The sequence below is a fragment of the Pristiophorus japonicus genome, chromosome 3 (assembly GCF_044704955.1).
Source record: "Pristiophorus japonicus isolate sPriJap1 chromosome 3, sPriJap1.hap1, whole genome shotgun sequence".
Classification (NCBI taxonomy): domain Eukaryota; kingdom Metazoa; phylum Chordata; class Chondrichthyes; family Pristiophoridae; genus Pristiophorus; species Pristiophorus japonicus.
Window position 1 is genome coordinate 254,829,302 of NC_091979.1, and position 144,179 is coordinate 254,973,480.

Sequence of the window (144,179 nt, forward strand, 5' to 3'; positions counted from 1 at the left end):
CTGCAAGCAGGCAAATTAAACAGAAATCTTCACCTCTCGCTTTTTCCATCAAAGTTCCAAGTGGCTAAAAATTTCCAAAGATACTCCAAAAGTGCAGGGAAGCCTTCTTATTGTAAACGGCAGCCAAAATCAACACATCAACAGGAGGGATCCTTCAAAAAACACCTTGGGCAGCCTTTTCCAATTCTTCTACGCAGCCGACTCGACCCACTGCTATCCATGGCCGAAGCGTTTTCTTCTATTTATGCGAAGTGCATTTTAAGTGCACACTGTTAGCACCGGCCCCCGAGATGGACTCAGTTAGCAGTGGCGCGACAGTCAGATTTCCTTTGCCAGAAACGAGCGATTTTTTTCCCCCAGCACTGACAGTGCTCAAAGAAACGTGCGTAGAGGTGAGGGGAAAATTGGGGCCTTAATACCCTCAAGGCAACTAGGGATGGGTGATAAATCGTGTCACTCCCACAACCCAAGAAAAAATTTAAAAATCCAGGATGACTGTGCAATATTCTTGTGTAACTTATTACCCTAATAATGGGCTCAATTTTTCAGTGCACTTACTGGAGTTGTGTACTTTATGTATGTTCAGAGATGCGCCGGAAAAAAATGTTGCAACTTTGGCAGCTGTCTGGCCTCTTCACTGCACGTGGCCAGTCGACTCGGGGGGGTGGAGCCTAGTTCTGCGCTGGAAAATGTGCTGGGACGTCTGCACATGCGCAGCGGAGAATGGTGATGCCCGCACATGCGCAGTAGTGTTGCGAGTTGGCAATCGGTCATTAAAGAGCTGCTTGTGTCTTCGCGACCGAATTTCTGAGGTAGAATATCTTACCTTCTTGTTAATCATCAATTCATTCAGGGGTTACTTCTTACAAGTAATTCATCCAACAGAAGACACTAGACTTTCTGTTTTCACTCATTTCTCAAAGCATGAATAATTCAGAATTCTGGTCAATATGCACTTTTCATAAACTACACCTTGCAAAACAAGAAGTGTCTGAAATACAGTGATTGTGAGATAAAGGCCCCGATATTTCCGGACTGGCGGGGAGGGAACTCATATGTTCGCTTTCGGATATAGCTCTGTAACGGAAATAAAAAGCCACTTCTACTTTTACTGAATCAAAGTTCTCTGTTGATTTATTCAACTGTGTTTACTCAAAATTGCAGCCTCTCCCTCTCTGTGACCTCCGATGCTTGCCAGCTCCCTCCCTCTGCCCCCTCCACCCCCCCCCCCCCCCCCCAGCCTCTCTGTTGATTTTCTTGCAGGCTCGCCGTTGAATCCCGATGCCGGCCAGTTCAATTGCTCCCACCCCTAGCCCAGGCCGAGTGGCGCCCCCCCCCCACCCACCCCGGTGCTTTGTCCCACCCCTAGCCCAGGCCGAGAGGCCTCCCGCACTGGCCCACTGCCTTCCTGGGCCAAGTGCAGAAAGGTGAATTGCAGTTTGAAGATGAAGGTAGGACTTTAATTTTTTATTTCTTATAGCATTTTTGTTTGCAAACATTGCTAAGGGTAAGGGTTGGTTGGTTCAGGTCTAGGTCCTCTCCGCTTCCCGTCCCTATCCCAGGCCGAATAGCCTCCGATGTACCTACCTGCGCCGATTTCTTTATCTCTCCGCAAGGGTTTTCTGAAGTGGCCACATACGCTGGCCTAAGAATAAATGGAGTAACTATTAGCTGGCCAAAGTTGCCTAAATGGGCAGAACTGGCTTAGGTGGCTGGTAACGCATAACTAAGTGAGTTACGCTGGTGCAAATTGATTGGGGAAACTGGGGATTTTTAAGTTATGCCCGAAAAAGCAGTCGACTCCAAAAAAAACAGAGCAACTCCTGGCCAAAATTGAGCCCTATAATGTGGCATTAATTACATAACCCAAGTACAGCTGATACTCAATTATTTTATACAAGTTTTCATAAAATGTTGGCGGACTTGTCAAATCAGATATGCAGAGAACTGCCAACTCTGCAGGATTGCCATGGGGACTCCAGGAGTTAAAGGGGGTTATTTTGGCCAAAGGGTGAAAACAGGCTCTAAATAGGTGCTGTGCTAATAAGTCACACCTGTTTGAAAGTCTGGATGTAGCACACAATTTTGGTCCTAATTGCTGATTACCATAATTTGAACTTGGCTGGAGGTGCAACCCAGATATCTGAAGGTTGAGCACTCAAGTGCTGATTGCGCACAATTTTCTTGGAATAGTATATGTGGGCTCTCTGCACCCACTTGCATTGAAGGTGTGGAGAGCTCTGGCTGGCACACAGGGTGGCTCAGGGACCAAGGGAGAGGGCACGCAGCTTCTCGGACGTGGCACTCGAGGTCCTGTGGAGGAGGTCCAGAGGAAGAGGGAGGCCCTGTACCCACAGGGTGGGGGGGAGGATGCCACCTTGCCCCCCCCACGCCCTTATGTCCCTCTCTCCAGCAGCTAGTGCTGCTCTGCCTGGCCTCATGTTCCCCTCCCATTCCTTGTCCAGACCAAGGGGGTTGCCCCTAGCAAGATGCCCGTGACCAAGCACCCCCTTCCTCCTGGTGACTCCTATAAGGTCTGAAAGAAGGTAGAGCAGCACAGCACTCACTCTTTTTAGGTGAAGTCCTCAGAGAATTTCCAGAATAAATGTTGCTCGAAGGTTGGTTAAATCTGGACAAAATGTAACAGAAAGTCTCCTGATGTGTTTCCAAAGTGCTCCGCACAGTCCCATCAGCAAGTAAACATGAAACACTGAGCCTCCCTTTAAGTAGCAGTTGAAATCGACATGACTGCCGTGGTTGTGCGCAAACAGTTAGTCGCTGCTAGGACAGGGTGTTAGGATAACTGCTAGCCACCAACATGCCATGTAGCCTCTTTAATGAGCACTAGCAGACATTTTACATAGGATTACATAAGTAGCAATCTGTCCCTTAATAAGCCTCTGGGTGGCCGCTTCCAGCGCAAGCTTCAACTCCTTTACCAAGATGGCGTGGTGTGCTAAACACAGGCTAAACTGTTGTTTCAGCTCCAGCCCCCATCATGGCCACCCTGGAGGGTCGTTAGTGCCTGAAAATCACTCCCGAGTTCCCAGGAACAGCCCCAGGAGAAAAATCATAGGGGCAGTACAAAATTGTTTTTTTTTTTAATTTTCTGGGAACACTTTTGTTTACGAGTTATAAAAATACTGAACATCGGGAAAATGGCAGTTTGATTGACAGTCAAGTATCATCCAATTGGGTAATAAAGATTCAATTTGCTTTCTAATTGACGTGGGAAGGGGTTGCTCCGTGAGTATGGACACGTTGGGTGACCAATGGCAGGAGTGTGGGGTGGTTGGAGGCAGGAGGTCATGTGATGACACCTCCAGGAATATATCCAACCTGGAATATGCAGCAAGTTTTGATTTTAACCAAAATAAAAGAAACACTCTAACCTGGCCTGGGGTTAGCACATTGCCCTTTTGCCGGCTTCAAATGATTCTTTCTGCCATCTACACGGTCCCTCAGTGACACGAGAGGGGAGCTTTTGCCTGTGTCAACCTTCTTAGTGGTTGTTAGTTCACAACTCAAAACTCAAGACCACAATATTTAAGTGGAAAACAAGAAATGGTTTGATGGTAGAAGTGATATAAACATAATACAAGAGAACATCTGACTGGCTGAGACTGAGGCGGGTAAAGCAGTTGGAAATGGAAGCATGAAAAAATGGCAAAGCAGAGAAGGCTTCCGTTGCCTGTGTGAAGCATTTTACAGGCCATTCTATTTAATTTCATGTGTTGTACATGTGTTGGTGTGTGTGTGTGTGTGTTGGTATGTGTCTGCGTTGGTGTGTGTGTTGGTATGTGTGTGCGTTGGTGTGTGTGTGTGTGTGTTGATATGTGTGTGTTGGTGTGTGTGTGCGTTGGTGTGTGTGTGTGTGTGTGTTGATATGTGTGCGTTGGTGTGTGTGTGTGTGTGTGTGTTGATATGTGTGTGTTGGTGTGTGTGTGCGTTGGTGTGTGTGTGCGTTGGTGTGGTGACTGACTTTTCCTGCTGTCTGTGTTGGGCTTCTACAGCTGCATTACATTCATAGCAGCCCCAAGCACTCGAAGAGAGCGCAGGGCTGAGCAAATACGGTGTCCAAAAAAAGCAAAATACATCACACTGGGGACATAATTAAATTCTGCCCAACCTTGATCACCACTGCCTTGAATTAACGCTCCCTAAGCGGCCGGTGGAGGTCACAACACTTCCTGCAGCTGCCGTTGTTGACACCCGGCGATGCTGCAGGGGGCGGAAGCGAATTTTGCATCCGGGGCAGTAACGGGGCGCTGCACACCGGATGATGTCACGATCAAGGCGGTACATCTTAATGCCAGCGCAAAACTGGCAGAAAAGTTCGCGGGCATCAGTGATGTCGCCGCTACCGGTCGGTAAGTCCATAGCGCCCCATTACCGCCCCCTGGAGGCGCTAACAGGAAGCGCAAACCAGGTCACATTTCCCCCCCCTAATCTCTCATGCTTTATTTCTACTTCCAGAAAAGATGGTTTGATAATGAGCGTGCTTTGGCTATCAGAGGAAACCATTCTGCTATATTGGCAGCAGTCCTTTTCTAACACAATCAGCTGATCTATGTAAAGTTAGACAGGGAGCTACTTGCAAACCAAGATCAGAGTACAATTACTTAAACTTCCGCTCGAACACCTTGTGCCTGTGGCTGTTTCACTATCACTGTAAACATAGGGCATGTTATGGCTGTAGCAAGAGTTTTGAAAGAAAGCCTCTCGCCTCTGAGTCAGAAGGTCGAGAGTTCAAGTCTCACTCTAGAAACCTGAGCCCATATTCCAGGCCGACACTCCCAGTGCAGAACTCGGGGAGTGCTGCGCTGTGGGAGGGGCCATCTTTCGAATGAGACGTTAAACCGAGGCCCTGTCTGCCCCTCTCAGGTGGACATAAAAGATCCCGCAGCCACTATTCGAAGAAGAGCAGGGGGGAGTTCTTCCCGGTGTCCTGGGCCAATATGTACCCTTCAATCAACATCACTAAAGAACAAATTGTCATGTCATTATTGTAATGTATGCATCTGTGAGTATGCTCAAAGTTTGTAGAGCTGCTGACTGTATGGGCTGCTCTTGCACACTCTCTACTTTGCCATCCTCGTCTGCCGTCCGGACACGCCATGGCGTACCATCTTGCCATCCGGAGGAAGCGGGGGTCCCCAATGGTTCTCTACGTGGGAGTCCTCCCTTTATTTATTGGGGACTTGGCCTGGAGGGTGTTGCACGGAGCAGTCCTGTGCAATAGGTTTTTAAGTCGGTTCACAGACTCCCAGGCCGCTTGCAATTTCTGCTGTCTGGGGGAGTCCGTGTTCCATATCTATGTTGAATGTGTGCGGTTGCAGCCCCTGTTCCAATATTTAAAGGGGCTCCTCAAATTCTAGTTGCACTTCAGTCCCACACGCCTGATCTTTGGGATCCGGTGCTGAGGGGAGCGGGCAGGTTGGAATGCCTCCTCGTAGGACTGCTCCTGAGCATGGCCAAGGGGCCATTAACCGGTCCAGGCAGCGGGCGGTCAAGGGGGTCATTCAGCCCGACTGCCTGCCTCTCTTCCGCAGTTACATTCGAGCCAGGGTGTCCCTGGAGATGGAGCACGCGGTGTCCACCGGTACGCTCACGGTCTTCCGCGAGAAGTGGGCACTGGAGGGACTGGATCATCAGCCCTGGCAACCAAATTTTAATTTGATCTAAGTTCCCTGTAAAGTTTTATTTGTAAATTTGCGGGTTCTAGTGCCATTACCAAAAGGGGGCACTTGGCTTTAAGTTTGATTAAAATAGTTGTAGAGCTGTTGAGTTGGGAGTGGCTTAGCCAGTCATGTGATGTTTACAAGACTCAATAAAACCCCTGCCAGTTGGGTTCAGGGATCCACGATGTAGCCGGTGGTTGTGAGCCTGGTGGATGAACTGGTAATGTGTAGTGTGATTGTTAAACCTGTGGCTAATAAACCAACTTGTTCTTAATAATAACATGTTGCTATGAATTTTTAAAGCAAAGAACCCATAAAGCAAATACATTACAATGATCACATTGTTGTTTGTGGGATCTTGCCCACCGCCTTTCCTACATTACAACACGAACAATTTCCAGCAGCTGGGTGGAAGAACGGGGGGAGTTTATTAAGGTCGAGCACTGTCGAGTTCGAAATCATGTTTTATCCTTCCTTTCAATTATCATAGCAATATGGTAGATGGTAATCAGATTGAAGCTGCCTTTCTCAATTCATGTTTCATGTCCAAGGCCAAGCAACAGGAAATTGAAATGTTACCTCTACCATATCACTCGAAGATTGTTGAATTATGAAAATATCACGTTGAGAAAAGTTTCGATTTGCATTTAACAGTTTATATTCTGACTGGAAAATACTCCTGATGCCTCTGTAAAGCACTTTAGGACATTTTTACATTAACACTGCTTTATAAATGCAAATTGTTCTTAAGAACATAAGAAATAGGAGCAGGAGTAGACTATTTGGCCCCTCGAGCCTGCTCCATCATGGCTGATCTTCTACCTCAACTCCACTTTTCTGCACTATCCTCATATCCCTCGATTCCCTTAATATCCAAAAATCTATCGATCTCTGTCTTGAATATACTCAAAGATTGAGCCTCCACAGCCCTCCGGGGTAGAGAATTCCAAAGATTCACCACCCTCTGAGTGAAGAAATGTTTCCTCCTCTCAGACCTAAATGGCCAACCCCTTATTCTGAGACTGTAACCCCTGTAACCCCTGGTTCTAGACTCCCCAGCCAGAGGAAACATCCTCCCTGCATCTACCCCGTAAGAATTTTGTATGTTTCAATGAAATCATCTCTCATTCTCCTAAACTCTAGAAAATATAGGCCTTGTCTACTCAATCTCTCCTCAGGACAATTCCCCCATCCCAGGAATCAGTCTGGTGAACCTTTGTTGCACTCCCTCAATGGTAAGTATATCCTTCCTTAGGTAAGGAGACTAAAACTGTGCACAATACTCCAGGTGTGGTCTCACCAGGGACCTATATAATTGCAGTACGATGTCTTTACTCTTATACTCAAATGCACTTGTCATAAAGGACAAGTTGGAAGATATTTTATGTTAGCCGCTATCCATCTTTTTGCAGAGCTCCGGAACACTTTCTTACATAAGGTGCTTATTCCTCAAACTCTGGAAAATGTGTCAACCAGCGCACCTGCTGGGTGCTAATGTTGTCAACCTCAATGGAAGCGAATATCGGCCAATTAACCCAAGTGGCTAATCAGTCATGTGCAAGGATTAATCAGGACATAAACAAAAATACTTCGACACAGTAAAAGAAAATAACACCCAGGAGAACAAGAATAGATATCGGGCTCAGCTAAGGCAGCAATTAGAGTAGCAAGAGGTTAGTCGAAGATTGCGCATAACTGTGATAGCAATAGTTTTCTTTAGTTATGTTAGGACTCCGAAGGCAATGAAAGATTTTGTAGGGCCATTAAGGGATACTAAAGGGTAAACTATAATGAAGTCCCAGAACATGGTGGATGCTTTCAAAGCTATCTGTCACTCCAATAGCTGATAAGAACATAAGAATTGGAACAGGAGTAGGCCATCTAGCCCCTTGAGCCTGCTCCGCCATTGAATGGCGGAGCAGACTCGAGGGGCTAGATGGCCTATTCCTGCTCCTAATTCTTATGTTCTGGCTGTGGACTCAGCTCCACTTATCTATCTGTGATTTGAATACATTCAATGAGCCAGCCTCAACTGCTTCCTTGGGCAGAGAATTCCACAGATTCACAACCCTCTGGGAGAAGAAATTCCTTCTCAACTCGGTTTTAAATTGGCTCCCCCGTATTTTGAGGCTGTGGCCCCTAGTTCTAGTCTCCCCGACCAGTGGAAAAAACCTCTCTGCCTCTATCTTGTCAATCCCTTTCATTATTTTAAATGTTTCTATAAGATCACCCCTCTTCCTTCTGAACTCCAACGAGTATAGACCCAGTCTACACAATATATCATCATAAGGTAACTCCCTCATTTCCGGAATCAGCATAGTGAATCGTCTCTGTACCCCCTCCAAGACTAGTATATCCTTCCTTAAGTAAGGTGACCAAAACTGCACGCAGTACTCCAGGTGCGGCCTCACCAATACCCTGTACAGTTGCAGCAGGACCTCCCTGCTTTTGTACTCCATCCCTCTCGCAATGAAGGCCAACATTCCATTTGCCTTCCTGATTACCTGCTGCACCTGCAAACTAACCTTTTGGGATTCATGTACCTGGCACAACAACAGGGCCCGTGAATATTATGGGGCTCTGTTCTCTCCAGATCCGTCCAGCGAGGAAGCGCGTAGAGTTTTGTGGGAGGACCTGCCGAAGGTCAGCCCGGAGGGCGCCGAAAATCTGGGAGCTCCGCTAAGCCTGGCGGAGCTGACCGGTGCCCTTGACCGGCTCTCGAGGGGAAAATCCCCGGGGCTGGACGGGCTGACCGTGGAGTTCCACAGGGCGTTCTGGGACGTCCTGGGGGGCGACTACGCGCGGGTCCTGGGGGAAAGTCTGGCGACCGGGGAGATGCCCCTCTCTTGGCGCAGGGCAGTCATCGTCCTGCTGCCTAAGAAGGGCGATCTCCGCCTCCTTAAGAACTGGCGCCCGGTCTCCCTCCTCAGCACGGACTACAAAATCTTCGCCAGGGCGATGTCTGCTCGCCTTGGTGCCGTGCTGGACCACATGATCCACCCCGACCAGTCCTACACGGTCCCGGGCCGGACAATCCACGATAACATCCATCTGGTCCGGGACCTCATCCATTGTTCCCAGGAGGCTGGTCTGTCGGTCACCTTCCTATCCCTCGACCAAGAGAAGGCGTTCGACAGGGTGGATCACGACTATCTGCTCGGAACTCTGCGCGCTTTCGGGTTCGGGACGCATTTCGTCGCCCGGATCCGACTTTTGTACGCCGCCGCGGAGTGTCTGATTAAGGTTAACGGGTCCTTGACGGCGCCCCTTCGCTTTAGGAGAGGGGTGCGCCAGGGATGCCCCATGTCCGGCCAGTTATACGCCGTTTGCGTGGAGCCTTTCCTGCGCCTCTTGCGGACGACGTTGACGGGACTGGCTCTGCAAGGGCCGGGCGTGGAGGTCGTCCTCTCGGCTTACGCCGATGACGTGCTCCTCGCGGTAGAGGATCCCGCTGACCTGCGGAGGATGCGTGAGTGCCAGGACATTTACTCGGCCGCGTCCTCCGCCAGGATCAACTGGGAGAAATGTTCCGGACTCCTGGTGGGTCAGTGGCGGGTGGACTCCCTGCCGGAGGAGCTCAGGCCTTTTGCCTGGAGCACGACCCATCTCCTCTATCTGGGAGTCTACCTTAGCCCCGACGAGGGAGCCTGGCCGGCGAACTGGCAGGAGCTGGAGGCCAAGGTCGCCGCTCGCCTAGGGCGCTGGACAGGACTGCTCCGAGTGCTGTCCTACAGGGGTCGAGCGCTAGTCATAAACCAGCTGGTGGCCGCAATGCTGTAGTACCGGCTGGTCACTTTGACCCCTACCCCTGCGTTTGTCGCCAAGATACAGAAGAAGCTGGTAGACTTCTTCTGGAACAACAGGAAGCACTGGGTCTCTGCCGCGGTCTTGAGTCTCCCGCTTGAGGAGGGCGGTCAGTCGTTGGTGTGCGTCAGCGCCCAGCTCGCAACTTTCCGTCTTCAGACCCTGCAGAGATACCTTTACGTCGAGCCCCCTCCTAGGTGGTGTGCTCTGGCGAGGTATTTCTTCCGCCAGCAGCGCGACCTCAATTATGACACGCAGCTCCTGTTTGTGAACTTGGGGGGTGCCAGGACCGCCCTCCGGGAGCTGCCTGTCTTTTACAGGGAACTCATCAGGGTCTGGAACAAAGTCTCCACCAAGCGCAGCTCTCCGCCGGCTGGAGTGGCGGCCGTCCTGCAGGAACCGCTGCTCGGGAATCCGTACCTCCACGGCCGAGGTTTTATGTGGCGGTCGGAAGAGAGGGCTGTGGCTGGTGAGGTGACCAGGGTCAGGGACCTGCTCGATGGCGGAGGAGCGGGCTGGATGGCGCCAGACAAGCTGGCGCGGCGCCTAAATTCTGCCAACGTCCGCCACGTGACCGATGCCATCGAGTCGCTAAAAACAGCTCTGGGCCCTGACTCCGTTAGGTGCATCGAGGAGGCTCAAGCACGTGGGGAGATCCCGTCCGAACTGATCCCCGTCCGGACGGAATTCCTTATCGGCGCCAAACCCCGGAACCTCCCTCGGGGGCCGGCGCCTCACAACTTGAGCCGCCTCGGGGAAATCCCCTCCGTGCCTTTCAGTTCCGCGCGGAGGGGTTTCCTGTACGGGCTGCTCCTGCACACCCTCAACTTTGCCATCCGCGCCGGCCGTCCGGACACGCCATGGCGTACCATCTTGCCGTCCGGAGGAGGCGGGGGTCCCCGATGGAGGGCACTCTACACAGGGGTCCTCCCACTATTCATCGGGGACTTGGCCTGGAGGGTGGTGCACGGAGCAGTGCCGTGCAATAAATTTTTAAGCCGGTTCACGGACTCCCAGGCCGCCTGCAATTTCTGCGGTCTGGAAGAGTCCGTGTTCCATGTTTTTATTGAGTGCACGAGGTTGCAGCCCCTGTTCCATTATTTGAAGGGGCTGCTCCTGAAATTCTGGCTGCACTTCAGTCCCACTCTCCTGATCTTTGGGCACCGGAGGGACTGGAGTGCATCATCACGCCCGGCAACCAAATTTTAATTTGATTTTACGTTTTTAAGTTTAATTTGTTTTAATTGCCGGTGCTTTTAGTGTCCCCCTTCCCTTTTATAGGGGGCACTGGGGAAAATTGTGATTTTAGTGCCCAAAAAAAAAACCAAAAAAAGAAAAACACAAAAAAAAAACCAAAAAAAAAAAGCGGGAAAAAAAAAGGGCCTTGTAAATGTCTGGAGTGTCACCCAGGTCGGGTGGCAACGTTTAATGTTTTTTTGTTTTGCAGATGAACTACAAAAAGAGTTTCATGTACCTGGCAGGGGAGTAACAATGATCAAGAATGTGGTTCTCCTAGGACAAGGCTAGCCCATTGCACTTTGGGTGTGCTGATGCCTGCGATGTCCCCAAATGTGGTATACTTGACTGCAAAATTTGTGGTAGTGGGGGACTGCGTTTGCGCTCTCTAAAAGAGTTTCATGTACAAGGACCCCCAGGTCCCTCTGCACCACAGCATGTTGTAGTTTCTCCCCATTCAAATAATATTCCTTTTTACTGTGTTTTTTTCCAAGGTGGATGACCTCACGTTTTCCGACATTGCATTCTATCTGCCAAACCTTAGCCCATTCGCTTAACCTATCTAAATCTCTTTGCAGCCTCTCTGTGTCCTCGACACAACCCGCTTTCCCACTAATCTTTGTGTCATCTGCAAATTTTGTTACACTACACTCTGTCCCCTCTTCCAGGTCATCTATGTTTATTGTAAATAGTTGTGGTCCCAGCACCGATCCCTGTGGCACACCACTAACCACTGATTGCCAACCTGAAAAGGACCCATTTATCCCGACTCTCTGCTTTCTGTTAGTTAGCCAATTCTCGATCCATGCTAATACATTTCCTCTGACTCCGCATACCTTTATCTTCTGCAGTAACCTTTTGTGTGGCACCTTATCGAATGCCTTTTGGAAATCCAAATACACCACATCCATCGGTACACCTCTATCCACCATGCTCGTTATAGCCTCAAAGAATTCCAGTAAATTAGTTAAGCTGATGCTCAGTTGCCATTAATATAATGTACAGTTGTGTATGTCAAAGTGGATGTGGATAAAAATCCAGGAAAGATTCAGGGCCTCAAATCTGATAGGGTAGCTGGACCTGATGGCATTCACCTCAGGGTGCTCCAAGAAATGAGAGATGTGTTGAGTGGTTATATATTTAATAGCTGCTATATTTAATAGCAATGAGTGCCTCCCTGGATTGGAAGGAAGCTAATGGAGTAAGAAAGAAAGACTTGCATTTATATAGTGCCTTTCACGACCACTGGATGTGTCAAAGCGCTTTACAGCCAATGAAGTACTTTTTGGCGTGTATTCCCAGTTGTAATGTGGGAAGCGTGGCAGCCAACTTGCGCACAGCAAGCTCCCACAAACAGTAATCTGATAATGACCAAATAATCTGGTTTTGTTATGTTGGTTGAGGGATAAATATTGGCCAGGACATTGGAGATAACTCCCCTTCGAAATAGTGCCATGGGATCGTTTATATCCACCTGACAGGGCAGACGGGGTCTCGGTTTGACGTCTCATTCAAAAGATGGCACCTCCGACAGTGCAGCACTCCCTCAGCTCTGCACTGGAGTGTGAGCCTAGATTTAGGAGTGGAACTTGAACCCACAATCTTCTGACTTAGAGACGAGTGTGCATCGTACTGAGCCAGGGCTGAGTACCAATATTTAAGTTGGAACTGGTTAATTATAGGCTTATTAGCTGACCTGAAATTTTTGAGGAGGTAACTCAGTATGTGGATGAAGCAGGTCCTATCGACATTGTATATTTGGAACCCTGACTGATTTCTCCCTCCGTAGGTTAGAGCACTGCGGTGTGGTTTTTCAGATGCTACCTCCTCAGCAAGGAGACCTGTGTGACATCTTTTAGAAACATAGACATAGAAAAATAGGTGCAAGAGTAGGCCATTCGGCCCATCGAGCCTGCACCACCATTCAATAAGATCATGGCTGATCATTCCCTCAGTACCCCTTTCCTGCTTTCTCTCCATACCCCTTGATCCCCTTAACCGCAAGAGCCATATCTAACTCCCTCTTGAATATATCCAGTGAACTAACATCAGCAACTCTCTGCGGCAGGGAATTCCACAGGTTAACAACTCTCTGAGTGAAGAAGTTTCTCCTCATCTCAGTCCTAAATGGCCCACCCCTTATCCTTCGACTATGTCCCCTGGTTCTGGACTTCCCCAACATCGGGAACATTCTTCCCGCATCTAACCTGTCCAGTCCCGTCAGAATCTTATATGTTTCTATGAGATCCCCTCTCATCCTTCTAAACTCCAGTGTATAAAGGCCCAGTTGATCCAGTCTCTCCTCATATGACAGCCCAGCTATCCCTGGAATCAGTCTGGTGAACCTTCGTTGCACTCCCTCAACAGCAAGAACGTCCTTCCTCAGACTCGGAGACCAAAACTAAACACAATATTCCAGGTGAGACCTCACTAAGGCCCTGAACAACTGCAGTAAGACCTCCCTGCTTCTATATTCAAATCCCTTAGCTATGGCCAACATACCATTCGCCTTCTTTACCGCCTGCTGTACCTGAGTGCCCACTTTCAGTGACTGATGAACCATGACACCCAGGTCTCGTTGCACCTCCCCTTTTCCTAGTCTGCCACCATTCAGATAATATTCTGCCTTTGTGTTTTTGCCCCCAAAGTGGATAACCTCACATTTATCCACATTATACTGCATCTGCCATGCATTTGCCCACTCACCTAACCTGTCCAAGTCACCCTGCAGCCTCTTAGCGTCTTCCTCACAGCTCACTCCGCCACCCATTTTAGTGTTATCTGCAAACTTGGAGATATTACACTCTATTCCTTCATTCAAATCATTAATATATACTGTAAAGAGCTGGGGTCCCAGCACTGAGCCCTGCGGCACTCCCTAGTCACTGCCTGCCATTCTGAAAAGGACCCGTTTATCCCGACTCTTTGCTTCCTGTCTGCCAACCAGTTCTCTATCCACATCAGTATATTATCCCCAATACCATGTGCTTTGATTTTGCACAACAACCTCTTGTGCGGGACCTTGTCAATAGCCTTCTGAAAGTCCAAATACACCACATTCACTGGTTCTCCCTTGTCCACTCTGCTAGTTACATCCTCAAAAAATTCCAGAAGATTCGTCAAGCATGATTTCCCTTTCATAAATCCATGCTGACTTGATCCGATCCTGTCACCGCTTTCCAAATGCGCTGCTATTTCGTCCTTCATGATCGATTCCAACATTTTCCCCACTATGGATGTCAGGCTAACCGGTCTATAATTGCCCGTTTTCTCTCTCCCTCCTTTTTAAAAAAGTGGTGTTACATTAGCTACCCTCCAGTCCATGGGAACTGATCCAGAGTCGATCGAAAAACGATTGGAAAATGATCACCAATGCATCCATTATTTCTAGGGCCACTTCCTTGAGCATTCTGGGATGCAGGCTATCAGGCCCTGGGGATTTATCGGCCTTCAATCCCATCAATTTCCCTAAAACAATTTCCCGCCTAATAAGGATATCCTTCAGTTCCTCCTTCTCACTAGACCCATTGTCCTCTAGTACCTTCGGAAGGTTATTTGTATCTTCCTTCCTGAAGACAGAACCGAAGTATTGGTTCAATTGGTCTGCCCTTTCTTTGTTCCTCTTTATAATTTCACCTGAATCCAACTGCAAGGAACCTACGTTTGTCTTTACTAATCTTTTTCTCTTCACATATTTATAGAAGCTTTTGCAGTCAGTTTTTATATTCCCTGCAAGCTTCCTCTCGTACTCTATTTTCCCCCTGTTAATTAAACCCTTAGTCCTCCTCTGTTGAATTCTAAATTTCTCCCAGTCCTCAGGTTTGTTGCTTTTTCTAGCCAATTTATATGCCTCTTCCTTAGCTTTAACACTATCCTTAATTTCATTTGTTAGCCATGGTTGAGCCACCTTCCCAGTTTTATTTTTATTCCAGACAGGGATGTACAATTGCTGAAGTTCATCCAGGTGATCTTTAAATGTTTGCCATTGCTTATCCACCGTCAACCCTTTTAGTATCGTTTGCCAGTCTATTCTAGCCAATTCACGCCTCATAACATCGAAGTTACCTTTCCTTAAATTCAGGACCCTAGTTTCCGAATTAACTTTGTCACTTTCCATCTTAATAAGGAATTCTACCATGTTATGGTCACTTTTCCCCAAGGGGCCTCGCACAACAAGATTGCTAATTAATACTTTCTCATTACACATCACCCAGTCTAGGATGGCAGGCTCCCTGGTTGGTTCCTCAACATATTGGTCTCGAAAACCATCCCTAATACACTCCAGGAAATCCTCCTCCACCGCATTGCTACCAGTTAGGTTAGCCCAATCAATGAGTAGATTAAAGTCGCCCATGATTATTGCTGTACTTTTATTGCACACATCCCTTATTTCTTGTTTGATGCTGACCCCAACCTCACTACTACTATTTGGTGGTCTACACACAACTCCCACTAGCGTTTTCTGCCCTTTAGAATTCCGCAGCTCCACCCATAACGATTCCACATTATCCAGGCTAATGTCCATCCTTACAATTGCATTGATTTCATCTTTAACCAGCAACGCCACCCCGCCTCATTTTGCTTTCTGTCTATCTTTCCTAAATGCAGAATACCCTTGGATGTTGAGTTCCCAGCCTTGGTCACCCTGGAGCCATGTCTCTGTGATGCCAATCACATCATATTCGTTAACTGCTATCTGCGCAGTTAATTCATCCACCTTATTCCGAATACTCCTCGCATTGAGGCACAGAGCCTTCAGGCTTGTTTTTTTTTAACACACTTTGCCCCTTTAGAATTTTGCTGTAATGTGGCCCTTTTTGTTTTTTGCCTTGGGTTTCTCTGCCCTCCACTTTTACCTTTCTCCTTTCTATATTTTGCTTCTGCCTCCTTTTTATTTCCCTCTGTCTCCCTGAATAGGTTCCCATCCCCCTGCCATATTAGTTGAACTCCTCCCCAACAGCACTAGCAAACACTCTCCCGAGGATATTGGTTCCGGTCCTGCCCAGGTGCAGACCATCCAGTTTGTACTGGTCCCACCTCCCCCAGAACCGGTTGCAATGTCCCAGGAATTTGAATCCCTCCCTTCTGCACCACTGCTCAAGCCACGTATTCATCTGAGCTATCCTGCGATTCCTACTCTGACTAGCACGTGGCACTGGTAGCAATCCTGAGATTACTACTTTTGAGGTCCTACTTTTTAATTTAACTCCTAGCTCCTTAAATTCGCCTCATAGGACCTCATCCCGTTTTTTACCTATGTCATTGGTACCTATATGCACCACGACAACTGGCTGTTCACCCTAACCTTTTCAGAATGTCCTGCACCCACTCTGAGACATCCTTGACCCTTGCACCAGGGAGGCAACATACCATCCTGGAGTCTCGGTTGCGGCCGCAGAAATGCATATCTATTCCCCTTACAATTGAATCCCCTATCACTATATCTCTCCCGCTCTTTTTCCTGCTCTCCTGTGCAGCAGAGCCACCCACGGTGCCATGAACTTGGCTGCTGCTGCTCCCCCCTGATGAGTCATCCCCCTCAACAGTACTCAAAGCGGTGTATCTGTTTTGCAGGGGTATGACCACAGGGGATCCCTGCACTACCTTCCTGGCACTGCTCTTCCTGTTGGCCTTCCATTCCCTATCTGGCTGTGTACCCTTTACCTGCGGTAAGACCAACTCACTAAACGTGCTGTTCACATCATTCTCAGCATCGTGTATGCTCCAGAGTGAATCCACCCGCAGCTCCAGTTCCGCAACGCGGTCTGTCAGGAGCTGCAGCCGGATACACTTAAATTGGCAGCAACAATGCTAAATGTTACTCACTGATAAAGAAAAGAAAAAGAAAATCTACTCACCAATCACCGGCCAATCACTTACCCCCTTGGCTGTGACATCACCTTTCTATTTCTTTCTACTTCTTTTTTGCCTTCTCCCTGTAGTTGTACAAGCTGGGCCTTTATAGGCCTCTGCCGATCCCCGGACTCACGCCTCAGCAACCACGAACTCCCGCTGCCTCTCGCGGCCTTTATGGGCCTCTGCCGATACCCGGACTCACGCCTCAGCGACCACGAACTCCCTCTGCCTCTCGCGGCCTTTATAGGTCTCTGCCGATCCCCGGATTCACGCCTCAGCGACCACGTGAACTCCCGCTGCCTCTCATGGCCTTTATAGGCCTCTGCCGATCCCCGGACTCACGCCTCAGCGACCAAGTGAACTCCCGCTGCCTCTCACGGCCTTTATAGGCCTCTGCCGATCCCCGGACTCACGCCTCAGCGACCACGGGAACTCCCGCTGCCTCTCGCGACCTTTATAGGCCTCTGCCGATCCCTGGACTCATGCCTCCTCGACCACGAACTCCCGCTGCCTCTCACGGCCTTTATGGGCCTCTGCCGATCCCCGGATTCACACCTCAGCGACCACGAACTCCCACTGCCTCTCACGGCCTTTATAGGCCTCTGCTGATCCCCAGACTCACGCCTCAGCAACCACTGGATAGTTATGTACAGCACTGAGCAACGCCTTTAACCTCCAAAGCACCAAGGGATCACAGAAATTTTAATTAACAGTTAATTATCGCTCGATCTTCATTTTATAATGATATGTTACAGAGGCCCCTGTCGAGAAATAATGAATTAAGTGGCATGCACTGCTGAAAACTAAGCGACTGCTATCAGTGTGTAAACAATCATTTTTCCTTGATTGAATTGGACGCTGCAGGTTTATACAAGAAAATGCCACGGTCATCGGAAATCAGTGTACGTCAGCAGATGATGTAATAAATGTCACTAAGGTGTTGATTTACTGAGAAAAAATAAATACAGGAACAAAGGTAGAAGAGAGCTTGCCCATTCGCTCTACCCTGTGTTAGAAAGATATGGGATAAATGTCAATGGAACATTAATGTTAATGACTTCACAATAAAAGTGCGTTCTTGCAAGAGGTCATGAGCAACAGAATTATTTTCGTGCTCCGTGTATTTTGCTTTGCTTCAATAAATCAGAAAAATAAAAACAAAACGACTGAAGTGCTTTTGGCCATTTGTTTATTAACCATGTGCTTCATCACCATTGCCTTTAAGTCAGGATATATAATTATATTTTGCCTGATATCTTTTTTTCAAATGAAACGAGGAGCTGTGGAGCAGTAAAGGGAATTGGGTGTTCATGTGCACAAGTCATTAAACACCGAATGCACAGGTACAAAAAGCAATCAAAAAAGGCTAATGGAAGGTTGGCCTTTATCTCAAAGGGGTTGGAAAACAAAAGTGAGGGTGTCATGTATCTCACACTACTGTATATAACTGTATCTTACCATGCTATACATGACTGTAACTAGATATGACCTGCAACCACACAGGTATTTAAAGGAGGTCTCAGGCAAATGTGGCATTCGAGAGCTGTGAAATAAAGGTGCAGGTCCAGAGTGACCTTGACTTCAGCATGTGCCTCGTGTAAGTCTGTACTGCAGGGTCAGGACTTTACAGTGGCAACGAGTTACAGGATTACAGAATCCACAGAATGGCTACCAATGGCTCAGATGAGAAATACAATGCTGGAGACAATTGGGAGGACTTCATAGAAAGGCTCCAGCAAAGCTTTGTAACCAAAGACTGGTTGAGCGATGATAAGGCAGACAGGAGAAGAGCCCATCTCTTGATCAGCTGTGGCTCGAAAACATACGCCTTAATGAAGGACCTGCTGGCACCCGAGAAACCAGCAAGCAAGTCTCTTGAGGAGTTGAGCACACTGGTGAGAGAGCACCTGAAGCCAGCGAGCAGCCTACACATGGCCAGACACAGGTTCTACAACTACAGACGCTGTGTGGGCCAGAGCATACCCGACTTTGTGGCGGAACTTCGGAGGCTGGCTAGTTTATGTGAGTTCTCTGATGAACTAAGGAGAGAAGTACTGAGAGACTTTTTTATTGAAGGAATAGGCCACGCAGGCATATTCCGAAAGCTTATAGAGACCAAGAACTTGACCCTAGAGGCAGTAGCATTGGTTGCACAGACATTCTTGGCAGGAGAAGAAGAAACGAGGTTGATCTATACTGCGGGTACGACAACTAACGAAACATCGGAACAAGGGGTTCACAAGGTGTGAAACAAGCCGCTACCCCCACACACGGACAAAGGCAGGAGAGCAGGCCTTCAACAGCAGGCAGTGGCGCCAGAAGCCATCAAGGGCCACATGAACGGTCGTTCACACCTCATCAACCAACAATGCAAGCAATCAACTACAGACTGAGAGAAACTCAAGAGAGATCAGCCAGACGCAGCTCATCCTTCGGAAACAATGGAAGCAGTCTGTGCTGGAGATGTGGGGGAAGGCATTCAACAAGGGGGTGTCAATTTCAGCATGCTATTTGCAGAAACTGCAACTATACAGGGCATCTGGCCCGCATGTGCAGAAAAACAGCAGCTCGGCTGGTATATGAATCGGAAAGGTCGGAAAGCGGACCAGAAGACGATGGGGACAGTGCCCGGGATGCCGAGGTACAGCGGGTCAACACGATCAATGTCCACTATTCTTACAACAAGACGCCTCCAATAATGATGAGGGTCCTACTCAACGGTTACCCGTCAACATGGAACTGGACATGGGAGCTAGTCAATCTCTCATGAGCGTCCAACAATTTGAACAGCTGTGGCCGCACAAAAGCAACAGACCAAAACTCACAAGGATCGACACCAAACTAAGGACCTATACCAAATAAATCGTCCCAGTCCTTGGCAGCGCCATGCTCTCAGTCACACACAAAGGGACGGTGAACCGACTTCCCCTGTGGATTGTCCCCGGAGATCTTCCAGCACTGTTGGGGAGAAGCTGGCTGGCAAAACTAAATTGGAAATGGGATGATGTTCATGCCATGTCGTCAGAGAAACGGACTTCCTGCTCAACAGTTCTAAGTCATTTTGAACATCTCTTTCAGCCAGGTGTGGGCACCTTCAAAGGGGCTAAAGTTAAAATCTACATCACACAGGATGCCAGACCGGTCCATCACAAGGCTAGAGCTGTGCCTTATGTGATGAGGGAAAAGATTGAACATGAACTGGACCGGCTTCTACGGGAAGGCATTATCTCACCCATGGAATTTAGCGACTGGGCAAGTTCCATCATCCCCATCATGAAGCCTGATGGATCCGTACGAATCTGTGGGAATTACAAGTCTACCATAAACAGAGTTTCCCGACAGGACCAATACCCACTTCCCAGAGCAGAGGACCTATTTGCCACATTGGCTGGAGGAAAACATTTCTCAAAACTAGATCTCACATCTGCGTATATGACGCAAGAACTGACCGAAGAGTCCAGACTACTTACCATTATCAACACACATCGAGGCCTTTTTATGTACAATCGATGCCCATTCGGCATCAGGTCAGCAGCTGCTATATTCCAGCGCAACATAGAGAGTCTGCTCAAGTCCATCTCGGGGACGGTTGTGTTTCAAGACGACATACTCATCACAGGCAGGGACACCGACTCCCATCTCTGCAATTTGGAGGAAGTACTAAGTCGATTGGGTCGGGTAGGCCTAAGAGTTAAGAAATCCAAGTGTCTGTTTCTCGCGCCAGAGGTTGAATTTTTGGGCAGAAGGATTGTCGCTGATGGAATCCGCCCAACAGAATCCAAAACTGAAGCAATTCGTCTGGCACTCAGACCCCGGAATGTCTCGGAACTGCACGCCTTTCTCGGGCTACTCAATTACTTTGGGAACTTTATGCAGAACTTGAGCACGCTGCTGGAGCCTCTCCACGTGCTGCTCAGAAAGGGGTGCGATTGGTTTTGCGGGGACACCCAACAACGTGCCTTCAAATAAGGCACGCAACCTTCTATGTTCCAAGAGTGTTTTAGCTTTTTTTTGACCCAGGTAAAAAGCTAGTTCTTACATGTGATTACAGTGTACGGGGTCGGGTGCGTTTTACAGCATGTCAATGATGCGGGTAAATTACAACCCATTGCTTATGCCTCCAGGTCACTTTCGCGGGCGGAGCGCGGGTACGGCATGGTTGAGAAGGAGGCGCTCGCGTGCATGTATGGTGTCAAAAAGATGCACCAATACCTTTTCAGGGCCAAGTTCGAATTAGAAACCGACCACAAACCCCTCACGTCCCTGCTATCCGAGTGCAAGGCAATAAACGCCAACGCCTCGGCGCACATTCAACGGCGGGCATTCATGCTGCCGTCTTACGACTACACCATAAGGCACAGACCAGGCACAGACAACTGTGCTGACGCACTTAGCAGGCTACCCCTGGCGACTACAGAAGGGTCAGACGAACAGGACTGTGAGATGGTCATGGCAATCAATGCCTTTGAATCCACAGGTTCGCCCATGACGGCTCGCCAAATCAGGGCCTGGACGACCAGTGTCCACACGTTATCCACCAGTGCCCACACGTTATCCTTAGTCAAAAGATATGTTTTAACTGGTGACTGGGCAGAGGCTCGTGGTGCCTGCCCCGAGGAGATCAAACCTTTCCATAGGCGCATGCATGAACTATCACTACAGGCAGACTGCCTGATGTGGGGCAGCCGAGTAGTTATGCCCTTGCGAGGCAGAGAGGCGTTTGTCTGGGAGCTCCACCGCGAGCACCCAGGGATCTTCCTTATGAAGGCCATAGCCAGATCCCACGCCTGGTGGCCTGGCATTTACGCGGACTTGGAGCTCTGCGTCTGGCGGTGCACCATTTGTGCCCAACTCAGTAATGCCCCCAGGGAGGCCCCCCTAAGCCCCTAGCCCTGGCCCACCAAACCGTGGTCATGGGTGCATGTAGACTATGCGGGCCCATTCATAGGCAAAATGTTCCTCGTAGTCGTCGATGCATTTTCAAAGTGGATCGAGTGCACCATTTTAAACTCGAGCACCACCTCCACCACTGAGGAGAGCCTTAGAACCATGTTTGCAATGCACGGAATTCCTGACATATTGGTCAGTGATAATGGTCCGTGCTTCACCAGCTAAGAATTTCAAGATTTTATAGTTGACCACGGCATAAATCACGTTAAGACAGCACTGTTCAAGCCGGCCTCCAATGGCCAGGCGGAGCGAGCAGTGCAAATCATTAAACAAGGCATGCTAAAAATCCAAGGTCCCATGCTGCAGAGCTGCCTGTCGCGACTGCTGCTGGCATACAGATCTCGTCTGCATTCGTTGACTGGGGTTCCCCCCGCGCAACTATTGATGAAACGGACCTTAAAGACTAGGCTTAATTAATTCTCCCAGACGTGCATGAAATTGTTGAGGCAAAGCGCTGGAAGCTAACTGAGTACCATGACCGAAATTCGAGGGTGAGGTGGAATGAGATAGGGGACAAAGTGTTTGTGCTAAACTATGGCAGGGGTCCCAAATGGCTTGCAGGGACAGTGACAGGCAAGGAATGAAACAGGCTACTGGTTGTACAAATGGACAATGGCCAAACCTGCCAGAGGCATGTAGACCAAGTAAAAAGTAGATTCACCAGCAACACTGCAGAACCAGAGGCAGACTACAATGTGGAACTCACACCACACCTGGTGGACAAACAGAGGGAACAACCTAAGGAAAGGGCAGTCTCAACAGACAGCCCAGGCGAGATACCAGAAATTATACTGAATGAAACAGACAGCCCAGGCGAGATACCAGCAATCACACCGAAAGAAAAACAGGCACCAAGGCAAACAACTGACCCACAACTAAGATGCTCCACGCGAGAGCGTAGACCATCTGAGAGACTGAATCTATAAAGACAATAAGACCTTGGGGGAGGGTGATGTCATGTATCTCACACTACTGTATATAACTGTATCTTACCATGCTGTACATGACTGTAACCAGATATGACCTGTAACCTCAAGCATACTTTACCACCAGGGGTGCACTTGCATACCTGTTCCACACAGGTATATAAAGGAGGTCTCAGGAAAGTGGGGCACTTGAGAGCTGTGAAATAAAGAGGCAAGTCCAGAGTGACCTTGACTTCAGCATGTGCCTCGTGTAAGTATATACTGCAGGGTCAGGATTTTATAGAGGGAGCTTTGCTTCAGTTGTACAGAGCCTTGGTCAGACCCTATCTGGAGTACTGCGTTCAGTGTTGGACTCCGCGCCTCAGGAAAGATATTTTAGCCTTGGAGGGGGTACAGTGCAGATTCACAACAATGAAACCTGGGCCTAGAGGGTTAAATTATGAGGGCAGATTACATCATCATCACCATCATAGGCAGTCCCTTGGAGTCAAGGATGACTTGCTTCCACACTAGAAATGAGTTCTCAGGTGACTGAAGAGTCCAATGCGGGACCTACAGTCTTTGTCACAGGTGGGGCAGATGGTGGTTGAAGGAACGGGTGGGTGGGGTACTTGAGTTGTCGGGCGCTCCTTCCGCTGTCGACACTTGGCTTCAGCTTGCTCTCGGCTAAGAGACTCGAGGTATTCAGCACCTTCCCAGATGTTTTTCCTCCACTTTGGGCAGTCTTGGGCCAGGGATTCCCAGGTGCTGGTGGGGATGTTACATTTTTTCAAGGAGGCTTTGAGGGTGTCCTTGAAGCGTTTCATCTGCCCACCTGGAGCTCGCTTGCCGTGTCGGAGCTCCGAGTAGAGCACTTGTTTTGGGAGACTCGTGTCAGGCATGCGGACGATGTGGCCTGTCCAGCAGATTGCATAAGTTTGTTTCGACGTTTGAGGGGTGGAAAGGGTAGGCCCAAGGTAACCTGATATTGGACCTCATTTAAATTAGACTGTCGAGTTGCATCCCTAAAGAGGGAGGGAGTAAGATGACTGAGAGAGAGGGGGACAAGTGGAGGGGGGGCAATAATATACAACACTGCACTGGACCAGGGAGGAGCACTCCTGCTCCACGTTCAAGTAAATATTTATTTTAAACTCACCTTTTTGGTGGCGGCCTTCAGTGTGGCCACTTGTTAACATGGGTATCTTGAATGTAGCAGCCTCACTGCCGGCAGCGTTCAGGTCACCTCAGTTTCAATAAGGGGTCCTGAAATGGGCATTAGGCCCCGTATTTGCCTATGCTATGAGTCTAATGCCTGGAAGCCTACACTTCAGACTTTACCAATATGGTGGACGGTGCACTTCTGGCGGGGAATGTGGGCATGCACACCGCCCGCCATATGGAATGCTTAAGTGCCCATTTTACACCTGTAAAACGGTTTGTAATGTCACTGAATTTGTAAGCCCTTGGGCTTGCAAACTTAAGTTTGAGGAGACAATGTTGTCATGGGTAAGTAAGACAATTTACCCTGTGCAAAGGCTCCAATAATGTAACCAGGAATGCAATGATAGAAAATTGTCAACTGTACCTGGTGAGTTGGCCAAACACATACACAGGCAGAACTCTGGCCCTCTGTTCTAGGCCTGGCTGTGAGTTTAAAATAGGGAGTGACTATTTGTTCTAACTCTCGCTTCTGAGCAGCCCCCACCTGCCCCACCCCCAGCGCAATTTCCACTAACCCTTTTCTGCACATGCGTCCTCCTCTTTCCCTCCTCGACCCTCCATGGCCCCCCCCACCCCTGCCGCCCGATCTGAAACCGCAACCGGCTCCGAGCCTCCGATCAGGCAGCGTGTGGCAAGGACTGTAAAGCCCTTACTCTATGAAACCACACGAGGCACATTCTGGGGACAAGGTCACTCTGTGACCTTAGCTCTTTATTTACAGGACTCCAAAAAACAATGACCTTGCATGGGTCCTCCCTTTTTATATCTGTGTGATCAGGTAAGGAGTATCTCCCACAAGATCACCACTTGTGGCCAAGATGTGCATCTAGGTTGAGTGTATGCAGTAATACAGCGGTATTACATTGTGGGTACATACATGACATCACCTCCCCCCACCCCTCTCCAAGGTCTTATTGGGTCCACAGGTTTAGTCTTTCAGGTGGTCTACGTTCCCTCGTGGAGCGCCGCAGTTGGGGCTCTGGTTGTTGGACACTGACGTGAGTGTCTGTCACCTGTGGTGATTCCAGCCTATCCGGGCTGACCGCAGGGACTGTGCATTCTTCTGATTGCTCTTGTTGCTCATTCACTGGCGGTATTGTGAGCTCCATCTCATGGTCTTCTTCAGGTTCCTCTGTGTCGATGCTGAACTTTTTTTTTACTTGGTCCAGATGCTTACGGCATATCTGACCATTGTTGAGTTTTACCACGATGACCCTATTCCCTCTTTGCGTGATTGAGGACGAATACAGGATCATTTATTTCTATACACCTCCCCCTCGAATTACGGTCATGGTACTCATTTTGTGACTTGCGCTTGCCCTCAACTATGTTCGTCAGGACTGGGTGAATGATGGACAACCGAGTTTTGAGTGTTCGTTTCATTAGTAGCTCTGCAGGCGGGACCCCCGTGAGTGAGTACGGTCGGGATCTATAGGCCAGCAGGAGACACGCTAGGCAGCATTGTAGGGAGGGTCCTTGAATCCTGAGCATACCTTGCTTAATGATTTGGACCGCACGTTCCGCCTGGCCATTGGAGGTCGGCTTGAACGGCGCAGTCCTGACGTGGTTGTTGCCATTGCCCGACATAAACTCTTGGAATTCGTAGCTTGTAATACATGGGCCATTATCACTAACCAGGATGTCCGGCAAGCCGTGGGTTGCAAAAATCACACGTAGACTTTCCACGGTGGTGGATGATGTGCATGAATTCAGAATGACGCACTCGATCCATTTCGAGTACGCATCTACCACAATAAGGAACATCTTACCCGTGAACTGGCCCGCGTAGTCAATATGAATGTGTGACCATGGCCTGGTGGGCCAGGGCCACGGGCTGAGTGGGGCCTCCCTGGGGGCATTACCCAGCTGGCCACATGTCATGCACCTGCGAACACAGTGTTCCAGGTCTGAATCAATTCCAGGCCACCAAACGTGTGACCGGGCAAAGGCCTTCATCAGCACAATGCCTGGGTGCTCGCTGTGGAGTTTCCTGATGAATGCCTCCCTGTCCTTCTGGGGCATAACTACCCGGCTGCCCCATAGTAGGCAGTCGGCTTGGATGGAGAGCTCATCCAGCCGTCTGTGGAACGGGTCTGACCTCCTCAGGGCATGCTCTGTGTGCGGGCGCCCAATCCCCAGTCAGGACACATTTCTTAATCAGGGATAGGAGGGGATCTCTGTTTGTCCAGATTTTGATCTGGCAGGCTGTGATGGGGGAGCCTGTGCTGTCGGAGCCTGTGCTGTCAAAGACATCGACAGCCATGACCACCTCGGCGCTTTGCTCCGCTGCCCCCTTGGTGGTGGCCAGTGGAAGCCCGCTGAACGGATCAATGCAATTTTCAGTGCCGGGCCGGTGCCGGATGGAGTAGTCATAAGCAGCCAGTGTGAGAGCCCATCGCTGTATGCGAGCAGATGCGTTGGCATTGATAGCCTTGCTGTCTGACAACAAGGATGTTAATGGCTTGTGGTCCGTCTCTAATTCAAACTTCCTACCAAAGAGGTACTGATGCATTTTTTTTTACACCATAGACACATGCAAGCGCTTCCTTCTCGACCATCCCATATCCCCGTTCTGCTTGAGAGCGTGACCTGGGGGTATAAGCCACAGGTTGTAGTTGACCCTCAGCATTGCCCTGCTGCAACACGCACCCAACCCCATAGGACGATGCATCACATGTCAACCAATTTTTTACAGGGGTCGTACAGGGTCAACAACTTGTTTGAACAAAGTAGGTTTCGTGCCCGATCAAAAGCCCATTTCTGACAATCCCCCCGAAACCAATCGCAACCCTTACGCAGGAACACGTGTAGCGGCTCCAACAACGTGCTCAAGTTCGGCAGAAAGTTCCCGAAATAGTTCAACAGTCCCAGGAATGAATGCAACTCCGATGTGTTGCAGGGCCTGGGTGCTTGTTGAATCGCCTCTGTTTTGGATTCGGTGGGCCGAATCCCATCTGCAGCAACCCTCCTGCCCAGAAACTCAACCTCAGGAGCTAAAAACACACATTTAGACTTCTTGAGTCGCAGGCCTACCCGGTCCAGTCGGCGTAGCACCTCCTCCAGGTTGTGGAGGTGTTCCTCGGTGTCTCGACCCATGATGAGGATGTCGTCCTGGAATACGATCGTTCCAGGAATGGATTTAAGCAGGCTTTCCATGTTTCGTTGAAAAATTGCGATTGCTGATCGAAAGCCAAACGGCACCTGTTATAAACGAACAGTCCCTTGTGCGTGGTGATGGTGGTCAGTATTTTGGATTCGTCGGCCAGTTCCTGGGTCATATAGGCTGAAGTGAGATCCAATTTGGTGAACAGCTTGCCGCCTGCCAGCGTGGCGAAGAGGTCCTCCGCTCTCGGGAGCGGGTATTGACCTTGTAGAGACACCCGATTGATGGTGGCCTTGTAGTCGCCACAGATCCTGACAGAGCCATCCGCTTTTAGGACAGGAACGATGGGGCTCGCCCAGTCACTTAATTCAACAGGCGAGATGATGCCCTCTCTCAACAGTCGGTCCAATTCACTCTCGATCGTTTCTCGCAACACATACGGCACCGCTCTGCCTTTGCGGTGCACTGGCCTGACGTCCGGGGTGATGTATATTACTACTTTGGTGCCTTTGAAAGTCCCGATGCCAGGTTGGAATAGTGAATAGAATTGTAGGAGGACTTGTGAGCATGAACTTCGCTCCACGGATGACATTGCATGAACATCCCCCCATTTCCAGTTATCTCGGCTAGCCAGCTCCTCCCCAACAGTGCGGGACCATTGCCCGGGACAATCCAGAGTGGCAGCCGATTCACTATCCCATTGTGTGTGACAGCCAACATTGCACTGCCGAGCACCAGAATTGAGAAAGCAGGAATGGGGTACTGAAGTTGCATGTTCAGCCATGAACTCATTGAATGGCGGTGCAGGCTAGAAGGGCCGAATGGCCTACTCCTGCACCTATTTTCTATGTTTCTATGTTTCTATATTTCTTTAGTGTAAGTCCGTAATTGTGTCTCAATACTTGCTAATTTGGGTCTACTGCCTTTAAGTGGCCATAGCTTCTCAAATTGCTGAACGCCCATGAGTGACTGGCTGGCCCCAGTGTCCAACTCCATGCATACTGGGATACTGTTTAGTAAAACCCTCATCATCATTGGTGGCGTTTTGGTGTATGAGCCACATGGACCCGCTGAATCTCGGCGTCCATCGATTTGCCCCAAAAGTCATTCTGCCTCAAAGAACCCTCTTCTGGTCCATCCGCCTCATATATTAGTCTGGTTGCAGGCTTCCTGCACATTCGAGCTAAGTGGCCACTGAGATTGCAGCTCCTGCAGACAAACTGTTGAAATCTGCAAGATCTAGCTGAGTGTTTTCCCCCACACCTCCAGCATGAGTTAAAGTTTCCATTGTTGGGAACAAAGAGACTATGGCCAGGCATTCCACGCTGATTGTCCCTTTGACTGCTCTTAAGTACCTATTAGTAGGTGTCAATGGCCCCATCCCGGGCTGCATTGTCCACTGTGATGGTGTGAATGTCCGTTCAGCCTGCCATTGTCTCTGTTGTAGTCCTACTCTGGAGTCTATTGCTGCCTGGGGGGTGTCGGACTGCCCCTGCCTGCCTGCGGGGCTCTGAGTCGCATTGATGATGTTGACTCCCTGATCCATCGCCACGTTAGAGGCAGAATTGCGCGCGTATATTATTTTCGTCTCTTCCTCCCCCGCCATGAAAGTTTGAGCTATCAACGCCGCCGCTTCCAAGGTCAAATCCTTGGTCTCAATTAATTTGTGGAACATTCCCGCATGACTGATGCTCTCGATAAAGAAGTCCCTAAGCATCTCCCCCCTGCAGGCGTCTGTGAACTTAGAGGCTGGCGAAACGCTGGAGGTCCGCTACGAAGTCCGGTATGCTCTGTCCTTCACGACATCGGTGGGTGTAGAATCTGTGTCGGGCCATATGTATGCTACTCGCCAGTTTGAAGTGCTCCCCGATCAATTTGCTAAGTTCTTCAAAGGTTTTGTCTGCTGGCTTTTCGGGTGCTAGTAAGTCCTTCATGAGCGCGTATGTCTTTGGTCCGCAGCTGGTCAAAAGATGAGCCCTTCGCTTGTCGGCCGCTGCATCCCCCAGCCATTCTTTTGTAACGAAGCTTTGCTGAAGCCTCTCGACAAAATCATCCCAGTCTTCCCCAACACAGTACCGTTCCTCTGTGCTCCCGGTGGCCATTCTCATGGGTCGTGAATTCCTGTTTCTCATCGCCAATGTAAAGCCCTTACTCTACAATATGAAATCACACGAGGCACATTCTGGGGACAAGGTCACTCTGTGGCCTTAACTTTTTATTTACAGGACTCCAAAAAATGATGACCCTGCGTGGGACCTCCCTTTTTATTCCTGTGTGATCAGGTAAGGAGTGTCTCCCACAAGTTCACCCCTTGTGGTCAAGATGTGCATCTAGGTTGAGTGTATACAGTAATACAGTGGTGTTACATTATGGTTAAATACATGAGAAGGACCAGTTCCTTTCTTAGCGGCAGTTTGAGTGAAGAGTGCTGATGGTGGAGAGAGAGGGAAGCGGGCGGTGGGGGGAGAGAGAAGTGGGGTGTTGGGGAGAGAGAGAAGCAGGGCGGTGGGGAGACAGAGAAGTGGGGTGTTGGGGAGAGGGAGAAGTGGGGCATTGGGGAGAGAGAGAAGTGGAGTGTTGGGGAGAGAGAGAAGTGGGGTGTTGGGGAGAGAGAGAAGCAGGGCGGTGGGGAGACAGAGAAGTGGGGTGTTGGGGAGAGGGAGAAGTGGGGCATTGGGGAGAGAGAGAAGGTGGGGCGCTGGGGAGTCAGAGAAGCAGGACGTTGGGGAGAGAGAGAAGTGGGGTGTTGGGGAGAGAGAGAAGGTGGGGCGCTGGGGAGTCAGAGAAGCGGGACGTTGGGGAGAGAGAGAAGTGGGGTGTTGGGGAGAGAGAGAAGTGGGGTGTTGGGGAGAGAGAGAAGGTGGGGCGCTGGGGAGTCAGAGAAGCGGGACGTTGGGGAGAGAGAAAAGTGGGGTGTTGGGGAGAGAGAGAAGTGGGGTGTTGGGGAGAGAGAGAAGTGGGGTGTTGGGGGGAGAGAGAACGTGGGGTGTTGGGGTGAGAGAGAAGCGGGGAGTTGGGGAGAGAGAGAAGTGGGACATTGGGGAGAGAGAGAAGTGGGGCAGTGGGGAGAGGGAGAAGTGGGGAGTTGGGTAGAGAGAGAAGTGGGGAGTTGGGTAGAGAGAGAAGTGGGGAGTTGGGAAGAGAGAGAAGTGGGGAGTTGGGGAGAGAGAGAAGTGGGGAGTTGGGGAGAGAGAGAAGTGGGGAGTTGGGGAGAGAGAGAAGTGGGGAGTTGGGGAGAGAGAGAAGTGGGGAGTTGGGGAGAGAGAGAAGTGGGGAGTTGGGGAGAGAGAGAAGTGGGGAGTTGGGAAGAGAGAGAAGTGGGGAGTTGGGGAGAGAGAGAAGTGGGGAGTTGGGGAGAGAGAGAAGTGGGGAGTTGGGGAGAGAGAGAAGTGGGGAGTTGGGGAGAGAGAGAAGTGGGGAGTTGGGGAGAGGGAGAAGTGGGGAGTTGGGGAGAGGGAGAAGTGGGGAGTTGGGGAGAGAGAGAAGTGGGGTGTTGGGGAGAGAGAGAACGTGGGGCGCTGGGGAGTCAGAGAAGCGGGACGTTGGGGAGAGAGAGAACGTGGGGCGGTGGGAAGAGAGAAAAGTGGGATGTTGGGGAGAGAGAGAAGTGGGGTGTTGGGGAGAGAGAGAAGTGGGACATTGGGGAGAGAGAGAAGTGGGGCAGTGGGGAGAGGGAGAAGTGGGGAGTTGGGTAGAGAGAGAAGTGGGGAGTTGGGTAGAGAGAGAAGTGGGGAGTTGGGAAGAGAGAGAAGTGGGGAGTTGGGGAGAGAGAGAAGTGGGGAGTTGGGGAGAGAGAGAAGTGGGGAGTTGGGGAGAGAGAGAAGTGGGGAGTTGGGGAGAGAGAGAAGTGGGGAGTTGGGAAGAGAGAGAAGTGGGGTGTTGGGGAGAGAGAGAAGTGGGGTGTTGGGGAGAGAGAGAAGCGGGGAGTTGGGGAGAGAGAGAAGTGGGACATTGGGGAGAGAGAGAAGTGGGGAGTTGGGGAGAGAGAGAAGTGGGGAGTTGGGGAGAGAGAGAAGTGGGGAGTTGGGGAGAGAGAGAAGTGGGGAGTTGGGGAGAGGGAGAAGTGGGGAGTTGGGGAGAGGGAGAAGTGGGGAGTTGGGGAGAGAGAGAAGTGGGGTGTTGGGGAGAGAGAGAACGTGGGGCGCTGGGGAGTCAGAGAAGCGGGACGTTGGGGAGAGAGAGAACGTGGGGCGGTGGGAAGAGAGAAAAGTGGGATGTTGGGGAGAGAGAGAAGTGGGGTGTTGGGGAGAGAGAGAACGTGGGGCGCTGGGGAGAATGAAAAGTGGGGTGTTGGGGAGAGAGAGAAGTGGGCAGTTGGGGAGAGAGAGAAGTGGGGAGTTGGGGAGAGAGAGAAGTGGGGAGTTGGGGAGAGAGAGAAGTGGGGTGTTGGGGAATGGGAGAAGTGGGGAGTTGGGGAGAGAGAGAAGTGCGGTGTTGGGGAATGGGAGAAGTGGGGAGTTGGGGAGAGAGAGAAGTGGGGAGTTGGGGAGAGAGAGAAGTGGGGAGTTGGGGAGAGAGAGAAGTGGGGAGTTGGGGAGAGAGAGAAGTGGCGTGTTGGGGAGAGAGAGAACGTGGGGCGCTGGGGAGTCATAGAAGCGGGACGTTGGGGAGAGAGAGAACGTGGGGCGGTGGGGAGAGAGAAAAGTGGGATGTTGGGGAGAGAGAGAAGTGGGGTGTTGGGGAGAGAGAGAACGTGGGGCGCTGGGGAGAGAGAAAAGTGGGGTGTTGGGGAGAGAGAGAAGTGGGGAGTTGGGGAATGGGAGAAGTGGGGAGTTGGGGAGAGAGAGAAGTGCGGTGTTGGGGAATGGGAGAAGTGGGGAGTTGGGGAGAGAGAGAAGTGCGGTGTTGGGGAATGGGAGAAGTGGGGAGTTGGGGAGAGAGAGAAGTGGGGAGTTGGGGAGAGAGAGAAGTGGGGAGTTGGGGAGAGAGAGAAGTGCGGTGTTGGGGAATGGGAGAAGTGGGGAGTTGGGGAGAGAGAGAAGTGGGGAGTTGGGGAGAGAGAGAAGTGGGGTGTTGGGGAATGGGAGAAGTGGGGAGTTGGGGAGAGAGAGAAGTGCGGTGTTGGGGAATGGGAGAAGTGGGGAGTTGGGGAGAGAGAGAAGTGGGGAGTTGGGGAATGGGAGAAGTGGGGAGTTGGGGAGAGAGAGAAGTGGGGTGTTGGGGAATGGGAGAAGTGGGGCATTGGGGAGAGAGATAAGTGGGGAGTTGGGGAGAGAGAGAAGTGGGGCATTGGGGAGAGAGAGAAGTGGGGTGTTGGGGAATGGGAGAAGTGGGGAGTTGGGAGAGAGAGAAGTGGGGAGTTGGGGAGAGGGAGAAGTGGGGAGTTGGGGAGAGGGAGAAGTGGGGAGTTGGGAGAGAGAGAAGTGGGGAGTTGGGGAGAGGGAGAAGTGGGGAGTTGGGGAGAGAGAGAAGTGGGGTGTTGGGGAATGGGAGAAGTGGGGATTTGGGGAGAGAGAGAAGTGGGGAGTTGGGGAGAGGGAGAAGTGGGGTGTTGGGGAATGGGAGACGTGGGGAGTTGGGGAGAGAGAGAAGTGGGGAGTTGGGGAGAGGGAGAAGTGGGGAGTTGGGGAGAGAGAGAAGTGGGGTGTTGGGGAATGGGAGAAGTGGGGCATTGGGGAGAGAGAGAAGTGGGGTGTTGGGGAGAGAGAGAACGTGGGGCGCTGGGGAGTCAGAGAAGCGGGACGTTGGGGAGAGAGAGAACGTGGAGCGGTGGGGAGAGAGAAAAGTGGGGTGTTGGGGAGTCAGAGAAGCGGGACGTTGGGGAGAGAGAGAAGTGGGGAGTTGGGGAGAGAGAGAAGTGGGGAGTTGGGGAGAGGGAGAAGTGGGGCATTGGGGAGAGGGAGAAGTGGGGAGTTGGGGAGAGAGAGAAGTGGGGAGTTGGGGAGAGGGAGAAGTGCGGAGTTGGGGAGAGGGAGAAGTGAGGAGTTGGGGAGAGGGAGAAGTGGGGAGTTGGGGAGAGAGAGAAGTGGGGAGTTGGGGAGAGAGAGAAGTGGGGTGTTGGGGAGAGAGAGAAGTGGGGAGTTGGGGAGAGAGAGAAGTGGGGTGTTGGGGAGAGAGAGAAGTGGGGAGTTGGGGAGAGGGAGAAGTGCGGAGTTGGGGAGAGGGAGAAGTGAGGAGTTGGGGAGAGGGAGAAGTGGGGAGTTGGGGAGAGAGAGAAGTGGGGAGTTGGGGAGAGCGAGGAGTGGGGAGTTGGGGAGAGAGAGAAGTGGGGAGTTGGGGAGAGGGAGAAGTGGGGAGTTGGGGAGAGAGAGAAGTGGGGAGTTGGGAAGAGAGAGAAGTGGGGCATTGGGGAGAGGGAGAAGTGTGGAGTTGGGGAGAGAGAGAAGTGGGGAGTTGGGGAGAGAGAGAAGTGGGGAGTTGGGGAGAGAGAGAAGTGGGGCATTGGGGAGAGTAAGAAGTGTGGAGTTGGGGAGAGAGAGAAGTGGGGAGTTGGGGAGAGGAAGAACGGGTTGGCGGGGAGCAGTTCATTTCTAATTAAGTGCCAGTTTGAGTGAAGAGTCAAGCGGCACCGTAAAGTGCTCCATGAGGAGAGAGACACGGGGTGAAGAGAGAGAGTGAGAGCGCGCCTGGGAGGGGGGCGGAGAGAGAGAGCCGGGGGGGGGCAGGGGGTGGGGTTGGGGGAGAGGGAGACATGGGGGGAAGAGAGAAAGCCTGGGGGGCGGAGGAAGAGAGCCTTGGCAGTGGGGGGTGTGGAGGGGGGATGGAAGGGGAGAGAGGGAACGCAGGGAAGATGGATCATATTCTTCCTACCCCCTGGTGCGTGCAAGCTCGTTGCATGTGTTACAAGGGATATCGTTGGGGTGGATGAAATCTAGAAATAAAGACACTGTCGCCAATCACTTCATACCCAATAAACCTGTTAACAATCCACACACAATGCCCCATATATGCTGGTGGGGGTGAGGCGAGGGGGGCGGGGAGTAAAGTCATGCACTTGCGCTTATGTAAGGGACTTCGGCTGGGGAGGGGTGCACTTGCGCTGGGGTAAGGGACTTCGGCTGGAACTTGGTGGCTTTTGTGGAGATCTATCCTCTGTGGCTACTGAAGTCAAAATGTATCGAATTATAAATTAGAAAGTCACTCAGAACTTGGGCTGAGCAGTATCATTTACACATTCCAGAGGAACTTCAAGGTGTGGCTTATCCTCCAAGGGGACCAATCAGCAATAGGTCATGTGATAATGGAGAGCCAATCAGAGAAACGGCAGCCTTTCAGTTAGTACAAATAAGCGCATCTTAAAATAAAGGCTGACTGAAACAAAATGGCTGTCACTGTGTTTTGCAGTTTACTGGCAAAGATTTACGTTTTCACGTGTGTGCCTGTCATAGGTGAAATGGGAAATTACAAATACACGCAGCACATCAACTATTACCAGCTTCCTAGAGTAAAGGCCAGGCCATTGCATTTGTTGCAAAGCAAGCCTCTTGGTCAGTCAAAATGGCAGCGTTGCCATGGAATTTTTGGAGTGATCCACTGCCAACTGTTCCAGAAATTCACTATACCTGACTCCTCCAGCATGCAGTGAAAAACAAAATATATTTCTGGGCAATAATTAGCTCATATTTATAACAAATTAGTAATAAAATAGATTGCTAAATTGAAAGGTACTGATTAATTTTCACGACTGATGATTCATATTCGAAACACTTAAAGCAACACTTCAGTTAAAATGCAGTTACTAAAACCGTCACACAGCACTGCCTCCTAGTCATCAAGATCCACGGCGGGGCCCTGGACAAAGTGGACCACTTTCCATACTTCAGGAATCTATTATCAGCAAGGGCAGACATTGACAACGAGATTCAACACCGCCTCCAGTGCGTCAGCGCAGCCTTCGGCCGCCTGAGGAAAAGAGTGTTCGAAGATCAGCCCATCAAATCTGCCACCAGGCTCATGGTCTACAGGGCTGTAGTGATGCCCGTCCTCCTATATGGGTCAAAGTAGACACCACAAATCGCTGGAGAAATACCACCAGCGATGTCTCCGCAAGATCCTGCAAATCCCCTGGGAGGACGGACGCGCAACATTAGTGTCCTCAATCAGGCCAACATCCCCAGCATCGAAGCATTGATCACACTTGACCAGCTCCGTTGGGCAGGCCACATTGTTCGCATGCCTGATGCAAGACTCCTAAAGCAAGTGCTCTACTCGGAACTCCTTCACGGCAAGAGAGCCCCAGGTGGGCAGAGGAAACGTTGCCTCCCTGATAAAGTGTGACATCACCACTGACAGCTGGGAGTCCCTGGCCCAAGACTGCCCTAAGTGGACGAAGTGCATCCAGGAGGGCTGAGCACCTTGAGTGTCGTTGCCGAGAGCATGCAGAAATCAAGCGCAGGCAGAGGAAGGAGCGTGCGGCAAACCAGACTCCCCACCCACCCTTTCCCTCAACGACTGCCTGTCCCAACTGTGACAGAGACTGTAATTCCCGCATTGGACTGTACAGCCACCTGAGAACTCACTTTTAGAGTGGAAGCAAGTCTTCCTCAATTTAAAGGAACTGCCTATGATGGTTGTAAATCAATGGCACATTAAGTAGGAGCAAACAGCATAGTGAATTGGTCTATTTTTCATAATGTAGTGAATACCTCTCATTGCTCGAAAAGCTGCATATCAAAGAGCTTTGATATCCACTCGATCTTTTTGATTATAATTGTCATGTATCTTACATTATTATATATAACTGTATCCTAACATGCTATACATGACTGTAATAAGATATGACCTGTAACCACCAGCATACCTTACCACCAGGGGTGCACTTGCAAGATACAGGTATATAAGGACAGGTCTCAGGCAAGTGCAGCATTCCAGAGCTGTGAAATAAAGGTGCAGGTCCAGAGTGACCTTGACTTCACTTCATGCCTCGTGTGAATCTGTACTGAGGGGACAGGACTTTACAATAATAAAAATTGTTATTCAAGAGCTGGGAAGTTGACAATTACAGAGAACAATTTTCCACAGATTCTGGTTATTTTCTGTCACATTCAATTTCCTTTAAAACATGATAAGTAAAAAGTTGATGGATTGAGGTGCTTGAATCTTTGCTCAAAGACATTTCCATTCCCTCTGCATTGGCCACCTGAATTAATCTCTCGTTGGAGATTTTCCTGGACCTGCAGTTAAGCACCCTGGATTATCCGGGCTGGAGTGGCACCCCACTTCAACCTCCAGCGCGAGCTACTCCAAGTGTGCGACGTTTTTGAGATGGGCGACTGGGTGATGTCATCAAAATCCTGGTCGCCATTTTGGAGCATGGGCAGGAACATCGGCAGGACCCAGGTACAGAGGAGTGGGAAGGTCGGGGTGGATGAGCGGCGAGTGCTTGTGGCGAGATGCGGTGAATGTGGCGGAGGAGCGGCGAGAGATCATGGTGGAGGTGCGACAGATGAGGGTACGGGGCCCAGAAGAGCCCAGGGCTCAGGGGCAGCACGGGCCAGCCCACAATGTGCGCGCAGAGCAGGTCCCCAGTCGTCCTGGTTAATCCTTGCCACTGGACCAAGACCTAGCTCTGCCAAGCCCGTATGGTGGCTGGTGTGCAACGGTCACCACACGTTAAAAAAAATTCAAGCACAGGCATCTTCCAACCCCCTCAATTGGAGTCCAGGACTGGAACATCGGGTCCTTCATCGAAATACCTGTGAACTCGTGGAAGCAAGTCATCCTCATTCGAGGGACCACCTATGATGATTATCCGGGCACAGTGAAATTCGGAAAATCAGGCAGATTCCTTTACAGCATGCACTGTGACTTATTCCGATATTCCCAGTGCCCAGTGCACCATAGAAAACCTCCCCTACAACACAGAAGGAGGTTTCTCAGCCCACCACGCCTGTGATGTTTATATCATTTTAGTCACAACTTAAAATAAGAAGTAAAAACAGAAAATGCTGGAAATCTCAGCGGGTCAGGCAGCATCTGTGGAAGGAAAAGTAGAGTTAACGTTTTGGGTCAATGACCCTTCATCAGAACTGGCTAGTGCTTGAAAAGAACACATTATAAAGAAACACTGAAAGGGGGAGGGGAAGAAAGAACAAAAGGGAAGGTCTGTGATAGGGTGGAAGGCATGAGAGATTAGAAACACAAAAGGGATGATGGGCCGACTTGAAATGGTAAAGAGTTAAAAAAGGATTAGGGTATGAATGGCGGAATAATGACCAGCTGCTGTTAGAGGCAAGGAGGAAAAACAGAGGCTTGGGGGAGGGGGAGGGCGGGGGGGGGGTGGGGGGGAAAGGGAGCCAAAGATGGGCAGCGGTGGCGCATTGGTTAGTTGTAATTTTCAATATTGTTCTAATTTCCTCAATCATGGGACACTGCACACAAAGCGCGACAGGTACAACGTCTCAAATCCGCCAACCTCGGGACCAAGACTGTGCCTGGTTTTCGGATTTTTCTGGATTTCAGACAAGACAAAGTACTAATGGTGGCATGGGTCAGATTGGGTCAGGCCGGGTCGAGGGTCATTGGCAAGGCTCGGACCGATCGCACGCCATTTAAAACATAGCAGCGAAGCCAATAACTAGTCCGATTTTTGGAATATCAAATAGTATTTTCTCAAAAATGTCCAATTTTCGGACAATTCCGATTTCAGGATGGCCGGGTTTGAGACGTTGTACCTGTACTTTCTATTCAGTGGAGCAATGTAAATGTTTTTGAACCAGCGGCTTTGCTTACTTTCTGCCGCCTTGACAAAACGGCTGGCTTGTTTCAGTGCAAGTGGTGATAGAATGTTTGCTTCGACATTAGCTCCAGTACAAGCATGGCCAGGCGAGAGGGGGGAGATGGAAAACAGAAGTATACCTGCCCAGGGTTGTGATTTTGCTACACCTGGTAGGCATGAATGTTTTTGTACACCCATCTTACATTTTTATAACTATATTTCAGTGAGCTCAAATTCAGTTCATCTCACGGACCGCAATTGAAGAATGGTTATGACACTGGACCAGCAAGCCTGAAGTTGCAGGGCTATGGGGAAAGGGCAGGGGGAGTGCGACTAGCTGTGGTGCTCTTGCAGAGAGCTGGCACGGGCTCGACGGGCCGAATGACCTCCTTCTGTGCTGTAACCATTCCATGATTCTTAGTTGTGCTCTGGAAAGTTGTGGAATTGATTTCAATAAATCTGGTCATTTGTTTGCTGGTACTAGAATTTCTCCATAAAAGCTATCGGTTTGTCATAAAAACCCAACTAGTTCAATTACGTCCTTCAGAGAAGGGGACCTGACACCACTCCCAGGTTCAGGCCGACATGTGACTCCAACTCCACACTATGTACTTGACTCTTTGGGGTTGAAGTTGGCATGCGTTACCAAAGCATACCAATTTAGCAGCTTGCACCCAATGTGCACAGGCATTGGCCCCACTGCCAAACCCGCGGTGCCCATTCTTTGAGTATTCCAGACAGGCTGTTGTTATTTCAGCAGCTTTAATAAGGTGTGGTTGTATAGTTAGAAATGGGCTAGACCTTCCAGAGCCTTTCAACACCCGATTGCCGCCCAGAAAAACTGTTAACGTTTAGCAACTAACGCTGGTGAAAATTTCCATAATTAAGTTAAAAATAATCGCCCGGTGAGAAAATGGATCTTGCACCAGTATTCTCGACGGTTTTCTTGGCGGTTAAGGATGAAGTAAGTGAAACGTGCGGTTCTTAAAATTAAAAAAAAATTGGACCGAGGCTGCAGTTGGGCCTAGGGAGGGGGGAAAACATTAAAAAAAAATTTCACTAAAAAAGAAGTTAAAAAACATTCCCAAGACAATTTTACAGCTAATCGCCATTTTACAATTTAAAAAAATTAAATAAAGAACCTTTAACTTACCTTTCTTTGCAGAGTATTTCCCTACCGCCCTATTTAAGCAGCTTCCACAGGGCAGTTCCCTCGGCGATCTGGACGGGCTTCCGTTGAGGCCAAACTTACGCCCTGGCGATTCTCTCGGCGGTGCATGTCAGTGGTTTGCTCCCAGCGGGCGTTTTGAGATTTGGGGGGTACCATTCAAAAACTAAGGGGGAAACTTTCGCCGGGCGGTTTCTCTCCCAACAACAGCTGTAACGCCGAGAAAACCTCCGAAAATGAAGGTGAAAGATTAGCCCTTTGAACCTTGTGTACAAAATTATTCACAGCTCAGGGTTAGCATGTTGATGGCATTGAATCTAATCTTCAAGCTCCTAAGTACGAATCTTCAGCTCCACCTTCTCAAGTTCAGATATGCTATTCCACAGAAACCTAACTGATGGCCTTGACATCAATGTTAACACATGCCATGTTACCCACACAAGGGACTCTGATTCCCACTCTCTCTGACCAGTGGGAACAGGCTAGTAGGCCCCGAAAATCAGAGTCATGCAACCACAACTCTGCTCCCACCCAGCCTCCATTGCATTGGGGTCTCTGCATGGATGTCCCAGGCACTTGCCTGCTTTAGGTTGGAACAGCGCTCACAGCCCACTGGCATTCGTAAAATGAGGACCGCCTCTCAAAATGGCTCAGGCCTCTCAGCAGGGAGCGCTTTTGGAAGAAACCTTTCAATTCCTCCTTAATAAATATGGAGTCAGCGTATTAATGCGTGCCAGACCTGTTTGTTTCCAGCAGTACAAAAGACCACACTCCTAAATGGTTCGCATTATTTGCTGGTCCATTAATGCTAACACAACAATATTCAAGTTTAGCACGTATCTTAGTTACCATGAACAAAGTAACTTCCCCAAAGCATCAGTATTTTTTCATAAAAAATACTTCCAAACTACAATTGCAACTCATCAGCCGATCCTCACCCAATAAAATCATAGTTTATTTGCATCAATAAATAACTTCCTCCAGCCCTTCGACCCTCCGAGATCTCTGCGCCTCTCCAATTCTGGCCTCTTGCACATCCTCAATTTTCAGTGCTCCACCACTGACAGAAGTGCCTTCAACTGCCTGGGCCCTAAGCTCTGGAATTCCCTCTCTAAACCTCTCCCCCTTCCCTACCTCTCTCTCCTCCTTTAAGACGCTCCAAGATATCAAAGGAAAAGCGTAAGTGCCAACTTGTGTGAAATCCTGGAGCGCAGTCAGATCTGATTCTACCAATGGGCAGCCAGGTCATTTTTATCTGGAGAGTTTAGCAATGTTGGGGCAACGCAAAGCAAAGGCTGATCATCAAAACATGAAGCACCATTATTGAGTAGTTAGAATAATATTTAAAAATAATAATAAAAAAGCATTGCTGCAACTACAAGGATTTTATCTTCGTGGAAAAGAGAATTTGCATTGTAATGCGCGACAAGGTTATTTCACAAATGCCACGTTTCTAAAAAGGAAAAAAAAATTACATGTATGATGGAAGTAAAATGTATTGACAAAAACAAAAATAAAAAAGAAGAATGAACATACAGCGTGGTAATGAATATAGGGATATGGTAGCATAGTGGTTATGTTACAGGACTAGTAATCCAGAGATCTGGACTAATGATTGCAGAGGCATGAGTTCAAATCCCACCAGGGCAGCTGGGGAATTTAAATACAATTAATTAAATAAATCTGGAATATAAAGCTAGTATCAGTAATGGAAACTACTGGATTGTTATAAAAACCCAACTGTTTCACTAATGTCCTTTAGGGAAGAAAGTTGGCTGTCCTTACCTGGTCTGGCCTATATGTGACACATAAGAAATAGGAGTAGGCCATACAGCCCCTTGAGCCTCATTTAATCTGATCATGGCTGATCTGATCATGGACTCAGGTCCACTTCTCTGCCTGCTCTCCATAACCCCTTATACTCCAGACCTACAACAATGTGGTTGACTCTTAACTGCCTGCTGAAATGGCCTAGTAAGCCACTCAGTTGTATCAAACCGCTAACAACAAAGTCAGCACTGTGGGAGTACCTTCACCACATGCACTGCAGCGGTTGAAGAAAGTGGCTCACCACAACCTTCTCAAGGACAATTCTGGATGGGCATTGAATGTTGGCCTTGTCAGTGATACCCACATCCCGTGAACGAATAAATAAAAAAAATATCAATTCTAAGCATTTCAGCAGCTACGTTATTGTGCTTTGTTCATTCTGTTGTGACTCACTCTTTTCACAGCAGGACCATCTAATCCCTCTACAAGCTCATCCTGCTTTTGCTTGTACATGGGAGGCTGCAAGGCCTTAATGATCCTTTTGCAGTACACTGCAATGCTTCACATTTGATTTGATTTTAAATGTGAGGAACATTTCCTCTGATCGGTCGGATGCAAATCCATTTAAAGGTCTCTTTTTTTTAGTTCTTAGCTGCCTCCTCTGAATCTATAGTTCCCCTAAGCTTGGTACCATCCTTAAATGTAATTAACTTTCATCGAGGATTCAGTGAACACAGGCCTCTTGACACCTTCCTTTATTTCAAGCTTCCTTTATCGTACCATCTGCTTTATTCCTTTTATCTCAATATAAACCCAGGTCTGATTCTTGATACCCACTGACCTCAGCCTGTAACGGTCCAGGCATGTGGTTACCACTCACTCATTTGGGATGCCACCTCTTCAAATAAGTCTGACTGTGATCAGACAAGATCTAGCACTTCTGAAGCCATGTTGCCTATCATTCTTCAGGTTACTTTCATGCAGGGACCCTTCCATTTTGATTCTGATTATTGATTCAAATAGTTTCATGAAGATTGAGGTCAGGCTAACTGGTCTGTCATTGCCACTTAATGAACTCATTCTTTCCCAAATACAAAGACAACAACTAAAATTAGAGATGTGAAAATAGGCTGAGAAATTGGGCTACTTATCGCCACCCATTTGCGCCGCTATGGTGGCCGAAAAATGGTGGCGCCACTCTAGCGACCTCTGGCGTGGGACTTGGTGGCCGCCATTTTGGTGAGGGCCTTAGCGCTGCTGATAACAATATATTTATTAATCATTTTCAAACAGTAGTGCAGCTCACTCCTACACATTTCAACAGTTTTTATTTTGGATAACTCGATGTTACAAATATGTCTGCATGGCCTCTTTTTGTAACCCTATTTTCAATTCCTTTTTCCGGAATTCTTTTCATCAGTAACCCACTCTTGAATTGAATGATAAAGTGTATGTGTACTCCTTGTTTGTTTGTGAGTTATGAACATAAGAACGTAAGAATTAGGAGAAGGAGTAGGCCATACGGCCCCTTGAGCCTGCTCCTCCATTCAGTAAGATCACGGCTGATCTTTTATCTCAACTCCACCTTCCTGCCCTATCCCCATATCTCCTGATTCCTCTAGAGTCCAAAAATCTATCTCTCTTAGCCTTGAATATACTCAACGACTGCGCATCCACAGTCCTTTGGGGCAGAGATTTCCAAAGATTCACAACCCTCTGAGTGAAGAAATTCCTCCTCATCTCAGTCTTAAAAGGCCGATCCCTTAACCTGAGACTCTCCAACCAGGGGAAACAATCTCTCACCATCTACCCTGTTCCAACATTGGGGTTTGTATTTGTAGGGGGATCAGTCCTATTGCCCAATCATAGCTGGAGATGTTACTTTAGGTTGATTAACGATCTGTGCGCGCCCAAAGCTGATCAGTTCAACATGTATGGTTAGAGCTTTAAATAAGACTAATTCCTATTAAAAGTGCATTTGAATTCTGACTAGCACGTTGGTCAATACATTTTATACCAACATTCCTCTTGAACGACCTTCTATTCACCAGAACTACCTGCCTATCCTCCCACCCGTTGTACATTTGATGATTAACCATTGGTTATTATTGGTTCTTACAGTAAATTATATCACAAACTGGAGATGAATCCCAACTTATCTACCACTATATGCTTCAATCTTAACACACAGTGACAAGAAGTTTAATGAATTCTTAGAATTTTCTGCAGGGGATTTTGATCCAGTAATCCATTGATTTTTTTCAATCAAAGCTCCGTGTAACTTGAAATTATTGTTGCTTTCAAAGAAGTCACGTAGGGAAATTATAATTGGATCCAGCTATTGACTGACTTAGGCAAGGAGTGTCTTCTTGTATTCCAGTCCAAAAGTAAAAGTGTAATTTTCTTCCAATGTTTTGACGAATAAGTGTACATCTACAAGGCACAAGTCAGGAATGTGATGGAATACTCTCCACTTACCTGACAAGTGCAGCTCCAACAACTCTCAAGAAGTTTGACACCATCCAGGACAAAGCAGCCCACTTGATTGGCTCCCCATCCACCACCTTCAACATTCACTCCCTCCACCACCGGCACACCGCAGCTGCAGTGTGTACCATCTACAAGATGCACTCCAGGCTTCTTCGACAGCACCTCCCAAACCTGCGACCTCTACCATCTAAAAGGACCTGGGAACACCATCACCTGCACGTTACCCTCCAAGTCACACACCATCCTGACTGGGAAATATATCGTCATTCCTTCATCGTCGCTGGGTCAAAATCATGGAACTCCCTTCCTAACAGTACCACATGGACTGCAGCGGTTGAAGAGGGCGGATCACCAGCACCTTGTCAAGGGCAAATAGGGATGGGCAATAAATGCTGGCCTTACCAGCAATGTCCACATCCCAGAATGAATAAATACTTTAAATATATTGCTGTTAACATTTATCTTCTGCTAGGTAGCCTTTCTAAATCTCCATTATAGACTGATGAAAACAGAATGAAAGAACCAGTGAGGTGCTGTTTAACGGCAGAAGCTTATCATGAAATGGTTAGACTGTGTATAACATAAATCATTACACTCTTGGCCAATCAGTGCTGGAGTGAGAAAGTATTGCTGGTGGTCGCAAAACATGCCAACATTGTAAAGTGTATGTGGGGAATTTCTCTGGCTGTTATATTGAGTGAAATTTTAAACAGGTTCTTTCAGAAAATCTTTACAATTTTCACGAGTCGACTGACCGGAAGAAATCTTTGTGAACACATTTCCAAAACCACCGCACATAATGAACAGAGGAATTCCTGCCCGCCTTCACTTGAATTTAGAACTGAAACATGAACACTTTAAAAAGAAAAGAAAGACTTGCATCTATATAGTGCCTTTCACGACCACCGGACGTCGCAAAGTGCTTCACAGCCAATGAAGTACTTTTGGAGTGTAGTCACTGTTGTAATGTGGGAAACGTGCAGCCAATTTGCACACAAGCAAGCTCCCACAAATATGATAATGATCAGATAATCTGGGTTTGTTATGTTGATTGAAGGATAAATATTGGCCAGCGCACCAGGGATAACTCCCCTGCTCTTTCTTCAGAATAGTGTCATGGGATCTTTTACATTCACCTGAGAGAGCAGACAGGGCCTCGGTTTAACATCCCAATATGTGTTCAAGTTCCTGGAGTGGGACCTGAACCCACAATCTTCTGACTCAGAGGTGAGAGTGCTACCCACTGAGCCACAGCTGACACTGCCCCACTGACTTTACCCCACTGAAAGATGTTTTTAAACTATCTCCCAACAAAAGGCAAGGATAACCTCAAAATTATTGAATGGACATTCTGTTGCGAAGCAGCCCGCCAGACACTCACTGGTTGTGGGTTTAGATGGATGGTGGGGCGGGGGAGAATGCAAGGGAACAAATCTTATGGGCGACTGAGGGAAATATCCTCCCTGTGAGAAAGAGTCATAAGAACATAAGAACATAAGAATTAGGAACAGGAGTAGGCCATCTAGCCCCTCGAGCCTGCTCTGCCATTCAACAAGATCATGGCTGATCTGGCCGTGGACTCAGCTCCACTTACCCACCCGCTCCCCATAACCCTTAATTCCCTTATTGGTTAAAAATCTATCTATCTGTGATTTGAATACATTCAATGAGCTAGCCTCAACTGCTTCCTTGGGCAGAGAATTCCACAGATTCATAACCCTCTGGGAGAAGAAATTCCTTCTCAACTCGGTTTTAAATTGGCTCCCCCGTATTTTGAGGCTGTGCCCCCTAGTTCTAGTCTCCCCGACCAGTGGAAACAACCTCTCTGCCTCTATCTTGTCTATCCCTTTCATTATTTTAAATGTTTCTATAAGATCACCCCTCTTCCTTCTGAACTCCAACGAGTAAAGACCCAGCCTACTCAATCTATCATCAAAAGGTAACCCCCTCATCTCCAGAATCAGCCTAGTGAATCGTCTCTGTACCTCCTCCAAAGCTAGTATATCTTTCCTTAAGTAAGGTGACCAAAACTGCACGCAATACTCCAGGTGCAGCCTCACCAATACCCTGTTGCAGAAGGACCTCCCTGCTTTTGTACTCCATCCCTCTCGCAATGAAGGCCAACATTCCATTCACCTTCCTGATTACCTGCTGCACCTGCAAACTATCTTTTTGGGATTCATGCACAAGGACCCCCAGGTCCTTCTGCATCGCCAGCATGTTGTAATTTCTCCCCATTCAAAGAATATTCCCTTTTACTGTTTTTTTTTCCAAGGTGGATGACCTCACATTTTCCGACATTGTAATCCATCTGCCAAGCCTTAGCCCATTTGCTTAACCTATCTAAATCTCTTTGCAGATTCTCTGTGTCCTCGACACAACCCGCTTTCCCACTAATCTTTGTGTCATCTGCAAATTTTGTTAAACTACACTCTGTCCCCTCTTCCAGGTCATCTATGTATATTGTAAACAGTTGTGGTCCCAGCACCGATCCCTGTGGCACACCACTAACCACCGATTTCCAACCTGAAAAGGACCCATTTATCCTGACTCTCTGCTTTCTGTTAGTTAGCCAATTTTCTATCCATGCTAATACATTTCCTCTGACTCCGCGTACCTTTATCTTCTGCAGTAACCTTTTGTGTGGCACCTTATCGAATGCCTTTTGGAAATCCAAATACACCACATCCATCGGTACACCTATATCCACCATACTCGTTATATCCTCAAAGAATTCCAGTAAATTAGTTAAACATTAGTTAAACTATAACAGTGACTAGACTCCAAAAGCTATTAAATGGCTGTAAATGGGTTTGAGACATTCGTTCGTCGTGAAAGGCGCTATATAAATGTAAGTCTTTCTTTTCTTTCTTTAACCAATGCCAACAAAACCAGATAGGCCAGGATTTTGCATTAAGGATAGTCGGAAAGCAACTTTTGGAGTATGCACATGCGCAATTAAATGCGGAAATCCGGAAGTTGCTGTCCGATTTGCCCTGTTTCTCCACAAGCTGTGCTGTACCAGAACCTCGCCAATAGGCTCGGCATTGAAATCCATGTAAGGGCGTGAAGTTGCTGTACTTACTCACTCGCTACCCACTAAACACACCAGAAGTTAGGGCTGGTGCATTCAGGTGTAAGGGAATTTTTAATGGTGTGGTAAGTCTTAATTAATGTCAAACAAATTCTCTAGAACTGAAAATTATATTTTACAAGTGTGGAGTCTCATTCCTTCAGAATTTAATTATTGTTGGAGATTTAACAAAATTAAAATGTAAAATAATTTTTTTTTTACTTTTTCTTTATGCCTCTTTTATCTTTCCCCTTTCCCACTCTTTATTTTGCTTTCTGTATGTGAGAAATATTCTAATTTATACTTCCTGGTTTGGACTCTGCAGCCCTGACTTTGACATGGGTGGGTTTTCTGACTGGGGGGGCAAGAGTTTTTGGTCGCCCCGCATGCTGTGCAGTTTTAACGTCACAGCGCGTGTCTTATTTATCAGTATGTTCCCCATCTGGAAGCCAGCCGATTGACAGACTTGGCTCCCTGTTCAGCTGGAAATGCTCTGCCGGAGGCTGCAGCCAGGTTAGTGGTAGCATGGGAGGGGGGATCCGGATATTGGGGGTGGTGGGGGGGGTTGGTCGCCAATACCATCAGGGATCCGGATCTTGGTGGTGTCAGCCAATCCCGGGGGGCGGAGGGTGGTCTGATCAGGAGGGAGGGGTGGTTTCGGCAGTCCCCTGAGGGGGCGTGGGTGTGGTCTGATCACAAGGAGGGGGTTGGTGATCCAGGGGAGTGTAATCCCGGGGGTGGGGGGGAGGCGATGCTGGGCAGGGAAGCAGGTAAGCTTGGTGGGCTGGGAGGAAACACTCCTACTCCTCTTGGCCTACAAGCAATGCTGTAAAGGCATTTACCTCTTCAACGAAGCAGTCCTTGCCTTCATTTCACTGCCGGGTTTCCCAAGGCCTGGGAAACCTGCCTGGCTAGGGTTGAAATTGGAAGTCAGGTTAAATCTGAGGTATGCAGCCACATTATAATATTTAAGTGGCCAACCCACCTCCTGGAAGCGGATTGGTTGCCCGCCCCCCCATCCTGCATCTGTTGAAACTGGAAGTGGGCAGGTTTGGGAGACTGGGTTGGGGTTGAGTTTGAGAACTTTTAACATTTTCACAACTTACCCGAACTCAAACCCACCCCGTTTGGATGGGGTTAAAATTCCAATCTGCATGGCTCAGTGAGATTTCTGTGAGCTGATTGGTTGAAGAGCCACGCTATTGCTGACCCTGCTCACATATGCCGCAGATCCCTCTGAGATGCATGATGACAGCAAGTTACTGCTCAAAAGCCCATGAAAAGTCTGTGGGCAGCAATAAGCATAGTGGACAGTGAATGCCATTGCTTCACTGCTGGCCACAAAAATCTGGGCCATTAACTGGTCATCCATCTCATTGCTGTATGGGGCACTTTGTTACATGCAACATTGCTGCTGTGTTTGCTTACACAGCAACACTTGAAAGTAATTCACTGTCTGTGGAACAGCTTGAGATATTTCTGAGGTATGATATAAGTGCAAGTACCTCATTGTTTCCAATGCATTCAGATTTCAACAAAATTACCAAGTATGAGGCTAGATAGTAGGGATGGGCTGTTTGTGGGCCAAGTTGCCCGTTGCCAACCTGCTAATTGGAAAAAGACCCCCAGTGAGTATTGGCAGACTATTCCACCATGACGAGATCACAGTCATGATTGATCATGGCCTTACTTAGGCATTTTCCAGCAAGAATTACTGGATGGAAATCAGGAGCATTAAACCGGTTGATTGTTTTCCTCTGCCCTGGCCCAGAGGGTCTCGCAGCAACTGTAAACCCCTAACTGCTTGAAACCAGCTACTCCACACATTCCAGGAATCAAATCTGGGCCTGTGCTTTCTGGCTGGCACAGTGGTGTACTGAGTGCTGCTTTTACCTGCTCAGCCAAAAGGGGAGCCACGCAAATCACTAGGGAGTAGTGAGATGTGTGTCTGTGGCTCCCATTAGGTTACATGCCTGTTCCCCTCCTTTCTGTAGTAATTTAAAAAAATTTAAAAACCTATCTAATTCCTTCCCTTTTCCTGCGTAACTGAAGTGTCGTTTATACAAATGAACAATCAACAATAGTTTAGCACACACAGTGACACAGCCTTAATCTTGGGTTACAAATCATTACATTTTGATCTTCTTCAGCGGCACCTCCCAAGCCCGCAACTTCTCCCACCTAGAAGGGCAAGGGCAGCAGGCGCATGGGAACCCCATCACCTGCAAGTTCCCTTCCAAGTCACACACCATCCTGACTTGGAAATATATCATCGTTCCTTCATCACCCCGGGTCAAAATCCTGAAACTCCCTCCCTCACAGCACCACACGGACTGCAGCGTTTCAAGAAGGCGGCTCACCACCATCTTCTCAAGGGCAATTAGGGATGGGCAATAAATGCTGGCCTCGCCAGCGACGCCCACATCTTGGAACTCATTTTTTTAATTCGGTCAGGCAGAGTCAGCATGGATTTATGAAGGGGCAGTCGTGTTTGACAAATTTGCTGGAATTCTTTGAGGATGTAACGAACACGATGGATAAAGGGGAACCAGTGGATGTGGTGTATTTGGATTTCCAGAAGGCACTTGATAAGATGCCACATAAAAGGTTACTGCATAAGATAAAAGTTCACAGGGTTGGGGTTAATATATTAGCATGGATAGAGGATTGGCTAACTAACAGAATACAGAGTCAGGATAAATGGTTCATTCTCGGGTTGGCAATCAGTAACTAGTGGGATGCCACAGGGATCAGTGCTGGGACCCCAACTATTTACAATCTATATTAACGACTTGGAAGAAGGGACTGAGTGTAATTTAGCCAAGTTTGCTGACAATACAAAGATGGGAGAAAAAGCAATGTGTGAGGAGGACACAAACAATCTGCAAAAGGACATAGACAGGCTAAGTGAGTGGGCAAAAATTTGGCAGATGGAGTATAATGTTGGAAAGTGTGAGGCCATGCACTTTGGCAGAAAAAATCAAAGGGCAAGTTATTATTTAAATGGAGAAAAATTGCAAAGTGCTGCAGTACAGTGGGACCTGGGGGCATTTGTGCATGAAACACAAAAGGTTAGTATGCAGGTACATCAAGTGATCAGGAAGGCCAATGGAATCTTGGCCTTTATTGCAAAGGGGATGGAGTATAAAAGCAGGGAAGTCTTGCTACAGTTATACAAGGTATTGGTGAGGCCACACCTGGAATACTGTATATAGTTTTAGTTTCCATATTTACGAAAGGATATACTTGTTTTGGAGGCAGTTCAGAGAAGGTTCACTAGGTTGATTCCGGAGATGAGGGGCTTGACTTATGAGGAAAGGTTGAGGGGGTTGGGCCTCTACTCATTGGAATTCAGAAGAATGAGAGGTGATCTTATCGAAAGATTATGAGGGGGCTTGACAAGGTGGATGCAGAGAGGATGTTTCCACTGATGGGGGAGCCTAGAACTAGAGGGCATGATCTTAGAATAAGGGGCAGCCCATTTAAAACTGAGAAGAGGAGGAATTTTTTCTCCGAGATTTGTAAATCTGTGGAATTCACTGCCTCAGAGAGCTGTGGAAGCTGGGACATTGAATAAGTTTAAGACAGAGATTGACAGTTTCTTAACCGATAAGGGATTAAAGGGTTATGGGGAGCAGGCAGGGCAGTGGACCTGAGTCCATGATTGGATCAGCCATGATCGTATTAAATGGCAGGGCAGACTCGAGGGACTGTATGGCCGACTGCTCCTATTTCTTATGTTCGTATGTTCTTATAAGAAAATGGCAACACCCACAGAAAATGAGGTTTTTACGGAAAGGTCATTGACCTGAGACAATTTCTAAAATCTTTCAAGCCAATGTTCTTTTAAAACAAATCTCCACCACAGCAATCCTCTTGGGCCTTTAGACAATTTTGTTACAATCGAAAACATACTGAATCGATGATAATGTCTGATTCAGGCTTCAGTTGACTAACATTGTTGTACTAATTCTTTAAAAAACACGTCATCAGTGAAACAGCAGACATACCAACATATTCGTTACTAGGATCACACGATGTGATTTCAATAACCTATTAATGCGTGGTGATTGGATAAGTTGCAATGCTTTTCTCCAGTAAGTTCCACTGTCTCTTCTGCCTTCCAGCAAGCATGCACACCAATCCTCTCTACTCACACAAACAAAAAGAAAATCTGATGGAAGAACAGATAATGCTGGAAACATTCAGCAGGTCAGCCAGCATCTGTGGAAAGGCCACCCACAGGTCCAGGCAGAATGCAGCCCATGGGATGTGGTCGTTCTGACTGCCTGCGCCTAAAAAAACTCACCTATTCTCCGGCTCCCTGCAGGTCCTCTGGAGCTGGGCGCGACGCAGCACGAGCTGTAGGGGGCGGAGCCAGGTCCCTGCACTGAAAACAGTGCCGGGACCTATGCACATGAGCTACAGTGGGCGCACATGTGCAGTAGCTCCAGGCGCCCAAAACTGTGTGGGCGAGGCCCAAAGCCCTGGCCGAATGGCCTCACTGGGGCTGCGTGGATAAGGCTCCTCCCACCCGACTGGACCCGACCCCCGCTCTCCCCACCACCCCCCCAGCCTCGGCGACCCGACCGCCGCTCTCCCCCACCCGACCCAACCTCCACGACTCTCTCCCCCCGCCCCCCACCCCCGCACGACTCTCCCCGACTTCCGCGACTCTTTCCCCCCCCCCCCCCCCCACCGGACCTCCGCGACTCTTTCCCTCCCCCGCGGACCTCCGCGACTCTCCCCCCCTCCCCCCCCGGACCTCCGGGACTCTCACCCCCCGCCCCGGACCTCCGTGACCCCACCCCGCAACCCCCCCCCCCACTCCCGAGACCCACGCCACCTACCTGTAAATCCAGCCCGAAGTCTTGGGCCCGGCCATTCAGCCTCCTTCTCTCTCCCCTCCATCCTCCCTCCTCACTCCTCTCTCTCCCTCCCTCCTCTCTCTCCTTCCCTCCTCTCTCTCACTCCCTCCCCCTCACGCTCTCCTTCCCTCCCTCTCTCCTTCCCTCCCTCCCTCTCTCCTTCCCTCCCTCCTTCCTCCTTCCCTCCCTCCTCTCTTCTTCCCTCCCTCTCTCCTTCCCTCTCTCCTCTCTCCTTCCCTCCCTCCCTCTCTTCTTCCCTACCTCCCTCCTCTCTCCTTCCCTCTATCCCTCCTCTCCCTCCCTCCTCTCTCCTTCCCTCCTCTCTCCTTCCCTCCCTCCCTCCTTCCCTCCCTCCCTTCCCTCTCTCCTTCCCTTCCTCCCTCCCTCTCTCCTTCCCTCCCTCCCTCCCTCTCTCCTTCCCTCCCTCCCTCTCTCCTTCCCTTCCTCTCTCCTTCCCTCCCTCCCTCCCTCCCTCTCTCCTTCCCTCCCTCCCTCCCTCTCTCCTTCCTTCCCTCCCTCCCTCTCTCCTTCCCTCCCTCTCTCCTTGCCTCCCTCCCTCCCTCTCTCCTTCCCTCCCTCCCTCTCTCCTTCCCTCCCTCCTCTCTCCTTTCCTCCCTCCTCTCTCCTTCCCTCCTCTCTCCTTCCCTCCCTCCCTCCTCTCTCCTTCCCTCCCTCCCTCCTCTCTCCTTCACTCCCTCCCTCCTCTCTCCTCCCCTCCCTCCCTCCTCTCTCCCTCCTCCCTCCCTCCTCTCCCACCCTTTCAGACAGTGAGTTCCAGACCCCCACCGCCCTCTGGGTGAAGTAATGTTTCCTCATCTCCCCTCTAATCCTTCTACCAACTACTTTAAATCTATGCCCCCTGGTTACTGCAAAGGGAACTAGGTCCTTTCTATCCATTCTATTTAGATCCCTCATAATTTTACACACCTCAATTAAATCTCCCCTCAGGCTCCTCTGTTCTGAGGAAAACAACGTGTAGCCTATCCAAACTTTCCTCATAGCTAAAGTTTTCAATTAACCTCTAGTAAGTTCTCTGTTATCCCCTCTGTACCCTTTCTAGTGCAATCACATCGTTCCTGTAATGTGGTGACCAGAACTATACGCAGTACTGAAGCTGTGTCCTAACTAGTGTTGTATACAGTTCTAGCGTAATCTCGCTGCGGTTGTATTCAATGCTCGGCTAATAAAGGAAAGCATTCCGTATGCCTTTTTAACTACCTTATCGACCTGTCCTGCTACCTTTAAGGATCTGTGGACATATACTCCAAGGTCCCTCTGTTCCTCCACACCGCTCAGTATCCTCCCATTTATTGTGTATTCTCTTGCCTTGTTGCCCCTCCCAAAATGCATGACCTCACGCTTTTCCGGATTGAATTCCAATTTCCACTTTTCTGCCCAACTGACCAGTGTCTCTGGAGAAGGAGCACGCGGTGTCCACCAGTACGCTTGAGGCCTTCCACGACCAGGAACTGGAGGGAATAATGGATGCGAGTGGCAATATTATTATTTTATTTGATAAGTTTCCTTTTTTTTGTGGTTTAGCTCTTTATTAGTTGTGCCCCTTTAAAGTGGGGGCACTTTTGTTAGGTTTTTATTTGATGACACTGGGGAAACCAAGTGTCTCCTTATGGGTTTTATAAGAAAAGGCATCTGCGGAAAGAGCAGAAAAGTTAACGTTTTAGATGTAGAGCTTTCAACTCTGTTTCCTCTCTACTCTTTAGTGAAGAGAGGAAATGTGCAAAAGGACCATTCTGCTGACACCGGTATCAATGGGCTCAAGTTTCGGACCCCTGCTAGAACGGCGCACATCGGAGAGACCCGCCTAATTTGTAGAACAAAAATTGCGCCGAATACTTACCTCACGATTCTCCGATATCGGTAGGCCCGTTTCCAGCTCGGCGCGGTATAGCAGGAGCTGCTGGGGGCGGAGTTACAGCCCTGCGCCAAAAACAGTGCCGGCAGCTGCACGCGTGCGCAGTGGAGGCTGCGCACGTGCACAGTAGCTCCTGGCCCTCGCAGTGCGTCCTGTCTCCGGGCGACGACCCTATCCCTGGCCGAAGGGACGTCGCCCCTATCCCGGGCCGAGTGACCTGACACCTCTTACCTCGTCGGCGGTGGGGCCCACCTGCCCGGCATCTCGCTGAGTGCGAGCCCCGCCCAAAGTCCTTCGCGGCGGCCCGGCTTCTCGGTGCGGGCTGCGGCACAGTCGGCGGTGGGGCCCACCTGCCCAGCATCTCGCTGGGGGCGGGCCCTGCCCGAAGTCCTGGGCAATGACCGGGCCCGCCTGACTGTCATTTCCTGGGAGGATCCCATCCCAGCATGCTGTTGGAGGGCTCCCGGTGCTGCAGTAGGTGAGTAGAAACGTAATTTTTAACTTATTGATTGATTTTTTATTATTTTTAAAAAAATGTATTTTTAATTTTTTTGGTTTGATTTATTGGTTGATTTATTGATCATTTATTATTGATGATGGCTCTTTATTTGTAAAAGTGAAGTTTTAATGTTGTAAACTTCCCTTCCCCCCTCCCCATCTCTCGTTCCCTGCGCCTAATTTCTAAAGTGTAGGCAAGGTTTTTCTGAGCGTACAAAAATCCACACTTACTCCATTCTAAGTTAGTTTGGAGTAAGTTTTCGCTGCCTAAACTTGCAAAACAGGCGTAAGTGGCTGGACACGCCACCTTTTGAAAAAAAAATCTGTTCTAAAATGAAACTATTCCAACTCACTAGAACTGGAGCAAACTAAATGCCGAGAATTGCAGTTTCTAAGATGCTGCATTCTAAACAGTGGAACTTTGATTATATGGGATAATAGCAGTTGCCGGTAAATCAAGACTCTCTATTCTATTGTACAGTGCTGTAATGTATGCATCTGCGAGTATGCTCACAGGTTTGTATAACTGTTGCTGCACGCGGCCTTCCACGAGAGGTGGGCGCCGGTGGGACTGGAGTGCATCATCACGTCTGGCAACCAAATTTTAATTTGATTTTATGTTTTAAAGTTTAATTTGTTTTAATTGCTGGGGTTTTTAGTGTCCCCCTCCCCTTTTATAGGGGCACTTGTAAAATTTAGGATTTTGTTGCCCAAAAAAATCACCAAAAAAAAGTAAAAAACCCCCCCAAAAAAACATAAAAAGAAGGCAGGTATAAGTGTCTGGAGTGTCCCCCAGATCGGGGGGCACTCGATCTAATGTTTGTTTTGTACTCTCTAAAAGAGTTGTAGAACTGGTGTATTGTGAGTGGCTTAGCCAGTCACATGATGTTCACAAGACTCAATAAAATCCCAGCCAGTTGGGTCTCGGTTATCCACAATGAGGTATGCAGTTGTGAGCCTAGTGAATGAACTGGTAATGTGTAGTGTGATTGTTAAACCTTTGTTAATAAACCAACTAGTTCTTAATAGCAATGTGTTGCTATGAATTCTTAAGCAAAGAACCCATGAAGCAAATACATTACATGTGCCTTTCCCCCCTTTCCCAGCTCAGCTTTCTCCAGCTGTAGTCACCTTCGTCACCCCCACCAGCACGATCAGACAGCACCTGCGAGATTAATTAATGAGCTAACCCGCCATCTCAAATCTCCCCTACACTTATCCTCATGACTCGGGCCATCAGATCTGCCACTGACGCAAGAGATCTGGCAAATATTGCTCTGCTGAGGTAAGTGTCAAAAGTAATTTTCTCCCTCCTGTAGCAATCATAATGGCAGCCTCCGCAAGGCTGATCTAAGCAAAGCTGCTCACCTTAACATCAGTGTTAAGTCTGCCTGTTTAAATGTGCTCCCACAGCAAGCAGTCTCTGTTAAACAGTACTTCTTCCTTTATGAATAATGGATTAAATGTCGGTAAGTGTCTCCAGTGATCCTGGGCCAATTCTGCAACATTACTGAGCGAGGTTGGTTGGCTTTCACTGCATAATGTCTTCTCTGTTTAAAGAAAATTCTTCTCATTACCGAAACAATTCAGTTACTGTTAGTTTTTGTTAAAACAATTTATGGGTGAGTGTTTTGAGCTCATCAATGTATATGGGAAGGGGGGAGGAAGAGGAGGGGCAGTGTGGGTGAAGCACTTTCTACTTGGTGGAACTATTGCCAATATCAAGCATTATCTGGTCAGATTATAGTTAACTTTTGACTTATTATTACATCATTTTAATGTAATACATAGAAGATTTCGAGTTGAATAAATTTAATTTCGAGGTTCTATGGACCAGCTAATGTGACTCTCTGACTGGAATTTTAATTTGGAGCCGGGTAGGGAGCGGGAGAGCTGGAAATCAGTTGGGAAATTCAGGTGGACAGGTGTCCCGTGGGCCTTGCTGAATTTAATGGCGGGGCCTGACTACCATTTCAGCGCACTGATTCCTGCCCGCTGCCAGCCAGCCAGATGGAGAGGCTGGCTATCTGTCGGGTGGGTAGTCCTGTGGCACCAGGCCGCAGAAAAGAGGGAGAAATCGTGGGGGCAGAGAGGGATCAGGGGCCTGGAGGGGGGAGGTCATAAGGGGAGCAGGGGCTGGAGGGCGGAGGTCATAAGAGGATCAGGGGCTGGAGGGCGGAGGTCAGAAGGGGATTGGGGGCCAGAGAGGAATTGGGGCCCAGCGGAGGGGGTGCAAAATCGGAGATCAGAAGCCTTGTTTGCGGGGTGGGGGGGAGGTGCTTAGAGGCCTCAGAGGGCGATCGAAGGAGTCAGGGCCGTGGGATATAGTGGAGGATATTCGATCGCGGGGTTTGGTGACGTAGGGTCGTGGATCCAGCAGGTAAGTAGAAAGGCACTTACCTCCTGGACCCAGCAGTCCTCATCTTCCTTTAGCTGGCCCCTGGACCAGCCAGAATTAAATTTAAAATGGTGGATCACCATGAGGAACAAAATCTCATAATATTTAAAGTGCTAACCCACCTCCTGGGAGCGGGTTGGCTGCTTTCCCCCGACCAGCCTCATAGTCTCAGTTTGTTTCTGTGTCTCTTTTATATACACACACATACATACACACTCTCGCTGTTTGAAAAACATTGGGGCTAAAATTCCATGGATGTTCCGCTGAGCTCCTGCTATAACTCCTGACGGGAGATCGGGGGAACTTCCAGCGAAGTATTGGAAGTGAGCATTTCCCAGGGCTTTCCAATGGTCTCCCACTGGATTTGCGACAGTGGGAGCCCTGTGGAACTTCAGCCCATGAAATGTAAACTTTACTTGTATAATTGATACTTACCTCCAATGTCTAAATAACATTGCTCTAATAAATCGGAGGTATCCTCTCTCTGTTAAGATTAAGTCCCCACTCTATTTTCAATCATTCTACTGGCCCTGGAAGACCTGATTGTACACAACCAAGGGGACCTGAAGCTGATGGACAGTTTTCTCTTGCCTTAATATCAGCCTTCTAGATGGACCATTGTGTGAAGCCTGGAAACTTATGGGGGCCGAAATTCAGTCTCCTGAAAATGCTTCTTACCGCCAGAAAGCAGCGCCCACACGGCGGAGTTGAATGGCCGCCAATTTGGAGTCGAATGGCCGCCGCTCGTGAAATTCTCCTCGGTGTTTTTTCCGACAGTCCCCACTTCCGCCCTGCTGCTGCTGACCCCATCAAAGTGCGCACCGCCGATCTCCCACACCTCAATTCAGGGGAAAAAATCTTTGGGCCGCCGAGTGGTGCCCCCGACAGTTTTTGCTGTCGGTGCACTGTGTTCGCTGTGTGTGCGACATGGCTGTGCGGCGGCCATTTTAGTTTTTTTGTCAGCTGACTGCCAGGTCGGCCCGACAATTATGTCTCTCCCCCCCCCTGGGTTTGGCCGGGCCGCCAACAGGCAACCTGGCACTCCCTCTATATTCACTAAATATATTCAAAAAGGAATTAGATGTAGTCCTTACTACTAGGGGGATCAAGGGGTATGGCAAGAAAGCAGGAGTGGGGTACTGAAGTTGCATGCTCAGCCATGAACTCATTGAATGGCGGTGCAGGCTCGAAGGGCCGAATGGCCTACTCCTGCACCTAGTTTCTATGTTTCTATGTTTCTATTTATTGAGGATGGGGAGGAGGCTTGTAGCCTTGTTTCAAATTAAAATTGTGGCTAATCTGGATCTGGTGTATTGGACAATTAATAATTTGTCGTTGAGACTGCAAGCTAGTTGGAAGGTCCATATCAGATAACAAAGCTTTGCATAGAACATTCTCACGGTTCTTCAGTGTGAAGCTAGATTTGGAATACACTGTGATTAACAAAACTCAGTTTGACTGAGCATCATGAATAACAACAACAACATGTCTTTATGCAGTGCCTTTAATGTAGTAAAACACCCCGAGGCGCTTCACAGGAGCGTTATCAAACAAAAGTTGACACCCAGCCATTAAGTAGAATTAGAATGTAGAATTAGGTCGATCCAATTTTCCTTTATTCTGGAGATATTAGGACAGATGACCAAAAGTTTGCTCAAAGAAATAGATTTTAAGGAACATCTTAAAGGAGGATAGAGAAGTAGAGAGACAGAGAGTGGGGTTTAGGAAGGGAATTCCAGAGTTTAGGGCCTAGGCAGCTGCAGGTCAGGCCAACAATGATGGAACACTGAAAATCGGGGATGGCCAAGAGGCCAGAATTGGAGGACCGCAGAGATCTCGGAGGGTTAGAGGGCTGGAAGAGGTTACAGAGGTAGTGAAGGGGGAGGCCTTGGAGGGATTTTTTAAAACAAGGATGAGAATTTTAAAATTGAGGCGTTGCCGGACTAGGAGCCAATGTAGGTCAGGGGTAATGGGTGAATGGGACTTGGTGTGAGTTAGAGAAGGTTCACTAGCTTGATTCCTGAGACGAAGGGGTTGAATTATGAAGAAAGGTTGAGCAAGTTGGACCTATACTCATTGGAGTTTAGAAGAATGAGGGGTGATCTGATTGAAACATATAAGATACTGAGGGGGCTCGACAAGGTTGATGCAGAGAGGATGTTTCCTCTCGAGGGGGAATCAAGAACTGGGGGGCATATTTTCAGAATAAGGGGTCCTATTTAGAACTGAGATAAGAAGGATTTTCTTCTCAGAGGGTCATAAATCTGTGGAATTCTCTGCCCCAGAAAGCTGTGGAGGCTGGGTCATCGAATATATTTAAGGTGGAGAAAGATTTTTGAGCGATAAGGGAATGAAGGGTTATGGGGAGCGGGCAGGGAAGTGGAGTTGAGTGCAAGATCAGATCAGCCATGATCTACTTAAATGGCGGAGCAGGATCGAGAGGCCAAATGACCTATTCCTGCTCCTATTTCTTACGTTCTTATGTTCTTAGGCACTCAAATCCTCTTGTAATAAAGGCCAACATACCATGTGCTTTGTTAATTGCCAACTGTACCTACATGCAGCAGAGTTTTGGATGAACTCAAGTTTACAAAGAAGGTAATTTTGTTGAAGAAAGAATTGATCTATAACTACCAGCTATACGCGATGAACAGACCATGCTCAGAGGTGGGTGGATAACAGAGTGAGTTCGAAACCCACCCGCAGCTCCAGAAATGAGGCCTGGGCTATTCAAGGGGTATGGAGAGAAAGCAGGAAAGGGGTACTGAGGTGAATGATCAGCCATGATCTTATTGAATGGTGGTGCAGGCTCGAAGGGCCGAATGGCCTACTCCTGCACCTATTTTCTATGTTTCTATGTTTAACTCGCGAGCCTCAATTAAATCCTGCCATCTGACTTGACGTCAGTGGGAACTGAGGGAAGATCACAGGGGCTGGACACTGCCCGTCGATACCAGACAGGGGGCGAGATTGACTTGGGGGCTATCCCATAGGCGGGGGCCTCACAATTGGTTTGGGTGAGGTGTCTGCGGCGGGGAGAGGCCAAAGCTTTCCTCATGGGGTCCAGTACTCCAACACCTGGCCCCACATCGAAAGCAAATAAATCTTACCTGTTTGGGCCATGGCTTCCCTTCCTGCTGCCTTCACCTGGTGGGAAAACGACAATGGGTTCTCCACTCAGACCAGTAGTTAAAACTGCAGTCGGGTGCCGATGGCCCCATTGGAGCCCAGTGTGCATATATAAAGGACCCCGCCAGATTAGGTAGGTAGAGCAAGTTAAGATTCAGAATGGTGGGGCCTACCGGGGGCTTTCCGTCAGGTAAGTAACCTGGGCAATTTTAACTGCCCAGTTTCTGTCCAGCGGTTGGATTAAAATTGTCCCTTTGGGATCAAATTTGGATCTTTCCAGATCCGCATGGCTCAGTATGAATTATGTTTAGATACTGTACTGAACCACTAGAGGATCCACCATGGTCAGATGTTTTGAAATACAGAACATTTGCTGATGCACTGAAAATTATTTCAAAACCAAAAATAATTCATAGAATCATAGAAAAATTATGACACAGACGGAGGCAATTCTGCCCATTGTGTCCGTGCCAGTTGAAAAAGAGCTACCCAGCCTAATCCCATCTTCCAGCTCTAGGTCTGTAGCCCTGTAGGTTATGGCTCTTTAAGTGCACATCCAAGTACTTTTTAAATGTGGAGAGGGTTTCTGCCTCTACTACCCTTTCAGGCAGTGAGTTCCAGACCCCCACCACGCTCTGGGTGAAGACATTTTTCCTCATCTCCCTTCGACTCCTTCTACCAACTACTTTAAATCTATGCCCCCCTGGTTATTGATCCCTCTGCTAAGGTAAATAAGTCCTTCCTTTCCACTCCATCTAGACTCCTCATAATTTTATACACCTCAATTAAATCTCCCCTTAGCCTCCTCTGTTCCAAGGATAACAACCCCAGGCTATCCAATCTTTCCTCATAGCTAAAGTTTTCTAGTCTGGCAACATCCTTGTAAATCCCCTCTGCACTCTTTCTAGTGCAATCACATCGTTCCTGTAATGTGGAGATCAGAACTGCACGCAGTACTCCAGCTGTGGTCTAATTAGTGTTGTATACAGTTCTAGCATAACCTCACTGCTCTTATGTTCTGTGCTCGGCTAATAAAGGAAAGCATTCCGTATGTCTTTTTAACTACCTTATTGACCTGTCATGCTACCTTTAAGGATCTGTGGACAAATGCTCCAAGGTCCCTTTGTTCCTCCACACCTCTCAGTATCCTCCCATTTATTGTGTATTCCCTTGCCCTGTTGCTCCTCTCCAAATTCATTACCTCACACTTTTCTGGATTGAATTGCATTTGCCAATTTTCTGCCCAATTGACCAGTTAATCGATATCTTCCTACAGTCTACAGTTTTCCTCCCCACTGTCAACCAATTTTTGAATCATCTGCAAGTGTCTTTATCATTTAAGTCTAAATCATTAACATATATTACAAAAAGTAAGGGAGCGACTACTGAGCACTGTGGAACCCCACTGGAAACAATCTCCCAGTCGCAAAATTTTCCATCAACCATTACCCTTTGCTTCCTGCCACTGAGCCAATTTTGGATCCAATTTGCCACTCTCCCATGGATCCCATGGGCATTTACTTTTTTGATCAGCCTGCCATGTGGGACTTTGTCACAAGCCTTGCTAAAATCCATGTAAATTACATCAAAGCACTGCCCTTATCAACCCTCCTTGTTAGCTCCTCAAAGAATTCAATCAAGTTGGTCAACATGACCTTCCTTTAACAAGTCCATGCTGACTGTCCTTGATTAATCTGTGCCTTTCTAAATGAAGGTTTATACTGTCCCTCAGAATTGATTCCAGTAAATTGCCCACCATCGATGTAAAACTAAGTGGCCTGTAATTGCTCGGTTTATCTCTTCCTCCCTTTTTAAACAATGGTACAACATTATTTGTTCTCCAATCCCCTGGCACAATTCCTGTAGCCAGTGAGGATTGGGAAATGATGGTCAGAGCTTCCGCAATTTCCTCCCTTGCTTCTTTTAATAGCCTCGGATATATTTCATCCGGTCCTGGTGATTTATCTACTTTCAAGGATGCAAAACCCCTTAGTATTTCCTCTCTTACTATGTTTATCCTGTCCAATTTTTCACTATGTTCCTCCTGAACTCCAACGTTTGCATCACCCCCCCCCCCCTCCCCCCGCCCGTCTTTTGTGAAGATAGCCGCAAAGTATTCATTAAGTATCTTACTCACATTATCCGTTTTCACATATAGATCACCATTTTGGTCCCTAATAGGTCCTACTCTTTCCTTAGTTATCCTCTTGATCTTTATGTAATTGTAAAACATATTTGGGTTTTCTTTGATTCTACTTGCCAGTATTTTTTAATGCCCTCTTTCTGCTTTCCTAATTTCCTTCCTAATTTCACCCCTGCATTTTCTATACTCTTCTAGGTTTTCTGCCATATTGTACTCTCGGTATCTGATATAAGCTTCCCTTTTTTGCCTTATCTTACCCTGTATGCACCTTTTCATCCAGGTGGATTTGTCAGATCTACCCTTTTCCTTTTTTCTTTGTGGGAACATGTTTGCCCTGAATTCCATGTACCTCCTTCGTGAATGCCTCCCACTGCTCTGGCACTGATTTACCTTCATTGCACAAATTGCATTGAAGCAAACTATCTATGGCCAACATTCATGGAAATATAAGAGTGTACAGGCTGAAAAAAACCATGACAGACCACTGGCCAGTCCCAGAATTCCTAAAACACTATAGTGTACTCAGCACTCATATCCCTCAATCACTTCTTTCATCTAAAAGCTATTCCCTGTTTACAATTTCCACTTTATAACACAATTACAGTCCATGTTTAGAGCAAATTCAATTTTGCAAATAAATAGTTTGGTGTTTTCAGGAATTGTCCGATTGAGTATTTCCTTTACAACTGTTAAGTGCCCACTAAACTACCACATTGGGATCATTTGTTTAGCAACATTTTTTAGGCTAAAATCTACAGAACAGTTGCTCTCTAAATGTTACAGCAAAATCGTAAGAAAGTATAGAATAAGAGTGCCATCAAACCCGTTCATTTCACAGACTGTGTACAAATTACCCATTAATGGACTCTAACCCCACCTATTTAACTTCCTGAGGGAAAATATTCACAAAGATTAGCAAGCAAAAAGCCTATTCATTCAGTATTGCAGCTTCATTATTCAACCTTGGCCTGCTGTCCTCCATGGACAAGAATCCATCTTCTTCCCTGCTTCTTCAATACTGACACTATCCAGGGCCCTTTTCAACATCTCCATCTTGGCAGTAACCCGGCGGAGTAGATTGGCTGTCTGTTGGTATGAAAATCGGGTGGGTTCTACAATGGGCGGGCAAACTGTTCTGCCAGGTTAGTGTCCAGGTGGCCAATTTCAAAATGAGTACCTCCATGTCCCATGCACAAGAACGTAAAAAAAATAGAAAATAGGAGCAGGAGTAGGCTATACGGCCCTTTGAGCCTACTTAACCATTGTAAAGGAAGCACATGAAAAATGAATAAAGCATCAAAGTTCTCCTCAATATCTGTCTATCAGACGTCTAACAGGTCTTTATTTACAAAAGAAGCAACTAAATCATTAACATTAACCTTGAAAATGCACATCTAAATATGTGTGAGTGGAATAGGTAAGTTGCTTTTCTCTAGATAACATTTATGCCTTCACTTCAGATTCTGTTATGTTGCCTCATGCAGCAATATAGTAAGGTCCTTTATTTAACCACATAACTTTATTGCAGATACTGAAAATTTAAAACTAGAACAGAAAGTGCTGGAGACACTCAGCAGGTCAGGTAGCATCGGTCAAGAACACACGAGTCAGTTGGTGTTTCAGGTGTAAACCTTTGCTGAGAACTGACATTTTATCTTTACAGACATTTGCAGAACTGCTTGTAGCTTTCCAGTATTTAGTATTTTCAGAATTTTGGTGTTCACAGTTTTTCTTTTAATTACAAAACAGTAGCAACTGTGTCATCCAGATGAATAATTTTGAAGATAGGCATTTTACAAAACAAGGATTGACTCACTGTGGACTTGCTGGTCATAGTCTTCAGTACAGCGGATTATCTCATCAGAGGCTCTTGGAGCTTTCAAATTGTTGTATATTGAAGATAACATTCATATTGAGCATGCTGTAAGTCACTGTCCCCAAACCACACAAGCCCGTTTAAACATAACAATGACACAAACACTGTCTTCTGACGGCTACACAAACAAATCCCAAGATTTTACATGGCACTTCCATTTGATAGAATGGCTTTGACCCATGTCTGAGTGCAGATACAATTGTTTCAAGCATCACCATGACAAAGAACTATCAGCAGCCCCATTAGGAAGACATCAGTTGAACAAGCTGTCCTGCCCACACGTAATGACTATAGCTGCGAAGCATCTGTATTTGAGGATGATTAACCAATCATGGCTTAATAGGTAGAGGACATTTTTGTTCTTCCGGACCATTGATTCTGAAATCAATTGGAACAAAAATGATTGTCAAATGGAAACTTTCGAGGGAACTTTGTTTTTCTACAGTGAAGTCTATTAAATGAGGGACTGCAATATATCATATAATATATAATATAAAAACAGAGAATGCCGGAAGTACTCAGCAGGTCAGGCAGCATCTGTGGAGGGAGAAACAGACCCTTCGTCAGGACTGGAAAAAGTTAGAGATGTAACAGGTTATTAAGCAAGTGTAGGGGCAGGGAAAGGGGGAGAGGAGGAAAGAACAAAAGGGAAGGTCTGTGATAGGGAGGAAGGCAGAAGAGATTAAGATACAAAAGGGATGATGGTGTAAGGCAAAAGGAGATGGCAATGGGGAAAGTTAAGAAACAAAAGATGTGTCTAGATAGGGTGTAAATGGAAATAGCAGAATCATCAACAACTGCCATGGGAAAGAGAAAAAAACAAAAAAAAATAGGGGCAGGGGTGAAGGTCTGAAATTGTTGAACTCGATGTTGAGTCCAGAAGGCTGTAAAGTGCCTAAATGAAAGATAAGGTGCTATTCCTCAAACTTACGTTGAACTTCATTGGAACAGTGTAAGAGGCCAAGTATGGAGAGATCAGAGTGGGAGTGGAGTGGAGAATTAAAGTGACAGGCGACCGGAAGCTCGGGTTCATGCTTACGGACTGCAATATATAAAACTAGCCAATATCTGAAAAGCACATATTCTTAACATAGGAATCAATACATGTAGGACCAGATTTTGCTGGAGGGGGCAAGTCCTGTTAGTTAGACTTTTTCCCTCACCCTTCAGCTTGAAAATATTTTGTGCTATAAATTGCTTGAAGTATGAACTGATAACGGCATCAGGGACCTTGGGGAATGAAGAGACCAAAAGTCTATTTCCTGAACCAATGAAATTTAAACAAGGAAGCAGAGGAACGACAGAAATGGAAATGGGGTGAATTAGAGTCAAATCAGCAGCAGAAAGAGAAAAAGAGTGAGGGAAAGAAAGATTGGATTAAGGGAGAGCGAGAGAGAGAGAAAGGAGAAATTAAATTTTACTTTTTAAAATTCTCTAAGAACAATTTACTACCTGCAGGAATGAGACTTCCCAGTTTCAATTGTTACTTTTCTGGGCCAGAGAGGTTGAGTGGCATTGCAAGAATATAAATCTCATCTTCAACTGGTACCAACCATAACTTTCTGCAGCGAGTTGAATTTGCAATGAATACGCAGATGCAGCAATGAAACAGGAAACTCATGGGGTGGTTGATGGTGAGCTGCTGCTTTTGCAAGACTAACGGCGGTATGGCATGAATCGTCCAGCTATTTTTGGTGATTTGCAACTCATGGTGTATCTCTTCCTCACCACAAACTGCTGGACAATTTACATACTGATAATGACGAGCTCCACAAAGCCTGTTGGTATTTTGCCAGCAAATGTTTGCCCATAGTCAAAAAATGATTGACGTGAAAACAAAAAAAGCTAATTCAGCGTTCCTTGCCATCATAGCTTACTTCAGGAGCCGACATGACCATTTTTCATATCTTTCCAGTGGCAGTGCTGAGGGAGCGCTGCACTGTCGGAGGTGCCGTCTTTCAGATGAGATGTTAAACCGAGGCCCCGTTTGCCCCCTGAGGTGGAAGTAAACGATCCCATGGTACTATTTCGAAGAAGAGCAGTGGAGTTATCCCCAGTGTCCTGGCCAATATTTATCCCTCAATCAACATAACATAAACAGATGATCTTGCCATTATCACATTGCTGTTTGTGGGAGCTTGCTGTGCGCAAGTTGGCTGCCGCGTTTCCCACATTACAACAGTGACTACACTCCAAAAGTACTTCATTGGTTGTAAAGCATTTGAGATGTCCAGTGGTTGTGAAAGGAGCTATATACATGCAAGTCTTTTTTCCTTTCTTTCTTTTCCCTGACTGCAATATCTCAGGATAGATTGTCATCTTTATCAACCTGGGCATCACCCATCTCCTGGCCAGAGTGCAGACGGGAAAACGTGGGGAAATTCTCACACCCCTTACAGAACCTGTCGGATCTTCCTTACATTCATATGAACAGAAGAAAAATCCAGTGGGTTCCTTCCTGGCGTGAGAACCTGCCCACCAGACTTTCTTTGTTGTGCTTTGCTCACCCAATGCTTAATGCACAGGCGATAAAGGCAAAAATCTCCCTCTTCTACTTGTTTCAGATTTAATCATGTATTCTCTTAAATGTTTGAACAGGTTGATATTTACTGCAGTCTATGTTGTAACTTGAAGAGTGAATATGTTTAATGCACTTTCATCTTTCAGCCATGTCCTCCAGGTGTCCAGTCACATACATTAATCTAAAGATTTTGTATATGGACGCACGGGATCACGCTCATGATCAAAGGTGAATGGTATGCATTTGACTAAACCAAGTAACTGAATGGCAATATTTATTTTCTCCTCATCCAATTGGAAGTGGCCAGATTTCTGGCTGTGAGCCAAGAGGATTTTCTATTAGTGAAGAGCAGGATGTTATTCCAGCTACATATATATTGTTACTTGGAATAGATTTAACTCTCGCAGTAGGAGTGCAAACAAACTGTTGTTGAAGAGCAGACAAAGGATTCGGAAACAATTTTGTCCAGCCAATTGTGAATTAATACCAATCTAGACTGTCCATGTACACTGGGTGAGATGATTAGATTTTAGCCTTGAAAAGGAAATGATAGAAATGTGTCATTTATTGTTTGATGAAGTCTGCCATGAAAAAGGCACAGGCTTGTTTGGCAATTTGTCAAAAAAGTAGCAGAAATAGGTCAGCAATACACAGTGTAGTGTTACAGTAGATGTTAGCATGAATTCACGTTTCATAATCATTGTTTCTAGTGATCATTTAATTATTTCGAACAGAGCAGTTAATGCTTTGCTGATTCCTCCTGTTACAGTATGAAGAACGAATATCTGGCTAATAGTGGGATTGAAGGTATTAAGGATTAGCATAGATATAACAGATCAAATATTCTTACAGTCGAATCCTATAATCCTACATCTATAGAATGTAACAAAGAATCACCTGCAATGGCTTCTCTTCCCGCTCCTGCTCCGTTACCTCTGGAGCCCCCCCAAGGATCTATCCTTTGCCCCCTCCTATTTCACATCTATACGCTGTCCCTCAGCCACATCATCCAACAGCACAGCATCAGTTTCCACATGTACCAGGTGACACCCAGCTCTACCTCACCACCACCTCGCTCGACCCTTCCACTTTCTCTAAATTGTCACACTACTCGTCCAGTTCTGGATGAGCAGAAATTTCCTCCAACTAAATATTGGGAGGACCGAAGCCACTGTTTTCAGTCCCTGCCACAAACTCCGTTCCCTAGCCACCAACTCCATCCCTCTCCCTGGCAACTGTCTCAGGTTGAACCAGACTGTTTGCAACCTCGGTGTCATATTTGACCCTTAGATGAGCTTCTGACCACATATCCGTGCCATCTCTAAGATCGCTTATTTCCACCTCCATAAAATCGCCCAAATCCACCCCTGCCACAACTCATCCGCTGCTGAATCCGCCATCTTTGCCTTTGTTACCTCTAGACTTGATTATTCCAATACACTCCTGGTCAGCCTCCCACATTCTACCCTCCATAAACTTGAGAACATCCAAAACTCTGCTGGCCATGTTCTAACTCGCACCAAGTCCCATTCACCCATCACCCCTGTGCTCACTGATGTACATTAGCTCCCGGTTAAGCAATGCCTCGATTTTAAAATTCTCATCTTTGTTTTCAAGTCCCCGCATCGCCTTGCGCTATCATTATTTTATCAAGCTCTTAAGTTCATTGAGCAAATTAACAAGGTGATAATGTTTTGTAGAAAGTTTAATGTCTCCTGAAGGACCAAATTTACATCGTCAAATCCTGCCCAATTCAATCACTGATGTGGATAATCTGAGTAAAATTCCAGATTGTTTGTAAAATGGCCATCTGTTCTCAATAAAGGAAAGGGAAGGAAATCTGCCGCATATCCCATGTTGCTGCAGATACTGACAAGGATGAGCCTGAAAGTCCTGCATGAGTTCCATCACTTCCATGTCCTTTGACACCTGCAGTGACTTCATCTTAAGTCTCAGTAGCTGGTGAGGCAACAACACGACACACTGTTTGGAACCTGTAAAGCTTATACTGGAACGTGGCAGGCTGCTGCTGCTACTGGAGAACCACCTGACAAGCATCATTGCCGGAGAAACAGCTAGAAAGCAGTGACTACCTCCGACTAACACTTTGAGCCAGTCTGGTAGGTTCAGAGGCCAATCAATGCAGTTTGTGGCTGAAACATGCAGTTTGTATTGAATAGGAGATTAAATAAATCACAAAAAGCCCATGCTGTTCTTCCTTTAAGCAATCACTATAAAATGTGTTGGCTTTGTGAAGCAAGGGCACTAATGAAATGAGATTGCAAGTAACCTGTGGACGTGGTATAAAGCAGCTCACTTCTTTGGACCCAAGTTTAAATGTGGTTCGAACGTTGCTGATGAGCAGCTTTTGTTCGTTGCTATTAAACGTCACCGGTAAGATAGGATTCGATGCATTCACGTGGAAGCTAGATAAGCACATGAGGGAGAAAGGAATAGAAGGATTCATTGATGGGGTGAGATGAAGGGTGGGAGGAAGCTTGTGTGGAGCATAAACACCGGCATGGGCCTATTGGACTGAATGGCCTGTTTCTGTGCTGCAAATATTGGGCCGGAAATTTTGGCCTCACCGTCATGCGCTGAAAACCGGCTTTTCCGATCTGTCAAGCTCCAGCTTGACAGATTCTCCGCTCCGTATCTCAGCAGCCAGGACATTCGCATGGGCAAGATTGCGGGATTTACCCATGTCTTGCCCAGCGGATGTCCTGAAAACTCTTGCGCCTGATAAAAACAGGCGCATAGCCTTATTTACAGGCGTAAGAGTTTTAAAACATACAAAAACATAACAAAATAAAATGTAACAAACACATTTTATTGTTAAAAACCCTGCCCACTACAGTAAGCTTATTTAAAACCATAATTAAAAAAACTTTTTAAAAAATTGGATAAATCTTTTTTTTATAAGACATTAATAACTAATTTAAATTAATCTTAAATATGTAGTATATATTTTCTATTTTTTATTAGTGTTTTGGTGTTTGGGGGCTGTTTCTCAATCATAATAATGGGAACTCCAACTTACGGAGTTCCTATTATTATGAATGAGAAAATACTGTACCTTGATTGGTTGCCCAGAGCCATGTGACCGCAGCTGCAACTTATGTCCGTCCCGATGTGCACGTGCTCCGATGTGCAGTGAGTGGAGGCCTCAGGACCGGGATCTCTCGTGAGCGCAGCAGGAACAGGTAAGTGCGCATTTTTTCCCCCTTTTTCAGTCGTTCGCCTGCGGGAAGACCTCGACCAGGATTTCTAGGCCATTAAAAAAAATTCCAAAAAATATATATTTTTCTAAAACATTTGATTACATTTCATTTCAATTAATTTTAAATATGTGAGATGTTTTATTTATTTATTATGCTGTGTTTCAGTGTTTTGGGGTTATTCTCATTGATGGTAATGGGAGTCCGTACAAATGGAGCTCCCATTTTTATCAATGAGAATACTGCATAGTAATTGGTGAACCAGGCCCACGTGATTCCAGCATGTACGTACGTACCTGAAAGCCATCTCCCCGTGCGCTGCACAGTGAATCTAGGCCTCCAACTGCGATCCTACGTTCCTCCGGGACCACTAGGTACTTTCGTCGATTTCTTTCGGGTCTGAGGCATTCATACGACCGCAATTTTCCCCCCATTATGTAACCTGCTTTTTCTGTTTTATTTTAACCTCTATTTCCTTTGTCATCCAGGGAGGTCTAGCTTTGGGTGCCCCATCTTTCCTCCTTATGGGAATATGCTTGGTTTGTACCCAAAGTATCTCTGCCTTGACGGCCATAGAGTGATGGTGCCGAAAACTGGAAAGTCTTCAATTCCCCAGTGCTGACAGCCCTTACCGTGATAAACACAAAATATTACTAAAAAGAAAACAAATGCAGCTTTACTACTCTCTCCAGAGGTCACATAGGGGCTTTAAGTTTATTTTGTCCAAACAAGTAAATTATGCAGAGAAAAAAAAAGAAAGACTTGCATTTATATAGCACCTTTCACGATCACCGAACATCTCAAAGCGCTTTACAGTCAATGAAGTATTTTTTGAAGTGTAGTCACTGTTGTAATATAGGAAACATGGCAACCAATTTGTGCACAGCAAGCTCCCACAACAGCAATGTGATAATGACCAGATAATCTGTTTTTGTGCTATGATGATTGAGGGATAAATATTGGCCAGGACACTGGGGATAACTCCCCTGCTCTTCTTCAAAAAAGTACCAGGGGATCTTTAACGTCCACCTGAGAGAGCAGACAGCGCCTCAGTTTAACATCTCATTCAAGAGAGAGCACGTCCAACAGTTCAGCACTCCCTCAGCACTGCACTGGAGTATCAGTCCAGATTTTTGTACTCAAGTTGCTTGGAGTCAGAGTGGGACCCACAACTTTCTGACTCAGAGGCGAGAGTGCTACCCATTGAGTCACAGCTGACACTGAGGATTAACACTGCAACTGGGAAGGAATTAGTTCTTGCACAGGCTATGGAAGACAGCACATGCATAATTGTTGATGTTCACACATTCAGTGCATTTTGCCCAAAAAAATTAAAAGCCAATTATTTAACATGTCAAGCCAATATACACAATGCATTCCAAATGTCACACTAAAGTGTGGTCTCGATTTGTAGAGAAGCAAAAAATACAAATATGTGCACTTCAGAAACTAAGCTAAGAAACAACATTATTGCCATGTTTATATGATGGTACCAATATAGGTTTGTGTGAGTGCTTTTTAATTTGAAAAAATCCAAATGACAACACTCAATAACTTGTTAGTTTGGCTCAGCGGTAGCACATAAGAGTCGAAACAGATGGTTATAGGTTCAAGCACCAGATCAAGATTTGGGGACATAATCGAGGCCTATACTTCAGTGCTGTACTGAGGGATTGCTACATTTTTAGATGTGTTATCCTTTGGTTGAGATGTTAAACTGAGGCTCTGTTTAGATGGATGTAAAGTATTCCAAAGCACTCTTTGAAGAACAGCAGGAGGTTTGGCCAACATTTATCCTTTCACAACAATAAAAAAGAATTGGCCATTTGCTGATTGTAGGACCCTGCTGTGTGCAATTGACTATCATGTTTGGTTGCTTAGCAACACTTCAAAATCGGCAGTAAGATATCCTGAGGAGGGGCAAGGCACTAAATAAATTCAAAACTCTTTCTTTCTTGCGATATTTCAAGGAAATTGGAACCTCAGAAGTCTGTAATTCGGATAGTCATACTAATTTACTCCATGAATTATATCCTTTCTTAGGTTAAAATTGCACTGAGATATTAATAAAGAATGTGTTAACAATTTTGTATGCGTTTTTCTATCCTCTATTTTTATAATAACATTAAGCAGTTTGCTGAGTGCAAAATAAAGAATGCATTTCAAAGTAATTCATTGTATGTGAAGTCCTTTGGGATATTTCTATGATTGATGTTTTAAAGCATTATATAAATGCAATTCCTCTCTTGCAATCTACTTATTCATCAACATTAACAGAATAGCAAATAGCATAAAGTCTTGGGTTCTAAAGTGTATCAAAGTTCAATTATGTTGTAATGACATTCTTATTCTATTGAGTTGAAATGATAACATTCATAGTTGTTGTTGTGTATGGAGAAAGAGTCAGACTGATCACTGTGAGCTCAAAGTAAAGTGTGACCTTAGTCTTTTATTGTAGGTCTCCAGAGTCCCTCTCCAACCTGTGAAGCCTTCTTAAATACCGGTGCTCCCAAGGGATTATGGGATCCCTTTGGACTCCGAGGAATGAGCCCTCTGGTGGCTGTACAGAGTAAATACAAGTCCACATATATAACATTCCCCCCCGCCCCCCCAAAGTCAATAGTGTAACTATTTACAATGTGAGTCGACCTGGGGTCCTTCTTGCCCTGGTTGATCGTCTCGGTGTGAAAGCTGGTGTTGTTGAATCATTTGTTGGGTCCTCGCTGGGCTGCAGTGCAGCTGGCCTTGCTGGGCTGCCTGGTGTGTTGGGCCCTGCAGGGCTGCTGTGGATGATGGATTCTGCTTCGTGGTCAACCGTAGTGTTGATTGCCACTGGTGTGTGTGTTGGGGGATCAAAAAAGGTAGGGTCCAAGGTGGGTTGCTCAGGTTAGTCCGCGAATCTGAATTTGATTTGGTCCAAGTGTTTCCGGTGAATGAGTCCATTTGAAAGTTTGACCCAAAACACCCTGCTCCCCTCTTTGGCCATGACAGTGCCGGGAAGCAACTTGGGACCTTGTCCATAATTTAATACAAATACAGGGTCGTTGACTTCAATCTCGCATGACACATTTGCCTATCATGGTATGCACTTTGTTGAAGCCACCTGCTCTCTACCTGTTCATGTAGATCAGGGTGAACTAACGAGAGCCTTGTCTTAGGTGCTATTTTCATGAACAGTTCAGCAGGTGGGATCCCAGTGAGTGAGTATGGTCTCGTGCGGTAGCTAAGCAGGACTCGGGTTAGGCGAGTCTGCAGTGAGCCTTCAGTTACCCTCTTCAAGCCTTGCTTGATGGTTTGCACTGCTCTCTCTGCCTGACCATTGAACGCTGGTTTAAACGGGGCATATGTAACATGTTTGATCCCATTACGGGTCATGAATTCTTTGAACTCAGCACTGGTAAAACATGGCCTATTGTCGCTCACCAGGACATCGGGTAAGCCGTGTGTGGCATACATGGCCCGCAGGCTTTCAGTGGTGACAGCGGACGTGCTAGCCGACATTATCTCACATTCAATCCATTTGGAGTATGCATCTACAACCACAAGGAACATTTTACCCAGAAATGGGCCTGCATAGTCGACGTGCACCCTTGACCACGGTTTGAGGGCCAAGACCATCATCTTAGCGGTGCCTCCCTGGGTGTATTGCTTAACTGCGAGCATGTATTACATCTGTGAATGCAGGACTCATTGATACCGGGCTACCACACGTGGGATCTGGCTATCGCTTTCATCATTACGATGCCTGGGTGGGTACTGTGGAGGTCATTGATGAAGGTGTCTCTGCCCTTCTTGGGGACCACTACTCGATTGCCCCACAGAAGGCAGTCTGCCTGTATAGACATTTCATACTTGCACGCTGGAATGGCTTTATGTCTTCCTGCATTTCCACTGGGACACTGGACCACCTCCCGTGAAGCACACAGCTTTTGACTAGAGATAATAAGGGTTCCTGGCTTGTCCAGGTTTTGATCTGTCGGGCAGTGGCGGGTGATTGCTCACTCTCAAATGCTTCCATAACCATGGCTAGATCTGCGGGTTGCGGCAATTCCACCCCGGTGGTGGGCAATGGCAGCCTACTGAGAGCATCGGCGCAGTTTTCTGTGCGTGGCCTGTGACGGATGACATCGTTGTATGTGGACAACGTGAGCGCCCATCTCTGGATGTGGGCCGATGCATTGGTATTTATCCCTTTACTCTCGGAAAACAGAGATATAAGTGGCTTATGGTCAGTTTCCAATTCGAATTTTTGCCCAAACAGGTATTGATGCATTTTCTTTACCCCATAGACGCACGCTAACGATTCTTTTTCAATCATGCTGTAGGGTCTCTCAGCCTTAGACAGACTCCTGGATGCATAAGCAACTGGTTGCAGTTTCCTGAAATCATTAGCTTGTTGCAATACACACCCGATGCCATATGACGACGCATCACATGCTAGTACCAAACGCTTACATGGATCATACAACACAAGCAATTTGTTTGAGCATAACAATTTTCTCGCTTTTACAAAGGCATTTTCTTGGCTTTTGCCCTAAACCCATTCGTCCCCTTTTCATAGTAAGACATGCAATGGTTCTAACAGTGTGCTGAGACCCGGTAAGAAGTTACCAAAGTAGTTCAAGAGTCCCAGAAATGTCCGCAGTTCTGTCACATTCTGTGGCCTCGGCGCGTTCTCGATTGCCTCTGTCTTTGCGTTGGTGGGCCTGATGCCGTCCACCGCAATCCTCCTTCCCAGGAACTCCACTTCAGGCACCAGGAAAACGCACTTCGAGTGTTTTAACCTGAGCCCCACGCGGTTGAGTCAACTAAGAACCTCCTCCAGGTTCTGCAGGTGCTTGACTGTGTTCCGATCTGTGACCAAGATATTGTCCTGGAAGAGCACAGTGTCCAGGACTGACTTCAATAAACTTTCCATGTGTCTCTGGAATATTGCCACCGCTGATCGGATTCCAAACGGGCAGCTGTTATGAACAAAAAGACCTTTGTGCGTGTTGATGCAGGTGAGGGCCTTCGATGATTCCTCCAGTTCCTGCGTCATGTAGGCTGAAGTCAGATCCAGCTTTGTCAACGCCTTTCCTCCCGCCAGCGTTGTAAATAGGTCGTCATCTTTTGGTAGTGGGTATTGGTCCTGCAGGGAGAAATGATTGATAGTTACTTTGTAATCGCCACAGATTCTGACGGTGCCGTCTCCCTTGAGGACTGGGACAATAGGACTGGCCTACTCGCTGAACTCGATTGGTGAAATGATGCCCTCTCGTTGCAGCCAGTCTAGCTTGATCTCTACCCTTTCTCTCATCATGGACGGTACTGCTCTCGCCTTGTGATGGATGGGTCGTGGCCCCGGAATTAGGTGGATCTGCACTTTTGCTCCTTGGAATTTCCCGATGCCTGGTTCGAACAGTGAAGGAAATTTGTTTAAGACCTGAACACACGAAGTGTCGTCAGCGGGCGATAGCGCTCGGTCGTCGTTCCAGTTCCAGCGTATCTTTCCCAGCCAGCTCCTGCCGAGCAGCGTGGGACCATCGCCTGGTACCACCCAGAGTGGTAGCTTGTGCACCGCTCCATCGTAGGAAACCTTTATGGTAGCACTGCCGATTACAGGAATCAGTTCTTTAGTGTAAGTTCTTAGTCTCGTGTGAACTGGAGTTAAGACTGGCCTTGAGGCCTTGTTGCACCACAGTCTTTGGAAAGTCTTTTTGCCCATGATGGACTGGTTCGCGCCCGTGTCCAGCTCCATTGACACCGAGAGTCCATTTTGTTCAACATTCAGCATTATTGGGGGACAATTCATGGTGAATGTGTGCACCCCATGTACCTCTGCCTCCTCGGTCTGAGGCTCTTGCTCGTAGTGATCCTCCGTGGATCTGTCCTCCTCTGCAACGTGGTGGTTTGCAGGTTTAACAGGCTTAGCAGCTCGCCTGCACACTCGTTGGAGATGTCCCATTGTTCCACAGCACTTGCAAACGTATCCTTTCAATCGGCATGAATGGAAATGATGATCACCCCCGCAGCGCCAACAAGGTGTTAATGGCCTTGCATTTATCACCCTTGATGGTGGACTCTGAGACATCTGCGGACTTGTAGCTGCAGGTATGTGTGACCTGCCCTGTATGTTACGATTCAAAAACAACATCACTTTGTTCACAGTACTTGTAGCAGCACTTGTGCGCTGAGAGATTTGCTTAGTATTGTCACTGGTGGCAATTAACGCCTGGGTAATCGCTATGGCCTTACTCAAGGTTGGAGTCCCTACAATCAAAATTTTGCGAAGTATGGTTTCGTGACCAATGCCAAGTATGAAAAAGTCTCTGAGCATGTGCTCCAAACATCCTTCAAATGCGCAATGTCCTGCAAGGCGTCTCAGCTCGGTGACATAACTCGCCACTTCCTGGCCTTCAGACCTTTTGTCGGTGTAGAACTGGTATCTCGCCATAAGAATGCTTTCCTTCGGGTTCAAATGCTCTCGGACCAGTGTGCACAAATCGTCGTACGATTTCTCCGTGGGTTTCGCTGGAGTGAGCAGATTCTTCATGAGGCCATACGTTGGTGCCCCACAGATGGTGAGGAGGATCGCCCTTCGTTTGGCAGCGCTCTCTTCCCCATCTAGCTCATTGGCCTGGAAGTATTGGTCGAGTCGCTCCACAAAAGTTTGCCAATCATCTTCCTCCGAAAATTTCTCCAGGATGCCCACTGTTCTCTGCATCTTTGGGTTCACTATCTGTATCTCATCACCAGTTGTTGTGTCTGGAGAAAGAATCAGACTGAACACTGAGCTCAAAGTAAAGTGTGACCTTAAGTCTTTTATTGCAGGCCTCCAGAGTGCCTCTCCAACATGTGAAGCCTTCTTAAATACCTGTGCTCCTAAGGGATTATGGGATCCCTTGGGACTCCGGGGAATGAGCCCTCTGGTGGCTGTACGGAGTAAATACAAGTCCACATATATAACAGTTGTCAACTGTCTGCTGCTCGTGGAGGGATTGGAAAGTCCAGTGGGTTTTGGTTTTCACAGAAGAGCAACCTGAATCGTGTAATTAAACACAGATAAAAATCTTGCAATACAATATGATCAAAGGGAATTTCAAATGATCAGTCACCTTCAAACGATGGCCCAGGTCTTGGGCCTTTAACCAGGACTGTTTCTCCGTTGCGGATTGCCTTTTAAATTGTTAGCTTTTTTTTAAAACCTGTTTGTCAGCGTTCCTGGGTTTTGTAGTTGGGCACGCAGGAATATTTCATGTGATATTATTTTTTCAGCTGCACATGAACATTCCGGTCAAAATATCACCGTCCTGCTCTTGGTGTAGAGCAATTTGATTATCAGCAACGAGTGCCAATCAGCCTCTCAATATTATTCTTCGTTGTCACTGAAGCCGCTTCTGTTTCTGCATTGGCTTTTTCGAGCAATCACGAATAAAAAGTGAAATGTTTCTCGGAGCCTTTCTCAAACTCTTCCCTCACACCTCTTGTTATAAAGGACACCAAGGACATTTTGTCATCACCGAAGCTCATCTAATGTTGCATTTATACAATGGCCTAATACTGCTCCCCCCTTGCCCAGATACTGTACAGGCCAGGGTACACCTGGATTTGGTGGATTTGGGCTGGCTCAATAAATATGAACTAGTCACACTCCTGCTATATGCCTGCAGGGCAGGACCTTGCCCTGGGAACTGGAGGTGAAACTGCAGGCCTGACTCCTATCATCCGCTCCTGCTGTTGGAAAATAGCTGCCAAAATTCAAATGGTCGCCTTCTAACAAAGTAGACTGTAATGTATTTGTTTCATGGCTTCTTTACTTAAGAATTCACAGCAACACATTGCTATTAAGAACTAATTGGTTGATTAGCCAAGATTTAACAATCATACGACACATTACCAGATCATCCACTAGGCTCACAACTGCATACCTCATTGTGGATGACCTAGACTCAACTGACTGGGGTTTTATTGAGTCTTGTATACATCACATGACTGACTAAGCCACTCATGATGCAACAGCTCTACAACTATTTTGAGCAAACTTACAGGTGCATACATTACATAGGCCACTTATCCTATTGGCCTTCCTTGCCTTCCTGCCTGCGCCCCCTGCCACACCCTCCCTCCCCCCGCCCTCCACTTCACACCCTCCAATCTGAGGGGAGTCTAAGCACAAGGCCCACTGTCAGCTTCTTGGGGAGCGGTTGCAAAGCAAAACCCAGGACCCTCTCCAGCCTTAAACCCCACCCCTTTAGGGAAGCCCCACAAATCACAGGACAATGCAAAGGAGGTGGAAAACCCAACATACCTGGGCCCCATCCCTTTTGTTCTCTGTAGTACCTTGTGAATGAGCAGTCCCCAGACATTAGAGAAACATTGCTGCCATGGCTTCTTGACTATCATCCAAAAGTGGAAGGTAAGCTAAACAAATAAGCATTAATGTTAACACTTACACTGGTAATCAGGTCACATGGTCAAGGCAACAAAGCACAATAGCTGCAGTATAGACACAGCTGATCTAACACTGATTTCAGAACACCCAGCAATTGATATTGTGCAAAAGCAACAATAAGCAACTGAATGGGATATTACAGAGAGATATCTATCATAAGCGAAAAATACAGAGCTCAACTCCAGTGTCACGTGCCTGCACATTCTTCTGTCTATCTGTCTATCTGTCTGACAGTAATGCTGCAGGGAAAATTTTCAAGTTGCATTAATGCATTTAATTCATGGAGTAACTATTTGTACTAAGTTTCCTTTCTGCGCATGTGTCTCACGACGCATGCGCAGAAGCGAGAGTTAAGATAAATATCACCGACTCCTGCATTGGGAACCAATGCAGGGAGACAGAGGGAAACAAAATGGAGACAAAAGCAACAGACAGAAAGGAGACGAGTAAAAGTGGAGGGTAGAGAAACCCAAAGGCAAAAAACAAAAAGGGCCACTGTACAGCAAAATTCTAAAGGGTCAAAGTGTAATAAAAAGGCAAGCATGAAAGCTCGGTACCTCAATGCAAGAGTATTCGGAACCTAGGAGAGGGCTCCGAGCTAGTTAGAGTGGGTGAGAGCTCAGATGAACAGGACCCCAAGAAAGAATGCAAAAGGCAGGAGGCAACAGAGTAGAGTAGCACTGGGGTAAGTGTAAACCACAAGGTGATAGGAAGGGACAATATGTATGAATATAAGGGGGCTGCAGGAGGGGTCAAAACTAAAAATCATAGTTTAAAAACTAGTATTAAAACACTCTACCTAAACGCACGCAGCATTCGAAATAAAGTAAATGAATTGATGGCATGAATCATTACAAATGGGTATGATTTGGTGGCCATTACAGAAACGTGGTTGCAGGGGGGCCAAGACTGGGAATTAAACATACAGAGGTATCTGACAATTCAGAAAGATAGACAAGAAGGGAAAGGAGGTGGGGTAGCTCTGTTAATAAAGGATGATATCAGGGCAGTTGCGAGAGACGATATTGGCTCTAATGAACAAAATGTTGAATCATTGTGGGTGGAGATTAGAGATAGTAAGGGGAAAAAGTCACTGGTGGACGTAGTTTATAGGCCCCCAAATAATAACTTCACTGTGGGGCGGACAATAATCAAGGGAATAATGGAGGCATGTGAAAAAGGAACTGCAGTAATCATGGGGGATTTTAACCTACATATTGATTGGTCAAATCAAATCGCACGGGGTAGCCTTGAGGAGGAATTCATAGAATGCATACGGGATTGTTTCTTAGAACAGTATGTTACAGAACCTACAAGGGAGCAAGCTATCTTAGATCTGGTCCTGTGTAATGAGACAGGAATAATAAACGATCTCCTAATAAAAAATCCTCTCGGAATGAGTGATCACAGTATGGTTGAATTTGTAACACAGATTGAGGGTGAGGAAGTAGTGTCTCAAACGAGCATACTATGCTTAAACAAAGGGGACTACAGTGGGATGAGGGCAGAGTTGGCTAAAGTAGACTGGAAACACAGACTAAATGGTGGCACAATTGAGGAACAGTGGAGGACTTTTAAGGAGCTCTTTCATTGTGCTCAACAAAAATATATTCCAGTGAAAAAGAAGGGCGGTAAGAGAAGGGATAACCAGCCATGGATAACCAAGGAAATAAAGGAAAGTATCAAATTAAAAACCAATGCGTATAAGGTGGCCAAGGTTAGTGGGAAACGAGAAGATTGGGAACATTTTAAATGACAGCAAAGAATGACTAAGAAAGCAATAAAGAAAGGAAAGATAGATTACGAAAGTAAACTTGCGCAAAACATAAAAACAGATAGTAAAAGCTTTTACCGATATATAAAACGGAAAAGAGTGACTAAAGTAAATGTTGGTCCCTTAGAAGATGAGAAGGGGGATTTAATAATGGGAAATGTGGAAATGGCTGAGACCTTAAACAATTATTTTGCTTCGGTCTTCACAGTGGAAATCACAAAAACCATGCCAAAAATTGCTGGTCACGGGAATGTGGGAAGGGAGGACCTTGAGATAATCACTATCACTAGGGGGGTAGTGCTGGACAGGCTAATGGGACTCAAGGTAGACAAGTCCCCTGGTCCGGATGAAATGCATCCCAGGGTATTAAAAGAGATGGCGGAAGTTATAGCAGATGCATTCGTTATAATCTACCAAAATTCTATGGACTCTGGGGAGGTACCAGCGGATTGGAAAGCAGCTAATGTAACGCCTCTGTTTAAAAAAGGGGGCAGACAAAAGGCAGGTAACTAAAGGCTGGTTAGTTTAACATCTGTAGTGGGGAAAATGCTTGAAGCTATCATTAAGGAAGAAATAGCGGGACATCTAGATAGGAATAGTGCAATCAAGCAGACGCAACATGGATTCATGAAGGGGAAATCATGTTCAACTAATTTACTGAAATTCTTTGAGGATATAACGAGCATGGTGGATAGAGGTGTACCGATGGATGTGGTGTATTTAAATTTCCAAAAGGCATTCGATAAGGTGCCACACAAAAGGTTACTGCAGAAGATAAAGGTATGCGGAGTCAGAAGAAATGTATTAGCATGGATAGAGAATTGGCTGGCTAACAGAAAGCAGAGAGTCAGGATAAATGGGTCCTTTTCGGGTTGGAAATCCGTGGTTAGTGGTGTGCCACAGGGATCGGTGCTGGGACCACAACTGTTTACAATATACATAGATGACCTGGAAGAGGGGACAGAGTGTAGTGTAACAAAATTTGCAGATGACACAAAGATTCGTGGGAAAGTGGGTTGTGTAGAGGACACAGAGAGGCTGCAAAGAGATTTAGATAGGTTAAGCGAATGGGCTAAGGTTTGGCAGATGGAATACAATGTCGGAAAATGTGAGGTCATCCACCTTGGAAAAATAAAACAGTAAAAGGGAATATTATTTGAATGGGGAGAAATCACAACATGCTGCAGTGCAGAGGGACCTGGGGGTCCTTGTGCATGAATCCCAAAACGTTAGTTTGCAGGTGCAGCAGGTAATCAGGAAGGTGAATGGAATGTTGGCCTTCATTGCGAGAGGGATGGAGTACATAGAAACATAGAAAATAGGTGCAGGCGTAGGCCATTCAGCCCTTCGAGCCTGCACCGCCATTCAATGAGTTCATGGCTGAACAAAAGCAGGGTGGTCCTGCTGCAACTGTATAGGGTATTAGTGAGGCCGCACTTGGAGTACTGCGTGCAGTTTTGCTCACCTTACTTAAGGAAGGATATACTAGCTTTGGAGGAGGTACAGAGACGATTCACTAGGCTGATTCCGGAGATGAGAGGGTTACCTTATGATGATAGATTGAGTAGACCTGGGTCTTTACTCCTTCGAGTTCAGAAGGATGAGGGGTGATCTTATAGAAACATTTAAAATAATGAAAGGGATAGACAAGATAGAGGCAGAGAGGTTGTTTCCACTGCTCAAAATACGGGGGAGCCAATTTAAAACCGAGTTGAGAAAGAATTTCTTCTCCCAGAGGGTTGTGAATCTGTGGAATTCTCTGCCCGAGGAAGCAGTTGAGGCTAGCTCATTGAATGTATTCAAATCACAGATAGATAGATTTTTAACCAATAAGGGAATTAAGGGTTACGGGGAACGGGCGGGTAAGTGCAGCTGAGTCCATGGCCAGATCAGCCATGATCTTGTTGAATGGCGGAGCAGCTCAAGGGGCTAGATGGCCTACTCCTGTTCCTTCTTATGTTCTTATGTTCTTATTATGTTCCCGTAGCCACAACTGATGCAAAGGAGGAAACATGAGGGCAGATTTTCCAGTTAGTGTCAGGATTGCACACTTGTAAGGAAGCACACTAATTTTCTGTCCCTTTTAAATGAATTGAATGGGCTCTCTTACAGACATGTGATCCTCTATGTCCGATTTTCCTCTATGCACTGCACTCAACTGTGGCGCAATAGCAGCAAAATCCATGCCACTGTGGTGTATTAGATGTTAGTATTCTAATCATCTTCTTTGTGACATCACAAACATGCACTTACAAGATGGCCCCATTACACAGGAACTTGTCAGGTGAACTTATCACCTGATGCTTTTATTGAATTCACATCAGCAGTTGAATTACCACAGTAGTCCACTAGGTGGAGCTCTATATTACAAGTATGTGAGTATGTGATTTTCTGTTCTTATTTCAAACTTGCAACGGGCACAGGTTTTCGCTTTACCTTCTCCTGAAGTTTGCTTTTTAACTGATTGCATATATAATACGGCAGCAGCAAGGAGCTCATCCATTTACTTACCGTCAATGCTTTTGCTTAGTCAAATATTTTAAACTGGCATGCCATGCAGTTATAGTTTCTGCACAATTTGTATGATTGAATTTCAGCATGAGGGACATTACAAGAGGCAATTTACTAAATTGGCATTTTACACAAAAGAAACTGACTTTGTATCACTCATCGTAAGTTGTGGAAAGAAACTGACAACTGTGCAGTGAGCATTGCAAAACTAAATTGCAAAACTAAATATCCACCCACGTGACTTCCTTCTCTGCTTCTGGTTGGATGTATCAGCCTATAATGAGCAACAACTATTTTTGAATGCCCACCTGCCCAGAGATTAGTCAATGGGTAAATGCATCATGTGGTGTGGTACTGAGTCATAGTACCCAGTAAGTTCCCAAGTTTGATCCCAAGCCTACGTTGAATGTGCTGACTTCACCCAGGATTGTGCAGCATATTGGAGGGATGGGTGACACAGTCTCAATTTCCTAAGTGTCAAAAATTCATAATTGGTGTGAAGAGACTCACAATGGTATTGTATTTCACATCACAGTTCCCAAGTCTTTTATATATATTGTGAAAGGTAATTAAATAGAAGAGATTCACTGAAATCTCCCAGAGCCTTTATTAGCTCTTAACGTGTCTGCTTGATTTATTAGCACCTACTGTTTCTTGTTAACTTCTCTTTGATTTTTATTCCATTAAAACACTGTAATGTGTACAGTTCTGGTCGCCATATTATAAAAAGGGATATAGAGTCACTGGACAGGGTGCAGAGAAGATTTACAAGGATGATATGAGAAATGCGAGGGTATACATATCAGGAAAGGATGAACAGGCTGGATCACTTTTCTCTTGAAAAAAGAAAGCAGAGGGGTGATCTAATAGAGGTCTTTAAAATTATAAAAGGTTTTGATAGAGTGAATACAGAGAGAATGTTTCCACTTGTGGGGAAGAGCATAACTAGAGGCCATCAATATAAGAATGTCACCAAAACATCCAATAGGGAATTCAGAAGAAACTTCTTTACCCAAAGAGTGGTAAGAATGTGGAACTCGCTGCCACAGAGAGTGGTTGAAGCGAATAGTATAGATGCATTTAAGGGGAGGCTACACAAGCATATGAGGGAGAAGGGAATAGAAGGTTATATTGATAGAGATATAGATGAGGAAAGATGGAGGAGGCTCGAGTGAAGCATAAACGCCAGCATGGACTGTTTGGGCTGAATGGCCTGGTTCTGTGCCATATATCCTGTGTAATCCGAGGTAATCCTATGTAAAAAAGAGCTTCAGCTGAACTAATAGTAAGTTGTCAATTGTTAATTGACTGTTCTTCTTGAAAGATTTGATCTAAGACAGTATCTTTGTTTATTAAAAGCCTTGTGGTGAAAGTTGGTTATGGCCCATTTTTAACATAGACAGTTTTTCTAATTTTGCATTTAAAATAAACCAAAATTCCTAGGCTTATTTTTCCTTCTGGAACCTTTGCAAAGTTAGCAATGGTGGCTACTCGGGATATGGTATTAAAAATCTGATATTTTCATGCACTTGCTGTCTACAAAATCCTACCTCCTGTTGTCACTCTTTATCACACTATTATGTCATTTTTTTCCATAATATATTTCTAACTCTTCTTAGGTAGTCCCTTGGAGTCGAGGATGACTTGCTTCCACATGAATTCTCAGATGACTGAAGAGACCAATGCGGGACCTACAGTCTCTGTTACAGGTGGGGCAGGTGGTGGTTGAAGGGATGGGTGGGTGGGGTGCTTGGGTTGTCGTGCGCTCCTTCCGCTGTTTGCGCTTGGCTTCTGCATGCTCCCAGCAAGGAGACTCGAGGTGTTTGTGCCTTCCCGAATGCATCTCCTCCACTTTGAGCAGTCTTGGGCCAGGGATTCCCAGATGTCGGTGGGGATGTTGCACTTTTTCAAGGAGGCTTTGAGAGTGTCCTTGAAGTGTTTCCTCTGCCCACCTGGGGCTCGCTTTCCATGTCGGAGCTCCGAGTAGAGCGCTTGTTTTGGGAGTCTAGTATTGGGCATGTGGATGATGTGGCCTGCCCAACGGAGCTGGTCGAGTGTGGTCAGTGCTTCGACGCTGGGGATGTTGGCCTGAGCAAGAACACTGACATTGGCGCGCCTATCCTGCCAATGGATTTGCAAGATCTTGTGGAGGCAGAGTTGGTGGTACTTCTCTCGTGCTTTGTGGTGCCTGCTGTACATAGTCCATGCCTCTGAAGCATATAGGAGGGCGGCTATCACTACTGCTCTGTAGACCATGTGTCGGGTTTGAGATCCAGGTCTTCAAACATTCTCTTCCTCAGGCGACCGAAGGCTGCACTGGAACACTGAAGGCGGTGTTGGACTTCATCATCGACATCTGCCCTTGTTGACAGTTGGCTCCCGAGTTATGGAAAGTGGTCCACGTTGTCCAAGCCATTGTCAGGGATCTTGATAATCCGGTGGCAATACTGTGTGGCAGGGGCAGATTGGTAGAGAACCTTTGTCTTATGGATGTTTAATGTAAGGCCCATACACTTGTACTAACGTTACAATGAAAACACCCTGTGTAAACGTATTAGCCTGTAATTTCACAATGTGGCCACCAGCTGGCACTATATTATCCTTCCCCACAAATCACCAGAAATGCTTTCTGAAAATTTCTCCTCTCAAAATTTATGATCAACCATTTTTTTCTCAATAACTGAAATCTCTGAATGTTCAAAATAAAGGACAGGTTTCAAAAGTCTTATTCAAGTAAAGTTTATACCGACTTTTTTTTTGAAACAGGGGTCCAGAAATTGATCCGTTCCTGCCAGGCCCTAAACTTACATGTTGGGATACAGTACTAGGCATTAAGCTATTTATTTTTAACATTCTAATGCTGCTACTTAAATAGCAGTGATAAAAATTTCAGGTGAAAATTCTCATCCTTGTTTTCAATATCTCCATGGCCTCACCTATCTCACCTATCTCTGTAATCTCCTCCAGCCCTTCGAACCTCCAAGATCTCTGCGCTCCTCCAATTCTGGCCTCTAGCGCATTCCAGATTTTAATCGCTCCACAGTTGGCTTCCATGCCTTCAGCTGCCTCGGCCCGAAGCTCTGGAATTCCCTCCCGAAACCGCTCTGTAATATTGTGTAATATATATTGCTCCATCTGGTGGACTCCTATGGCACTGCAGCCAATGCTGTTTACAATAAAGAAAGGAACAGGTCACCTGACTAGAGTTCTGGAGTGTTCTGCCATCTTAAGGCTTTTCAGAATGGCAGGCAGTGACTAGTGGGGTGCTGCAGTGCTCAGTGCTGGGACCCCAGCTATTTACAATATACATCAATGATTTAGATGAGGGAATTGGGTGTAATATCTCCAAGTTTGCAGATGGCACTAAGCTGGGTGGCGGAGTGAGCTGTGAGAAGGATGCTAAGAGGCTGCAGGGTGACTTGGACAGGTTAAGTGAGTGGGCAAACACATGGCAGATGCAGTATAATGTGGATAAATGTGAGGTTATCCAATTTGGTGGCAAAAAAACGAAGGCAGAATATTATCTGAATGGCGGCAGATTAGGAAAAGGGGTGGTGCAATGAGACCTGAGTGTCATGGTACATCAGTCATTGAAAGTCGGCATGCAGGTACAGCAGGCAGTGAAGAAGGCAAATGGTATGTTGGCCTTCATAGCTAGAGGATTTGAGTATAGGAGCAGGGAGGTCTTACTGCGGTTGTACAGGGCCTCGACCTGGAATATTTAGTTCAGTTTTGGTCTCCTAATCTGAGGAAGGACGTTCTTGCTATTGAGGGAGTGCAGCGAAGGTTCACCAGACTGATTCCCGGGATGGCAGGACTGACATATGAGGAGAGACTGGATCAACTGGGCCTGTATTCACTGGAGTTTAGAAAGATCAGAGGGGATCTCATAGAAACATATAAAATTCTGACAGGACTGGGCAGGTTAGATGCAGGAAGAATGTTCCCGATGTTGGGGAAATCCAGGACCAGAGGACATAGTCTAAGAATAAGGGGTAAGCCATTTAGGACTGAGATGAGGAGAAACTTCTTCACTCAGAGAGTTGTTAACCTATGGAATTCCCTACCGCAGAGAGTTGTTGATGCCAGTTCATTGGATATATTCAAGAGGGAGTTGGATATGGCCCTTACGACTAAAGGGATCAAGGGGTATGGAGAGAAAGCAGGAAAGGGGTACTGAGGTGAATGATCAGCCATGATCTTATTGAGTGGTGGTGCAGGCTCGAAGAGCCAAATGGCCTACTCCTGCACCTATTTTTTTATGTTTCTATGTGTGTGTTTGTGAGTTGTACCGAAGATATAACAATGGTGATGAGAATGGGATAATCGGAAAACAAAGCTGCAATTTTTGTTGGTGGATGATTCAGCCAACCGACAGAGAGACTTTGAGAGCTTCTCTGTTTTGATTAACAGCTACAAATCCAAGGTAAATTACAAGCACACTTGTTTGAACTGCCAGAGTCCAGATGGCCATGCCTATGGGAATAATAGGGCATTTGGGGGAATTTCAATGCGACCATGAAAGTTTAAGAGCGTATGTGGAGTGACTAGAAATGTTTTTCACCGCAAATAATATCATCGAAGTCCCCAATTATGAAAACCATAACCAGGTGGTGTTAGAAAGACAACGGGCTATTTTCTTAACTGAAGCAGGGCCCAAAGTGTATGAAATGCTGAAAATGTGCTTGTGTCTGCCAAGCAATAGGACACAACTCTTAAGCAGATTTTAATTACAGCACTACAGTCCTGAGCCCCTGGAAGTTGCTGAAAGTTATCGTTTCGGAATACGAGATCAGTTAACCGAAGAAAATATCAGTGAGTACATTGTAGCATTAAAAAAGCTATCTATTCACGGTAATTTTGGAAACTTTCAGGACCGAGCATTGCGTGACCGCTTTGTTTGTGGGATGAAAAATGATGCGATTAGAAGAAAGTTATTGACAACTCCTAACTTGACTTTTGATTTAGCTTGTCAGACAGCTATATCAATGGACATGGCTGACCAATATTTCCGAGAATTTCGTACTATTTCCAATCATCAGACAACCGAGGTGAATCTCCTGCAGGTTAAAAGTAAAGGGCAGTTGGGACCCAAGGTCTCAGAAACTGGCAATGGTAACAGAGCATTGAAGTCCTGCTATCGGTGCCTGGGACAACACATTGCTCAAAGTTGTCCATATGTGAAGGCAGAGTGTTTCATCTGCAGGAAAACTGGGCATCTTGCGAAAGCATGCCGACTGAAGGGTAAACCAGCTTTCAAAGCTGTAAGTAGAAATCCCCAGAGACTACATAGCATGGAAGAACAACAACAGGATGAGGAGGTTTTAGAGCTACACATCATCAGGAGCATGAGGTTAACTAACAGCGATTTAAAAGGTATCATTATCCACATAGATGTTGCAGGAACCAAGATACCCATGGAAATCGACACTGGTGCATCCATGAGTGTAGTACCGGAGTTGCTATGCCTCGAAAAATTGCGTGATTTCCCACTGGAGAAATCCAAAATAGAGCTGCGAGGCTACTCGGTAGAGAACATTCCTGTGCTAGGTCGTATCACTGTACCAGTGAAATACAAGGATCAATTTCAGAGCTTGCCTCTATTAGTGGTGGCAGGAGACAAGCCTGCCTTACTAGGAAGAAATTGGTTGGGATCACTGAAGCTGGATTGGAGTGAGATTTTTTGTGTTGAAACGAGATTTGCATCAAAGGATGATGTCATCAAGAATTATCCGAAGGTGTTCTGTGAATCAGGCAGTCCAATCCAAGGCTTCAAGGTGAGTGTCAGGGTACAGAAGGATACTAGATCGGTTTACTACAAGCCACGTCCTGTACCATATGCACTCAAGGAGAAAGTTGAGCAAGAACTCAAAAGACTAGAGACTGAGAACATTATTTCTAAGATAGATCTATGTAATTGGGCTACACCCATTGTTGTTGTACCTAAGTCCGATGGTAAGGTAAGATTGTGTGGTGATTATAAAGTAATCGTAAACCAGGTTCTAGAAGGTAATCTCACCAATACATTGCCAAATATAGAAGATTTGTTCACAACATTGACAGGTGGCCAGATCTTCTCAAAACTGAATCTTACAAATGCCTACTTACAGCTTGAACTAGATGAGGAGTCCAAGTCATGCTTGACTATAAATACTCAACTAGGCCTATATCAATTTAATAGGCTACCATTTAGTGTTTTCTGCCTCTGCCATATTCCAAGGGGTGATGAACCAGATTTTGCAAGGTATTGAAGGGATAGTATGTTATTTAGATGACATACTAATTTCAGCACCAAATAAGCAAATTCATAATAAGATATTGAATTAAGTCATCAAACGGCTAGAGAAGCACAGAGTACGAGTGTCTGCTTGCAAGTGTGAGTTATTTCAAAACTCTGTGGAGTACTTCGGATACAGAGTAGACAAAGGTGGTTCACATCCAACCAAGGGAAGGCTGGATGCAAACAGAAATGCACCCACTCCCAACAATGTCACTGAACTTCGATAATTTTTGGGTCTTTTGAACTATTATGGGAAGTTCCTACCAAATTTGGCTACAGTATTACATCCACCAAATGAACTATTGAAAAAACAGGTCCATTGGAAGTGGTCAGAAGAATGCGATACAGCATTCAAGGAGTGTAAAAGTAAATTGGTAGTGAGCACCATGTTAGTTCACTATGACATATCTAAATAGATCAAGCTAGCATGTGATGCCTCTCCATATGGAGTTGGGGTAGTGATCTCTCATGTACTACATAGTGGGGAGAAGAGACCAATTGTGTTTGCATGCAGTTACTTTGATAGAGGTAGGGAAAAGCGAGAGAGTTCAAATGGAAATCAAGGGCATCCCTTAGAGGAAAATTTTCCTCAGGATCAACCTCGAATGATTTTTAATTCGACACCATGTTTGGAAGGTTCTGTTTGAGAGTGAAGGTATCCTCTTCGAAACAGAAAAGAAGTGGTTAAGCTTGATTTGTTAAGATGGCAAAATAAGTCCATGGGCTAGATTTTACACTTTTGTGCAGATCACCCAAAAATGGGCGCTATTTCCGGCATGGGCGGTAAAAATGGGTTTTCAGATCGTCAGCTTGTCACCCATTCTCAAAGTTCCTGGTCTCCATTTTTTAAATTGGGCGTTATCGTGAGCGATATGAAATGGGCGTTAGCGTTAAATCTCTCTGATCTTCTGCCGTAAAGTGTTGACGTCCTTAGCAATGGCATGGCAATGCTCGATTCCCGCGGTCAAGGGTCATCATGATTGTTATATATGTGAACTTGTATTTACTCTGTACAGCCAATTTGCGCACAGCAAGCTCCCACAAACAACAACGTGATAATGACCAGATCATCTGTTTTTGTTATGTTGATTGAGGGATAAATATGGCCAGGACACCGGGGATAACTCCCCAGCTCGTCTTCAAAATAGTGTCATGGGATATTTTACATCCAGCTGAGTGAGCAGATGGGGTCTCTGTTTAAAGTCTCATCCAGAAGACGGCACCTCCGACAGTGCAGCGCTCCCTCAGTACTGACTGCAGTGTCGGCATAGATTTATCCCCTCAAGTGCCTGGAGTGGGACTTGAACCCACAACCTCGTCACTCAGAGACGAAGGCGCTACCCACTGAGCTACAGCTGACATTATCTTGTCCGTTCCATCGGTGTAGATGGCTTTCTGGCAATAGTTACATGGGCACGGGCTTCCCTTGACAGTGTGCGGGGGGGGGAGAGGGTTGCATCCTGCAGGGATCACTTGATCAGCTATCAGGCAAGGGAACACCAAGAGATTTCTCCCCCCTCCCCACCTCCTTAACTCAACCATTACCTCTATTAGTTCATCACAGCATGTATCGTTAACCTGGGACCTTCCAGTGGCTGACTAGAGAAGCTCGCTGAGCATCAGGAGAGCTACACACATCTTGTGGCACTGTGTTTGAAGACATCGGAACAGACTGTCAGTCCTGGTTCCAGGGGAAGCGTGTGGCATCCATCCTGCATTGTCTTGGGGCCAACAGCTTATAGGAGCTGTTCCTTACCAAGCTGGTCACAGTTCCCTCACCCCTCCCTGGGTACAGAAAGTTGTTATATATGTAAACTTGTATTTACTCTGTACAGCCACCAAAGGGCTCATCCCCTGGCATTCCAAGGGATCCCATAATCCCTTGGGAGCACAGGTATTTAAGGAGGCTTCACAGCTTGGAGAGGCACTCTGGAAACCTGCAATAAAAGAATAAGGTTACACTTTATTTGAGCTCACAGTGTTCAGTCTGACTCTTTCTCCATACATAACAACTGGCGACGAGATACAGATAGCGAACCCAAAGATGCAGAGAACAGTGGGCATCCTGGAGAAATTCTCGGAGGGAGATGATTGGCAAACTTTTGTGGAGCGACTCAACCAATACTTTGTAGCCAACGAGCTAGGTGGGAAGAGAGCGCTGCCAAATGAAGGGCGATCCTCCTCATCATCTGTGGGGCACCAACGTATGGCCTCATGAAGAATCTGCTCACTCCAGTGAAACCCACGGAGAAATTGTATGATGATTTGTGCACACGGGTCCGAGAGCATTTGAACCTGAAGGAAAGCGTTCTGATGGCAAGGTTCTGGTTCTACACTTACAAAAGGTCTGAAGGCTAGGAAGTGGTGAGTTATGTTGCCGAGTTAAGACGACTTGCAGGACATTGCAAATTTGAAGGACATATGGAGCACATGCTCAGAGACTTTTTCGTACTCGGCATTGGCCACGAAACCATACTTTGCAAACTTTTGACTGTAGAGACCATAGCGATAGCCCAGGCATTCATTGCCACCAGTGACAATACGAAGCAAATCTCCCAGCACACAAGTGCTGCTACAAGTACTGTGAACAAAGTGATGTTGTTTTCGAATCATAATGTATAGGGCAGGTCACACATACCTGCAGCTGCACATCCACAGATGTCTCAAAGTCCACCATCAAGGCCATTAACACCTTGTTGGCGCTGCGGGGGTGATCATCGTTTCCATTCATGCCGATTGAAAGGTAACATTTGCAAGTGCTGTGGAATAATGGGACACCTCCAACAAGTGTGCAGACAAGCTGCAAATCCTGTTAAACCTGCAAACCACCATGTTGCAGAGGAGGACAGATCCATGGAAGATCACGACGAACCAGAGCCTCAGACCGCGGAGGCAGTGGTACATGGGGTGCACACATTCACCATGAATTGTCCCCCGATAATGCTGAATGTTGAACTAAATGGACTCCCGGTGTCAATGGAGCCGGACACGGGCGCGAGCCAATCCATCATGGGCAAAAAGACTTTCGAAAGATTGTGGTGCAACAAGGTCTCAAGGCCAGTCTTAACTCCAGTTCGCACAAAATTAATCCCCCAACATACACACCAGTGGCAACCGGCACCACGATTGACCACGAAGCAGAACCCATCATCCACAGCAGCTCAGCAGGACCCAACACACCAGGCAGCCCAGCAAGGCCAGCTGCACAGCAGCCCAGCGAGGGCCCAACAAATGATTCAACAGTACCAGCTTTCACACCGAGATGATCAACCAGGGCAAGAAGGTCCCCAGATCGACTCACATTGTAAATAGTTACACTATTGATTTTGGGGGACGGGGACGACAGGGACGGGGGCTGTTGTTATATATGTGGACTTGTAATTACTCTGTACAGCCACCAGAGGGCTCATCCCCTGGAGTCCCAAGGGATCCCATAATCCCTTGGGAGCACAGGTATTTAAGGAGGCCTCACAGCTTGGAGAGGCACTCTGGAGACCTGCAATAAAAGACTAACGTCACACTTTACCTTGATCTCACAGTGTTCTGTCTGGCTCTTTCTCCATACATAACAATGACATGCGCAGAAGAGGAGACAGAGAGAGAGGGAGCTGAGAGGGACTGAAGGCGTGTGTGGGTGTGGTGTGGCTGCTTTGGGAGGAAGGAGGGAGAGTTTAGAGCTTTAGAGCAAATAGGGAAACAAAAATTAGCTGTTACCAGCCAGATATTTGCCCGAATTTGGCCTATAATGGGGGGAGAGGAGGAGGCGACACAGCACGCTGTGGAGACTGATGCTGGTGAGAGCAGTGAGGTGGGAGAGGAGCACATTGGAGGGCACAAAAGAGTGAGGAGGTTCTCGGACGAGGCAAATGCCTCCCTCCTGCAGGAGGTCAAGTCACGCTGGGGTGATTTAACACAGGGAGGGCGTAGGAAGCCCACCCCAAAGGCCTACCAGAAGATATGGGCCGAGATAGCAGAGGTAGTCTCGTCGGCGACCAACGAAGTGCGTGAGGGCAACCAATGCCACAAACGATGGACGACCTTGTGGGATCCGCAAGAGTATTACATTTATTTACATGTATTTATGTATTTATATAATTTGATTTGTAACAGTCATGATTGACTCTCAGAAGATGTGAGGTCTTTCACTTTTATCGGGAATATTGTAGTCAAAACCTGTGGTTACGGTGCATGTCTTTAGGTAAAGAACGATAATTATCATAATAATCATGATTACATCTGTCGGTTATGTGTTGTATCAGTCTCTGTGACAGTACCTAGCAATGATATCACGCAATGATCTCATGCCATGTCATCCTGTCACCTTTTACAGAAGAAGCTATCGACGATGAGGTCCATGCAGAGACGAATGGGTGGGGGGCCACCAGTCCCCAGTGACATCACAGAGATGGAGGAGCGGGTGCTCGCACTCGTGGAGAAGCACACCCGGACAGCACGCAATCATCTGCAGACCCTGAAGTGATGCCACGTGAGTAAAGTTTACACCATTGCGTGATGTAAAGTCAATCGATGCCACACCCACTCATATCCGAACAATCATATATGATAGATGATTTCTAAAAGTGTCATAGAAATAATGCTGGCCGAATGAAAATCATTGCAATGCAAATATGTTGATGGTCATGAAATGTGATGTCTGTGATGATTTTGAGAGCGGTGGTGCTTTTGTCGTGCATATGCTATGTGTTGCGCTGGACTCACCTTGAGACCCTTGCACCCCCTTCTCCTCTAATAACCTCATTTGTGTTTCGCCTCTCAACCAGCAGCGTGGCCCCAGGCAAGACCACAGAGGCCAGGAGATGGGGGCGCGGGACCCGACTCTCCGGACGATCCTACATCTGCTGAGGAGCTCCGATTCTCGCCCGTCAATCCGCTGGGTCTGTTCTCTACGGATGAGAGCGCGGATTTCGCGGAACCTGCATCACCACGCTCCAGAAGCCATTCCACCCCAGGCCATCTAGTGGTCCTCCAGTCATTCCCGCCTCCACTCTGGAGGTACCGGCTACAAGAACCTCACCACAGGGCACCCCATTTGTCCCCAGGACGGCGCCGACCCCGTGGAGGTTTCGTGGACGCGGCAGGTCTGGTCCACGAGTGTGACATGAGAGCAGAGAGATGGTACAGTTGTCCAGGAGGACTTAGGCATTGGTGACCAGCTCCAGTAACACAAGTTGTTACTAATACTTTGCTTTCTTGAAAGCAGAGATGATTGCAACTACTGTACATTGCAAAGCTATTTTTACATTTCTGAGAAGTCCTGTTGGGTTGATATGGATACATTTACTGCTGTAACTTCCAGGCAACAGGGATTGTGACATTAAAACCATCTATCATAACCATCGTGGGGAAGCAACACCCGGACAGCGCACAAGCATCTGCAGACCCTGAAGTGAAGCGATGTGAGTAAAGTTTAAACCATTGCGAGCTGTAAAGTCAATAGATGCCACACCCACTCATATCCGAACAATCATATATGATCGATGGTTTTGATGTCACAATCCCTAATGCCTGGAAGTTACAGCAGTAAATGTATCCATATCAACCCAACAGGAATTCTCAGAAATGTAAAAATAGCTTTGCAATGCACAGTAGTTGCAATCATCTCTGCTTTCAAGAAAGCAAACTATTAGTAACACCTTGTGTTATTGGGCTCCTAATCAAGCTCCATTGTAATGGTCTGGAGCTGCTTTAATATTCACATACATGACCACGGTGGAGAGGGTTTAACAGCACTTTTATCCTGTAGTGCATAAGGATGTAGTTCAGTACTTCTGGTCAGAGCTCATTACTGCTAGTAATGCATGCCTTCAAATATATTAAGAATTAACGAGAGGGTGGAATAGTTGGAAAAATACCCATTTGCACTTATCAATAGCAGATGCCAATATTGAAAAACAATAATATTTAGTCCAAATTGATTTATCAAGAAGCATTATAAAATTATCCACAGAAGCACGGTCTGTGTTAGCAGAAATAAATTTGCAGGTATCATTGGTCCATTTTGTTAATGCTGAAGAACAAAGCAGAAATCAGGTGGAAGAGTATTCTCACAACAGAATTTTGAAATTCACATAAATTATTTTGAGCTTTTGCTCAGGGATTAATTACTTGTTTTTTGTTAAAAAAGAATTAGGTTATGCAGATAAAATGTTGCTGCCCTATGTGCAGAATTGTAAAATAATTTACAACCTCAATCTGTACTGTTCCCTGAATTGCTAGTAGCTGTAAAGATAGTAGCAGCTATGAATTACATACATATTGATAGACATGCTATAATCCCTGAATCCCATCGGAATCATAAATAGGGAATTTTTCAATCGACGAATATCCAAATCGTATGAGAAGGAAAGAAAGAGAGAAAGAGAGAAATAAATAAATTGCATTTATATAGCATCTTTCACATCCTCAGGACTCTCCAAAGCACTTTTACAGCCCATGAATTATTTTTTGAAGAGTAGTCATGGTTATTTTGTATATCAGAAATTCAGATGTGTGCTGAACATGATTTTCTGCCATTTAAATTGATAGCAAATCAAGCACTGGGCATGTCCGATTTTCCAATATATGCCCCAGTGGGCAAGGCTCCCTGTTGGGAGCATAAAGCCAGTAAATTACATCTTTACCCTATGCAGTGGCCAAGTCTAAAACTAGGCCAAGTGTGGGGATAAAGGGATATGTTTTCCAAGCAGTATCGTTCCCACACAAACTCTTCCCATACTCATACTAAATCCTTCTGTATGCTTTTTAAACTCTGGGTCCAACACATTTTCCGGGGTGGTAGCGGCCGCAATCGGTGGCAAGTCAGGTGGGAAAGTTGTTACTTTTCACAGTGGGTCGGGAACCCGCTGTCAACTTGCTCCCACGCATCTTTCCCACAGGCGCATCTGTCATCACGGAGCCGACCCGACCGGCAGCAGCGGGGAACACAATTGAAATCATTATGAGGTAGTTTACAGGCACTTAAGAGTCTTTTCCCCTCTACTGAGTTCCATGGCTGTTGCTCCAGCTGATTACTTGACAGCATGAAAAACAAATCAACATAAAAACGTGTTGATTACATCAGCTAACCAATTGATGGAGATTCTGTTCTGCTTGAAAAGATACTGGTAAATGTTAATTTTTCACTGGCCATTCTAAACAGTTGCCTTCCAGCTCAAGAGTAATTGCAGTGAATTACTATAAAAAATGACATATACTATTGAAATAAATTTTTGTGTTGCTTCTGGTCAGGTTTTTCACACAGTATACTGTGATTTTCCAGTTACACATTAAATCAAGTCATCAACTGTAACAATTGTATTCTCATCACTCATTCCACTGGTTCAATTTTCTTACAGTTCCTGAATATGACGAATTTAATTTTTCAATCTGAAACTTTAGGGTGCATTTCTGCGGAGGTTCACTCACTTGTCCATTGTTAATTCCAATGGAAGGGCTGCAGAAATCCCAGAAACACATTGTAAGCACCACGTACACTGTTTGTCGGGGATTCCGCAGCTCTTCCACTGCACTTGCATAAGATTTTGAATTCACTCCTTTACAATTATATTTTAAATCTGCTTAATTTTATATATTACCTATACACACACATCCTTTATTTGTATCAGTTATTGATACAAAAGTCTATAGCTTTATGATGGAAGCACCAATAACTTCCCAATTAATGTACTTTTAAAAGTATGTTCTTGATCGTATTTGTAAATGGAGTCATGTTACTTAATGATCATATTTAAATATTTCTTTGTCACTCATATATAACTTTTATTATATTATTGTACAGTAAAGATTCAATACCTACTATGTTAGATTAAACTTAAAATTTAATGTAGCCAGGGTCCCTTTAAGGATCCCGGCTTAAAATGCATCAAGAATGACATCATCAGACCCGATCCATCTCATTGTTACGCACTGGGCGGGCTTAATAGGCCCCATTAAGGTAAGTTAATTTTGTAAAAAGAAAGTGCTGCATTTATATAGCGCCTTTCATGACCACTGGATGTCTCAAAGCACTTTACAGCCAATTAAGTACTTTTTGAAGTGTAGTCACTGCTGCAATGTGGGAAACGCAGCAGCCAACTTACACACAGCAAACTCCCACTAACAGCAATGTGATAATGACTAGATAATATGTTGGTTAGTGATGTTGATTAAGGGATAAATATTGGCCAGGACATCAGGGAAATCTCTCCTGCTCTTCTTCAAAGGAGTACCTGAGGGGCAGACAGGGCCTCGATTTAAAGTCACATTCAAAAGACAGCACCTCTGACAATACAGCATTCCCTCAGCACTGCACTAAAGTATCTGCCTAGATTTATATGCTCAAGTTCCTGGAGTGGGTCTTAAACCCACAACCTTCTGATTCAAAGGTGAGAGTGCTACCCACTGAGCCACAGCTGACACTACAGTGGGATGGAGCCAGTAGCGGGGTCGGGACCCGACACCGACACTGGGCACACCGCCAAGGTAAGGAAAATTCTGGCCAATAAAGGAACAAATGCATTAAATGGCACAAGTCACAACATTCACCCATCATTTCTCCATTTCCAAATTGCCTTCTTCCCCAAACTCTCTCCCACCAAAAAAATAATAGATGTTCAGGCACCAATAGATTGATTTGTCTGCTTGTTAGTGCTAGTTAGTGGAATACATTTCTATTCACTTGCTTTTTAAAAGACTGATTTAGTGAACTATAACATAATTTCTGTATGGTACAAAGGATAATAAAATGTCGGTTTTCACGGCAGGAATTGTGTCCATTTTTAAGAATCAAATCTTGTTGAAAAAATAAATGGCACCCAATCTTTGATTGCTGACGAATACACTATGGGATGCCTGCTAACTGCTGCATTGTAACGCGCGGACCCTATTTTCCTTAACCCAGTTCCTTTATCTCACAGATTTTACAGTAATATAATGAATGAACTTTTCCCTCATGAAAATCAAAAGATTACAGCTTAGTTCTGTGTGAAATTTTTAGCTTACAAATCTTTTTGTGGTTTCGTTTTCTTTACACAAGAATATTTCGCACAGAAGGCCATATTTCCCTCTGATAAAAAAGTATTAAAAAAGTAGATGTGTGTATTGCTCTTAGCAAGTACGAGTGGCCTCCCTCCATTTCACCTCTACTCCGAGCAATCCACTCTCTCCAAAAATGGATTACGAAACATTAGCAACAATGAGTAAAAAAAAGTATTAAACATTTTTTTTTTTAAATTGTTAAAGCTTTATTAAGGTAACCCTTTATTAACCCATGATGAGTTAGTGCAGCTTGACAGAGCTGCATCATCAAATCGAGAAGGGACATTGTTAAGCTTAATGAGCAGGACAATTTCCAAATACAGGTTCTACCTCCAAAATCCAGAGTTCCGGAATCCAGAATGTTCCAGAATCTGGACACCGTGCCGATCCGTGGCGGGGTTGTCCGGAAACCGGAAAAGGTTCTGATATCCGGACTGCCCCCGCCTCGGCGAACCGACTTCGCCCACCCCGAATTCGCGGAGCCCGACCTCGCCCTGGCCCGACCTCGCCCCGGCCCCCCTCCCTCCCCTTTACCTCGGCTGCCCGACCCCACCTACCTCGGGCCAGACAAGGAACTCCTCCATGGCGACGGGGCCCTGCCCGATCAGGTCCTCGGCGGCGGGGCCCCCGAACATCTCGGCGCTGGGGCCCCCGCGCGAACATCTCCACGACGGCGGGGCCCCACCGGCGACCCGAACAGCTCATCGACGAGCAACCCCCCCCCCTCTCCCCACCCCCCTTTCTGCCGTTCTGAAATCGGGAAATGCCTGAACCTGGGGCTCGGGTGTTTCCAGATTCGTGATGTCAGAAAGACGTTCCAAAATCCAGCAAAATGCAAAATCCGGAACAGCCTCGGTCCCGAGGGTTCCAGATTCGGGACGCTGCACCTGTATCATCACTTCAGTGACAGCAATAAATAGTGGGGAAGAAAAGGTTCTGTGATCTGATGCCTTTCTCTAACTATCTAAAAATGAAGTCAATAACTGAGTACTTATACCAAAAGCAGCCATTACTATTCATATAAGTGCAGAACATGTACCATCAGTAAAATGTATTCTATATGTGAGGACCGCAAGGTAACATTCTGCATATCATATATAAAATGAAAAATTCATTGCTTCCCATATTCCACAACTTTTTGCATTACAAGTAACACAAGAAACACAAGAATTAGGTGCAGGAATAGGCCACTCGGCCCCTCGAGCCTGCTCCACCATTCAGTCCGATCATTGCTGATCTTCTACCTCAACTCCACTTTCCCACCCGATCTCCACATCCCTTGATTCCCCTAGACTCCAAAAGTCTATCTATCTCAGCCTTGAATATATTCAGAGACTCAGCATCCACAGCCCTTTGATGTAGAAAATTCTAAAGATCCACAACCCTCTGAGGGAAGAAATCCCTCCTCATCTCTGTCTTACATTATCCTTTACCCTGAGACTGTGCCGCCTAGTTCATCCAGAGGAAACCAACTCTCTGCATCTACCCTGTCAATCCCTCTCAGAATCTTGTATGTTTCAGCATTGTAAATATTTTCCAGTTTGTTCACTAATTCTGCTTACTGTTAAGTGGATTTTTGGAAATTAGCTTTTTAGGTGCCGTTTTTCTCCCAACTTCAGCAGGAAGGGAATTCTAGCAGCCCCAGAGTTGCGTTGCTGACACTTGTCGAGTTGCCTTATTTAAGTCATTCAGACAGGCTCGCTTACAGCGGTATTCCTGTCTGTGTCGGGGAGCTCTTTTATTGGAGGGTGGGAATTCGCTGTCTGTGGCTGTAGAATATATGTTTTTTTTATGTCATAATTCCTGGGCAAAAGGAGTGAATTGATTGCCCCCCACACGATTGCACTCTCTTGGGACGGGGGGGGGGGGGGGGGGGTTAACTTTTAAATATCGTCCCCTAAGTTAGCAAGCCAAGATGCACTGGTGCGAAGCATTGCTTTGACATCAATGACAGGGTAGATATATCCAATATCATTTCCCCACCATTAACGTGTCTTACCTGCCCACATTTGGATGGCCGTATTCAATGCTGGCCATAACTTCTGCTGATTGACTGCAAATGCTATGACGCCAAATTTGAAAATGTGATCATTTTTTCCTGACCCAAATGAATGTAAACCGTTCCCAAGGCTGGAAAATCAGCAGGGGTCGGGGTGCATCTTAGAGGTCGGCAGAGGATACGCGCCCGTTCTGCAACAGTGGAAATCTAATAAACTCAATTGGAACTCTTCGAATGAACTTAGTGGATGAGGAATAATCAGTGGATATAACACACTATACACAGAAGGCATTTTACAAGGTCATTATCTAAGAAAAGAAAGATAATAAAAACATCTGGAAGTAAAGGCAAAATTAGCCTGCTAACCTGAAAACAGAAGGCAGGAAGTGATGATTAATTGGCACGATGCTGTCCAACTGGTGTAGTCTGCAAGAGTCTGTCCTGAGTCGTGCTGTCTTACATAATATGCCAGAATAACCTAGTAAAGCACAGTCCCAGATACCTGTAGTAAATACTCAAATACCAGGCACTTCTCATCCCTAATCTCTCTCCTCTTCACATCTTGTTTCACTTAAGCTGACAGCCCTCTGGTACCTGACCCAAGTGGTCATGCTTTATGTGTGAAACTGAACATTAGGAACCGATATAGCCATGGAGGCTCTTCCCCCAATCCTATCACACTGTATATTCCAGCAGAGGTCACTAGACTGGAAATAGAAGTAAGACCCCCCTCCCCCTCCCAATCCCAAGGTACACCTTGGCTGAGGTCAACTAACTCAGCACAGACTGGGGATTGAACCAGGGATATTATGGGCTGTGCTGCTCAATTTCACTGTGGGAGGGCGCTTTACCCACACATAGAGCAGTCTAAAGGCTTGGTCAGAGTCAGTTGGGAATGTGTCTCGAACCATTTCATTTCCAACCTGTCAGAACAGAGAGTCGATATTAGATGACATGAAGAATTGCAATTTAGGGGGTGGGGGGGAATAATTTTAAACATGGATTTAACATAAATCTTCCCAAACTCCATCGATCAATGCCCCTTGCGTTCAATCCTCAAATCGTTAACCTTGTCTGAGTAAACTCTTAAATTCTCACTGTGAGCTTTACTTTCGCATGGAAATCAATGCCGCAGTGCAACCTCACAGTGGACTCGGATGATATTGTGCCATACCCTTTAGCCGGTGAGTACTGGGTGTGCGCGGTGTGTGGGTCGATTGGTGCTGCAGGGGTTTAGAAACTCGGTCGAACACAATTGTGTGGTCGGGAGAGCAGGACCAGCACTGTACCAGTGCACACACTACCCAGTGATCTTAATACCCATATACAATATGTAGGAGGAGCTTGGTGGAGAGAGTTACCCTGTTCCCAGAGCACTCCAACGAAGCAATTCCAACACAGCATCTTCTACTTTGACAGGCTGCTGCTGTCATTTCATGTTTAATCCTTGAAGTGAAATCCTCATCACCAGCTGCAGCAGGTAAAGGGCCTGAAATTCCGATTGAGGCCTTCCCGCGGGCAAACAAATGAAATAGGGAAAAAAGATGCGCACTTACTTGTTACTGCTGTGCCCGTTCGAACCTCTGAGCCTGAGGCCTCTGGTGATTTTGCATCACAGCGCGTGCACATGGGAACGTGCGCAGGCCGGGAGCTGGATACAGCAGCCAATCAGGTTAGTATATTTTCTCATTCATAGTAATAGGAGTTCTGTAAGACCGGAACTCGTATTACTATGAATGAGAACTCCCCCCCCCAAACACCCAAAACACAATACAAAATAGAAAATAAATGACACATTTAACATTCAGGTAAATTAAAGTTCTTATAAAAAAAATATTTTCCTGACTTTTTAAAAAGTTTTTTTAATTAAACCTTAAAATAAACTTACTGTAGTGGGGAGGATTTTAAAAAATAAAATGTATTTTTATAACTTTATTTAAAAATGTTTCTGTGTATTTTTAAACACTTGCGCCTGTAAAAGTAAGCTATACACCTGCTTTTTCAGGTGCAAGATTTTAAAGGACATTTGCAGGGCAAGATATTCTTAAATATTGGAAATCTTGCCCTGCAGGTGTCTTCGCTCCCGATATGCATGAGATCTGTCATTACTTGGTATTACTTGGTCCTGTCTACCTTGCTACTCTTGTCAACCCTATACCTTGGGGTGACAGTCCACCTCTTTGTGCTTTGTTCTAGGGAGCGGTGATGAACGATTCTGCCGGAGGTTCGGATTCCGGACCACAGGGAGATGCCCTGAACTCGTCCAAGCGGATTCTGAGACCAGGGTCCAGGGACACTGCCGCGTACTTTGAAGAGCTGCAGTGAATCCAACAGTTTAAGCCACTGATCCTCCTATTGTATTCGGTTATGGTGGCGATAGGGGCCCTCGGGAACTCCCTTCTGGTCTACCTGATCCTCAGGGTCCAGAAAATGCGCAATGTCACCAACTTTCTGATCGGCGACCTGACCTCCTCGAATGTCCTTGATGTGCACTGCCTGCATCCCCCTGACTCTGGCTTACATCTTGGAGCCCCGGGGCTGACTGTTGGACAGCACCATGTGCTCCTTGGTCCTCTTCCTGCTCTCGGTCTGGATCGGCCTGATGGTGCCCATCCTGGCTCACATCTATCACTTGGCCTGGTCACCTGCGAGGAGTTCTGGCAGAGGAGGGCGACCGATTGAGCCAAGCGTACACCGCCTGCCTGGTGCTGGTCACCTAACTCCTGCCCCTCCTGCCCCTTCTGCTCTCCTACCTGAAGATCTGGGCCAAACTCAAAAACTCGCTCAGCCAGACTCAAGCCAACTGGGACAAGGCAAGAAGGAAGAGGACCTTCCGCCTCCTGGTGGTGGTGGTCCTGGTCTTCGGGGATCTGCTGGCTGCCTCTCCATGTGTTCAACATCGTGTGTGATATCGACATGGGCCTCATAGACACACAACTACTTCAATCTGGTCCGGCTCTCCTGCCACTGGTTTGCCATGAGCTCTGCCTGTTCCAACCCCTTCATTTACGCCTGGCTGCATGACAGCTTTCGGCAGGAGTTGAGAAAGATATTTACCTGGTGGCGGAAGGTCGCTCCTGCATGCCAGAGTGTCACAATGAGCGTTGTTGTGTAGGGAGATAGCTCTGACGGCAAACCATCGGGATCCATGGACTCAATCATCATAGGCAGTCCCTCGGAATCGAGGAAGACTTGCTTCCACTCTAAAAGTGAGTTCTCGGGTGACTGTACAGTCCAATCTGTCCAATCGCAGGTGGGACAGATAGCGGTTGAAGGAAAGGGTGGGTGGGGAGTCTGGTTTGCCTGCGCTTGTTTTCTGCATGCTCTCGGTGACGAGACTTGAGGTGCTTAGCGCCCTCCTGGATGCTCTTCCTCCACTTAGCACTCAATGTCACATTCCTGACTGCAGTTGTCCCTGGGAAGTGGCTTTCAAGCTTATGGGTGGAGGGGGTGCCCTCCAAATGTTGGCACACACTTGGGAAATCCCTGCAGATATGGTCACACTGGCAAAGACCCACTTGTCCAAATGTCTAATAAACAAGACCATCTACTCAAAGAAAACAGTTGCAGAAAATGATTTTGTTGTTGTTGTTAGTGTACAGCAACAGAAATAGTGTACTAATAGTTCAACAGATACAACTATCTGCTGATAGAATTTATGAAGCGTTTCAATAGAGTAATTAGGGAAAATGCTTTCCAGTGGCAGGAGAGTGGACATAGATTTAAGGTAATTTGCAAAAGAAACAAAGGGGATATGAGATTTTTTTACGCAGCGAGTTGTTATTATCTGGAATGCATTGCCTGAAAGAGTGGTGGAAGTAGATTCAGTAGTAATTTTCAAAGGGGAATTGAATAAATGCTTGAAGAGGAAAGAAATTGCAGGGCTATAGGAAAAGAGCAGGGGAGTGTTCTAATTGGATAACTATTTCAAAGAGCCGACACAGACACAATGGGTCAAATGGCCTCTTTCTGCTCTATATAACTATGATTCTATGAGGGATGCCTGCCATCGCTACCCAAGATCCACCCCCCAGACTCTCCAGGGAATGGGAACCTCATTTTGAAAACCTATCCCCTAAGATTATGAAGAAAGTGATATTTTATTCAATAAAGTGAGCAGACTGCTTAGGTCGATAGAAAAACCTTCTGTGCAGTATTTAGTGATGTGACTATAAACAGTAAAAGTATTTATGTATTTTTTCCAAGCAATGTCCAATTGCCTTTGTTTCACTTTCTAAGCAGTAACCCCAGGTTTGTACTTTAAGGAAAACATTTGATTTGTTCGATTATAAATAAATTATGACATTTTCATCATGTGTTCGTATTTTCATATTAGTTGGAAAATTGCCATGGATTTCGTACTCCGTGATCCTACTGCAGATAACGTTCAGTTAATGAATGTCATTATATTTCCTATATTAAAAATATGATGCAACTATGAGGTCACAGCCACCCCATGCCAGAGCTCTGCAGGCCCCAAGCTGGGGCTGTGTATGTCAGGGTGTCCCCTGCAGCTGATGGTGTGTATCTTGGCTCCCTCGAGACATTTGCCACAGACTACCCAGCCTCTGACCTGCTTTTGTAGCCACAGTATTTATGTGGCTGATCCAGTTAAGTCTCTGGTCAATTCTAGCAAATTTCCTCTGCACCCTCCACTGTGCATCTTGAGGTGTGTGCTCAGCAATTGATGCAATGTGTATTTGAATGTGTGCTGTGGCACTGTAAATTTGTGGTGTATGCTTTGCAGCTGGCATTGAGTACCCAATGGCAGCTGTAATGTGCCCCTTGGAGTTCGAACTCTGTATGTCAAGGTTGCAGTTGGCATTACTCATCATGGGGTATGGGCCCTGCAGTTGGTGTGGTGTTTATTTGAACATGTGCCGTGGCACTGTGTATCCTGGGATATGTGCCCCTGAGAGCTGAAATTCCACATCTCAAAACTGAAGTTGGTGCTGTGTATCTTGGGGTGTTCCCCCTGCAGTGCTACTTTGCCTATAGGGTGTATGGCCTGGCATTTTGTACTTCAGGGTGTGCACCCAGGCTCTGAGTATTTTGGGTTGAGCCCCCTGAGCTGTATCTCCAGGGTATGTGTCTCATGCAACTAGTGTTGTGTATCATGGCCATGTGCCCTGGAACCTTAAAATGACAATGATGTATATCAAACTTTGAGATCACTACTAAGTCTGAATCATATGATCCGTTCAAGGCTAAAAGAGGTGGAGCCAATGAAGAATTTCCAAGCTCTCCCTATTCAGTTAATTTTTTTTATATCTGAGGAAAGATGTCAAGAAGGTTCAGAGGAAATTGACTAGAATTGACCAGAAACATAACTGAACCAGCCACATAAATACAGTGGCTATAAGAGCAGGTCAGAGGCTGGGTATTCTGTGTCTAATGTCTCACCTCCTGACTCCCCAAAGCCTTTCCATCATCTACAAAGCACAAGTCAGGAGTGTGCTGCACAAGGACCACCAGGTCCCTCTGTACTGCAGCACTGAATGAATGGCTTGGTGTACAAGAGAAGGGTGGAAAGCAGCATAGTCTCTATCCTAGTGACAAGGCAATCGATCCTCACTCTTGTTGTTAGAGGTGAAGGTGAAGGGACAAAGGAGAGAAGGAGGGGGTTAGTAGTGGAGAAAAGATGCTGAGAGTTATCTTTGCTGTCCAGAATGATACTAGAGTATGAGTCAGTTGTGGAAAAGGAGAATGAGGCCTGGCCCAGCCAGATGTGATGGATGCTGTGCCAATTGGCACCCGATATGCTCAATTCTGAGCTCGTACATGAAGAAGCAAAGATAGTAAATGATATGTAAGATGGTAAATGACTGGTGGAGGCAGTGAAGGTTTTGCTGGGAACAAGGACATCACAGATGGGCATGATAGAGTGGCTGAGTAATGCAACAGTTGCTGAGGTATTACAGTGAATGGAAGGCTGAAGGCTATCTGTTTAATGTCTCTGTGGTGCACCATCCATTTTAAAAAATTGGGGTAGATCTTGGCTTTGCGCAATAGTGTAAAGTGGGTGTTAGCAAATCGGCAGCCTGCTTTACATCTCTGCTGATATTTATTTCCATTGACTTCAACAGGAGTGTTGTAAAACGGGCTGCTAACTCGTTATTATCTGCTTTACACTGTTGCACAAAGTCAAAATCTACCCCTTCTCTTTCTGTTGGAGGTCACATTGAGGAAAGCACTTTATTTACTACTGAGCCCAGATTTTGTTTCGCAGGTGTGGCCCAGCGATGGCAGGGATACAAGTCCAAGAACGGAAGTTGCATGCATAGACAAGCATCTATTTTTAATTCCTGGATTATTATCAGGTCCAAGAAAATGTGTGCTTCCCAAGGCTAGCCGATTTTCTCAGTACTGAGGCCATGCACTGCGATGCAGAAAGAAAGAAAACTGACACTAATATTCCAGTAACAATACTTGTCAAATGTCAGGTAAAGTCTTTGTACTTTCACATTAATTCCATACAACTAAAATCAATATGCAAAATGCCATTTTAATTAAAAATTAGAAAATGTGAGCATTTTAAATCTGGTTAGCTTGTTATGCCGTTGCTGCATTTCCCCTCCCATTCTATTCTATTTCTTTAATTTTAATGATACTTGCTTCTACCTATCCTACTCTACTTTTCCACATAGTTTAATATTCTTTACCTATCTCTTTTTTCTTGCAATAAATGTTGGCAACCTAGTTGACCATGGGCAGTGGGTTAGGGAAATAACTCTTGAGCCTGATAATATCCTAGTCCACTTTCAAGTATAAGCCACTGGTAGAGCAATCGTAAGTGAGAACTCCAGCTGAGTTTTGCTCTCCCTACCCAGCAGTGCTGAAACACAGTGAAACACTGCGACCACTGCTCTAGCTGAGCTCTGCTAAATCAGTACAATCTGCGGATTGAACCTGGGACCATCTTGGTCTGTAAGGTAGAGTCATCATAGGCGGTTCCTCGTATCGAGGATGACTTGTTTCCACGCCAAAAAGGGATGAGTTCACAGGTCTTTCAATGAAGGACCTAATATTCCAGGTCCCGAACTGCATGTTGAAGGGTGGAAGATGCCTGTGTGTGGATTTTTTTAGCATGTGGTGGCCGTTGCATACCAGCCACCACACGGGCTTGACAGAAGTGGGTCTTGGTCCAGTGGCAAGGATTAGCCAAGATGACTGGAGACCAGTTCTGCTGCACGGACCTAGTGCGCACACATATCGCAGTGTGGGCTGGCCCATGCTGCCCCTGGGCCCTTGCCTCTTCTGGGCCCCCGACTCACGCCTCTCCTGGGCCCCGATTACATCACTCCTTCATCACTCGCTGCTCCTGCGCCCTGACCTCGCTGCACCTGCTGTATCTGCCCACGCTCTAATCAGCGACCTGGACCATGGTGACATCCATTGTATTTAACCATTGAGCCATAGTAAACCTTAGACTATTCCCTTATGGAGCATGGCAGATTGAAAATCCACAGTTACTTTCCTTGGAGCCTGCTACTTTGGGGATGTCCAAGTAGCAATCTTTGCTGAGCTTGGATTAGACAATGGAAAATCTCTTACTTTCTCAACTGTAAGTCGCTACAATTTCTTCAAGTCTTTATGAGCATCCAGCAACCACCAAGGCCAAACCTATCTGTCTTAATTACAGTTGCCTCTGGTCTTATCCTCCTGTTATTCCACCAAGTAATATATATAATTAAGAAAGCACAGGATCTGAATATATTGCATCAGCTTAGGTCACTTTTTGTGGGAGCAAATCTTGGCATAAAACATGAGGGCTGAGCAAAAATACCATGGCACAAGTGTAATTAAACTAATAGACCTGAAATTCTTTGGGAGTTTTACCAGCCTCTTGATGTAACACCATCGGGATACTGGCAGAAGCCCCAGGGAGACAGCTGTGGCTAGCCATTAACAACATTTTCCTAAGTGTCCTGCAGATCTCCTCCCAGAGTTACATTGAGATCCAGTAGAACCCCTGTGGCATTTGAAGGGCAAGGTATATAGTTTGAATAGAAAGAACAAATATGCAAATGCTAGAAATCTGAAACCAAAAGAGAAAATGTTGGAAACACACAGCAGGAAATGTGTTTGCAATTTCCTCTCTGCAAACGTTGTCTCCTCCCTGGACCCTTCTTTTCCCTGCCATTATAAAATTCTGGATTATTTTTTAATCTGAAGAGGAGGTTTTCCTAAGATTTAAGCCTGTCTTCTCTTTACAGATGCCGACTGACCTGCTGCCTATTTCAAACATTTTCTGTTTATAAGAATGCACAATAATCTGCACTGTTTCTTTAAATGACTGTTTAGTAAAGGGAACATAAGAACATAATAACATAAGAAATAGGAGCAGGAGTAGGCCATTTGGCCCCTCGAGCCTGCTTCGCCCTTTAATAAGATCATGGCTGATCTGATCTTGGCTTCAACTCCACTTTCCTGGCCGCTCCCCATAACCCTTGACTCCCTTGTCGTTCAAAAATCTGTCTATTTCTACCTTAAATATATTCAATGACCCAGCCTCAGCAGCTCTCTGGGGTAGAGAATTTCAAAGAATCACGACCCTCTGAGAGAAGAAATTCCTCCTCATCTCGGTTTTAAATGGGCGACCCCTTATTCTGAAACTATGGGTCCTAGTTATAGATTCTCTCTGCATTTACCCTGTCGAGCCCCCTTGGAATATTATGTTTCAAGAAGATCACCACTTATTCTTCTAAACTCCAGTGAGTAGAGGCCCAACCTGCTCAACATTTCTTCATAAAACAACTCCTTCATTTCAGGAATCAACTTAGTGAACCTTCTCTGAACTGCCACCAATGCCAGTATATCCTTCCTGAAATAAGGAGACCAAAACTGTATACAATACTCTAGGTGTGGTCTCACCAATGCCCTGTACAGTTGTAGCAAGACTTCCTTACTTTTATACTCCATCCTCTTTGTAATAAAGGCCAACATTCCATTTGCCTTCCTAATGACTTGCTGTACCTGCATGCTAACTTTTTGAGTTTCACGTACGAGGATCCCCAGATCCCTCTGTACTGCAGCATTTTGTAGTCTCTCTGCATTTAAATAATAATTTGCTTTTCCTACCAAAGTGGATAACCTCACATTTTCCCACATTATACTCCAGCTGCCAAATTTTTGCCCACTCACTTAACCCATCTATATCCCTTTGCAGATTCTTTGTGATCTCCTCACAACTTACTTTCCCACCTATCTTTGTATCATCAGCACATTTGGCTCCCTTCATCCAAGTCAATATAGATTGTAAATAGTTAAGGCCCCAGCACTGATCTCTGTGGCATCCCACTTGTTACAGTTTGCCAACCTGAACATGACCCATTTATCCCAACTCTGTTTTCTGTTAGTTAGCCAATCCTCATGTTAATATATTACCCCCAACCCTGTGAGCTCTTATCTTGTGCAGTAACCTTTGACGTGCCTTCCAGAAAACCAAATACATTACGGGGCCGACTTTGGTAGCTGCCCATTTCTTGGCGGCCACTGGGCAGGAGGTCCATTTTTGGCACCCGCTGCCGCTGGGTCCCATCGGGAGCCACTTTGGTCGCCGTTGCGTGGGCAGCAGTGGGAGTGGCAGTGGGCAGGAATGGGACTCGGCGGCACGCATCATCAGAATGACTCAGGGTTTTTCAGAGGGTTGCCACTGTGCATGCGTGGGATTTAGCCATTTAAAAAAATTTGAATTCTGTGTAGCATGTTGTAGTTCTTTTGTGGCCCTTGCACGCTAATTGAGTAAGTGCTCAGAACCATAAAAGGACACCACTCAATTTCACCTGCGAGGGAGAAGAGAGGAGAGAAGAGAAGAGAGACAGGAGAGAGAGATAGGAGACAGAGAAGAGATGAGAAGAGAGCAGAGGAAAAGATACAGAGAAGATAAGATAAGAGAGGAGAGGAGAAAGAGAGAGGAGAGGAGAGAGAGAAGAGAGATAGAGGAGAGAGGAGCGAGATGAAGGAGAGAGGAGAGGAGAGAGAGAGGAGAGAGAGAGGAGAGAGTTGGAGGTTAGAGAACAGAGGTGGTATTGGAGAGGGGCCAGTCTGAGTTGCAGAGGGGGCAGTATGAAAAATTTATAACCAAATTGTTCAGCAGCCATCTCTTACATCATAGAGGATGAGTGGCCAGAAAGCATTCATGAAGACTGCCAGAACCAGGCCCAGATTCCGTGGTTCAATGAGCAGGAGTTGGAGGAGCTGGTGACAGAGGTGTAGCGCAGGTACAGCGAACTTACCCGAGATGGGCGTGGCAAGCCTCCACCAGCCCAATACTGACATCTTTGGATGGACATAGGTCAGATAGTCAGTGCAATGGACAATGTGGAGCGGAATGGGGACCAATGCTGCAAACAGTGGAATTATTTGGTGGCGGCAGCTAAAGTGAGCACAAATTTATTCTGTCCCTCTTGTCCAAGGCCAGAAAGGTTGTGCGTGCAATGTGTGTGTCGGGGGCATGAGCAAAGGGGTTAAAGGCTGCAACGTTTCTTTGTGCAGAGAAAACAAGCAGCCAAACAAGCAAGCCTGTGTGCGACAACATTTCAGTCTTTAAGTGTGTGTGTGGGGGGGGGGGGGGGCGGCAGGGAGGGCGGGGGTCGGCAGGGAGGTGGGATAGTGGTGATGAAAGTGAGTTGTGAGCTGTTCCATCTCACATTAAGCCAGCAAGGAGGGGGCCCAGAAGATGTGGTGGAATTGACCAGGCTGGAGGAGCTTGCGTTGGCATTGGTGGGGCATCGCCGCATTCCAACCACAAACGTTTCTGCAGATCCGGTGCTACCGCAGGGTATGGCTACATTCATCTCTGGTGTCAGCGATGGTCATGGTATGAAAGTATTTGCAATGTGAATGCACTCGCAGTTGAATGCATACTTTGTCGCCCATTATGGTGTGGACATGTAGGGATGGGACTCCTTGCTGGCATAATGTGAGATGGAACAGCCACATCCCCACCCACCCCACACACTTAAAGACTGAAAATTTGTCTTCTACTTGCAGATGCTGACTCAGACACCACATATCTAGAGAAACCATTGACCTCTGGCCTTCACAGAAGCCATCACACCCCAGCATCTCCCACCCCGACGTTCTCCACACCCAAAGACACCGGATCCTTCCTGCACCCCTAGCCCACATCACCCATGTCCACCGCTCCCACCTCTGCCACCCAAGGCCAGGAAGAAGAGGAGAGCGAGGAGAGAGAAGGGCTCATATTTGTGCCTCTTCACCTGGAGGATGCGTAAGCGCCTGACATCAGCCCCCTGCCAAGCCAGTTAAGTGTCTGCAGAACCTCGGCATCAGGCTCAGATTTCCTGGGGTTTCCAACAGACTCCGCTCAAGCAACCCACCTTCCAGCAGCAGCGAGCAATCACCTGCGGATGCAGGATGGCTCACTCTATTGAGCCAGGTGATCCAACTCTCAACCACCAGCGTGGAGGTCGGTCGCGAGATGCAGCAGACCATGGCTGGGATAGCAGCCAGCATCACCACAATCACTCAGCAGCAAGATGAAAGGATGGAGCTTGTCCTCACAGTGTTGGAGCGCACATCAGAAAGCATCGAGGCCACAAGGCAGGAGATGGCTTCTGCACATGTGGTGCAAACCCCCGACCCCACACTCTCAAGGCACACAGATGTGGAGGAGCAGGAGATCCTGGTGCCTTCAGTCCCGTGCCCTACGTTGTCACCGTGACGCACACGTCTACGCACACATCGCGCTGCCCTCCTGCACAACCTCCTGAACCAGAGGTAGTGAGGGGCAGGAGAGGGCCCTTCCATCATGTAGGCATGGGGCGGAAGAGGAAATCGGGCATAGCTGCAAGGGGACGGGAAGAGAGGTGAGGGTGCCGGGTAGAAGGGCAGGTGTTGCTTCCTCGTGTAAATATATGTATTTGTGATAATATTATGTAACGTTTGTCATTGTGCACTTGTAAATACACTCACATTGTTGACCCTCTGTTTGTGCATGTGTCATTTTAACGTCATATTTGTGGTGCATTGCGCCAACCACACATCTGTCCCTCAGGTCATCTGCTTTATCAGGAATATCTTCCCATCCACATCTGACTGCAGTGTATATCGGGTCCTGTCATCAGGCCATCGCAGACGAACATGAATACACGAAGGCTAGTTCAATTACTCTAGTTTACCAAGTTGCAGGGCAGACCTTAAGGCTTGCACTTCAACCCTCTTTTTGCGAGGCCAAATATGGAGGAGTGCCACCCCTGAGATGACATGGTCATCAGTTACATTGTGCGAGATAATTAATGAATCAGCTTGGATGTAAAGCAGGTCAATCACTCATAATAATTTTCCCTTCGCCATTGGCCTTCTTAATGAAGGACTTTCAACAAGGTGCAAGAAAAAAGTTTCCATTAGCTTACACACATTTCAGTCGGTTTTATCACATCCAATTTAAACATCACCATCAGCAAGAAATTAATGCAACATTGAACTAACTTCTTTCCAGCAGTCCCACTGATATGGTGCAGAATCTGACTGGCTGCCGTGATGTGATGGCCACCAGCACTCCCTCCCAGCTGATGTGCCAGAGCTGCCCCAATGCACTCCATCTCTCCCTCCTTCCCACCCACCCGATGTGCGATTGCTTCCCGCTCTCACTGCTGTCTCCTTCCCTCCCTTCCTCCTGATTGATGCCTCTCACACTGCTCCCACCCTCCCTCCTTCCTGCCCTCCTGATTGATGCCGAAATAGTGCTGCCTTATTCCCGATCTCCCGATTGACACCGCTCACACTGCTCCCACCCTCCCTCCTTCCCGTTTTCCCGATTGATGCCGAAATAGTGCTACCTCCCACTCGATGTGCGATTGCTGACCCACTGCCGCCCAGCTCAGACCTGCTTTTCCAGAGCGGTCCTTCTGGTGGTCGCAGGTCGGCGGGAGTGCAGCAAAAGTGATCAAAATGACGATTATCTGACTTCCGGCATGGCCAGGCAGGACACTGCGACGTGGGCAGAACCCTTCCCCACCAATCTTCTGCCAGGCAGATCCTTGACAGGAGATGGGTGGTTCCAGAGGAATCGCCCAGAAAATGGCCATTTCCAGTGGAACCTTGGCGGCTGCGGGCGGGACATCAATGAAAGTCAGCCCCTACATCTACTGATTCCGCTTTATCCACCCTGCTCATTACATCCTCAAAAAACTCGAGCAAATTTGTCAAACACGATTTCCCTTTCATAAAATCATGTTGACTCTGCTTGATTGTATTATGATTTTTTATATGTCCTGCTGCTACTTCCTTAATAATGGATTCCAGCATTTTCTCGATGACAGATGTTAGGATAACTGATCTATAGTTTCCTGCTTTCTGTTACATTTACAGTTTTCCAATCTACTGGGGCCTGGTAGATTACAACCATTGCATCCACTATCTCTGCAGCCACTTATTTTAAGACCTAGGATGCAGGCCATCAGGTCCAGGGAACTTGTCTGCCTTTAGTCCCATTAGTTTGCCTAGTACTTTTTCTCTAGTGATAGTGATTGTTTTAATTTCCTCCCTCCCTTGATTACCAATTATTATTGGGATGCTTTTCTTCTACCATGAAGACCGACACAAAATATTTGTTCGACGTCTCTGCCATTTCCCTGTTTCCCATTATTAATTCCCCAGTCTCATCCTCTAAGGGACCAACGTTTACTTTAGCTACTCTCTTCCTTTTTATATAACTGTAGAAACTCTTACTATCTGTTTTTATATTTCTTCCTAGTTTACTCTCATAATCTATTTTCTCCCTCTTTATTATGTTTTTAGTCATTCTTTACTGGTTTCTAAAAATTTCCCAATCCTCTGGTCTACCACTAATCTTCAGAACATTGTATGCCTTTTCTTCTAATTTGATACCATCCTTTACTACTTTAGATAGCCACGAATGGTTCATCCTTCTCATAGAGTCTTTCTTTCTCACTGGAATATATCTTTGCTGAGAGTTATGAAATATCTCCTTAAATGTCTGCCACTGCTTATCTACCGTATTACCCTTTAGTCTATTTTCTCAGTCCACTTTAGCCAACTCTCTCTTCATACCTTTGTAATTGCCTTTATTTAAGTTTAGGACATTAGTTTCAGACCCAAGTTTCTCACCCTCAAACTGAATTTGAAATTCTAACATGATATGATCATTCTTTCCTAGAGGATCCTTTACTATGACATCATTAATTAATCCTAACTCATTACACATTACCAGATCTAAAAAAGCCTGCTCCCTGGTTGGTTCCACAACATATTGTTCTAAGAAACCATCCTGCATACACTCTACGAACTTTTCCTCAAGGCTACCTTTGCCAATTAATTTGTCCAATCTATATGAAGATGAAAATCACCCATGGTTATTACAGTATCTTTCTTACAAGCTCCCATTATGTCTTGATTTATACTCTGTCCTACAGTGTGGCTACTGTTAGGGGGCCTGTAGACCACTCCCGCCAGTGACTTTTTTCCTTTACTATTTCTTATCTCCACCCAAACTGATTCTGCATCTTCATTTTCTGAGCCAATATCATTTCTCACTACTGCACTGATGTCATCCTTTATTAATTGAACTACCCCACCTCCTTTTCCTTTCTGCCTATCCTTCCAAAATGTCAAATACCCCTGAATATTCAGTTCCCAGCCTTGGTCACCTTGCAACCACGTCTCTGTAATGGTTATTCGATCATACCCATTTATTTCTATTTGAGCCGTCAACTCATCTATCTTGTTACAAATGCTGCATGCATTCAGATAAAGAGCCTTTCATTTTGTCTTTTTACCATTTTTCCCTACTCTGATTCTAATTGCTGGTGCACTCTTATATTTATACGCTCTGTCCCTTCCTGTCACACTCTGGTTATCATTACCCTTATCGCTGCGGTGCACTATTGCCTTCTCCTTTCTCTTTGACTTTTTTAATTTCCTCTCACCGGAACCACCTCACCGCCCCCAATATTTAGTTTAAAGTCCTATCTACAGCCCTAGTTATTCAATTCGCCAGGACACTAGTCCCAGCATGGTTCAAGTGAAGCCCGTCCCAACAGAACAGCTCCCTCTTTCCCCAGTACTGGTGCCAGTACCCCTTGAATCAAAACCCCTTTCTCCCGCACCAATCTTTGAGCCACGCATTCAACTCTCTGATCTTATTGACCCTATGTGAATTTGCTCAATGCTCAGGTAGTAATCCAAAGATTATTACCTTTGTGGTTCTGCTTTTGAATTTAGCCCCTAGCTGCCCATACACTCAACGGAACCTCTTTCTTTGTCCTACCTATGTCATTGGTACCTACATGGATCATGACAACTGGATCTACCCCCTCCCACTCCAAGTTCCGTTCCAGCCCAGAAGAGATGTCCTTAACCCTGGCACCGGGCAGGCAACACAGCCTTCGGGACTCACACTCTTGACTGCAGAGAACAGTATCTATCCCCCTAACTATACTGTCCCCTACCGCTACTTCATTTCTTTTTACTCCCCCAACTTGAATGGCCCCTGAACCACAGTGCTGTGGGCAGTTTGCTCATCCTCCCTGGAGTCCCTGCTCTTGTCCACACAGGTTGCAAGTACCTCGTACCTGTTGGACAAGAGCAAGGTCTGAGGTTACTCCATCACTACATCCTGGGTCTCCATACCTGCCTCACTCGTAGTCACACTCACCTGTCCCTGACCACGGACCAAATTTGAAGTATTTAACCTAAGAGGTGTGACTGCCTCCTGGAACAAAATGTCCAGGTAACTTTCTCCCTCCCTGATGCATCGCATTGTCCGAAGCTCGGACTCCAACTCATCAACTCTGTGCCGAAGTTCCTCGAGCTGCAGACACTTACTGCAGATGTGGTCGCCATGGATCGTACTGGTGTCCACCAGCTCCCACATGCTATAGCTACACACATCACCTGCCCTGCCACCTCTATTGTATTTTATTTAGCTAATTAGATTATCAAATTTTGAAATATCACTTAATTATCTATAGAAGCATAGAAACTTAGAAACTTACAGCGCAGAAGGAGGCCATTTCGGCCCATCATGTCCGCACCGACCGACAAAGAGCTACACGGCCCTCGGTCAGGAGCCCTGAAGGTTACATATAAACCTATGAACAATGAGCAATGATGGGAAGGTAAAGAGCACCCAGCCCAACCAGTCCGTCCCACACAACTGTGACACCCCTTATACTGAAACATTCTACACTCCACCCCAACCGGAGCCATGTGATCTCCTGCGAAAAGAAAAAAAATCTTGGAAAATTCCTCTCCGACCCATCCAGGTGATCAAAACTAGTCCAGGAGATCACCCTATGTATAGTTTCTAATCTAAAGGGAGAACCAGTTGATGTGGTGTATTTGGACTTTCAGAAGGCTTTCGACAAGGTGCCACACAAGAGATTAATGTGCAAAGTTAAAGTACATGGGGTTGGGGGCAGTGTGCTGACGTGGATTGAGAATTGGTTGGCAGACAGGAAGCAAAGAGTAGGAGTAAATGGGTACTTTTCAGAATGGCAGGCAGTGACTAGTGGGGTACCGCAAGGTTCTGTGCTGAGGCCCCAGCTGTTTACATTGTACATCAATGATTTAGACGAGGGGATTAAATGTAGTATCTCCAAATTTGCGGATGACACTAAGTTGGGTGGCAGTGTGAGCTGTGAGGAGGATGCTATGAGGCTGCAGAGTGATTTGGATAGGTTAGGTGAGTGGGCAAATGCATGGCAGATGAAGTATAATGTGGATAAATGTGAAGTTATCCACTTTGGTGGTAAAAACAGAGAGACAGACTATTATCTGAATGGTGACAGATTAGGAAAAGGAGAGGTGCAACGAGACCTGGGTGTCATGGTACATCAGTCATTGAAGTTTGGCATGCAGGTACAGCAGGCGGTTAAGAAAGCAAATGGCATGTTGGCCTTCATAGCAAGGGGATTTGAGTACAGGGGCAGGGAGGTGTTACTACAGTTGTACAGGGCCTTGGTGAGGCCACACCTGGAGTATTGTGTACAGTTTTGGTCTCCTAACTTGAGGAAGGACATTCTTGCTATTGAGGGAGTGCAGCGAAGGTTCACCAGACTGATTCCCGGGATGGCGGGACTGACATATGAAGAAAGACTGGATCAACTGGGCTTGTATTCACTGGAGTTCAGAAGGATGAGAGGGGATCTCATAGAAACGTTTAAAATTCTGATGGGTTTAGACAGGTTAGATGCAGGAAGAATGTTCCAAATGTTGATGAAGTCCAGAACCAGGGGTCACAGTCTAAGGATAAGGGGTAAGCCATTTAGGACCGAGAAAAGGAGAAACTTCTTCACCCAGAGAGTGGTGAACCTGTGGAATTCTCTACCACAGAAAGTTGTTGAGGCCAATTCACTAAATATATTCAAAAAGGAGTTAGATGTAGTCCTTACTACTAGGGGGAATCAAGGGGTATGGTGAGAAAGCAGGAAGGGGGTACTGAAGTTGCATGTTCAGCCATGAACTCATTGAATGACGGTGCAGGCTCGAAGGGCCAAATGGCCTACTCCTGCACCTATTTTCTATGTTTCTATGTTTTTAAAATCACGGCTCTTAATTTAAACCAATGCCCTAATTTAGAGAAAAAGAAAAAAAGAAAAATATTCACCAACCAATCATTTACCTGTTTTCTTGTGCTGTCACACTTTGATTTGTTTCCCTTTCACAGGTGCGTTCACTCCGCTCCCAGCTAACTGTTTGTAAACTGCAATCTAAACTGGTCTCTAATTAGTATAGTTGTATTAAAGTGTTAATAAAACACAGCGTAATTAGATCATACTGGAAATAGGATTTACTGTGTTGTTAATAATATATTTACACTGCAGGTTTGTCACTGATGGTACTATTAAAGTCAATGACGTACTTTCTGTTTTATTTCTGTTGTCTTATCTTTGTCTTCCTAGTTCCATTGCTTCCTCCTGTGTTATTCTCAGTCGTTTGCCTACTCTCTGACCTCATTCACTGCATGGTGCTGTCTCTTGCTTGCTCGTCTGCCATGATTGCCTATTTCATAGCCCTGCCTCTGGTTGTCACATTTGTTTTCAATCCTTTTACAATCTTTACAATCTCGGAATCCTTCTCACCCACCTTGATCTCTGTACCCAATATCTTGTAACTTTGCACTGCCTGTTGCATCATACGTCTTGTCTGATTTCATGTTTATCAGAACATAATCAACCTATTTCTGCACAAAAAAATGTCCACACTATAAACACCAAAAAATAGAACTGATCTTAAACTTTTTGAATATCTCCGCCGCCCCTGCACCCGCCCCACCTCCCACACACACACCGCTCCATGTTATGCAGCACATAGTTTAAATAAGATGCATAGATGCACACACCTCCAGCATGAGTTAAAGTTTCCATTGTTGGGAACAAAGGTGTAAAGTCCTGTCCCCTCAGTACAGATTCACACGAGGCATGTAGTGAAGTCAAGGTCACTCTGGACCTGCACCTTTATTTCACAGCTCTCGAATGCTGCACTTGCCTGAGACCTGTCCTTATATACCTGTCTCTTGCAAGTGCACCCCTGGTGGTAAGGTATGCTGGTGGTTACAGGTCTTATCTTATTACAGTCATGTATAGCATGTTAGGATACAGTTATATATAATAATGTAAGATACATGACATCACCCTCCCCCAAGGTCTTATTGTCTTTATAGGTTCAGTCTCTCAGGTGGTCTACGCTCTTGCGTGGAGCGTCTGAGTTGTGGTTCAGTTGTTTGCCTTGGTGTCTGTTTTTCTTTGGGTGTGGTTGCTGGTATCTCACCTGGGCTGTCTGTTTCGATTGGTGTGATTGTTGTTGACATGCCTGGGCTGTCTGTTGAGATTGCCCTTTCCTCAGGTTGTTCCCTCTGTCTGACCACCAGGTGTGGTGCGAGTTCCACATTGTAGTCTGCCTCTGGTTCCGCAGTGTTGTTGGTAAATCTGCTTTTGACTTGGTCTACATGCCTCCAACAGGTTTTGCCATTGTCCATTTGTACTACCAGTGGCCTGTTTCCTTCCTTGCCCGTTACTGTCCCTGCAAGCCATTTGGGACCCCTGCCATAGTTTAGTACAAACACTTTGTCCCCTATCTCATTCCATCCCCCCCTCGAATTTCTGTCATGGTACTCAGTCAGTTTACGGCGTTTTGCCTCAATGATTTCGTGCATCTCTGGGAGGATTAATGAGAGCCTTGTCTTTAAAGTCCTTTTCATCAACAGTTGCGCGGGGGGGATCCCAGTCAATGAGTGCGGACGCGATCTCTGTGCCAGCAGCAGTCGCGACAGGCGACCCTGCAGCGTGGGACCTTGAATTTTAAGCATGCCTTGTTTAATGATTTGCACTGCTCTCTCCGCCTGGCCGTTGGAGGCCGGCTTGAACGGTGCCGTCTTGACGTGATTTATGCCGTGGTCAATTATAAAGTCTTGGAATTCTGCGCTGGTGAAGCACGGACCATTGTCACTGACCAATATGTCAGGGATTCCGTGCGTTGCAAACATGGTTGCGAGGCTCTCCACAGTGGTGGAGGTTGTGCTCGAGTTTAAAATGGTGCATTCGATCCACTTTGAAAATGCATGGGTCCGCATAGTCTACGTGCACCCACGACCACGGTTTGGTCGGCCAGGGCCAGGGGCTCAGGGGAGCCTCCCTGGGGGCATTGCTGAGTTGGGCACAAATGGTGCACCTTCGGACGCAGAGCTCCAAGTCCGCGTCAATACCAGGCCACCAGACGTGGGATCTGGCTATGGCCTTCATGAGAACGATCCACGGGTGCTCGCGGTGGAGCTCCCGGACAAATGCCTCTCTGCTTCGCAGAGGCATGACTACTCGGCTGCCCCACATCAGGCTGTCTGCTTGTAGTGATAGCTCATGCATGCGCCTGTGAAAGGGTTTTAATTCCCCGGGGCAGGCATCATGAGCCTCTGCCCAGTCATCGGTTAGGACACATCTTTTTACTAAGGATAACATGGGGTCGCTGGCCGTCCAGACTCTGATTTGGCGAGCCGTCATGGGCGAACCTGTGGACTCAAAGGCATTGATTGCCATGACTATCTCACAGTCCTGTTCATCAGACCCTTCTGTGGTCGCCAGGGGTAGCCTGCTGAGCACGTAGGCAAGTTGTCTGTGCCTGGTCTGTGCCTTATGGTATAGCCATAGGACGCCAGCATGAGTGCCCACCGTTGAATTCGCGCTGAGGCGTTGGTGTTTATTGACTTGCTCTCGGATAGGAGGGACGTGAGGGGCTTGTGGTCGGTTTCTAACGCGTACTTGGCCCCGAAAAGGTATTGGTGCATCTTTTTGACACCGTACACGCACGCAAGCGCCTCCTTCTCTACCATTCCGTACCCGCGCTCCGCCCGCGAAAGTGACTTGGAGGCATAAGCTATGGGTTGTAATTTGCCCACACAAGCTTTTTACCTGGGTCAAAGAAAGTTAAAACACTGTTGGAACACAGAAGGTTACGTGCCTTATTGAAGGCACACACCCCTTCCTGAGTAGCACGTGGAGAGGCTCCAGCAGCGTGCTTAAGTTCTGCATAAAGTTCCCAAAGTAATTGAGTCACCCGAGAAAGGCACACAGTTCTGAGACATTCCGGGGCCTGGGTGCCAGGCGAATTGCTTCTGTTTTGGACTCTGTTGGGCGGATTCCATCAGCGGCAATCCTTCTGCCCAAAAATTCAACCTCGAGCGCGAGAAACAGACACTTGGATTTCTTGACCCGTAGGCCTACCCGATCCAACCGCTTTAGTACTTCCTCCAAATTACGGAGATGGGAGTCGTTGTTCCTGCCCGTCTTGAAACACAACCGTCCCCGGGATGGACTTGAGCAGACTCTCCATGTTGCGCTGGAATATAGCAGCTGCCGACCTGATGCCGAATGGGCATCGATTGTACATGAAAAGGCCTCGATGTGTGTTGATGGTGGTGAGTAGCTTGGATTCCTCGGTCAATTCTTGCGTCATATATGCAGATGTGAGGTCTAGTTTTGAGAAAAGTTTACCTCCAGCCTATGTGGCAAATAAGTCCTCCGCTCTGGGCAGCGGGTACTGGTCCTGTAGGGAGACTCTGTTTATGGTAGATTTGTAGTCCCCACAGATTCGTACGGATCCATCAGGCTTCATGACTGGGATGATGGGACTTGCCCAGTCGCTAAATTCCACAGGTGATATAATGCCTTCCCGCAGAAGCCTGTCTAGTTCATGTTCAATCTTTTCCCTCATCACATAGGGTACAGCTCTGGCTTTGTGATGGACCGGTCTAGCATCCTGTGTGATGTAGATTTTGACTTTGGCCCCTTTGAAAGTGCTCACACCTGGCTGAAAGAGATGTTCAAATCGCTTTATAATTGTTGAGCAGGAGGTCCGTTCCTCTCATGACATGGCATGGACATCATCCCATTTCCAGTTTAGTTTTGCCAGCCAGCTTCTCCCAGCAGTGCTGGGGGGTCTCCGGGGACAATCCACAGGGGAAGTCGGTTCACTGTCCCTTTGTGTGTGACAGAGAGCATGGTGCTGCTGAGGACTGGTACGATTTCTTTGGTATAGGTCCTTAGTTTGGTGTCGGCCCTTGTGAGTTTTGGTCTGTCTCTTTTATGCGGCCACAGTTGTTCAAATTGTTGAGCACCCATGAGACATTGACTCGCTCCGTATCCAGCTCCATGTTGACAGATATCCCGTTGAGTAGGACCCTCATCATTATAGGAGGCGTCCTCTCGTAGGAGCAGCGGCCATTGATCGTGTTGACCCGCTGTACATCGGTGTCCCGGGTACTGTCCCCACCGTCTTCTGGTCCGCTTTCCGACCCATCTGATTCGTATACCAGCCGAGCTGCCATTTTTTTGCCCATGTGGGCCAAATGCCCTGTATATTCACAGTTCCTGCAAACAGCCTGCTGAAAGCGACATCCCCTTGACGAGTGCCCACTCCCACACCTCCAGCACAGACTACTTCCATTGTTCCCAAAGAATGAGCTGCATCTGGCTAATCTCTCTTGAGCTTCTCTCAGTTTGTAGTTGATTGCTCGCATTGTGGGTTGATGAGGTGTGAACGGCCGTTCCTGTGGCCTTTGATGGCTTCTGGCTCCACTGCGTGCTGTCGAGAGCCTGTTCTCCCGGTTTTGTCTGTGTGTGGGGGTAGCAGCTTGTTTAATGCTGTGAACTTCTTGTTCCGATATTTCATAAGTTGTCGTACCTGCATTGTAAATCAACCTCATTTCTTCTTCCCCTACCAAGAATGTCTGTACAACCAGTGCTGCTGCCTCTAAGGTCAGGTTCTTGGTCTCTATGAGCTTTCAGAATATGCCTGTGTGACCTATTCCTTCAATGAAAAAGTCTCTCAGCATTTCTCTCCTCAGTTCATCGGAGAACTCACATAAACTAGCCAACCTCCGAAGTTCCGCCACAAAGTCGGGTATGCTCTGGCCCACACAGCATCTGTAGTTATAGAACCTGTGTCTGGCCATGTGTAGGCTGCTCGCTGGCTTCAGGTGGTCTCTTACCAGTGTGCTCAATTCTTCAAACGACTTGCTTGCTGGTTTCTCGGGTGCCAGCAGATCCTTCATTAAAGCGTATGTTTTCGAGCCACAGCTGGCCAAGAGATAGGCTCTTCTCTTGTTTTCTTTGTTGTCTCCTAACCAGTCTTTGGTTACAAAACTTTGCTGGAGCCTTTCTATAAAGTCCTCTCAATTGTCTCCCGCATTGTACTTTTCATCTGATCCATTGTTCGCCATTCTGTGGATTCTGTAATCCCGTAACTCATCACCACTGTAATGTCCTGTCCCCTCAGTACAGATTCACACGAGGCATGTAGTGAAGTCAAGGTCACTCTGGACCTGCACCTTTATTTCACAGCTCTGGAATGCTGCACTTGCCTGAGACCTGTCCTTATATACCTGTATCTTGCAAGTGGTGGTAAGGTATGCTGGTGGTTACAGGTCATATCTTATTGCAGTCATGTATAGCATGTTAGGATACAGTTATATATAATAATGTAAGATACATGACAAAAGGGACTATGGCCAGGCATTCCGCGCTGACTGTCCCTTTGCCTGCTCTTAAGTACCCTATTGGTGGGTGTCAATGGCCCCATCCCGGGCCGCATTGTCCACTGTGATGGCGTGAATGTCCGTTCAGCCTGCCATTGTCTCTGTTGGAGTCCTACTCTGGGGTCTATTGCTGCCTGGGAAGTGTCGGACTGCCCCTGCCTGCCTGCGGGGCTCTGAGTCGCATTGATGATGTTGACTCCCTGATCCATCGCCGCGTTAGAGGCAGAATTGCGCGCGTATATTATTTTCGTCTCTTTCTCCCCCGCCATGAAAGTTTGAGCTATCAACGCCGCTGCTTCCAAGGTCAAAGCCTTGGTCTCAACTAATTTGCCAAAAATTCCCTCGATAAAGAAATCCCTTAGCATCTCACCCCTGCAGGCGTCTGTGAACTTACAGAGGCTGGCCAAACGTTGGAGGTCCGTTACGAAGTCCGGGATGCTCTGTCCTTCATGCCGTCGGTGGGTGTAGAATCTGTGTCGGGCCATATGTATGCTACTCGCTGGTTTGAGGTGCTCCCCGATCAATTTGTTATGTTCTTCAAAGGTGTTGTCTGCCTGCTTTTCGGGTGTTAGTAAGTCCTTCATGAGCGCGTAAGTCTTTGGTCCGCAGCTGGTCAAAAGATGAGCCCGTCGCTTGTCGGCCGCTGCATCCCCCAGCCATTTTTTCGTAACGAAGCTTTGCTGAAGCCTCTCGACAAAATCATCCCAGTCTTCCCCAACACAGTACCATTCCTCTGTGCTACCGGTGGCCATTCTCGTGGGTCGTGAATTCCAGTTTCTCGTCGCCAATGTAAAGTCCTTACTCTACAGTTTGAAACCACACGAGGCACATTCTAGGGACAAGGTCACACCATAACTCTTTATTCACAGGACTCCAAAGACAATAACCCTGCGTGGGACCTCCCTTTTTATACCTGTGTGTTCAGGTAAGGAATGTTCCCCACAAGTTCACCCCTTGTGGTCAAGATGTGCATCTAGGTTGAGTGTATACAGTAATACAGTGGTGTTACATTATGGTTACATACATGACACTTCCAGTACAAAGAAATAATACTTAATAAGGCGATAGACAGTTTCAAGGACAGCCTGTGTGACTGTGGGGCGATCACTTTCTGTGTTCTCTTGACTGTAGTTCTACTCCAGTCTCCCTCTGTGTTTGCAATGCCTTAAGGGTTCAATAGCTGCTACACTTATACCTTTTTCCTCACTTTCAAATGCTGTAAGAGCCTGCAGCTGTCCAATAATAAATCATTCTATGTCTCCTGCCTTTGACCTTCTATAGCACAATAGGGCAGTTTATCGTTATCTCTGTCCTCCCTTCCTTCTGTAGAAGGAATCATTTCTCCTCTGAGAATTTTTACGCAGACAACTTTACATATAGTTCATTACTGAGATTGGCTTTGCAAAATTAGGATAAGAAATGATTCATGCTGCATATCTTTATCTTACTGATTAATATTCTGGCCTTGACCACTCTAGCTCTAAATAAAGCTTGTCTTAGCAGTTAAAAAAAATGGTTAACATAATATTGGCTCAATCTACCATCATGCTAAAAATGGTTAGCTAAGCTTACACACTTTTTAGTTAATGTTATCATATAACAGTTAAACAAAAGCATTAAAACACTATCACAACATGCAGATAAGTTTTATCTTACAAAATGTCTGACTTGCTCATAATGCACATTTAGAGGATTTAACCTTGAAGATTAGAGAAGGGAATAATTCTTCACTTGGTAGTCAGTGATAGGGGCAAATACTGCTAAGCCAGGTGTCTCGGCTGGATTGTAGAGCTTCCCTTTATTTCCCTGATGATGTACTTCAATCAGCCTCAGAACATTCTTTATTGTTGAGCTGTGACTTTTCCCTTCCCTAAATGTTTTTTTCTTTTTAGCTTCTGGGTGAGATCATCAAACCTAATTTCATGTAGTATTATCTCCACTAGCCAGCAAATAGAAGTGATTTCCTTCCCACCTTTTCAGGTCGGACTCGCTCCTTAAATGAAATGGCAATATTCTAATACCACCACACTCCTCTGCCTGGCTGAACTTATTCACACATTGAACAACTTCTCCTTTGACTCCACTCACTTCCTCCCAATAAAAGGTATTGCTATGGGAACCCCCATGGGTCCTCGCTATGCCTGCCTTTACATTGGGCATGTGGAACATTCTTTTCCAGTCCTACTCAGGTCTCTTTCTCCGGTACATTGATGACTGTATCAGTGGCAATTCCTGCTCTCGCCCCGAACTGGAAAATTTCATCAACTTTACTTTCAATTTCCACCCTTCCCTTGCCTTCACAGGATCCATCTCCGACTCTTCCCTTCCTCAACTTTCCTGCCTCCATTTCTGGGGCTAGGCTAGGGGGTGGATTCCTACAGCTAACTTGACTACATTTCCTCCCACACCGCTTCACGTAAAGACTCTATTCCATTCTCTCAGTTTCTCCATCTCCTTCGCATCTGCTCCGATGATGCCACCTTCCCTACCAGTGTTTCTGAAATGTCTTCCTTTTTCCTCAACTAAGGATTCCCCTTCACCGTGGTTGACAGGGCCTTCAACCATGTCCGTTCCATTTCCCACACATCTGCTCTCACCCCTTCCCCTCCTTCCCAGAACCATGATAGGCTTCCCCTTGTCCTCACCTTCCATCCCTCCACATACAATGGATCATCCTCTGCCATTTCTGCCATGTCCAGCGTGACCCCACCACTAAGCACATCTTCCCCACCCTCCCTTTTCAGCATTCCAAAGGGACTGTTCCCTCCGCTACACCTTGATCCACCCCTCTATCACCCCAATACCCACTCCCCTTTTCACGGCATCTACCAGTGCAAGCGCAGCAGATACAACAACTGCCATTTTACCTCCTCCTTTCCCACCTTCCATAGCTCCAAACACACCTTCCAGGTGAAACAGCGATTTACCCGTACTTCTTTCAAGTTAGTTTACTGTATTCACTGCTCACAATGTGGTCTCCTCTACACTGGGGAGGCAAAATGGCTGACCATTTTCTGGAACACCTCCATTCAATCTGCAAGCCTAACCCCGAGCTTCCAGTCACCTTTCAATTTAATTGTCCGCTCCACCCCGTGACCTCTAACCTCTTTGTCCTCGGCCTCCTACACTGTTCCAATGGAGCTCAACGTAAGCTCGAGGAACAGCACCTCAACTTTCGATTAGGCCTTCCAGATTCAGCATTGAGTTCAACAATTTCAGATCCTAACCTCGGTCCCCTTTTTTTTCAGATGGCAGCTATTGCTGATGATTCTGCCATTCCCATTTCCATCTCCTGTAGACCCATCTTTTGTTTCTTCACTTGTCCCATTACCATCTCCTTTCGCCTTAAATCATCATTCCTTTTTTCATTTAATCTTTCCCACCTATCACAGACCTATCCTTTTGTTCTTTCCTCCTCTCCCCCTTTCCCTGTCCCTACACTTGCTTAAATACCTGTTACATCTCTAACTTTTTCCAGTTCTGACAAAAGGTCATCTACCTGAAACGTTAACCCTGTTTCTCTCTCCACAGATGCTGAGTATTTCTAGCTTTTTTCATTTTTATTTCTGATTTCAAGCATCCACAGTATTTTGCTTTTGTGACAATATTTTAAACTAGTGAAGCAGCTAAACGTAAGAGGTTGGAAGTGCTGTCTAACATCTTATGTATTGCAACCTAACATAATAAGGACTATTAGAGTTTGGAGTAATGGGAATTGAGTCACCAATGAAGGATTTATGGTGCAATATAATGTCTGCTTAATGATACAGAAATACCACATCTAACAAATTTCAACATTTATTATATACTGAAGAAAAACAAATATAATTTTCCCATTTGATCATCGTTCCCATTTAAATGTTCATCCATCACTTCAATAGCTACAACGTTCAGAACATTCTGAGGGCATTCAATGATATGTTATGAAATGGTGACAGAATGTTTATGAAGCATGCCAACATAACTCTTTGAATTCTGAGTCATAATTGTCTCTCAGAGAAACAAGTGGCAGAACGTCCCTCATGCATGAAATGTTTTTCTGCCAGTGTCTTTTTTGTAGCCATTTTAACAGCGAGTGCAATTTTAATACTTATTCATCTTTCACAGCAAGTGAACATTTTTTAAATCTTCATGTCTTTCAGCATGAAAAGAAGTTGGAATTGGGAGATGAATGAAGAATGGGAGCACATTCATGCATGGATTCCATGCATAGTACATTCAACTCCTTGCTGCTGTCATAATTGTTGAGTTTGTGGACGTCTGAAAAATGACTTGTAACACAATAGGGATGGGTGCGCTGATACCACTGTTCCTTACGTGTGATAAGGAGTCAATAGCTGCATGCACAGTGTGTGTCCGTATGTGTGAGGAGGGAACGATGAGGAGCATTTAAGGAAGATTTATTTAGTGTTAGTTATTGAACTTAGGACAGCATTTAGCACCACTAATGCAATTAGAAATGGCATTTGCTTTAACTATTTTAATTTTTAAAAGAGTCATGTGTAGTCTTATCAAATATGTACAGAATCATGGAAAACATGAATTGATTACACTGTCTAACCTAAGCAGAGAGCTTAGGTGACATCAACCATGAGTGAAGCCCAACTGGCTTACAACTCATTTGCTGACTCAATCTTAGATTGCTGCATTAAACCATAGTCTTCCATCTGCTCTTATGATAGGTTAGTCATGTTTTGCAAATCACTAAGTTAGATTTGCCAATTTCAGACACATTTTGATGTCTGAAAATTACCTGTCCTAATGTTTCTCTTTGGTTCGATATCAATTTTTGTCTGAGTATGTTCTTGTGAAGCACTTTGGGATGTTTCACTATGTTAAAGGCGCCAAAGAAATGCAAGTTGTTGTTGTTGTAATTGGTTGACAAATTTTATTTAGAATACTAGCTGATCTCCCATAACATTCTCGCATAACAAAAGCAGGGACGTCCTGCTACAACTGTACAGGGTATTGGTGAGGCCACACCCAGAGTACTGCATACAGTTTTGATCTCCTTATTTAAGGATGGATATACATGCATTGGAGGCAGTTCAGAGCAGGTTCATGAGGTTGACTCCTGAGATGAAGGGGTTGACTTATAAAAGAAAGGTTGAGCAGGTTGGGCCTGTACTCATTGGAGTTTTGAAGAATGAGATGTGATCTTATTGAAACATATAAGATACTGAGTAGGCTCGACAAGGTAGATGCAGAGAGGATGTTTCCACTCATGGGGGAATCTAGAACTAGGAGGCATAGTTTAAGAATAAGGGGTTGCCCATTTAGAACTGAGATGAGGAGAAATTTCTTCTTCTAGAGGGTTGTAAATCTGTGGAATTCTCTGCCCCAGAGAGCTGTGGAGGCTGGGTCATTGAATATATTTAAGGTGGAGATAGACAGATTGTTGAATGATAAGGAAGTGAAGGGTTATGGGAAGCGGGTAGAGAAGTGGAGCTGAGCCCATGATCGGATGAGCCATGATCTTATTAAATGGCGGAGCAGGTTTGAGGGGCCAAATGACCTACTCCTGCTCCTATTTCTTATGTTCTTATGTTCTTTTGTAACGGGTCAGTGTTGCAAAGAGGGTATGGATGGCATACACATGTCCAGTGAAAAAAATTGTTAAGAAGTTTGTAAACTTTTTCCATCGTGAAGTAATTGTTTTTTGATTATTTCTGGAAAGAGTTTTTTTCCCCTCACCTAATGCAGCTAAATAAATAACAATTACTGAAATAAATTTCTGCATCCACCTAGTTAGGGCGTGGTCTTTCATTGTGAAGGCTTAGAAATATATTAAACTTCAATCTGTTCTTCTTTGCACTGATCATTGTTTATCGATTTTTTTCCAGCACATGTAATTTATTTGAGTACAATAAATTGGACAAATATGGAATGGTTTATGAGAACTTTGAGATGAAATTGTTGATTTGCAATTTCCTGTAGGCATTACCTCATCATAGGTACGTAAAAACATAAGAAATAAGAGCAGGAGTAGGCCATTCGGCCCCTCGAGCCTGCTCCGCCATTCAGTAAGATTGTGGCTGATCTTCTACCTCAACTCCATTGTCTGCACTATCCCCATATCCCTTAATATTCAAAAATCTATTGATCTCTTTCTTGAATATACTCAACGACTGAGCTTCCACAGCCCTCTGGGGTAAAGAATTCCAAAGATTCACCAACCTCTGAGTTAAGAAATTTCTCCTCATCTCAGTCCTAAATGGCCGAACCCTTATTCTGAGACTGTGACCCCTGGTTCTAGACTCGCCAGCGAGAGGACACATCCTCCCTGCATCTACCTCGTCAAGTCCTGTAGAATTTTGTATATTTAAATGAGATCACATCTTATTCTTCTAAACTCTAGAGAATATAGGCCTAGTCTACTCAACCTCTCCTCATAGGACAATCCGTCCATCCCAGGAATCAGCCTGGTGAACCTTCATTGCACTCCCTCTGTGGCAAGTATGTCCTTGCTTAGGTAAGGAGACCAAAACTACACAATACTCCAGGGTTGGTCTCACCAGGGCCTTATATAATTGCAATAAGACATCTTTATTCTTATACTCAAATCCTCTTGTAATAAAGGCCAACATACCATTTGCTTTCTTAATTGCTTGCTCTACCTGCATGTTAAGTTTCAGTGATTCGTGTACAAGGACATCCAAATCCCTCTGCACACCAACATTTCCCAATCTCTCACCATTTAAAAAATAGTTCATAGAAACTTAGGGGTCAAGTTTCGGCCTGAGTTGCTCCTATTTTTTTTGAGCAACTAGTTTAGAATGGAGATTCTTAGAAATTGCAATTCTCGGCATTTAGTTTGCTGCAGTTCTAGTGAGTTAGATCAGTTCCATTTTAGAACAGATTTTTTTTTCAAAAGGGGGCATGTCCGGCCACTTACACCTGTTTTGCAAGTTTAGGCAGCGAAAACTTACCCCAAACTAACTTAGAATGGAATAAGTGTAGATTTTTGTACGCTCAGAAAAACCTTGCCTACACTTAGAAAATCAGGCGTAGGGAAGAGAGATGGGAGGGCGGGGGGGGGGGGGGGGGGGGGGTGGGAAGAGAACTTTACAAACATGAAATACTTTTACAAATAAAGAGCCATCATCAATAATAAATGATAAATAAATCAATAAATCAACCAATAAATCAATCAAAGAAATTAAAAATTAAAAAAAATAATAAAAAAATCAATAAATAAAAAATTAAGTTTCTACTCACCGACTGCAGCACCGGGAGCCCTCCAACAGCGTGCAGGGATGGGCCCCCTGCAGTGTGTCTCTCTCTGTCTCTCTCTGTCTGTCTATCAGTGTCTTTCTCTCTGTGTCAGTGTCTCTCTCTCTTTCTGTCAGTGTCTCTGTGTTTCTGATAACGAGGGATGGGGGGAGGAGGGGAGAGGAAGGGGGCAGGAAGAGGGATGGGGAGGAAGGGGGAGGAAGGGGGGAGGAGAGGGAGAGAGAGGGGGAGAGGAGAGGGAGAGAGGGGGGAGAGGAGGGAGAGAGGAGAGGGAGAGGGGGGGAGAGGGAGAGAGGGTGGAGAGGGAGGGAGCGAGGGAGGGAGAGGGAGTGAGGGGGGAGAGGGAGGAGGCTGAATGGGCCCGGCCGACGAGAAGAAGCCGGGCCGAAGACTTCGGATGAGGCCCGCCCCCAGCAAGATGCCGTGTGGGCAGGCCCCGCCGAAGATGTAGAGAGAGACTGGACCGGACCTGAAGGAGGAGGAGGGGGTGGGGCGGGGAGCCGGAGCGGAGCGGGAGCTGGGGGGGGGAAGCGGCAGGCAGCAGAGCAGGAGCTGAACTGGGGGGTTGGGGAGGGGGGAGCCGGAGCCGGAGCAGGAGCTGGAGGAGGGAGGTGCAGTCCGATCTTCGCCGCCCCAGTGAGCCCATTAGACCAGGGCTAGGGGCGTGTGCTTCGGGCCCCTCCCACACAGCCTCGGCGGCCTGGAGCTACTGCACATGCACGCACACTGTAGCGCGCATGTGCAGAGTTCCCGGCACTGTTTTCAGCACCGGGACCTGGCTGCGCCGAGGGCCTGGATCGACCTGAGGGAGTGGAGAATATTGAGGTAAGTTTTCGGCGCGGTTTTGAGCACGGAAATCAGGCGTGGCTCGCGGGGCTGCGCCGTTTTAGGCGCGGCCCGAAACTTGACCCCATACAGCCAGAAGGAGGCTATTTGGCCCATCATGTCTGTGCTGGCTATTAGTAGTTTATTGATAGAATATTTTTAAATATACTAGCTGTTTGCAATAGCCATACTGAGTGGAGAGGCATAGGTGAAAGGGCAATAAAAATAGTGATGTAGGAAGATGCAGGGTATCATGTAGCTGATGATATACTGTAGTCAAACAAACTGATTACCATGAAAAAAGCAATGTAACACAACAAAATAAGGCTGTACAATATTAGTGTGCAACATGTTACTTTCTCCACTATTTTAATGGAGGAATTATTCATTAAAGTAATTCCTAGACTGAATACTTAAAGGTTTTTAGAGGTTTCAGCTGACCAAAATGTTTGCCGAAGAAATTGTTCCTATTTTTATTGTCCCAGGTAGAAAACGGAGCAACACGAACAGACAAGAACGGTTCAAGAAGGCGGCTCACCACCATATTTTCAAGGGCAATTAGGAATGGGCAATAAATGCTGGCCTTATCAGCGACACCCACATCCCATGAACATTACAGTTGACAAACTCCCCGCTGGAGTGGAACTAAACTACAGAACTAGTGGGAACCTGTTCAATCTTCGCCGTCTCCAGGCCAGGTCCAAGACCACCCCAACCTCTGTCGTCGAGCTACAGTACGCGGATGACGCCTGCTTTTGCGCACATACAGAGGCTGAACGCCAGGACATAGTCGACGTATTTACTGATGCATACGAAAGCATGGGCCTTATGCTAAACATCAATTAGACAAAGGTCCTTCACCAGCCTGTTCTCGCTGCACAGCACTGCCCCCCCCCCCCCAGTCATCAAGATCCACGGCGCGGCCCTGGACACCGTGGACCACTTCCCCTATCTCGGGAGCCTCCTATCAACAAGAGCAGGCATCAACAACGAGATCCAACACCGCCTCCAGTGCACCAGTGAAGCCTTCAGCCGCATTAGGAAAAGAGTGTTTGAAGACCGAGCCCTCAAAACTGCCACCAAGCTCATGGTCTACAGGGCTGCAGTAATACCCGCCCTCCTATATGGCTCAGAAACATGGATCATGTACAGTAGACACCTCAAGTCGCTGGAGAAAAACCACCAATGATGTCTCCGCAAGATCCTACAAATCCCCTGGGAGGACAGATGGACCATTAGCGTCCTCGACCAGGCAAACATCCCCAGCATTGAAGCACTGACCACACTTGATCCGCTGGGCAGGCTACATAGTTTGCATGCCAGACACGAGACTCCCAAAGCAAGTGCTCTACTCGGAACTCCTTCATGGCAAACAAGCCAAAGGTGGGCAGTGGAAACGTTACAAGGACACCCTCAAAGCCTCCCTGATAAAGTGCAACATCCCCTCTGACACCTGGGAGTCCCTGGCCAAAGACCGCCCTAAGTGGAGGAAGTGCATCCGGGAGGGCGCTGAGCACCTCGAGTTTCGTCGCCGAGAGCTTGCAGAAATCAGGCACAGGCAGCGGAAAGAGTGTGCGGCAAACCAGTCCCATCCACCCTTTCCCTCAACGACTATCTGTCCCACCTGTGACAGAGACTGTGGTTCTCGTATTGGACTGTACACTCACCTAAGAACTCATGTTAAGAGTGGAAGCAAGTCTTCCTTGATTCCGAGGGACTGCCTATGATGATGATGAAAAAAAACAAATGTGTTTTCAATGTACAAGATTCTGAAGGGGATTGACAGGGTAGATGCTGAGAGGTTGTTTCCCCTGGCTAAAGTGTCTACAACTAGGGGGCACAGTCTCAGGATAAGGGGTCGGCTATTTAAGACAGAGATGAGGAGGAATTTATTCACTCAGAGGGTTGTGAATCTTTGAAATTCTTTGCCCCAGGCTGTGGATGCTGAGTCTCTGAATATATTCAAGGCTGGGATTGTAGTGTCCCTGCACCTTACTACAAACTCACACGAGGCATAGATATATCAGACACGGTCACTCTGTGACCTTCACCTTTATTGCCGGGACCAAGGAGTGTTGACCCTGGGTGGGACCTCCCCTTTTATACCTGGAAACCTAGGTGAGGAGTGTCTCCTGCAAGTTCACCCCCTGTGGTCAGGGTGTGCATTTCTAGGGTACAGGTACAGTGTACATGAGTTACAGTTACATGACTATGTCATTGCAAGATGGTTAAATACATGACAGGGATAGATAGATTTTTGGAGTCTAGGGGCATCAAGGGACATGGAGATCAGGCGGGAAAATGGAGTTGAGGTTGACGATCAGCCATGATCATATTGAATAGCAGAGCAGGCTTGAGGGGCTGTATGACAAGATGTAAAATCTAAAGCATTATTTCCCATAGGGTAATGCAGCTTTTATTTCTTCAATCTTCTTGGACCCCTGGCTTCATGCACCACACATGGCAGGATGGGAGAGAAGTGGTGTCCTGCTGCCTGATGTTCCCAATGGCTCGTTGTGACCAAGTGTCCGGCATAAAGAAATACCAGTGATGCTCTCATTCTGATTCCTACATTATAATAGTCACTACACTTCTAAAGTACGTAATTGGCTGTAAAGTGCTTTGGGATGTCCTGAGGTCATGAAAGGTATTATATACATGCAAGTCTTTCTTTCTTTTTCCCCTTCAACCAGCAAGTCTCCACTTGTCAACTCACTGCATGCTAGAAGACCTTAATCCTTACATGAGCCAGTTATGAATAGGGCACACACTTCCACACCTACACTTTTAGGCTTTTATGTTTTCGGGGCGACAATGGCGGCGGGGCTGGAAAGTTAGCGGCCGGGAATAGTTTGCGTCTTAGTTGTTAAGTTTGGGCATCTTGGCCCTGTGTCAGGGGGCACAGTGCTAAGGGAGGCGTTGTACACCTCACGGCGCTAGGATGGGAAACTCATAAACTAAACATCCAGCCAGGGAGCACTCCGAGAGATGCCTGGGGCGGGGCAGGGGGGGGAAACAAACCCCACCCCACAAAAATATTTCCAAAACATTGCCCACACCACCACAACACAAATCTCACAAGAAATTAAAAGAAAAAACAATCACACTTACTTTTGGAGTACTTCACCTTCCCCTCCGCCGCCGGGATCGTTGGACTGCTCTGATTTCCCAGGCGGTCATTGCAGACGCACTTCCAGGTGGACAGGTCGGGCAAAACTCAAAACTCACGCTAGTGTCACGACCAGGGGTGTTGCACATCGAGCGCAGTTCTTTCGGGCGGTGCTGCTCAGCGCCTCTGCAAAACCTGACCCGAGGATCACTGCGGGGCGCTGGGGACCACACCGTCGCATTTCACACCGCTCCGGGGAGAAACCCAGAGCGCAATGGACCGGAAAATCCAGCCCTGTGACTTTTACAATAAAGCATAGAGGAAGGCTGCTGGGATCACGTCTCAAAGCAGAACAGCAGTATTTTATTATTCCAAATATTTAAGAATCAAATAATGGAAGAACCGACAGCAGATATTGAAAATAGTAAGGGAAATCGAGACTGAATGAATATTAATAATTATATTACGATAATATCACTACAGATGTTATGACCTGGCAATATTAAAATCTGTACAAACCTATTCTTTAGTTGTACTTTAAACTTTAGGATGTTTCAAAAGGCACAGGATTCATTCTATCCCTTTGTTAGGGTTCAGTAGAAAAAATAACTAGCACTTGGGTCCGGAACTCATAGAATCCTGAAAATTAAAATAACTCTGCATTCAACAGAAGCCTTTAAACTAAATGCCTTCAACAGAAAGTAAAATTGTGCAGTGTAATGTATGCACCTATGAGTATGCTCACAGGTTTGTATAGCTGTTGCTCGGGCGTGGAGGTCGTCCTCTCGGCTTACACCGATGACGTGCTCCTCATGGCCGAAGATCCCATTGACCTGCAGAGGATGCGTGAGTACCAGGAGATTTACTCGGCCACATCCTCTGCCAGGATCAACTGGGAGAAATGTTCCGGACTCCTGGTGGGTCAGTGGCAGGTGGACTCCCTGCCGGAGGAGCTCAGGCCTTTTGCCTGGAGCACGGCCCATCTCCTCTATCTTGGAGTCTACCTTAGCCCCGACGAGGGAGCCTGGCCGATGAACTGGCAAGAGCTGGAGCCCAAGGTCGCCACTCGCCTAGGGCGCTGGACAGGACTGCTCCGAGTGCTGTCCTACAGGGGTCGAGCGCTAGTCATAAACCAGCTGGTAGCCGCTATGCTGTGGTACCGGCTGGTCACTTTGACCCCTCACCCTGCGTTTGTCGCCAAGATACAGAAGAAGCTGGTGGACTTCTTCTGGAACAACAGGAAGCACTGGATCTCTGCCGCGGTCTTGAGTCTCCTGTTTAGGGAGGGCGGTCAGTCGTTGGTGTGCGTCAGCGCCCAGCTAGCGACTTTCTGTCTTCAGACCCTGCAGAGATACCTTTACATCGAGCCCCCTCCTAGGTGGTGTGCTCTGGCGACGTATTTCTTCCGCCAGCAGCACGGCCTCAACTACGACACGCAGCTCCTGTTTGTGAGCTTGGGGGGCGTCAGGACCGCCGTCCAGGGGCTGCCTGTCTTTTACAAGGAACTCACCAGGGTCTGGAACAAAGTCTCCACCAAGCGCAGCTCTCCACTGGCTGGAGTGGCGGCTGTCCTGCAGGAGCCGCTGCTCAGGAATCCGTACCTCCACGACCGAGCTTTTAGGTGACAGTCGGACGAGAGGGCTGTGGCTGGTGAGGTGACCAGGGTCAGGGACCTGCTCGATGGCGGAGGAGCGGGCTGGATGGCGCCAGACATGCTGGTGCGGTGCCTAAATTCGGCCGACGTCCGCCGCACGGCCGATGCCATCGAGTCGCTTAAAACAGCTCTGGGCCCTGACTCCGTTAGGTGTGTCGAGGAGGCTCAAGCACGTGGGGAGATCCCGTCCAAACTGACCCCCGTCCGGACGGAATTCCTCATCGGCGCCAAACCCCGGAACCTCCCTCGGGAGCCGGCGCCTCACAACTTGAGCCGCCTCGGGGAAATCCCCTCCGTGCCTTTCAGTTCTGCGCGGAGGGGTTTCCTGTACGGGCTGCTCCTGCACACTCTCAACCTTGCCATCCTCGCCTGCCGTCCGGGCACGCCATGGCGTACCATCTTGCCGTCCGGAGGAGACGGGGGTCCCCGATGGAGGGCACTCTACGCGGGAGTCCTCCCACTATTCATCGGGGACTTGGCCTGGAGGGTGGTGCACGGAGCACTCCCGTGCAATAAATTTTTAAGTCGGTTTGCGGGCTCCCAGGCCGCCTGCAATTTCTGCGGTCTGGAAGAGTCCGTGTTCCATGTTTTTATGGAGTGTGCAAGGTTGCAGCCCCTGTTCCATTATTTAAAGGGGCTGCTGCTCAATTTCTGGTTGCACTTCAGTCCCGCACTCCTGATCTTTGGGCACCCTGTGCGGAGGGGAGCAGGCAGGTCCGAGGGCCTCCTCGTAGGACTGCTCCTCGGCAGGGCCAAGGTGGCCATCAGCCGGTCCAGGCAGCGGGCGGTCGAGGGGGTCGTTCAGCCTGACTGCCTGCCTCTCTTCCATGCTTACATTCGTGCCAGGGTGTTCCTAGAGATGGAGCATGCGGTGTCCACCGGTACGCTCGCGGCCTTCCGCGAGAGGTGGGCGCCAGAGGGGCTGGAGTGCATTGTTACCCCCGGCAACCAAATTTTAATTTTAATTTATATGTTTTAAAGTTTAATTTGTTTTAATTGCCGGGTTTTAGTGTCCCCCTCCCCTTTTATAGGGGGCACTTGTAAAATATATGATTTTAATTCCCCAAAAAAAACAAAAAAGGGCATTGAAAAATGTTTGAAGTGGCCCCCCAGATAGGGGGGTACTTGATTTAAATGTTTTATTTTGTCTCCTCTAAAAGAGTTGTATAGCTGTTGCTCGGGCGTAGAGGTCGTCCTCTCGGCTTACGCCGATGACGTGCTCCTCATGGCCGAGGATCCCGTTGACCTGCAGAGGATGCGTGAGTACCAGGAGATTTACTCGGCCACATCCTCTGCCAGGATCAACTGGGGAAATGTTCCGGACTCCTGGTGGGTCAGTGGCAGGTGGACTCCCTGCCGGAGGAGCTCAGGCCTTTTGCCTGGAGCACGGCCCATCTCCTCTATCTTGGAGTCTACCTTAGCCCCGACGAGAAAGCCTGGCCAGTGAACTGGCAAGAGCTGGAGGCCAAGGTCGCTGCTCGCCTAGGGCGCTGGACAGGACTGCTCTGAATGCTGTCCTACAGGGGTCGAGCGCTAGTCATAAACCAGCTGGTAGCCGCTATGCTGTGGTACTGGCTGGTCACTTTGACCCCTCACCCTGCGTTTGTCGCCAAGATACAGAAGAAGCTGGTGGACTTCTTCTGGAACAACAGGAAGCACTGGGACTCTGCCGCGGTCTTGAGTCTCCCGCTTAGGGAGGGCGGTCAGTCGTTGGTGCGCTTCAGCACCCAGCTAGCGACTTTCCAACTTCAGACCCTGCAGAGATATCTTTACGTCGAGCCCCCTCCAAGGTGGCGTGCACTGACGACATATTTCTTCCGCCATCAGCACGGCCTCAACTACGATACGCAGCTCCTGTTTGTGAGCTTGGGGGGCGTCAGGACCGCCGTCCAGGGGCTGCCTGTCTTTTACCAGGAACTCACCAGGGTCTGGAACAAAGTCTCCACCAAGCGCAGCTCTCCACCGGCTGGAGTGGCGGCCGTCCTGCAGGAGCCACTGCTCGGGAATCCGTACCTCCACGACCGAGGTTTTAGGTGGCAGTCGGACGAGAGGGCTGTGGCTGGCGAGATGACCAGGGTCAGGGACCTGCTCGATGGCGGAGGAGCGGGCTGGATGGCGCCAGACATGCTGGCATGGCACCTAAATTCGGCCAACGTCCGCCGTGCGGCCGATGCCATCGAGTCGCTAAAAACAGCTCAAGGCCCTGACTCCGTTAGATGCATCGAGGAGGCTCAAGCACATGGGGGGATCCTGTCCGAACTGACCCCCATCCGGACGGAATTCCTCATCGGCACCAAACCCCGGAACCTCCCTCGGGAGCCGGCGCCTTACAACTTGAGTCACCTCGGGGAAATCCCCTCCATGCCTTTCAGTTCTGCGTGGAGGGGTTTCCTGTATGGGCTGCTCCTGCACACTCTCCACCTTGCCATCCTCGTCTGCGATCCGGACAAGACATGGCGCACCATCTTGCTGTCCGGAGGAGGTGGGGTTCCCCGATGGAGTCCTCCCACTATTTATTGGGGACATGGCCTGGAGGGTGGTGCATGGAGCAGTCCCGTGCAATAAATTTTTAAGTCGGTTCACGGGCTCCCAGGCTGCCTGCAAATTCTGCGGTCTGGAAGAGTCTGTGTGTCACATTTTTATGGAATGTGTGTGGTTGCAACCCTTGTTCCATTATTTGAAGGGACTGCTCCTCAAATTCTAGTTGCACTTCAGTCCCACACTCCTGATCTTTGGGCACCCTGTGCGGAGGGGAGTGGGTAGACCCGAAGGCCTCCTCGTAGGACTGCTCCTGGGCACGGCCAAAGGTGCCATCAGCCGGTCCAAGCAGCGGGCACTCGAGGGGGTCATTCAGCCCGACTGCCTGCCTCTCTTCTGCACTTACATCCGAGCCAGGGTGTCCCTGGAGATGAAGCATGCAGTATCTACTGGTACGCTTGCGGCCTTCCACGAGAGATGGGCGTCAGAGGGACTGGATTGCATCATCATGCCCGGCAACCAAATTTTAATTTGATTTTACATGTTTTAAAGTTTAATTTGTTTTATTTCCAGGTTTTAGTGTCCCCTCCCTTTTAGCCTGAGGGCACTTGTAAAATTTGTGTTTTTTAGTGACCAAAAAAACCCCCAAAAAAACAACAAAAAAAAATCACCAAAAAAAAACACAAAAAAAAGGGCACTTGAAAAGTGTTTGGAGTGTCCCCCAGATCTGGGGGCACTTGATTTAACTGGTTCATTTTGTTACAACAAAAGAGTTGTATAGCTGTTGCCCGGGTGTGGAGATCGCCTTCCCGGCTTACACCAAAGACGTGCTCCTCATGGCCGAGTATCCCGTTGACCTGCAGAGGATGCGTGAGTACCAGGAGATTTACTCGGCCGCATCCTCCGCCAGGATCAACTGGGAGAAATGTTCCGAACTCCTAGTCGGTCAGTGGCAGGTGGACTCCCTGCTGGAGGAGCTCAGGCCTTTTGCCTGGAGCATGACCCATCTCCTTTATCTGGGAGTCTATCTTAGCCCTGATGAGGAAGCCTGGCCGGCAAACAGGCAGGAGCTGGAAGCCAAAGTTGCCGCTTGCCTAGGGCGCTGGACAGGACTGCTCTGATTGCTGTCCTACAGGAGTCGAGCGCTAGTCATAAACCAGCCGGTGGCCGCTATGTTGTGGTACCAGCTGGTCACTTTGACTCCTCCCCCAGCGTTTGTCGCCAAGATACAGAAGAAGCTGGTGGACTTCTTCTGGAACAACAGGAAGCACTGAGCTTCTGCTGCGGTTCTGAGTCTCTCGCTTAGGGAGGGCGATCAGGCGTTGGTGTGCATCAGCATCCAGCTAGCGACTTTCCGTCTTCAGATCTTGCAGAGCCCCCTCCTAGATGGTGCGCGCTGGCGATGTATTTCTTCCGCCAGCAGCACTGCCTTAATTATGACACGCAGCTCCTGTTTGTGACCCTGGGGGGGCGTCAGGCCTGCCATGCGGGGACTGCCTGTCTTTTACCAGGAACTCATCAGGGTCTGGAACAGAGTCGCCACCAAGCGCAGCTCTCTCCCGTCTGGCGTGGCGGATGTCCTGCAGGAGCCGTTGCTCAGGAATCCGTACCTCCACGACCATGGTTTTAGATGGCAGATGGACGGGAGGGCTGTGGCTGGCAAAATGACCAAGGTCAAGGACCTTTCCTCTTGGTGGAGGAGGGGGCTGGATGGTGCCAGACGAGCTGGCACGGCGACTAAACGGCGCGCGGCCAATGCCATCGAGTCGCTAAAAACAGCTCTGGGCCCTGACTCTGTTAGGTGTGTCGAGGAGGCTCAAGCACGTGGGGAGATCCCATCCAGATGGAATGCCTCATTGGCGCCAAGCCCCGAAACCTCCCTCGGGAGCCGGCGCCTCACAACTTGAGCCTCCTCGGGGAAATCCCCTCCGTGCCTTCCAGTTCTGCGCGGAGGGGTTTCCTGTACGGGCTGCTCCTGCACACTCTCCACCTTGCCATCCTCGTCTGCGATCAAGACATGCCATGGCGCACCATCTTGTCGTCCGAAGAAGGCGGGGTTCTTCAATGGCGTGCACTCTATGCGGCAGTTCTCCCACTGTTTATTGGGGACTTGGCCTGGAGGGTGGTGCACGGAGCAGTTCCATGCAATAAGTTTTTAAGTCGGTTCACGGGCATCCAGGCCGCCTGCAATTTTTATGGAATGTGCGAGATTACATCCCCTATTCCATTATGTAAAGGGACTGCTCCTCAAATTCTGGTTGCACTTCAGTCTCACACTCCTGGTCTTTGGGCACCCTGTGCAGAGGGGAGCGGGCAGGTCGGAAGGCCTCCTCATAGGACTGCTCCTGGGCCTGGCCAAGGGTGCCATCAACCGGTCCAGGCACCGGGCGGTCAAGGTGGTTGTTCAGCCTGTCAGCCTGACTCTTCCATGGTTACATCCAAGCTAGGGTGTCTCTGGAGATGGAGCATGCAGTATCTACTGGTACGCTCGCGGCCTTCCACGAGTGGTGGGTGCTGGAGGGACTGTAGTGCATCATCACCCCCAGCAACCAAATTTTAATTTGATTATTATTGTTTAAACATAGAAACATAGAAAATAGGTGCAGGAGTAGGCCATTCGGCCTTTCGAGCCTGCACCACCATTCAATGAGTTCATGGCTGAACATGCAACTTCAGTACCCCATTCCTGCTTTCTCACCATATCCCTTGATCCCCCTAGTAGTAAGGAGTACATCTAACTCCTTTTTGAATATATTTAGTGAATTGGCCTCAACAACTTTCTGTGGTAGAGAATTCCACAGGTTCACCACTCTCTGGGTGAAGAAGTTTCTCCTCATCTCGGTCCTAAATGGCTTACCCCTTATCCTTAGACTGTGACCCCTGGTTCTGGACTTCCCCAACATTGGGAACAGTCTTCCTGCATCTAACCTGTCTAAACCCATCAGAATTTTAAACGTTTCTATGAGATCCACTCTCATTCTTCTGAACTCCAGTGAATACAAGCCCAGTTGATCCAGTCTTTCTTGATATGTCAGTTCCGCCATCCTGGAAATCAGTCTGGAGAACCCTTGCTGCACTGCCTCAATTGCAAGAATGTCCTTCCTCAAGTTAGGAGACCAAAACTGTACACAATACTCCAGGTGTGGCCTCACCAAGGCCCTGTACAACTGTAGTAACACCTCCCTGCCCCTGTACTCAAATCCCCTCGCTATGAAGGCCAACATGCCATTTGCTTTCTTAACCGCCTGCTGTTCCTGCATGCCAACCTTCAATGACTGATGTACCATGACACCCAGGTCTCGTTGCACCTCCCCTTTTCCTAATCTGTCACCATTCAGATAATAGTCTGTCTCTCTGTTTTTACAACCAAAGTGGATAACCTCACATTTATCCACATTATACTTCATCTGCCATGCATTTGCCCACTCACCTAACCTATCCAAGTCACTCTGCAGCCTCATTGCATCCTCCTCGCAGCTCACACTGCCACCCAACTTAATGTCATCCACAAATTTGGAGATACTACATTTAATATCCTCGTCTAAATCATTAATGTACAGTGTAAACAGCTGGGGCCCCAGCACAGAACCTTGCGGTACCCCACTAGTCACTGCCTGTCATTCTGAAAAGTACCCATTTACTCCTACTCTTTGCTTCCTGTCTGACAACCAGTTCTCAATCCACGTCAGCACACTACCCCCAATCCCATGTGCTTTAACTTTGCACCTAAGTTTAATTTGTTTAATTTGCCAGTTTTAGTGTGCCCACCCCCCTCCACCCCCCACCCCGCCCTTTTAGCCAGGGGACACTTGTATAATTTGTGTTTTTACTGCCCTAAAAAAAAGGGCACTTGAAAAGTGTTTGGAGTGTCTCCCACCCCGTTCCACCCCACCCCCCCTTTAATCGGGGGCACTTCATTTAATTGATTTATTGTTTTCTACAAGAATAGTTGTACAGCTGTTGTCCGGGCGTGGAGATTGTCCTCTCAGCTTACATCGATAACGTGCTCCTCATGGCCTAGGATCCCGTTGACCTGCAGAGGATGCGTGAGTACCAGAAGATTTACTTGGTCGCATCCTCCGCCAGGATCAACTGGGAGAAATGTTCCAGGCTCCTAGTGGGTCAGTGGCAGGTGGACACCCTGCCAGAGGAGCTCAGGCCTTCTGCCTGGAGCACAACCCAGCTCCTTTTTCTGGGAGTCTACCTTAGCCCCGACGAGGAAGCCTGGCCAGTGAACTGGCAAGAGCTGGAGGCCAAGGTCGCCGCTCGCCTAGGGCGCTGGACAGGACTGCTCCAAGTGCTGTCCTACAGGGGTCGAGCGCGAGTCCATAAACCAGCTGGTGGCCGCTATGTTGTGGTACCGGCTGGTCACTTTGAACCCTCCCCCTGCATTTGTCGCCAAGATACAAAAGAAGCTGGTGGACTTCTTCTGGAACAACAGGAAGCACTGGGTCTCTGCTGCAGTTCTGATTCTCCCACTTCGGGAGGGCGGTCAGGCATTGGTGTGCGTCAGCACCCAGCATGCGACTTTCTGTCTTCCGACCCTGCAGAGATATCTGTAAGTCGAGCCCCCTCCTAAATGGTGTGCACTGGTGACGTATTTCTTCCGCCAGCAGTACAGCCTTAATTATGACATGCAGCTCCTGTTTGTGAGCTTGGGGGGCGTCAGGACTGCAATGTGGGAGCTCCCTGTCTTTTACCAGGAACTCATCAAGGTCTGGAACAGAGTTGCCACTAAGCGCAGTTCTCCCCCATCTGGAGTGATGGCTGTCCTTCGGAAGCCGCTGCTTCGGCAGCCGTACCTCCACGACTGCGGTTTTAGGTGGCAGGCGGACGAGAGGGCTGTGGCTGACAAGGTGACCAGGGTCAGGGACCTGCTCGATGATAGAGGAGTGGGCTGGATGGCGCCAGATGTGCTGGCACGGCACCTATCCTGGGCCGACGTCCGGCACGCGGCCAATGCTATCGAGTCGCTAAAAACAGCACTAGGCCCTGACTCCGTTAGGTGTGTCGAGGAGGCTCAAGCACGTGGGGAGATCCCGTACGAACTGACCCCCGTCCGGATGGAATTCCTCACTGGCGCCAAGCCCCGGGAGCCAGCGCCTCACAACTTCAGCCTCCTCTGGGAAATCCCCTCTGTGCCTTTCAGTTCTGTGCCGAGGGGATTCCTGTACTGGCTGCTCCTGCACACTCTCCACCTTGCCATCCTCGTCTGCCATCCGGACACGCCATGGCACACCATCTTGCCGTCCAGAGGAGGCAGGGGTCCCCAATCGAGTGCACTCTACGTGGGAATCTGCCCCTTATTTATTGGGGACTTGGCCTGGAGGGTGTTGCATGGAGCAGTCCCGTGCAATGAGTTTTTAAGTCGGTTCACGGGCTCCCAATCCGCCTGTAATTTCTGCAGTCTAGAGGAGTCCGTGTTCCACGTTTTTATTGAGTGTGCGAGGTTGCACCCCCTCTTTCAATATCTAAAGGGGCTCCTCCTTAACAACTGGTTGCACTTCAATCCCATACTCCTGATCTTTGGGCACTCTGTGCGGAGTGGAGCGGGCAGGTCAGAAGGCCTCCTCGTAGGACTGCTCCTGGGCCTGGCCAAGGGGATCATCAGCCGGTCCAGGCAGCGGGCAGTCGAGGGGTTCGTTCAGCCTGACTGCCTGCCTCTTCCGCGGTTACATCCGAGCCAGCGTATCTCTGGACATGGAGCACGCGGTGTCCAGCGGTACGCTCGCGGCCTTCTGCAAGAGGTGGGCGCCGGAGGGACTGGAGTGCATCATCACCCCCGGCAACCAAATTTTAAGTTGATTATTAATGTTTAAAGTTTAATTTGTCTATGTTTGCTGGTTTTAATGCCCCTCCCCCCCCCACCCCCACCCCCACCCCCCTTTTAGCCAGGGGGCACTTATATAATTTGTGGTTTTAGTGCCCTCAAAAAAACAAACAACAAAAAAAGGGGGCACTTGTGTGAAAGTGTTTGGAGTGTGGCCCCTCTTTAACCACTTGATTAAAGTGCACAACTAAAATACTTGTATAACTGTTGCATTGTGAGTGGCTTAGCCAGTCACGCGATATTGACAAGACTCAATAAAACCCCAGTCAGTTGGGTCTAGGTCACCCATGATCATGTATGCAGTTGTGAGCCTGGTGGATGAACTGATAATGTGTAGTGTGATTGTTAAACCTTTGCTAATAAACCAACTAGTTCTTAATAGCAATGTGTTGCTTTGAATTATTAAGCAAAGAACCCATGAAGCAAATACATTACAGACAGGATGCAAAACAGGGGGGATCGATCTGATCCTGTCAGTGTCCCGCTGGGCGGGTTGGGTTAAAATTATGCCCATGATTGGAATCCAGCCCTGAATCCTGTGAGTTGCTTTTCTTCGCCAGCTGGAAAGTTGCAAAGTGAAATGAGTTCAGGCAGCTTCGAGCTAGCTCCCAGAATATGAAACTGGCAATTATGTTGCATCAGTTGATACAAAGATTACAAAGGCAGGCTGCTATGGAACATGGAAATATCCCACAGGTGCAGAGGCGGCATTCTAAGGCTACTATTAAAGCATATTGTTGAGCTATAAGGGAGTTAACTTTATCCTCTGTCTAAGCCCTGCTTCGTGGCCTGGGACTGCCTGATGTCATCATCATAGGCAGTCCCTCGGAATCGAGGAAGACTTGCTTCCACTCTTAAAATGAGTCCTTAGGTGGCTGAATAGTCCAATACGAGAACCACAGTCCCTGTCACAGGTGGGACAGATAGTCGTTCTGGGTAAGAGAGCGTGGGACAGGTTTGCCGCACGCTCTTTCCGCTGCCTGCACTTGATTTATGCATGCTCTCGGTGATGAGACTCCCTCCCAGCACCCTCCCGGATGTTTTCGCTCCACTTAGGACTTCCCAGGTGTTAGTGGAGATGTTGCACTTTATCAGGGAAGCTTTGAGGGTGTCCTTGTAACATTTCCTCTGCCCACCTTTGGCTCATTTGCCATGAAGGAGTTCCGAGTAGAGTGCTTGCTTTGGGAGTCTCGTGTCTGGCATGCGAACAATGTGGCCTGCGCAGCGGAGCTGATCAAGTGTTGTCAGTGCTTCAATGCTGGGGATGTTTGCCTGATCAAGGATGCTAACGTTGGTGCGTCTGTCCTTCCAGGGGATTTGTAGGATCTTGCAGAGACATCGTTGGTGGTATTTCTCCAGTGACTTGAGGTGTCTACTGTACATGGTCCATGTCTCTGAGCCACACAGGAGGGCGGGTATTACTACAGCCCTGTAGACCATGAGCTTGGTGGCAGATTTGAGGGCCTGGTCTTCAAACATTCTTTTCCTCAGGCGGCCGAAGGCTGCACTGGCGCATGGGAGGCGGTGCTGGATCTTGTTGTCGATGTCTGCTCTTGTT

At 47.1% G+C, this 144,179-nt stretch overlaps 1 non-coding gene and 1 pseudogene across 1 annotated transcript; both read left to right on the forward strand.

Moving 5' to 3' along the window:
* The first annotated feature begins 10,951 nt into the window (after positions 1–10,951).
* On the forward strand, positions 10,952–11,113 carry LOC139260675 (U1 spliceosomal RNA). The gene has a single exon (XR_011592851.1). It is a non-coding gene; the product is annotated as a U1 spliceosomal RNA (small nuclear RNA).
* Positions 11,114–54,379: 43,266 nt separating this feature from the next.
* On the forward strand, positions 54,380–101,590 carry LOC139255633 (prolactin-releasing peptide receptor-like; annotated as a pseudogene).
* Positions 101,591–144,179: the final 42,589 nt, after the last annotated feature.